This window comes from Bufo gargarizans, chromosome 3 (genome assembly GCF_014858855.1).
Source record: "Bufo gargarizans isolate SCDJY-AF-19 chromosome 3, ASM1485885v1, whole genome shotgun sequence".
NCBI classification, from domain to species: domain Eukaryota; kingdom Metazoa; phylum Chordata; class Amphibia; order Anura; family Bufonidae; genus Bufo; species Bufo gargarizans.
In genome coordinates this window covers 503,778,636-503,903,022 of record NC_058082.1, presented here as the reverse complement: position 1 = coordinate 503,903,022, position 124,387 = coordinate 503,778,636, and the positions used below count along the sequence as shown (strand labels likewise).

General features: G+C 44.5%; 1 protein-coding gene across 2 annotated transcripts; it reads left to right on the top strand.

Moving 5' to 3' along the window:
* Positions 1–20,020: 20,020 nt before the first annotated feature.
* Positions 20,021–90,538, top strand: BAZ1B (bromodomain adjacent to zinc finger domain 1B). Of its 2 annotated transcripts, none has more exons than XM_044283910.1 (19): positions 20,021–20,941; positions 23,973–24,089; positions 33,778–33,922; positions 46,799–47,003; positions 48,054–48,175; positions 50,614–50,811; positions 52,378–54,052; positions 54,866–55,004; positions 55,130–55,245; positions 58,941–59,052; positions 60,252–60,350; positions 79,147–79,324; positions 79,444–79,632; positions 82,892–83,039; positions 83,123–83,270; positions 84,660–84,784; positions 86,821–86,960; positions 88,179–88,282; positions 89,239–90,538. In XM_044283910.1, the coding sequence occupies exons 1-19, from the start codon at positions 20,823–20,825 to the stop codon at positions 89,561–89,563; spliced, it is 4,404 nt and encodes a 1,467-aa protein (XP_044139845.1). In that variant the 5' UTR covers positions 20,021–20,822; the 3' UTR covers positions 89,564–90,538. The 2 variants fall into 2 exon arrangements, with proteins under 2 accessions (XP_044139845.1, XP_044139844.1); XM_044283909.1 differs by having other exon boundaries at positions 20,022–20,941; positions 86,821–86,963.
* The last annotated feature ends 33,849 nt before the right edge of the window (positions 90,539–124,387 follow it).

Genomic DNA, 124,387 nt, shown 5'->3' with positions numbered 1-124,387 from the left:
GATTGCAAGGAGCTAAGGTAGTTAGCAGTGATGTGGTGCGTGGAATTTTTTGTGTGTTTTTGAAGCTACAGGTATCAGGAGCTATGCTGACTGCAGTGCACCCCACAGCTACTCGAGGGTGCATGGGGCAGGTTCCACAGAGGGAAAACAACGATCGAGGTGCTCCTACAGATGGTTTTAGTGGAGGACAATAAGAAAAAAAAAATTTCATTAGACCCCCAATCAGACCTCAGATATAAGCCCCAATATAAATAAGACCCCATTCAGACCTCAGATCAGACCCCGAGTCTCAAATCAGCCCCCCATGCCTCATTTGATCAGTCCCTAACCTCATATCAGCCCCCATGCCTCTTTTGATCAGCCCCCAGTCTCATATTAGCCCCATACCTCTTTTGATAAGCCCCAAGACTCTCTTGATCAGCCCCTTGCCGCTTTTGATGAGCCCACATGCAACTTTTGATCAGCCCCTATTGCCTCAGATGTGCGCAATGCCTGAGATGACCTAAAATAAAAAAATCACTTACCTCTCCTGCTCCGGACGCAGCCGCTCCTCACCGCCTGCGATCTTCTTCCTTTACCTCCGTCGGCTGTGCTGTGTACCGGCGCGCACAGACACAGGACAGCTGACAGCTGAAGACCAGAAAGCGGTGAGTACTGAGCCTTCACCGCTTTCTGGTCCTCCACTTTGGGGGGTGAAAAATACAGTAAATATTTTTTCTACTCAGGCCTCACCATCCAGAACATAATGATACCTGGACCTTACAAGTGGTGAAGCCTCATGCATAAATTAAAAACGTATCTCAGTTTATCTTTCATTTGCCTCTTGTATTCAGTATACGTAACTGAAAATAAGCAATGAAGGACTCAGTTATATTGCAAGACTCATTCCCTTGAGATATGGCTGAAAAAGACTAGCCGGCAGTTCTCCTTTGTACTGCGAGCCTCTTTCCTGTGCTGGGCCTGAGCCGGATACTGAAACGCACGGTGCAGATCGAGACTTTAGGAGGAGTCGGGGCTAGGCGTGATCACGTTTATATCGCTTGGTCCTGTCAATCAAAGTGGAGAGGATGCACCAGTTTCAGAGAGCTGAGTCTCTAAGTGTAATGGTAACACCCCCGTTGCTCCTAGAGGTTCATTTGCTTATATTCAAACATTATTTTTTCAGCAATGCAGGCACATATGAACATGGGACCAACACAGATGCCTTCAGCTGCCAAGTGCACATGTAACAGGTCAGCCAGTTTCATAGGTACAAATCTGCTGACAGATGCCCTTTAACCCCTTAAGTATCGGGCCCATTTTTTGTTTTGCATTTTCATTTTTATCCTCCCCACATTCTAATAGCCATAACTTTTTTTTTTCTTCTGTTTTTGTAGTGATTTACCTAAAACCACATTTTGCATCAATTCCATGAAAATTGTGTAAAAAAATACGATATGACTATAGCTGCTTCCATGTAATCTATCAAGTCAGAATGACTATCCTAAAATGAACATAGCTGAATATCTTCTATCTGTCTTCTTCTGAATATTCAGGCCAGTGATCCTCAGGAAATTCTTTTTGAACAGACATTGACAATTTGCAGTACAGAAGTGTGAATCCGATTGTGTAATATGTTTTTTCCAGGAAAACCGAGCTTCCTGCAATGATGGATGATGTTCTTCACACCACAAATGATTGCACAAACCTGTTCATTTTAAAGCCCAGCTAATGATCAAGATGGCATTTAGTCATGTAAAGGTTACTTCACAAACACGTTCTCTGACAATTTTCATTGATACTTATGTATCTCACACATCCATAAGTGTACTGGTACGACCATATGGCACAGTTCTGATGCGGTTGCACAGTCATTAACATGCAGACCATCTAAAGCAGGAGTACTCAACTGGCGGACTGCGGTCCGAATCCGGACCGTGGTTGTCAGCTGTCCGGACCCCTGCATGCAATAGCATGCTAAGTCGTGGGGGGCAGTCCTTTTCTGGTGCTGGCTCTCAGGGGGTGCCAGAGTCCAGGAGCAATGAGCACTTCCATCAATACTAATGTGAAGGGGGTACAATGGGCATTTCTACTCTGGAGGGGGCACAATGGGCATTGCAAATGTGAAGGGGGCCCAATGGGCATTTCTACTCTAGAGGGGGCACAGAGGGCATTGCTAATGTGAAAGGGGCACAATGGGCATTTGTGCTATGGAGGGGGCACAGGGCATTATTACTGTGAAGGGGGCACAATGAGTATTACTAGCACAGAGGACATTACTACTATGGAGGGGGCACAGAGGGCATTATTACTGTGAAGGGGGCACAATGGGCATTATTACTGTAAAGGGGGTACAATGGGCATTACTACTGTGAAGGGGCATTATTACTATGAAGGCAGCACAATGGGGATTATTACTGATAGACTGCTGTGAAGGTTGTCCAATGAGGGTATGATTTTTTTTTTTAAGTGGGGGGGGGGGTTGCCAGAGAAAGGACCTGCCCCGGGTGCCAAACAACTTAGGCACGCCTGTGTAAGTGGGGGGCATATAAGGTGGCATAATCCTTTGAAGGAGGACATTTAAGTGGCAAAACTGTGAGGGGGCTACTAAAGAGGACATAACTTGGTGGGGGGGCACTGGGCACTAAAAGGGGCATAACTTTGTTTGGGGGCCATCTAAGGGGTCATAATTTGAGGGGGGCATCACTGTATTTGGGGGGGGGGCACCTAAAGGGGCATCACTATGTGTGGAGGCATTTTCACTTTCTACTCCCGGTCTTCCAAGAGCCATAACTTTTCAGTTCACATAGCCATAGCCGGAGTTCTCTTTACCAGGGACAGAAGGATCGGCCTGTGCTTCCACACGGACCGACTCCATTTTGGGGGTGGGACATGATGTTCTCCCCCTCCTTCATTGTAACCTGGCGCAAATCTTGGCGCCTTTTCTGCCTCAGCCCACCTCCTGTTTCTAGAGGACCTCTGCGGGACTCCGGCTCAAGGCACCTCCGGACAAGCTGCATTGAGGGACACAGGCCGGGTAAGCTCTGTCTCCCCTTTCTACAGGGCTTAACCTACCCTCCTCATTCTCCTACCTGTCACTACAGGGTACTCATTATGTCCGAGCCCAGACCCCAGGCCCCAAAGCAGATGGTCACTTCTGTGCTCCATTTTGCTTGTGCTTGTCGCTCAAAATTTCCATCCGGTCAGTTAGATCCCCTCTGCTCTTCGTCCTCTGCTCCACCGCCAAGTGGCTCTGACCCTGACCCAGTCACCCCTACTGCCCATACCAACAAAGCAATTGTGGAAATACTGGGGTGTTTGTCCGCAAGGCCGTCCTCTGACCAGTCCGACTGTGGGGATCCTGGGGTTTATTTCCATTGCGGCCGTCCCGCTAAACGGGCCAGACCACCCTCCCCAGAAAGGTGTCTGTGTCACCTCCCAGAGAGTCTCACTCCGTCGTGTCCTCCTTGGAAGAGGCATGTTCGAGAAGAGGTTTTCAGATGCGAATTTTGTCTCTCCTGAGGGTCAGTCTTCAAAACTGTCCTCCATGGTGGACAATCTCATTACAGCGGTTATAGAGACCTTACATTTTGAGGACCCCTCACCGGCCGGCTCGAGCTTTTCCTTCAGGAGGTTGTCGCTCACCCAAATGTTTCCCCAATCACCAGGATTTTGATTCCTCTCTTTCCAAGAAGTGGAATTTTCCTGATAGACGTTTTGCCTTACCAAAACGCCTATATGTTCTTCATCCATTTCCGGAGGAGTTGACTAAGAAGTGGTCGTCCTCAACTGTAGTTGACCCGCCAGTATCCCGCTTAGCAAAACATGCCACTTTGCCGATGGCGGATGGGGCTTCTTTCTCTGATATCAGGCATAAAAAATTGGAATCTTTTGCAAAATCATCCTTTGAAGCAGTGGGCACAGCAACTGTCTTTGCCTTTACATGGGTGAGCAAAGCTATGGGGGAGTGGGCAAACAATTTACGTCAGGGTCTCTCCTCGGGGGTCCCCTCTGAGGAACTGGCCGATATTGCCCTGCAGCCCTCCCATGCCAGTGCGTATATTTGTGAAGCCTCTCTGGACACGGCCAGGCTTATGGCCCGCTTGTCAGCCCTGTTGATGGCTATTCGCCGTACCCTATGACTCTCCTGCTGGACGGCAGATAATGCTTAAAAGCGGACTCTGATGCACCTCCTCTTTACCGGCAGCAAACTTTTTGGTAAGCGCCTGGATGACATCATTTTAGACGCTACACAGAACAGGGTTTGTTTCAAAAAGTTAAAAAAGTGTAAACCTTTTTCCAGCCCCAAGCGGCCAGCCGACAAGTCTGCCTCGGATCAGAAGGGCAAGCCTTCCTTCAAACCTTGCCCTTCCTGGCGTTCCCATCAACAGGGCTCCAAGTCCTATAACCCTAAGACCTCCTCTGCATGACGTGCAGCTTCCGGCGCCCTCCGATCGGGTGGGCGGCCGGCTTCATCTGTTTCGGCATGCGTTGCTGGCTCACGTCTCGGATGCTTGGTTGAGGTCATCGCAGAGGGCTACAAGCTGGAATTCAGGTCCTCGCCCCGTCCCGTTTTTTCGGTCGTCTCCCTCTGCCGCAAATTCATTTTTTTAGGCTATTCACACACTTCTGCGGCAGGGAGTGATTTGTCCCGGTTCGCAAGACGGTTTTCACGGGTTTTACTCCAATCTCTTTGTGATCCCCAAAAAGGAAGAAACGGTCCATCCCGTTCTGGACCTCAAGGCACTCAACCGCTTCCTTTGGATCCGCCGCTTCCTGATGGAGTCCCTGAGATTGGTCATTGCGTCCATGGAAACGGGGGAGTACCTGTCCTCGATAGACATCAAGGACGCTTATCTTCATGTTCCCATCTGCGTCAGTCATCAAAAGTTTCTCCGGTTTGCAGTGAGTCCCTTTCACTACCAGTTTGTGGCCCTCCCGTTCAGCCAGCTCCCAGAGTCTTTATGAAGGTTCTGGCGGCAGTCATGACCCTGCTCCATGCCAGGGGTATAGTGGCGATTCCGTACTTAGAAGATATCCTGATAAAAGGTCCATCTTTCCGGGCATCGGCGGACAGCCTGCGCATAGTCCTGGACACCCTGGAACGCTTCGGATGGATCCTGAACCGGCAAAAGTCATGTCTTTATCCATCTCAGCAGCTAACCTTTCTGGGCATGTTACTCTACACCATTCAGACCAAGGTACTCTTGCCCCCGGAGAAGCCTTCTACTCTCCGTCTTCATAGTCTACCCTTGTTGCGGCCCCATCCTCTTCCCTTTCGTCACTGCATGCGGGCTCTGGGTCACATGGTCTCTGCCTTCAAAGCAGTTCCCTATGCTCAGTTCCATACCAGGACTCTTCAGCGAGCCATTCTAACCAATTGGGACCGTTCTCCAACCTCCCTGGATCGGCTCAAACGTCTCCCTGCCCTGACTTGCCGGGCCTGATGCTGACGTCGGGCCGCTCTTTCCTTACTCTCTGTTGGACTGTGCTGACAGTGGACGCAACCCTCAGGGGTTTGGGGGGAGTGTTGGAAAATCTATCCATTCAAGGCGTGCTCCCTCCCAATCAACATTCTGGAATTGAGCCGACCGACCTTATCTGGGGACGTCCAGTTCGAGTTCAGTTCGACAACTCCACGGCTGTACCTCAATCACCAGGGCGGCACCCGGAGCCCGGCAGCCATGGTGGAAACCGCTCTGATTCTCAGTTCACCTCCCCGGCGTCGACAACTGGATTGCCGACTTCCTCACCTGGGAGCGTCTCAATCCCAGCGAATGGGCTCTTCACCCGCAAGTTTTTCTAGCCATCTGAAAGTTAAGGGGTCAGCCGGACGTGGATCTCATGGCCTCCCGCTTCAACCGCAATCCATTGCGCGATCCAAGGCGTACGACGCCCTAGTGATTCCGTGGAGTCAGTTCACGTTTCTTTAAATGTTCCCTTCTCTTCCCCTCATTCTGCATCTCCTCCGGAAAAATAGGTCCGAAGGTCTGCCCGTCATTCTCGTGGCCCCCGATTGTCCACGCTGAGTGTGGCGCGCATCTTTAGTCGCCCTCCTCGCCGACGAACCCTGGCGTCTTCCCCTTCGGGAGGATCTCTTATCGCAGGGACAAATATTCCACTTAAATTTAGGGTCTTTACATTTAACGTCATGGCTGTTGAAGCCACCATACTAAGGGCTCTGGGTTTCTCGGATGCTATTGTCCAGACCATGATTCAAGCCAGAAAGCTGTCATCTTCCCGAATCTACCACCAGACCTGGAAGTCCTACTTTAGTTGGTGCGAGCGTCACCAGCTGTCTCCCATTCGTTTATCGTTGCTGCGACTCTTGTCTTCCTGCAGTCGGGCATGGACTTGGGGCTGGCTCTCAGCTCCCTCAAAGGGCAAGTTTCGGCACTTTACATTCTTTTTCAGCGGAACTTGGCTTCTCTTTCTGCGGTTCGGACCTTTCTGCAGGAGGACGGGGGTTTCCGTCCTCTGTTGAATCCTTGGGATCTTAATCTAGTGCTCAGCGCTCTCCAGTCTTCACCGTTTGAGCCTTTGCAGCAGGTGTCACTTCGCATCCTGTCTTACAAGGTGGCCTTTTTGGTGGAAATCACTTCCATCCATAGGGTGTCTGAACTTGCGGCTCTTAACTGTCGGTCTCCCTTCCTGATCCTTTATCAGGACAAAGTTGTCCTTCTCCCTGTTCAGTCCTTACTTCCGAAGGTTGTGTCGGCATTCCATCTCAATTAAGAGATCGTTGTACCTTCCTTTTGTCCTTCCCTGTCTCATCCTCGTGAGCAGTTGCTCCACACTCTGGATTTGGTACGAGCCATTCGCATCTATCTGTCCCAGACGTCATCTTTCCGACTGACTGATTCCCTGTTCGTCATTCCAGAGGGGCCAAGACGAGGGCTGGCTGCGTCTAAAACTTCCATTTCCCGGTAGATTTGTTTGGCCAGTGTGGAAGCGTAGCGCGTCAGTGACCATGCCCCACCCTTCTGGGTTACTGCTCATTCTGCTCGGGCAGTTGGGGCCTCTTGGGCAGTGCATCATGGAACTTCTGCCCTTAAGGTATGCAAGGCGGCTACCTGGTCATCTTTGCTCACCTTTTCCAAATTCTACAGAGTACACACCGTTGCGTCTTCTGATGCCTGTTTGGGGCGTAGAGTTTTGCAGACGGCGATTATCTGATTGGCTGGAGGGTTCTTGTTTATGCCCACCCTTGGGACTGCTCTAACGTCCCATGGTCAAGCCTGTGTCCCCCAATGATACGGATGAGAAAACTAGATTTTTGTACTTACCCTAAAATCTGTTTCTCTTCCTTTCATTGGGGGACACAGCTCCCACCCGTTTTCCCTTTTATGGGCCTCTTCTGGCCTGCGTGGTTCTGGGTTTGTACATAGTTTGGTTTTCCTGTTTTTTTCTTGCTTCTCCTACTGCTTTTGCACTAACTGATTTAGCTTAGTCCCTGTAGGAAGGGTATAGCTGAAGGGAGGAGCTCACACTTTTGTGCTTAGTGTCTGCCTCCTAGTGGCAAAAGCTATACCCATGGTCAAGCCTGTATCCCCCAACGAACGGAAGAGAAACAGATTTTACTGTAAGTACAAAAATCTAGTTTTTGATAGTTTAATAGTTCAGGGATTTTCAGATGTGTTGATACCAATGCTATTTATTTTTTTATGTGTAAAATTGGGAAAGGGGGTGATTAAATTTTTTTATATTTTTTCTTTTTTTATATTTTTATTAATATGTATTTTTTTTAATTGAACATGCGATCTTCTGATTGCTTGCCCCAAAGAATGCAATAGAATACTATTGTAGTCTATGGGATTTATACAGGATGCCTGTCAGGCCGTGCTTGGCTTTGCAGGCAGCACTCTGTGACAGGCCTGGGAGAGTTAGGCTAGGTCTACACGACGACATTTGTCGCGCGACAATTTTTATAATGGCAGTCTATGGTGTCGCACTGCAACATGCTGCGACTGCAACGCGACAGTCGCAGAAAATCCATTCAAGATGGATTTTTCTGCGACTGTCGCGTCGCAGTCGCAACATGTCGCATGTTGCAGTGCTAAACCATAGACTGCCATTATAAAAATTGTCGCGCGACATTAGTGCAACAAAATGTCGCGCGACAACTGTTGCGCCCTATCTGTCGTGCGACTTTTTGTCGCACGACAAATGTCGTCGTGTAGACCTAGCCTAAACAAGACTGCCATAGCAAATGATTGGAGCCCTGCAATTTCGTTGTGGGGGCTCTGATCGGAGGGCATAGGTAGCCTCCCCCCCCGTCTAACCCCACGGATGCCACTATTGACAGTGGCATCTGTGAAGGGTTAAATGACTGGGATCGGAGTCATTGGTGATCCAGGTCACTGCTGACGGGTGTCTGCTATGTTCTACAGCTAGTACTATACAGTGGAGGAAATAATTATTTGACCCCTCACTGATTTTGTAAGTTTGTCCAATGACAAAGAAATGAAAAGTCTCAGAACAGTATCATTTCAATGGTAGGTTTATTGTAACAGTGGCAGATAGCACATCAAAAGGAAAATCGAAAAAATAACTTTAAATAAAAGATAGCAACTGATTTGCATTTCATTGAGTGAAATAAGTATTTGAACCCCTACCAACCATTAAGAGTTCTGGCTCCCACAGAGTGGTTAGACACTTCTACTCAATTAGTCACCCTCATTAAGGACACCTGTCTTAACTAGTCACCTGTATAAAAGACACCTGTCCACAGAATCAATCAATCAAGCAGACTCCAAACTCTCCAACATGGGAAAGACCAAAGAGCTGTCCAAGGATGTCAGAGACAAAATTGTAGACCTGCACAAGGCTGGAATGGGCTACAAAACCATTAGCAAGAAGCTGGGAGAGAAGGTGACAACTGTTGGTGCGATTGTTCGAAAATGGAAGGAGCACAAAATGACCATCAATCGACCTCGCTCTGGGGCTCCACGCAAGATCTCACCTCGTGGGGTGTCAATGGTTCTGAGAAAGGTGAAATAGCATCCTAGAACTACACGGGAGGAGTTAGTTAATGACCTCAAATTAGCAGGGACCACAGTCACCAAGAAAACCATTGGAAACACATTACACCGCAATGGATTAAAATCCTGCAGGGCTCGCAAGGTCCCCCTGCTCAGGAAGGCACATGTGCAGGCCCGTCTGAAGTTTGCCAATGAACACCTGAATGATTCAGAGAGTGACTGGGAGAAGGTGCTGTGGTCTGATGAGACCAAAATAGAGCTCTTTGGCATTAACTCAACTCGCTGTGTTTGGAGGAAGAAAAATGCTGCCTATGACCCCCAAAACACCGTCCCCACCGTCAAGCATGGGGGTGGAAACATTTTGCTTTGGGGGTGTTTTTCTGCTAAGGGCACAGGACAACTTATTAACGGGAAAATGGACGGAGCCATGTATCGTGAAATCCTGAGCGACAACCTCCTTCCCTCTGCCAGGAAACTGAAAATGGGTCGTGGATGGGTGTTCCAGCACGACAATGACCCAAAACATACAGCAACGGCAACAAAGGAGTGGCTCAAGAAGAAGCACATTAAGGTCATGGAGTGGCCTAGTCAGTCTCCGGACCTTAATCCAATCGAAAACCTATGGAGGGAGCTCAAGCTCAGAGTTGCACAGAGACAGCCTCGAAACCTTAGGGATTTAGAGATGATCTGCAAAGAGGAGTGGACCAACATTCCTCCTAAAATGTGCGCAAACTTGGTCATCAATTACAAGAAACGTTTGACCTCTGTGCTTGCAAACAAGGGTTTTTCCACCAAGTATTAAGTCTTTTTTTGTTAGAGGGTTCAAATACTTATTTCACTCAATGAAATGCAAATCAGTTGCTATCTTTTATTTAAAGTTATTTTTTCGATTTTCCTTTTGATGTGCTATCTGCCACTGTTACAATAAACCTACCATTGAAATGATACTGTTCTGAGACTTTTCATTTCTTTGTCATTGGACAAACTTACAAAATCAGTGAGGGGTCAAATAATTATTTCCTCCACTGTATATGGAGCAGCCGCTCTAAACAATCGCTTTATGCATATGACCTACAACTACATCATAAGGGGTTAAAGTGCAAAAAGCTTACAGATTCTCCACAAATCCCCTGTTGCCAATGTCTGGTCTCTGTTAACACTGGTGTTATGCTGTTTTCGTAGCTCTTATTCACTTTGATGGGAGTTACAAAAGCAGCATAGTGCCACCGCTCAACTGGCACATCAGGCCGCTGCATGGGTGCCCAACCTCACTGCGGCCAAAAGTTGGCATGTAGTCTTAAGCTTAAAGGGGTATTACAATTGTGACAAGGTATCCCCTATCCACAGAATAGGGGATACCAATTAGTTCGGTGGGGTGGAACATGTGCACTGCTGCTCCATTCTTGTCTGTGGGAGTTCCAAGGTACAGCGCTTGGCTATTTCCTGACCCCCCCATCCCCAGAGATGAATGGGGCAGCAGTACACATGATAAACTTGCTGCTCTGTTAATTTGGGGGGCCCTGAGTAGTATGGGGTCTCTATTCTTATGATCGGTGAGTCCCAGTGGTAGGACCCCCAACGAACTAATAGTTATCCATTATCCTCTGGATGGGGGATAACATGTCATGAGAGGAATACCTTTTTAATGGTAGGCACACTACAGTTTGCTATTTTTCGTAACATGGAGAAGGTGCAGGCCTTTTATTAGTGGTCAGAAAATACCATGTAACTTGCATTATCTTTATCAATGACTACCAACTGTCTTTTATTTTAGAGGGAGTGCTCCTGCTCTGCGAATGAACTGTAACTAACAGTTGTGGTTCTTATAGCAGCTCTTTGCTTTACAGCCAGGATTGGAGGTGGCTCCAACCCTATTAAAGGGGTTGTCTCACCTCCTTATTTCAGTCCTCAGTGCACGGCTCCTAGGGCACTTCCTGAGCTGTAGTGGGGGAGCCGTACCTCTGCTGTGATTGCTGGAGCAGGCATGAGGCGCTGGGATAATATATTCCCGCCCCTTGACTACATGTGCACACTCGTGAGGCAGCTAGACTATCTGAAACACTAGCAGTCTCAGCGGAGCAGACCCTGTACAGATTGTGACAACCTATGGTAAGTGGTTGCAGTTATTTGTATCTTAAAGGAGAGAATGACAGAGAGGTGGACGGGAACAGGAGCTGCTGCGCATGCACGCAGCCCCGTGCACGCTCACTCAATTCCCGGCCACCAGAAAGGCTGGCCTTTTTTCTAGATGTGCGCAGTGGTGCACTGCAGTGGTGGCCGTAACCCCTGGAGATGAGCAGTGTATAAAGAGGACGAAGAAGTAAGATAGTGGGGACCAGAGCCATTTCTGCTAATTCATATACATTAGTACGGTAAGTTACTTATATCAATGTCATGCACATAATAAATATAACTTGATGAGTTGAGACAACCCCCTTTAAGGGGTTTCCCTGGTTTTGCAATTTTCAGCATTGACAGAAACACATACTATCACTTACTAATAGTAATTGTTTATCTATAATGAACTGTTTTCCTCCACTCCATCGCCGTCACGTGACATTTTCAGATGTTTCAGTTCCCTATCCTGATGACATCACGTCTACATCTGAGGCATGACAAGGCTTGTAAAGCTCTGCCCTGTCCACACATCATCAATGACCTTGCCTCTGAGGGCGGTGTTCTGCTCATTCTCCTGGACCCTGCCCTGTAGATATAATGTCAGCAATAATGTTGTGTCTTACGGTGTGTTTTTTTTCTAGCAGGGCTTCAAGATTCTAGGTTGTCATCAAAAAGATTTCACACCAATCATAAATTATTTGTGGCGATTGGTAAATGGCACCATTTTTTCCATTCATTTCAGTAATGTCCTATTTATTCAGTTATGTCTGTGAAGAAAAGGGAAACAAATCAGTCCTCGCAACAGAGCAGGTCTGTAGTTTAATGGAAACTCTTCTGCCTGCCATTCAGAACACCTGGATTTTGAATACTTATAAAGACCTGTTAAATAATGTCCTTAGTAAAAGTTTATGCGACACATTTAATAATGGATTTACGACACTTTTAGACATAAAAAGTGTCACAAGTCCCCTTTTCTGTCAGATTGTGTGACAATATTGTGTCGCACAGACGATTTTCCGCTATGTACGCCAGTTGCTCATGATAGGGGTGGGGCATGTCAGGGGCAGTGGCAAATTGCCCCTGGTAATAGGCGCAAATATTAGCTAAAAAATCCCCCAGCCAGGGGCTGGTGTAGTTTTTTTTTCTAGGTGCATGGACTGCCACAGATGCACGCCTCACCATAAATTGGACACAGAGGGGAAAAGGGGTGCCCCTATGTGCTTGAAGAGGGCCTCTCCCCCAACTATATCCAACACAGCTTCTTTAGTATTCACTGCATTGAAGTGAACACTAAGGCTGGTTTCACACGGGCGTGACGGATTTGATCCGGATGCGTTCAGGGTGCGTTCAGTGAAAATGCTGCGATTTTGGCACTAAAACAAGTCAGTTTTGTCTGCGATTGCGTTTAGTTGCTCAGTTTTTTCCGCGCGGGTGCAATGCGTTTTGATGCGTTTTTCACGCGCGTGATAAAAAACTGAATGTTTACAAACAACGTCTCTTAGCAACCATCAGTGAAAAACGCATCGCACCCGCACTTGCTGGCGGATGCAATGCGTTTTTCACGCAGCCCCATTCACTTCTATGGGGCCTGTCCTGCGTTACAAACGCAGAATATAGAACATGCTGCGATTTCAAAGCATTGCAGAAGTGATGCGTGAAAAAAAACGCTCATGTACACAGCCCCATTGAAATGAATGGGTCAGGATTCAGTGCGGGTGCTATGCGTTCACGTCACGCACTGCACCCGCGCGGAAATCACGCTTGTGTGAAAGGGACCTAATGATGCTGCCTACCCTGGTTGGATTTTTGATGTTCCAGCTGAGAGGGGAATGAGAGGCAGAGACCTGATGCTCCCCATTAGGCCTCTTGCACACAACCATATGTATTTTGCGGTCCGCAAAAAACTGATCCGCAAAAAATACGGATGACATCTGTGTGCATTCCGTATTTTGTGGAGCGGAACAGCTGGCCCCTAAACGAACAGTACTATCCTTGTCCGTTATGTGGACAATAATAGGACATGAAAACCAATATATACCCCAACCAGGGAGTTTATTATTACTCAAAGAGTAATTGCTGGCATAAGCCTATGGCAGAACACCATAATACAAAACCTACAAAGACTGCCAGGCCGCTTATGATAAATATTACATAATCATACACATTACACAAACATGATTAAAAAGGGGTATGGTGCAGGGAGAAAAGACGACATCATCTGGACGACAAGCACAGCGAATACATGTCCATAAATCAGTCCATCTATATAATGTATTGGAAGATAAAGTGCAAATGCAGGAACATATTCATATATAATCACAGGACATAGAACAATTACCCATGCTGTGTCTCCTCCAGGATGTCGAAGGTTCGCCGAAACACGCATCGGGGTTGATGCCATCCTGGAGGAGACACAGCATGGGTAATTGTTCTATGTCCTGTGATTATATATGAATATGTTCCTGCATTTGCACTTTATCTTCCAATACATTATATAGATGGACTGATTTATGGACATGTATTCGCTGTGCTTGTCGTCCAGATGATGTCGTCTTTTCTCCCTGCACCATACCCCTTTTTAATCATGTTTGTGTAATGTGTATGATTATGTAATAAAGTAATATTTATCATAAGCGGCCTGGCAGTCTTTGTAGGTTTTGAATAATAGGACATGTTCTATTCTTTTTAGCGGAACGGAAATACAGAAATGGAATACACACGGAGTACCTTCCATTTTTTTTTTTCTGACCCATTGAAATTAATAGTTCCGTATACGGTCCACAAAAAAAACCTGAAAGGCCCCTTTCACATGAGTGAGTATTCCGCGCGGATGCAATGCGTGACGTGAACGCATTGAACACGCACTGAATCCTGACCCATTCATTTCAATGGGGCTGTGTACATGAGGATTGTTTTTCACGCAGCACTTGTGCGTTGCGTGAAAATCGCAGCAGGTTTTATATTCAGCGTTTTTCATGCAACACAGGCCCTATAGAAATGAATGAGGCTGCATGAAAATCGCATTGCATCCGCAAACAAGTGCGGATGCGGTGCGATTTTCACACATGGTTGCTAGGAGATGTTGTTAGTAACCAGGGATGAGCAACCCCGGACCCCATTAAAGTCAATTCACTGTATTATTTTCCCTTCTAACATGGTTAGAAGGGAAAATAATAGCATTCTTAATACAGAATGCTTACTAAAATGTCCATTGATGGGTTAAAAAATAAAAATCGTCTTCTTTCTTCTTCCTGCTCGACCTGTGCTGATTTCCTTCTATCTTCATTCAGCAGGACCTGCGCTGACGTCACCGTGCTCATCACCACGTGGTGAGCGCGATGACGTCATCGAAGGTCCTTTTGCAGGTCCTGAAGGAAGAAGAAAGAAGAGAATACCGGCTGCGCGATCAAGTGGATGAGGTGAGTTTATTTTTTAACCCCTCAATGGACATTTTAGTTAGCATTCTGTATTAAGAATGCTATTATTTTCCCTTATAACCATGTCAGAAGGGAAAATATTAAAATCAACAGAACACCTAAGGCTACTTTCACACTAGCGTTCGAACGGATCCGTTCTGAACGGATCCGATCATAATAATGCAGACGGAGGCTCCGTTCAGAACGGATCCGTCTGCATTATATTAGCAAAAAAAAGCTAAGTGTGAAAATAGCCTCGGACGGATCCGTCCAGACTTTCAATGTAAAGTCAATGGGGGACGGATCCGCTTGAAGATTGAGCCATATTGTGGCATCTTCAAACGGATCCGTCCCCATTGACTTACATTGTAAGTCTGGACGGATCCGCGCGCCTCCGCACGGCCAGGCGGACACCCGAACGCTGCAAGCAGCGTTCAGCTGTCCGCCTGTCCGTGCGGAGGCGAGCGGAGCGGAGGCTGAACGCCGCCAGACTGATGCAGTCTGAGCGGATCCGCATCCAATTCAGACTGCATCAGGGCTGGACGGAAGCGTTCGGGTCCGCTCGTGAGCCCCTTCAAACGGAGCTCACGAGCGGACAGCCGAACGCTAGTGTGAAAGTAGCCTAACTTAAACCCGAACTTCAGTGAAGAAGTCCGGGTTCGGGTCTGGATACCACATTCAGTTTTTTTTATCACGCGCCTGCAAAACGCATTGCACTCGCGCTGAAAAAAACACTGAACAACAGAACGCAATCACAGACAAAACTGACTGAAATTGTGGGTGCCTACTCGTGCGGGTTTGCCCTGCAACGCATCCGGACAAATCAGTTATTGCCCGTGTGAAAGAGGCCTTAGTCTAGTGCTGGGATGTAAATATAGGATGCAGGTCACAGATCCTAATTATGCTGGAGGAGTCAAAATTCACTCAGAACATCGCCACCCGACTTATATAATGCAGTACGGTTGACTGCTGCAATTTGCGGACCGCACATGGCAGTCGTTCTCATAGAAAATTCCTATTCTTGTCCCGACAAATAGATTCAATGCATTTACATGGGTCAAGGATTTGCCAGGAAATTGAGATGGCACAAATTTATGATAAATTCAGATAGACAGTTGTGTGATCAGTTGGGTGCCCATCAAAGTGACTTACCTGATATTCATATTCTAGCTGACCTTTGGGAAGAAGACTCAAGATTACCAGGGCAGGGTCCTTTCACCGAACTTAGAGCTAAAAGTAAAAGATTACCACCCCCGATGAAGTCCGATCATGTCGATATATTTCTTGAGATGGTGATTACTGAACTTGAGAAAATATCAGATTATTCTATACAGTATCATAATACATCCAGGGCAGAGATGGAAGCTCTGATTAGGCTAGAAAAAAAATGGACACCATCACAATAAAATCGTCAGATAAAGGTGGTAATTTGGTAGTAATGGACTTGGAACAATATCGCCAGATGTGCCTTACCTTATCATCTGACGATGCTATCCTTGACCATGCATTGCAATCTAAAGTGATAGGGGAAGCTGAACATCAATTTATGCTTCCAATAAAACCGAATATTGCCACGTTTTGCGGGTAACCAAAAATCCACAAGGGGACTGCCCCCCTAAAGGGGAGACACATAGTGTCCAGGGTAGGACCGCGCTTGTACAGGCTGCGCATGCGCCGTGCGATCCCGTCTATCGCGCTGAATTACACGATCGCGCTTGAGTCTGCGCGATAGACGGGATCGCGCGGCGAATGAGGAGGACGGCGCACGCGCCGCCTGTACAAGCGCGGTCCAGGCGACTGAGCCGGGTGTCAATTACAGTGCATAGAGGCGGGGTTAGGGCAGGGGAGGTACAGCCTGAAGTGAGGGAAGGGCTACCCCCTTGACTTCTAGCGTGACTGTTGGAGCAGGAAATGATTACTTTATAAGACGATTTTTTTTTATACAGCGCATGAAAGCGGCACAAGGATGTATAAGAACACACTGAAGATGATCTATATTAGGTACTGTTGCTAGTTTATTAAGTGAAATTGAGGTGAAAGGTTTGCTTTTAAGTCTTGTTTGATAGAGAACTAATTATGTGGACCTAGGATGTTTATTTGAAAACTATTTAAAGGGAACCTGTCATGTGGATATTTGATTATAATCTAACTAATTATATACAATCATTAACTACTAAAAAGTGCCTTAGATGCATTCACTTACTGGTGTGACAGATGGTTACCTCATAATATACACACACAAAGATGCCACATGCTAATGAGCTGATTTGATTCCAGCGTGATGTCATTGAGTCCAGCGTATATTTAATTCAGAGCTATAGCCACTCCCCTGCCCACCTGCTGCTCATTCATATGGAAACAAACTGTCACTCAGCAGCAGGTGGGCGGGGAGAGTCAGGAGCTCATGAATATTCACGACTCATCATTATCAGCTGGAGCTTTTCAATACAAGATGTTGGCAGATTGACTGGGTCAATTAAAGAAAGTGACCCAGCATTTTGCTGAGAAAATCAGTCACTTATTTATGTTGCCCTTAGTTAGGACACCATAAAACTGGTGACAGGTTCCCTTTAAGTTAACCGATTTGTGCATCAATAATCATGCCGAATTATAACTGTTTCTGATTGATATATTATATATCTCAGATTTTACGTTCTACTTTAATGTTATAACTTTATTTCTACCCTGTATTTATTCCCTGATAAACCGAGATTTGGAGAAATGCACTGGGAATGTCTAGGGTAATGAAAGGGTGAGTGAGGATAGGCACGGGACCACAGGCCACCCACCATCAGGGTGTTCCTGTGGGTTGAGGCGTTAGTTAGGGTCCGTACAGGGACAACTTTTCCCCTTGCGCATCTCTGACTCTCTCTCCCCCCTTTGGAATAGTATCATTTAGATTGACTGATTAGTATAAGGTTTCATATCTATTATTTACTTTATAGGACCTGGAAGTGTTTATTTTATCCATAAAGGTAGTATTAAAGGTTAAAGGGAACCTGTCACCTCAAAAATGCATCCACATCCCCCAGCAGTAGCTCATAGTAGCCCGCAGCCTGTTAATAATCATATGCTTCATCCTGTTGTCCGATGCTGCACAAGTTCAAAAACACAGTTTTATTCTCCATCAGCGCTCTAGTGCCGGCTAGCTTGAAGTCAAGGGGGCAGCGGCCTCCTTGCTTCAAGTCAAGGTAACCATGCTCCCTAACCATTCCCTCTTGCCTGAGAGTGACAGCCTGCAGTGTGGGCGCGATCCAGGTAAGAGGGAACGGTTGGGGGGGGGGGGGGGGGGTGACTACAGCTTCCCCCTTGACTTCAAGCTAGCCGGCACTATAGCGCTGATGGAGAATAAAACTGTGTTTTTGAACTTGTGCAGCATCGGACAACAGGATGAAGCATATGATTATTAACAGGCTGCGGGCTACTATGAGCTACTGCTGGGGTATGTAGATGCATTTTTGAGGTGACAGGTTCCCTTTAAGTTTTAAATTCCTCCTCTCTGTGATTCAGTTGTGATTTTGCAGGAATCTATATATATTGAGATATAGTCTTGTGGTGTGATTTTGGACAAGAATTGGACATGCTCTATATTTTTTGCATTGAAAAATGCGGAACGGGTGCGGATCAGGACATGCGACCGTCTGAATGAGCCCTGTGAGTTCAATGTTGCCCTAACAGCAGCCTGTGCCACAGAGATGCCGAGCATAATGTATTAGTGTATAGGTGTATGTTAATACTGTATAAATATAAAATAATTTTGTAAGACAGTAATTCTATAATGACATTTTTTAAAAGTCATTAAAAATGTAAATAAAAAAGCTTGAAAAAAATATGCATTCATTATTTATTTTAAACTACACTTTAGGGCTGAAATGATTACTTGATTAAATTCAGTAACTCGACACAAAAAAATCCTCGATGCAAATTTTTTGCATCGAGGATTTATTTGTCATGTGACCACGGAGCGTGAGTGAAGCACTTGCTATTACTCACCCTCTGTGGTCCCCCGCCGGCCCGCACTGTGCTGCACTCGATCCGGACACATCGTCAGGACATAGGGCACGTAAGCACGCACTATGACCCGACGCTGTGTGATGTCAGGTCCCAGTGCAGCACTGGGGGGGTAGCCTGATGGCACTGGGAAAGGGGAGGGCAACCAGATGGCACTGGGAAGGGGGGGGAGCTGATGGCATTGGGGGGGGGGGGGGGGGGGTGCTGAAGAGTTTTAAGAAAAATGTTCTTTTAATTAGTTTTTTCTTATTAGGGTACTTTCACACTTGGGTTGCTGGATTCCGGCAGGCAGTTCCGTCGTCTGCCGGATCCAGCAATCTGTATGCAAATATTTACTATTTGTAGACGGATCCAGATCTGTCTCACAAATGCATTGCAATACCGGATCCGTCTCTCCGGTTGTCATCTTTTCAAGTTTTTAAAGGTCTGCACATTCACAGACCGCAAAACCGGATCCGTCATTAATGCATTTCAATGTAAAATAAAGCCGGATCCTGTATTCCGGAATTTTGGACAGAGAAAATACCACAGCATGCTGCGGTATTTTCTCTGTCCAAAAAACGTACAATGACTGAACTGAAGACATCCTGAACGGATTGCTCTCCATTCAGAATGCATGAGGATAAAACCGATCAGTTTGTTTCCGGTATTGAGCCCCTAGGACGGAACTTAATACCGGAAAAGTTTAAGGGCTCGTTCACACGAACATGTGATGCCCGTTGCCGTATTCTGGCACGCATTTGTGGATCCGCAATACACGGGCACCGTTCCGTGGCCATTCCGCATCACGGATGTGGACCTATTCATTTCAATGGGTCCGCAAGTCCGGAGATGCGGAACGGAAGAACGGAACACTATGAAAGCACTACGGAGTGCTTTATGGGGTTACGTTCTGTGCTTCCGCACCGCAAAAAGATAGAACTTGCTCTATCTTTTTGTGGAACGGAAGGATCGTGGACCCATTCAAGTGAATGGGTCTGCGATCCCCACGCGCCTGCTTCACGGACGGTGCCCGTGCGTTGTGGGCCGCAATTTGTGGTCCACAGCATGTGCAGGGGCTTCACACGTTCGTGTGAACGAGCCCTAACGCAAGTGTGAAAGTACCCTAACCCTGGGTTCAGACCTGAGCGTTCCGAATGCGCGATTGTACCGGCGTTTACAATCGCGCATACAGAGACAGGCGAACACACATTGTCGCGCATTTCCGAATATCTATGTACGGGAACGCGCGACAAAACGCCCCAAAAAAGCTCAAGAACTTGTTTGAGCGTCGGGTGTTTTACAGCGCGATCGTACGCGCTGTAAAACGCCCAGGTGAGAACCATTCCCATAGGGAAGCATTGGTTTCTCCTTGTTGAGCGTTTTACAGCGCGTAGGAACGGAATATGTACAGTAAAAACAATAGTGTAAAAAAAAAAAAACGCTTTTTCTATATTTGCGACAAAAAAGTGTATAGTTTATTATTTAATTTATGACATTATTATTTGTTTCTACTCTCAACCACTATTAAAAAAAATGCTATTTTGCCCTCATAAAACTAGGCCTTATACAGCCCTGTCAATAAGAAAAACAAGGGTTATGGCTGCTAAACATGGAGCCGATGATTACAGGGTTAATAATATGAGGTATGGCAGGAAACAATGTAGCCATCTATTGTAAATATTTGTGTGACATGGGGGCAGCCCGGCCGGGCGGCCTGTCATTGTCCCTGACAGCTGGGCACCAGGCCCACGACCAGCCTGTAGTAGCCCTTGTGTGTGAAAAGGGGCGGCAACATCAGCAGCTCGTCAATGAAACCGTCCAGATAGAAAAAACTAATAAAGACAATGCGCCGAAATCCCCGGATGTTGTTGTTTGCAGATTTGTTCATAGCAATAAAGTTCCTCGTATTAAAAAAAAAAATCAATATTAATGACATCTGCGACCCCGTTGCTCACACTGCAACCAACCTTGCTAAAGAAAGGTAAGAAGGCAAGGTGCGTGACTAAGCGGGCTAGATAGGCCAATAGAAAGCGCGAACACAGAAAACCGGGCTTCGGGAAAGGCCAATAGAATCTCTAGTTGGGGCAGCGGTAGGCGGGGATTGATGTGAAGCGTCTTCAGGGTTGTATGCGCTTCTATGAGGAGGTGGAGGGAGCCGGCGGCGGAAGGGAATCTCCCGCCATTTTTCAATCCCTGCTTTTCTTCTGTGTGTGAGGGTTCAAAGCGGGAAACCGGTGGGGGCTGGTCGAGTCCGGCAGCTGTACCTTCAGCAGACTCGGATTAAGCCGTCCGTTAACTCCGCAGCCACGCACTTTTACCTCAGCCTGCTCTAAGGATGGCGCCGTTGCTGGGCCGCAAACCGTTTCCGTTGGTGAAGCCGCTTAGTGAGGCGCCCGGCGAGGGAGAGGAAGTGTTCGTTGTGGAGCACACCAAGGAAGCGTTCAAGAGCCGGGAGTATCCTTCATTACCGCGCCGTTGTGTCTATCCCTGTGGCCTGCTGCATCACTCCGCGCCGTTCGTGTAGCGGTCCCCGCTTCTCTCGGCTCACACGCTGGATGCTTAGTGGGAGCGGCCATTGCCGGCAGAGCCAGCCCCATTGTTCTCATGTGCGGGCTCTGGAGGATGTTGTGCTCCGGGGGACCGCCGCCGTGGATGGAGAACCGCACCGATAACGCAGCTTGTTAGAAGCATGCATGCAGGTTTATGCATGTGATTAGGGGCCGATGTGCTGGAAGCCTGGGCTAGGTCTCCGTGGGTGTCATTACATCAGACCTTTCCGTTCGCTGACAGCAAGCAGAGATCCTGACTAACGTTACATATGCAACTTTCTCATCATTGTCTGTGCGTTAGTGTTTGTCCTTTGACTTATTGGTCAGTCTATGGCTGTGATGTGGTGTTATTGACAGATCATGTGCCCCCAGTGAGCGGCAGTGCCCTGATCTGTACACTGCCATAGTGAGCAGATCATGATGGGCTTCCTGCCAACTTGTAGATCAGGTCTGTCAGCATCTTACCAGGTCTCTCCCGGATCTACAAGATGTGACTGTAATTTAGGGGTGTGAAACTACAACTCCCAGCATCCCCCTGAGAGGCTGTGCTTGTAAAATAGGACTTGTTTTATAACCTCCGGAATGTCGCAGCTTGTACGACATTGTTGTGCTGTTTTCTGTTGGGGGTGTAGCTCGCATTTTGGATTATTGTGGCACGGAAGTAGATATTGATGAAACAATGTTGTATTAGTCGTGTCTCTGCTATAAAAGCACCTTTTCGATAGGATTTCTATACGGATGAGGCCACGTGTGGGACTTTAGTTTCCGTCAGCCCGGCGGCGGGCTCTTTTGGCCCATATTGGAGAGATGTTGTGCTCGCAGATTTTTAGCAAGAATGCTAGACCTAGGGTTTAGGCATGTTGGGTTTTAGCATTTACAAACGTCCGCACTTTTATTGGGGCTCGGGACAGGTCTGTGGGTGATGCCTAGTTCCTGGGTAGTCGGTGAACCTAGAGAACTGGTCACTACTACTTTCTATTGCAATTTTTTTTTTATAGTGCTGAAGGTCAGGTCCAGGCATTAAATGTGTAGTTTATTACAGGTTTTGTAAAACTGTTATCAGGAAATTTCATACTGATGACTTATCCTAGGAATAGGGTATTAATATATCAGTGGGGGTCCGACTACTGGGGCCCTGCCGCTCAGCTGTTCCAAGAGACCGCAGCGCTTGGTACGTGCTTAGGCCATTTCCTAGGCCAGTGATGTCACTGTGCAGCTCAGTCCCGTTCAAGTACCCAGAACAGCCTCTATCCACTGCACGGCTTTGTGAAGAGATCCCCGACACTAGGGCTCCAGGGAGTGCAGTGGCCTCTGATCAGCAGGGGTCCAGCTCTGAGCCACCCCTAGCGATCAGCTGTTTGAAGTGGGCCGCTGCGCTCTTTTGTGGGCCTCTTTAGTACTGCACGTGCATTGGGCATCAGTATCAAATTCCTGGATAATAACCCCTTTATTAAAGATATTCGGTTAGGCCATGTTCACATCATGGTTTTTGTACCACGTTTAATGTTTAATTGGTTTCCGTACGGTGGTATCTGTCACCACAGGGTTCCATTGAAAAGAAAAGTATCCAATAAAGAGGTTTTCTGGTTCAGAGCTGAACCTGGACAAATCCCCATTTTCACCCAGGCGGCCCCCCTGATCTGAGCATTGGAGAATTTCGTGCTCCGCCGCTCTCAATCGGTAAGCTAGGGGGAAGCTTCCGCTCAGCTGGGTTTATGGTAATGTCACTGGCACTAATGGGCGGGCATTAGCGCTGATCTAGCCTGTAATCGGCTAGGGTAGCGCTATAGACCACCTATTAGTGCCGGTGATGTCACTGAAGCCTCCTCCTAGCAGTGTAAAATATATAAACAACAAAGCTGTATTGTGCAGGTCAGGGGTAGTGTCAGAGCATGAAATCTCCGATGCTAATATCAGAGGGGTGAAAATGGGGGTTTGTCCGGGCTCTGAACCTGGACAACCCCTTTAACATAGACCTTTTTGCTGGATTCTTTCTGCAGGATGGTACAGTGTATGGTACTATACCTCTTGTAGCCTTTTTTTTCCTCCTAATTTATATGTTAAACTTGGGGCAAAAAAATGTGAACAGCCACTTATTCCATCAGATCCTCCTTTCTGGTGACAGCGCCTACATATTTATTCCGCTTTAACCAGGTTTGTTTCCGTCTTAGTTTTCACTGCCATGATAGGACATTGTGGACTATAAGCTGTTTGTTGGAATTTTATTCCTCATGCTGACGATTCTCATTCTACTTCCTGGTTTGTGATGTCACCAGGCTGATGAAGCTGTATGCAGGTAGCTACATTCAGGGTACATGCACACGATCAGGATTGCGCGCGGATTTGCATGCGGAAAATCCCCACCGTAGGCCATGTACATTGTGTTCTATGAGGATTTTAAATTCTCAAAGCACATGATGCAGATTTTTTCCGTGCGGATATAAAAATCCGCAGCATGTAAATTTATTTAATTTTTTTTCTGACCGGATTTTCTTCATTCACTTAGTGAAATCCGCACCAATTAATGCGGATTGACCGCGCAGATTTGCCTGCGAACACCTGCGGATTCTCCGCACATGAATCCTGAACGTGTGCATGTACCCTAAAGGGGTTGTCCAGAAAAACTCCTGCTTTCGTCTAAAAACGGCACCGCACCTGCCTACAGGCTGTGTGTGGTATTGCAGCTCAGCCCCGTTTGCCTCAGTGGAGCTGAGCAGTAATACCACAACATGTGGACAGGTGTGGTGCTGTTCTGGATAACTGATTGCGGCAGGCTGCTCTGCTTTTATTCTCGTGTTTCTTTTAACCAACTGCTTCAGACATGATTCCTGAAAAAAACAAACGTTTTCTCGCCCCCTGACTATACAGTAAAAACACATTAGTAAAGTTATGAATTGCAGTATGGATTGCTGTTTTCCTTAACCATGTACTTCTAGAGAGTACGATGCCCGGCTGCAGCACTACGCAGAGCGGGTCTGGACGTGTAAGAGCACAGGTAGCAGTCAGCTGACTCACAGAGAGGCCTGGGATGAAGAGCAGGAAGTGGCAGAGTTGTGAGTAGCCATTGCTGATATTTTACTAATGGATTTCCACCTTGTGTGTGTGAAACTGATACATCTGTGTGTCTGGTCTTGGCGTCCTCCTTCCTTGATTTTTATCAGCCCCAGAAGAATTAAAGGACGCCTCCAATGATGATTCTGGCCAAATTTCTCAACAAATGTTTAAAAGCTATGCTGGGAAAGCCAGCCAGGAGAGCAACCGGACCACTCTTTCGGCTGCGTGACCGACCAGAACTTTAAAATCTCTGGCTGCCACTATTATTAAAGGTGCCTCTTATGTGAATAGCCAGCCTTTAAAGGGCATATGTCAGCAGTTTTGTACCTATGAAACTGACTGACCTGTTACATGTGCGCTTGGCAGCTGAAGGTGTCTGTGTTGGTCCCATGTTCATATGAGCCTCTAGGAGCACCGAGGAGTTGTTGGCTCATTCACATGACCATATGGCCCCCGTGACCATGTTCCAGACTGCAAATAGTGTTCTGCGATGCATGGGTACCAGCCGTGTGGATCCATCTACTTTAATGGCTCTGCGATCTGCAAAACAAAGGACATGTCCGATCTTTTGCGGTGCAGAAGCAGGGACCCGACAGCCAACTTAAGCACTTCCGAGTGTTTCTGTGGGCTTCTAATATGTGCCTCTGCTCCACAGGCTCCTTTGTATATATTAGATTTTTTTTCCATTTCATCCACGATGACGGCTTACACATGAGATTGACCCCTTGACCTCTGTAGGGACAGGAACAGAGAGATAGTATAAGCCACCACCCACACTCTCCCTTCAGTGTTTCCTGTCCCTATGGGGGTGTCGCACAGAGAGGTGAAGTTTACTTTTACTACTTAGATTTGGTGCCTTTAGTGGTAGGATTAGCTTACCAATCTTGCACTCCTGCAGTTGTTGCTAAACCTAGGCAGAGGAAGTTAGGGTGATTCTTGTCCCTGAAGCAGGGGCCTGCTCTCACCCCTTGCTGCATGGTCTCCCTTCCCTCAGGTGAGAAAGCAGACCTGGTAAAGCGGAACGCCGCATGGCCGGCCCGGTGAGGTCTGGAGGGGGCTGAGCTTCACGTCATGTGTGAGGAAGTGTCATCGCGCCTGGGACGCAGGCTGATGTCCGCCGCGGCTCCATGTAAAAACAAGCAGGCGATTTTGACAATGTCTCCACTGACTCGAACAGCATGTCTGCTCCAGTGGCCCCTGGAAACCGCATGGGCAATGCAGACCCACATTTGGCGGCTCCTTCTGAGAGTTCTCCTGTGGGGAAATTTTGCAAATTTCACTCATGTTTTCTTTTGAATGTTGCTTTCTGATACCTGGTTGTTCTTTAGTAGGGAGTAAAAAGAAACTACTATCAAACAAAATATATTAAAGGGATTCTGTCACCTCTCATAACACAAATTCAGATTTTTAAACCAGTCATGCTCCACAGATTACCTTGAATCGGCTTTGCTGTTCTACACTGTAATCCGTCCAGTAGTTTTGCTGAAAAACTACTTTTATAATTATGCTAATTAATCCTGAAGGTGCCCAGAGGGGCGTTATGTTCCACTTTGTGTGCCCAGTAACGCCCCCCTGCAGTGCCCAAAACTCCTTTCTCCTGAATCCTTAACCGCCCACAGCGTCGTCACTGGGCATGCACTGAGCCCAGTGACGTTCGATGCTCGCTCTTCCCTCAGTCTCCAGCAAATCGCACTGGCGCAGCCCTCAGTGGGTACTGCGTCTGCGCGAGACTTCGCTCGGCTGTCAGGGAGGGGGAGGAGAGGGATGAGACGCTGTGGGCGGTTAGGGATTCAGGAGGACGGCGTTTTGGGCACACAAAGTGGAACATAACGCCCCTCTGGGCACCTTCAGGATTAATTAGCATAATTATAAAAGTAGTTTTTCAGCAAAACTACTGGACAGATTACAGTATAGAACAGCAAAGCCGATTCAAGGTAATCTGTGGAGCAGACATCCTCAAACTGCGGCCCTCCAGCTGTTACAAAACTACAACTCCCAGCATTCCCGAACAGCCTACAGGTATCAGCCTACAGCAGGGATGTCAAACTCGTGGCCCTCCAGCTGTTGCAAAACTACAACTCCCATCATGCCTGGGCATACTTCAGCTATCAGGGAATGATGGGAGTTGTAGTTTTGCAACATCTGGAGGGCCATGAGTTTGACATCCATGGCCTACAGCATGGCATTGTGGGAGTTGTAGTTTTACAACAGCTGGAGGGCCGCACTTTGAGGATGCCTGCTGTGGAGCATGACTGGTTTAAAATCAGAATTTGTGTTATGAGGTGACAGAATCCCTTTAAGTGTGCCAAACAAAAAAAATAAAAATTAAATCATCCCTGGCCTCCCTTGCTCCTGTTCCTCCTACAAAAACAAGTTGATCAGTTCCATCCTGCATGATGCATGCAGAGGACATGGATGATGTGTCCACCTCCAGACATGATATTGATGAAGATCAATTGTCAGAGGGTGAAAATACTAATATATATATTTATTTATTTATTTATTATTATTATTTATTTTATTTTTTTCCCTCAGAGGAAATGGAGGAATTATTAAGGGTAGTAAGGGTTACCATGGATAGTATCCAAAAACAGCAAAAAAAGGTCTCCAAAGAGTTCAGAAATGGACTACTCTTTGATCTGTCCGAAACTAAGATCTTTAATGACACCCAAAAATTGATATACAAGTGGCAAAAGTTAAGAGAACTTCCCTGCCATTTGAGGATTCGTCACAATTACGAGATCCCATGGAACGAAAGGCAGATGCCCTTTTGAGGAAATGCTGGAAAGCCTCCATGTTTGGGATAAAGACAAACATAGCGGCAACTTCTGTGGCTAGGGCCATGTATTTCTGGCTCACTGAGTTAGAAAATGACATAAAGAATAAAGCTCCTAGGGAAGAAATGTTACCCTCCTACAACACTTCTTAGGTCCGTCACTGCTTTTCTGGCTGACTCTTCTGCACAATCAGTCAGATTGACGGCTAAAGTCGCAGCTTTTTTAAACTCAGCCAGATAAGCGCTCTGGATAAAATCCTGGTGGGGTGATAGGACCTCCAAGGCAAAATTGTGCGCCATCGCCTTTTCAGGGGAGAATGTCTTCAGCCCTGTACTAGATAAAATTTTAGGAAACGTGGCAGATAAAAAGAATGGTTTTCCGGAAGAGAATAAAAGGAAACCTTTTCGTCCCTTCCTGTTCGCACGTCCAGACCCTATAGGGGAAAACGGAAAACAGGGCGCTGGAGTTATCAAAAAGGGGGCAAAGGTAGGGTTTCCTTCTTAATTCCCCAAATAAGCAAAACGAAAAGCAATGACACCAGAGTAGGAGGGAGGTTGAGGAATTCTCTGACCCAGTGGAAATCTGTAACATCAAATCCCTGGGCTTTAGACATCGTGAATGTTGAAAAATATAATTTTTCCTCAACTCCTCCATGAAGATTTCAGTGCACTTCCCACAGCCCCAGTTTTATAAAAAAAAATATGGCAAGGTGTTTAAAAAAATAATAATAATCAGGGGTAGTAAAAAAAATGTACCTGAATTGGAGAGGGGAAGGGCTTCTATTCAAGGTTATTCTTAGTACAAAAACCAGATGGATCTTCCCGTACCATCATAAATTTCAAAGATCTAAACAGAGCGATAACTTACAGAAAGTTCAAAATGGAATCGTTTAGTCTATTGTCCCCCTAGTCAAAGAAGGAGCTCATAGGACATCCGTCGATCTAAAAGACCTCTTACTATCACGTTCCTATCTATCTCAACTTAGAAAAATATCTCAGATTTGCACTAAGAGGCGACGAGGGCTCAATGCATCACTTCTAATTCGCCGCCCTTCCTTCCTCAGCACCAAGGATCTTCACAAAGCTGGTTGTAGAGATATCTTCTCTAAGACAAGGACTGCTAATTATCCCAAACTTGGATGATTTCCTTATAATAGGAAACTCAGAATTAGAAGCAATCAGTTTAAAACTATTTTTTGCAAAAACTTGCAGACCTGGGGTTGTTGGTAAACATGAAAAAGCCCTTCTTGATCCCGTCATCCAACAGGAAGTTTCCAGGAGTAACATTAGATTGAATGTCCCAAACTTAATCTCTCCCACAGGAAAAAATAAAGACTATCCCAGAAAGAATAAGAGTTCCAATCGCAAAACCTGTGCTCTTTCAGAGGAGCTATGAGCATTCTGGGACTCATGACATCATGCATAACGACAGTAGCTTGGTGTCAGGCTCACACCAGAATTATGCAGACCTGGATTCTAGGGTGTTGGAACAGAAAGCAATCCTCCCTAGACAGCAAGATAATCATTCCTTACAAAGTAAAGTCAGATTTAAATTGGTGGAAGAAAAAGACAGACGTGGACAGATGCAAGCGGTACAGGTTGGGGAGCAAAATTAGCCCCCTCAACCTGGCAGGAAAAATGGTCAGAGGAAATAAAATAATAAAAAAAAAATCCTCAAACTACAGAGAGCTGCGAGCGGTCTGGGAGACTCTAAAAGTAGCTCAAAACCTTTTACGCAGAACAAACATATAAAAAAAAATTCTTTCAGACAATACTACTGCGGTAGCATATTTAAAACATCAAGGGGATACAAGGTCCCCAAACTTAAAACTTAAATTTTTTAGCAGAAAATAATTTTTTCGGGGTAAATTATTTTTTTCTACCCATTACAGTAGTTCATCTCAGGGGATCATACAATCTAGAGGTGGATTTTTTTTGAGCAGAAAAACCCTAGACCTGGGTCGAATGGTCTTTTAAATCATTAAATCTTTCGGAAAATTTCAAAAAAATGGGCCAGACTGCAAATAGACCTGTTCGCCTCGAAGAAAAATGCAAAAGTCAAATGCTTTTGTTCCTTAGATCCCAGAGAGGCATTGGACACGACACACATTTTTTCAATAAAATGGACATGGGATCTAGTATATGCTTGTCCTCCATGGACTCTAATTCCCCGAGTCCTACAGGAAATTCTAACAGACCCAGTAACGGTGATATTGATAACCCCCCCCCCCCCCCACACACACTGGCCAAAAAGAAGCTGGTTCTCCATTCTAAAGAAAATGGCTCTGACTAGGGTTGTTTCGGGTATCTAATTTTCAATACCCATTTGATACTTTTGTCTGGTATCGACCTCGATACCGGGATTTGACATTTTTCGATACAAAGATGTGCTACTGCGCAGTCTAGTATCACAGAACATCAGCGCGTGCCATATTCCCTCAGCAGCACATGGGAGAAGGAGTCACTCTCTCCCTCCCTCCTGTGCCGCTGCCACCAATGAGGAGAGGGAGGGGCGGGTGCACTGCGCCACCAATGAAAGTTAACATTTAATACAAATACAGGAGGCTGGGTGCAGAATCGCATAGCCGGCGCCCAGCCTCTATGAAAGGAATCTGCGATCAGCACCTGGACACCAGGGGCTGAGTGACTGAGAGGGTGGAACCGTACCAAGAAGAGCCTTGGGCATACTGTTAAAAAAAAAAAATAAAAAAAAAAATGATTACCTCTGCTAATTACCTAAAAATCTGGAAGCGGTACTGTAGATGGTTGGGAGATAATTCTCCAAATATCCTCTCCATGTATTCAGAAAATGTTGGCTTTTCTTCAGAAAGGACTAGACCCTTGGGGCATTCTGATACTAACCTAGCAGATCATAGAGGCATCCAGACTTAGGCCCCATGCACACTGCCGTGTTTCACAGCCGTGTGCGGGCCGTGGAACCGCGGCCTGGATCCCTCCTGAGAGCAGGAGCGCACGGCGTCACTGGTTGCTATGACGCCGTGCGCTCCCTGCTGCCGCCGCAATACAGTAATACACTGGTATGATCTATACCAGTGTGTTACTGTACTGTGCCTGCAGCAGGGAGCGCACGGCGTCATAGCAACCAGTGACGCCGTGCGCTCCTGCTCTCAGGAGGGATCCAGGCCGCGGTTCCACGGCCCGCACACGGCTGTGAAACACGGCAGTGTGCATGGGGCCTTAGGCTTCATTCACACGACCGTTTAATTTTTTTTTCTGTTTACAGGCAGTATTTTGCGTTCTGTATACGGAACCATTCATTTCTATGGTTCTGCAAAAAAAAACAAAAAAACAAAAAACAGAATGTACTCCGTATGGATTCAATTTCCAATCCGTTGAAAGATAGAACATGTCCTATTATTGCCCGCAAATCACGTTCCATGGCTCCATTCAAGTCAATGGTCCGCCAAAAAAAGGAACACATACAGAAATGTATGTCTTCCGTATCCGTTCCGTTTTTGCGGAACGATATATTGAAAATTTTATGCCCAGCCCAATTTTTTTTTTTTTATAATTGCTGTATATGCCATATGGAAAAAACGAAAACAAAAAACCGGAACAACGGATCCGTGAAAAAAGGACAGCAAAACACTGAAAAAGCCAAACTGTCGTGTGAAAGAGGCCTTAGGCCATCATTAACTCCTAAAGTTCCTCAGGGGGATTTACATTTAGTCCTAAAGGGGTTGACAAGATCACCTTTGGCTCCTATACTGGACATTTCCATTAAACATCTCTCCTTTAACCCCTTAAGGACCCATGACGTAGCTGTACGTCATGGGTCCGATCCCTAAACATGGCGCCGACTCGCACGTGCAGCGGGCGCTCTGCTATTTTAAATAGCAGAGTCCCATGGCTTATGGCTGATCACATACATCTTAGGCTACTTTCACATTAGTGTTCGGGGCTCTGCTTGTGAGTTCCGTTTGAAGGCTCTCACAAGCGGCCCCGAACGCATCCGTACTGCCCTAATGCATTCTGAGTGGATGCGGATCCGCTCAGAATGCATCAGTCTGGCAGCGTTTGGGCTTCGCCCCGCTCAGCAGGCAGACACCTGAACGCTGCTTGCAGCATTCGGGTGTCCGCCTGGCCGTGCGGAGGCAAACTGATCCGTCCAGACTCGAGTCAATGGGGACTGATCCGTTTGAAGTTGACACAATATGGCTCAAGTTTCAAACTGATCCGTCCCCCATTGACTTTCAATGCAAAGTCTGGACAAATCCGTCTGAGATACTTTCACACTTAGAATTTTTTCTAAAATATAATGCAGACGGATCCGTTCTGAACGGATCCCATCATCTGCATTATATGAGCGGATCCGTCTGTGCAGACCCTAGTCGAATCCGCTCTGAACGCAAGTGTCAAAGTAACCTTACCTTTCAGATGCCGTGGTCCTTTCCCCGGCTGAGATTGGGGAAATCTGTTACCTTGAGCTAATTGACCGAAGCCTCAAGCAAGCTTCAGTCAATTAGATGTATATATCAATGCAGGCCACTAGGTGGCAGCCTTGTATTGATAGAGTGCAAATGAAGTCTTCAATGATGGATATTTACTTATCACTGAATACTATGGGCAATCGAATGATTGCCAGTTATTGTCAGCCAAGGTGACTTAAAGTGTAAAAAAAGTTTTTACAAATATATAAAAAAAAAAAGTTCATATCACCCACCTTTCCTTAAAATAAAAATATTTAACCAATAAAAAAAATAATCATGGGCATTGCAACGTGCAAAAATGCCCATACTATTAAAATATAAGAATATTAATGGCAAATGGCGTAGCGGTTAAAAAATAGACGGCCAATTTTTGCTATTTTTTTGGTCACTTCAACTAACCAATTACTTTTTAATAAGTGACCAAAAAGTCACACACACTTAAAATTATCACTGAAAAGAACAGATCGTCACGCCAAAAATGAGCCCCCTCACAGCACCGTAGACATGGCTACAAAAAAAGCTATAGGGGTCAGAATATGGTTATGGAAAAAAAAATGTCCTCAAAGGTTTTCATTTTAATTTATTCAGTATTAAAATGCAAGAAAAATTTTACAAGTGTATCATTGGAACCGTACTGACCTGGTGAATGAAGAGAACAGGTCAATTTTACTGCATAGTGTACAGTGTAAAAAATAAATAAAAAACCTTTATCAGAATTGTATATTTTTTTTTTCCCCTCTCCCTACTACATGATATGCAACCGTAAATGGTGCAATTAGAAAGTACAACTTGTCCCGCAAAAAATAAGCCCTCATAAGGCTATGTGAATGGAAAAATAAAAGTTAGGACTATGGGAAGGTGGGGAGTGAAAAACGAAAACGCAAAAAATGGAAAATCCTTAAGGGGTTAAAACATCCTTCTTAATAGCCATAACAATGGCTAGACGTCTGGGGGGAAATACAGGCCCTCTAATGCAGAGAACCTTATCTTTCAATATTTCCTGACAGGATAGTGCTAAGATTAGACCTGGAGTTCCTTCCAAAGGATATCTCTGACTTCTATTGGGACCAAGAAATTCTTACCGTCATTTTATAGTGACCCACAAAACCCTACAGAAGGACAATTCCATCTCTTAGATGTAAGGGAAACTATCATCCAGTACCTGGAAGCCACTAAGACAATCTGTTGATTCAGTTCCCAGGTCACAATAAAGGGAAGAAGCGTTCCAAAGCATCCATAGGTTGCTGGATTACAACTACCATATCCTGCTGCTGCGCTCTAATGGGTCTTTCATGTCCTACGAAAATAAAAGCCCATTCCACCAGAGCGATGGCTTCTTGAGCGGAAAAGGCTGGTGTATCTAATTCTGTTTCCTTGAATCCACCATGACTGCTCGTATATTCCTTCCCTTAACCATACCGATAATAAATATGAAGTAATACGAAAAAAATAAATTCTTTTGCCTTTACCTTTTTGTTATAGGGTAAAAAATTTGAAAGCACCCACTTAGGTAATTGGTAAACACTGAAGGGAGAGAGTGGGTGGCGGCTTTTTAACGCTATCTCCTGTGTTCCTGCCCCTGCAGAGGTCAAAGGGGTCAATCTCATGTGTAAACCATCATGGTGGATTCAAGGAAACGGAATTACCGGTAAGTCTAATTCCGATTTTCTCAGCAATGTGGACACACATGAACATGGGAGCAACACAGATATCTTCAGCACCAAGTGCACATGTAACAGGTCAGCCAGTGTCATAGGTACAAACCTTGTGACAGATGCCTTGTAATCTTCTGTGGCCCTTAGTATCACTAATTTAGACATTCAGGTCTTTTATCATAAGAGAAGGCTAAAGGCATACTCCATCTACTTTTTCAGACTGTGCTTTCATTGTTTTCTAGCCTGTGCCTCCACACCTTGTATGCAAATACATGCAGTCCTCATGTAATAACAATTCTGGGAAATCTTTTTAATGCATTCACACAACTGGACCCATTTTGCAGTCCGCAAATCTTGGATCCAGTCAGTCGCGTGCCTCATTGAAAAAAACAATGCCTATTGTCTGCAAGATGGGCAAGAATAGGACATGTTCTATAATTTGCGGCTTGACTGCACGGCTGACATTGTTGCATGGAAAATACAACTCAGTCAAAGGACATGTCAGGGGTGCTGACAGGTCCTCCTTATTGCATTGTACATTACTGAGTCACATATTCGGGCAGATTTGACTGTAAGAATAGCAACACATACTGCGCAATTCTTTCTGACAAAACAAAGGACTATTGTCTCTGGTAATATCTGACATTAAACATTTCTATTATAAATGGATTGGAAACTACACTGCAGGTGTGAACAGAATCGGTTGAAATGGCCTACAGTAAAATATTCCTTCTGCTTCCTCCATATGATTACATAGGATAAAGTCTGCTTGTATTTGATTTTCACAGTGCTGTGCTTATTACAGACTAAAAGAAGAGTTTCCCGTCTGGTATGAGAAGCAGGTGCTGGAGATAGTGCACCATAACACAATCTCCTTAGACAAGCTAGTGGACCAAGCGTGGATGGATATAATGACAAAGTATGCCATTGATGAAGAGTGTGACTTTGAGGTATCTGCAATTTGACTCCACCTATTATTTCTCTATAAAGGACTAACAGTGATGTATGTTTATATGGATAGATGGTAAACTGTTAAATTATATTTTTGATTAAAAAAAATCAATTTTAGCATATGTTACAGCTGCAGCAGCATTATGCTTAAAGCTATCCTTAGTTTCTTCACATACCACTGTTTTTCTTGAGTTTTCCCCTTAGTTACGGCTGTTTTGAATCCTACATTATGAGGATCTTCTCAAGATGGCTCCTCTGCTGCTTCTCTGAGGCCAAAACTGCATTCCCTCAGGTCACATACAAACTTGCCAGCTAATCAGATTGGAGCATCTCCTTGCCAGCCAATCAAATTGGATTACTGAGACATGCCTCCTCACTCTGAAGCCTAATGCAGGCATACAGTGTGAAGGACCACCCCTCCGTCTTTTTAGCCGGAGACAGGTGACCCCTAGCAACGGTCTTTTAAGGAAGCAGTGGAAAGGGACAGAGGACATTATTCAAAGCTGTTATTATAAGGTAGTTACAGATCTTTTAGAAATCATTGACAGACTAACTCAGGTATACATGCCTAGCTCTAATAATCTAGCAAAAAAAAAAACAGTGCTCCTTTTAACAAATGATAGTTGCATAGTTAATACGGTTGAAAAGACAAACGTTCAACCAAGGGATAGGTGGGGGACGCGAATCCCAGAAGGAAGTGAGACTCAGATTTCTACACGTTTTCATAAGCATTTATGTTTTTAACTTTTAAGAATTCGTCTAAACCCTTTTTTAAACTGTACACTGTTCCTGCTGTGACCTTGTCCTGAGAGAGTCTATTCCACAGATTCACAGTAAAGAAGCTTTGACGCTTCTGGAGACTGAACGTTTTCTTCTTCAGTCGGAGGCAGTGCCCCCTTGTCTTTTGAGCACATTTTAACATGGAACAGCTTTTCACCGTATTTTGTATGGCCCATTTATATACTTGTACAGGTTAATCATGTCGCCCCCCTCCCCCTCCCTCTAGATGTTTCTTCTCAAGACTAAATAAATTCAATTATTTTGATCTTTCTTCATAACTAAGACCCTACATCCCGCTTGTAATTTTAGTAGCTCTCCTCTGTATTTTTTCCAGCTGCAGAGCATCCTTTCTATGTACTGGTGCCCAGAACTGAACTGCATATTCCAGATGAGGCTGCACCAACGCTTTGTAAAGTGCTAATATTACATCCCTGCCCTGCGAGTCCATGCTTCGTTTTAATGCATGACAATATCCCGGTGGCCTTAGAAGCAGCTGATTGACATTGTATACTATAATTTAATCTACCATCCACAAGGACACCCAAATCCTTCTCTATAAGTGACTCTCCCAGTGCTAATCACCTAGGACATATTAAGCAGAGATTACTACCAAGATGCATAATTTTACATTTGTCCACATTGAACCTAATTTGTCAAGTTGATGCACAATAACTGAGTGTTCATAGGAATCATTAATCACAACTCTCTGGACACGGTTCTTCAGTCAGTTTTCAATCCAATTAAAAACTATACTTTCCAGGCCTATTGACCTTACTTTACCTATTAAACATCTGAGGGACAGTATCAAAAACCTTTGCAAAATCCAGAAACGCCACAGCCATGCCTCTGTCCAGGCTACTACTACTACTACACCTCATAAAAACAAATCGGGTTAGGCTACTTTCACACTTGCGTTCGGTCTGGTATCTTCAGAGACGGATCCGCACCTATAATGCAAACGATGGTATCCGTTCAGAATGGATCCGTCTGCATTCTATTTCAGAAAAAAGTCTAATTGTTAGTCAGACGGATCCGTCCTGACTTTACATTGAAAGTCAATGGGGGACGGATCTGTTTGCAATTGCACCATATTGTGTCAACGTCAAACGGACGGATCAGGATGGATCAGTTTGGCTCCGCACGGTTAGGCGGACACCAACGCTGCAAGCAGCGTTTGGGTGTCCGCCTCCTGAGCGGAATGGAGGCGTAACAGAGCCATACTGATGCATTCTGAGCGGATCCTTATCCAATCAGAATGCATTAGGGATGTACGGATCTGTTCGGGGCCACTTGTGAGAGCTCTCAAACGGATCTCACAAGCAGAACCCCAAACGCAAGTGTGAAAGTAGCCTTAGTCTGACAACTTCTGTCCTTGGAAAACCCATGTTGGTTATCACTTATAATATTATTAATAGTCACATACTCCTGTATATAGTCCCTTAAGATTCCTTCAAACATTTTTTCCCACAACAAAAGTTAAACTAACTCGTCTATAATTACCTGTGGAGGACCTTTTTTTTGAATATGGGCACCACGTTTGCCTTGCGGCAATCACTTGGCACTGTACCAGTCCCTAGAGAATCCTTAAAAATTATAAACAGGGGCACAGCAATGACTGAACAGAGAGCTCTTTAAGCACTCTTGGGTGTAATCCACCTGGACCCGGAGTTTTGTTCACATTTACCCGATTTAACATCTTGGACCATATCTACATTTAGCCAATTTAGTATAATACTGGATGTACTAACAACCCCGGAGCCACAGATATCACCTCCTTTCTCTTTTGTATATACAGAGCTAAAAAAAACTATTTAGGAACTCTGACTTTTCCTTATCTTCAGTGACTACCCCCCAACCTGCTCAGACATTGTTTTTTTTAGCATTTATATTAGGGATCGACCGATATTGATTTTTTTTTTTTTTTAGGGCCGATACCGATAATTTGTGAACTTTCAGGCCGATAGCCGATAATTTATACCGATATTCTGGGAATTTTTATTTTTGAAAAAAAAAATAAAAAATTCCCACAAATCTGCTGAAAATTAATGTTTATTGTTAATGTGTATATTTTTATTTTTTTGTAAGTCTTTCTTTTTCACTTATACTTAATATTTTGGTGTTTTTTATTTTTGTAACTTTTTTTTTTTTACAAACTTTTAGCCCCCTTAGGGACTAGAACCCTTGTCCTATTCACCCTGATAGTGATCTATCAGGGTGAATAGGAGCTCACACTGTCCCTGCTGCTCTGTGCTTTGTGCACACAGCAGCATGGAGCTTACCATGGCGCCAGGGCTTCAGTAGTGTCCAGGATCCCATGGTAACCGATCGGAGCCCCAGCATTACACTGCTGGGGCTCCGATCGGAGGGGAGAGGGGATCCTGTGGAGGGGCGCAATGCGCCACCAATGCTTAATACTGGGGGGGCTTGGGGGGGAGACGCACTGCGCCGCCAATGTCTAATACTGGGGTTGGGGGGGGGGGGGCGCGCGCACTGCGCCACCAATGAAGAAGATTAAAGGGGTTGTCCAAGTTATATTTCTTGATGACCCGGCACCCCCTCCGATCAGCTGTTTGAAGAGGAGACTCGCACAGTGTCAGCGCTGCCTCCTCTTCACTGTTTACCTTTTAGCCGTTGCATCTGCAGTGGTGAGCAGGTGTAATTACACCCAAGCCGTCCCATTCATTTCAATAGGAAGGCTTGGGTGTAATTACACCTGCTCACCACTGCAGATGCAACGGCTAGAAGGTGAAGAGAAGGCAGCGCTGACACCGCGCACGCCTTCTCTTCAAACAGCTGATCGGAGGGGGTGCCGGGTGTCGGACCCCCTCCGATCTGATATTGATGACCTATCCTGGGGATAGGTCATCAATAAATATAACTTGGACAACCCCTCCCTCATTCATATACAGGAGGCGGGAGCTTGCTGCAGAATCACATAGCCGGCTCCCGACCTCTATGAGCAGTAGCTGCGATCCGCGGCACCTGAGGGGTTAACTACCGCAGATCGCAGCTGCTGCTCATAGAGGTCGGGAGTCGGCTATGTGATCCTGCAGCTCCCGCCTCCTGTATATGAATAAATGAGAGATTAAGCTTCATTGGTGGCGCAGTGGCCATAGCTCCTCCCCTCTTGTCCCCTGTCCTTTCATTGGCAGCAGCAGCATCATCACAGGGGGAGGAGACGCTGCTTCCTTCTCCCCTGTACTGCTAAGGGGAACACGGAGAGCGCTGTCAGCAGCGCGATCTGTGTTCCCCATACGCTATCGGAATATCGGCAAAATAAATGCCGATACCGATAGCGTTCAAAATCCTGAATATCAGCCGATAATATCAGTAAATCCGATAATCGGTCGATCCCGAATTTATATATTTAAAAAACTTTTTGGGCTTTGTTTTGCTTTCTTTTTTTCTTTTGCTACCTGCTGTTCGTTTTGTATCTTTGCTAATTTTATCTCCTTTTTGCAGATTTTATTAAGTCCTTTGTAATCTTCAAACGCTACAGCAGACCCCTCAGACTTGTATTTTTTAAATGCCCTCTTTTTGTCTTTTTTTGCTCTTTTTACAGTAGTTGTAAGCCATGGGGGTGTTTAATTTTAGCAGTTTATTCTTGTTACCTAAAGGGATTCATTTTTTTTTAGTGCAATTACTCAATGTGGATTTGAAGCTCTCCCATTTATCCTTTGTATTATGTGACAGTAGCTGCACCCAGTCTATGCCCTGAAATTCTGCCCTCTACCCAGGGAAATTAGGCTTTTTGAAATTCTCTGCTCTTTCTTGACAGTTTGCTTCTTATAGTTTAGGGGGAATATAATTATATTGTGGTCACTATTTCCTAGTGTTTCTCGAACAGTAACATTACCAACAAGCTCTACATCATTAAAAATTACCAGATCCAACAGAGCATTGCCGCTAGTGGGAGCTTCTACAAACTGGCCCATAAAGTGGTCCTCGGGCAAGGAGAGGAATTTTCTCCCCTTTGCAGTGGAGACAGAATCATGTCCCCAGTCAATGTCTGGGAAGTTAAAATCCCCCATTATGACCACTGTACCAGCCTGTGTCGCCCTCTATTTGGTTATACAGTTGTGTTTCTATCTCCTCTGTCATGTTAGTGGGTCTATAGTTTACACAAAGTATAATTTTTTTTTCAGTGTTTAGATCCCTTTGAACTTCCACCCATAAGGTTTCCACATCACCATCCTCACCCACACTTGCCTCTTTCACACTTGTCTTCAGATCACTACTCACATACAGGCACACGCCGCCACCTGTTCTATTGATCCTATCTTTTCTAAATGGTGTAAAACCCTCTATATTAACAGCCCAGTAATGTGAAGAGTCCAACCATGTCTCAGCCTCACCAACTACATCTATGTGTTCTTCTAGTACCGTAGCCTCCAGCTCCCCCATTTTTCTACCCAGACTTCTGGCATTTGTGAAAATACATTTTAAATTACTATTACCTATAAAGTGATTATCTGGGGTTTTTTGGTTAATTTTTGTATGTAACAGGTTATTGTTACCAGCAGTTCTTTTTTTTTTATTTTTTTTATAAATTGTATAGTTATGCCCAGTCTTCTCCCTATTTTCCTTGATAACCCCAGCCCCCACTAAATCCCCACTGTCCCCTTCTATAACCCACTCTCTATCTACACGACCCCCCCCCCCCCATCCTAGTTTAAAAGCTCCTCCAGCCGTATAACAATTTTTTTTCCCCCAGGGCAGTTGCACCCTCCCCATTAGGGTGCAGCCTGTCCCTACTGTAGAGCCTATAACCGACCGCGAAGTCGGCCCAGTTCTCCATAAACCCTTCCTTCCTGCACCAGCTTCTGAGCCACTTATTTAACTCCCTAAGCTCCCGTTGTCTCTTTAGTGGCACTGGTAGTATTTCTGAAAACACTACCTCGGAGGTCCTGGACTTGAGCTTCTCACCTAGCTCCCTAAAATAATTTTTAAGGACCTTCCATCTCCCATTGACTGTCATTGATGCCAATGTGTACCATGACCACCGGGTCTTCCCCAGCCCCACCAAGAAATCTGTCAGTCCGATCCACAATATGCCGAACCCGAGCACCCGGCAGACAGCAAGCACATTGTTCGGCATTCATGGTCTCAGCGACAGATGACCCTGTCTGTCCGCCTAATAAGAGTCCCCTACCACCAGCATCTGTCTGACCTTTGCTGCACTCCTTTTACAATCCTTCTTGCAGCGGATATCCTCCTGGTTGCTAGGAGAAACGACCTGCTGCAGTGCTGCTGGCCCTGGGCTTTCATTCCTTATATCAGCCAAACAGGCATATTTACTAGGGCGTGCCAGCTCAGGACTAGCCTCCCTGGCACTTTTTCCTCTACCCCTTCTTTCTACATTAACCCAACTGCTGATCTGATAGTCCTGATCTTGCCCTCCTCCTTCCACCTCCATTTCACTGACCCCCGCCAGTGCCTGGACAGTAAGGTCTAAGCCTCTCTCCGGTTTTGCAATGCGCCTAAGTATTTAAAGCTGCTTATTTAGATCCAAGATCTGGGCTTCCATATCTGCAACATGATTGCATCTAGTGCAAATGTATTCACCCTTGAATGGCTCTTCAAGGCATGCATACATAGAATGTGTTGGCAGATGAGAACCATTTGGCCCATCTAGTCTACCCAATATACTAAATACTATGGATAGCCCCTGGCCCTATCTTATATGAAGGATGGCCTTATGCCTATCCCATGTATGCTTAAACTCCTTCACTATATTTGCAGCTACCACTTCTGCAGGAAGGCTATTCCATGCATCCACTACTCTCAGTAAAGTAATACTTCCTGATATTACTTTTAAACCTTTGCCCCTCTAATTTAAAACTATGTCCTCTTGTAGCAGTTTTTCTTTTAAATATTCTCTCCTCTTACCTTGTTAATTCCCTTTATGTATTTAAAAGTTTCTATCATATCCCCTCTGTCTCATCTTTCTTCCAAGCTATACATGTTAAGGTCCTTTAATCTTTCCTGGTAAGTTTTATCCTGCAATCTATGTACCAGTTTAGTAGCTCTTCTCTGAACTCTCTCCAGAGTATTAATATCCTTCTGGAGATATGGTCTCCAGTACTGAGCACAATACTCCAAATGAGGTCTCACTAGTGCTCTGTAGAGCGGCATGAGCACCTCCCTCTTTCTACTGGTAATTCCTCTCCCTATACACCCAAGCATTCTGCTAGCATTTCCTGCTGCTCTATGACATTGTCTGCCTACCTTTAAGTCTTCTGAAATAATGATCCCTAAATCCCTTTCCTCAGATACTGAGGTTAGGACTGTATCACTGATTTTATATTCTGCTCTAGGGTTTTTACGTCCCAGGTGCATTATCTTGCACTTATCAACATTAAATTTTAGTTGCCAGATTTTTGACCATTCCTCTAGTTTTCCTAACGCTGGGTTCACACCTGAGCGTTCTGAAAGGAGCGCTCTGTATGCGCTATTGTACCCGCGTTTGCAATCGCGCATACAGAGACAAGCGAACGCCCATTGTCGCGCGTTCCCGAAAGTCTATGTACGGGAACGCGCGACAAGATGCCCCAAAGAAGCTCATGTACTTCTTGGGGCGTCTGGCGTTTTATAGCACGATCGTACGATCTGTAAAACGCCCAGGTGAGAACCATTCCCATAGGAAAGCATTGGCTTCTCCTTGAGTGTTTTACAGCGCGTAGGAACGCGCTGTAAAGCGCTCGGGTGTAAACCCAGCCTTAGTCCTTTTCCATTTGGTGTATCCCTCCCAGGAACATCAACCCTGTTACAAATCTTTGTGTCATCAGCAAAAAGACACACCTTATCATTGAGGCCTTCTGCAATTTCGCTGATAAAGATATTAAACAATATGGGTCCCAGAACAGATCCCTGAGGTACCCCACTGGTAACAAGACCATGGTCTGAATATACTCAATTGACTACAACCCTCTGTTGCCTGTCCCTCAGCCACTGCCTAATCCATTCAACAATATGGGAGTCCAAGCCCAAAGACTGCACTTTATTGATAAGCCTTCTATGTGGGACAGTATCAAAAGCCTTACTAAAGTCTAGATAAGCGATGTCTACTGCACCTCCTCCATCTATTATTTTAGTCACCCAATCAAAAAAATCTATAAGATTAGTTTGACATGATCTCCCTGAAGTAAACCCATGCTGTTTTTCATCTTTCAATCCATGGGATTTTAGATGTTCCACAATCCTCTCCTTAAGTATGGTTTCCATTAATTTCCCCACTATTGTTGTCAGGCTTACTGGCCTATGTTGCCCGATTCCTCCCTACTACCTTTCTTGTGAAAGGGCACAACATTTGCTAATTTCCAATCTTCTGGGACGACTCCTGTTGCCAGTGATTGGTTAAATAAATCTGTTAATGGTTTTGCTAGTTCACTGCTGAGCTCTTTTAATAGCTTTGGGTGTATCCCATCAGGCCCCTGTGACTTATTTGTATTAATTTTAGACAGTTGACTTAGAACAGGACACACACTTAGTGGCATTGTCCATGGAGCACATGTTTAACCCTTTCATGACCAAGGGTCATTGATGCCCCAATGTCCAGGTCAAAATTTACAAATCTGACATGCGTCACTTTATGTGGTAATAGCTTTGGAACACTTTTACTTATCCACGCCATTCTGAGATTGTTTTCTCGTGACACATTGTACTTCATGAGTCATAAATTTGAGTCAATATATCACCTTTTATTTATGAAAAAATCCCATATTTACCAAAAAATTGTAAAAATTTGCAATTTTCTAAACTTCAATTTCTCTGCTTCGAAAACAGACAGTGATACCTCATAAAATATTTATTACATAACATTCCCCATATGTCTACTTTATGTTGGCATCATTTTGGAAATGTTATTTTTTTTTTTTTTTTTTAGGACATTACAAGGCTTAGAAGTTTAGAAGCAATTCTTAAAATTTTTAAGAAAATTTCCAAAACCCACTTTTTAAGGACTAGTTCAGGTCTGAAGTCACTTTGTGGGGCTTACATAGTGTATACCCCCATAAATGACCCAATTATGGAAACTACACCCCTCAAGTTACTTAAAACCAATTTTACAAACGTTATTAACCCTTTAGGTGTTCCACAAGAATTAAAGGAAAATGGAGATGAAATTTCTAGATTTCACTTTTTTAGCAGATTTTCTATTTTATTAATTTTTTTTCTTTAACACATTAAGGGTTAACAGCCAAACAAAACTCAATATTTATTACTCTGATTCTGCGGTTTACAGAAACACCCCACATGTGGTCGTAAACTGCTGTACGGGCACACGGCAGGGCGCAGAAGGAAAGGAATGCCATACGGTTTTTGGAAGGCAGATTTTGCTGGATTGGTTTTCTGAACGCCATATGTTTTTTTATTTTTCTACCGATCGTCTTGTGCAGGGGCTCATTTTTTTCAGAAAGAGTTGAGGTTTTTATTGGTACCATTTTGGGTACATAGGATTTTTTGATCATTCATTATTACACTATGGGACAAGATGGCCAAAAATTGGCTGTTTTGGAACTTTTTTTTTTTTTTTTACAGCGTTCATCTGAGGGGTTAGGTCATGTGACAGTTTTATAGAGCAGATCGTTACAGACGTGGCAATACCCAATATGTATACCTTTTCTTATTTAAGTTTTACACAATAATAACATTTCTGAAACCAAAAAAAGGATGTTTTAGTGTCTCCATAGTCTGAGAGCCATAGCTTTTTATTTTTTGGGAGATTGTCTTAAATATGGGCTACTTTTTTGCGGGATTAGGTAACGGTTTGGTACTATTTTGGGGTATATACGCCTTTTTTGATCGCTTGGTGTTGCACTTTTTGTGATGTAAGGTGACAAAAATGGCTAATTTTTTTTACAGTTTTTATTTTTTATGGTGTTTATTGGACGGTGTTGATGATGTGATATATTTATAGAGATGGTCGTTACGGACGCGGTGACACCTAATATGTGTGTTTTGTTTTTTTATAGGAAAAGGAAATTTATTTTTTACATTTTTATTTATTTTTACTTTTATTATTTTCACTTTTTTTTTTTTATCAGTTCCCTCTTGGATCTTGAAGATCCAGTGGGGCTGATGGTTGTACTATACTTTGCAATGCTCTTGCATTGCAAAGTATAATGCAATCAGTAGGTGGCAGCACTGGACGCCTATACCATGGCAACCGGACGCCTTTGCAAAGCGTCCGGTTGCCATGGCAACCATCGGGCGCTGCGATCGCAGCAGCCCTGATGGTTGAGAGAGAGGGAGCCCTCTCCCTCTATTAACCCTATGGATGCCGCTACTGCGGCATCTATGGGGTTACAGCAGTGTCAGCATAGAGCTGACACACGCTGCTGATGGCGGCGGCTCAGGAATGGAGTCGCCGCCATCACACACAGAAGGGGGACCGCATCGGGGGCAGGGGACGGGGCATCGCTGGAAACTGGGGAGAGGAGAGGGGGGCAGCATTTCATTACTTACAGGAAGGGGCGGACCGCATCGGGAGGAAGTAGCAGAAGATGATGGACAAGAAGGGGGCGCAGGTCGGGGCAGGAGGGGGCGGACCGCATCGGGGGGGGGGGGGCAGGACAAGAACGGGGCACAGATCGGGGGCTTCAAGGGGGCACGGGGGCTTCAGGACACATTACCGATTTCAGGCTCTGATCTGCAGACCGCAGATCAGAGCCTGAAACCGGCATTTTTTTCACACAGCGATCCGATTAGTTAGTCTGCACAGACTAACCAATCGGATCGATTGCCGGCAAGGGGCCACTGATTGGTCCCTTGTCGGCATTACTGCACTGTATGCTGTCCGTGACAGCATACAGGGCAGGGGCAGAAGCTTTAATCCAAGCGTTTTGCAGCGCTTGGATTAAAGAGCTGCCAGAACGTATATATACGTGGTAGCTGCACGGGGTATGTGCAGCTATCACGTATATATACAGATTGCAGTCGTGAAGGGGTTAATGGGGATGAACAGTAAAAAAGTAAAACAGTAAATATGAGTTAGAATTTGACCCTGTCTGCTGTAGTTGAAGGACTATCTAGAATCAAGCCACCAACACACAAGGAAATTCTATCCAACTTTAGTTTCCCGCTCCTTTTCTTTAACTCCACTTAATCAGAAGCCCACTTAGTAGCGCAAGCTCAGGCATTTCAGTGGTTCAATTTATAGCACCTGGTTGCCCAGTCCACTCCCCTTAATCAAGCAGAGAAATAGAAAAAAAAACCTTAAATGGCAGTACTAAAATGCAAAAACATAATTTTCAAGGATCTCTCCCACCTGCTATCAGTCCCACAAAATCACTCTCTGCACTAGAAGTCTTTTTCTTTAAAGGGGGTGTCTGAGTTATGAAAAAAATATAGCACTGAAAATCTGATATATAACTGAGCTAAGCAAGTTTTATGTAAAAAATATATAATTTTTTTAAAAAAATCTATGAATGTAGACTGCACCGTGTGCTGTCCGCATCTTTTGCGGCCCCATTGAAATTAAAGGGTCCGTACCCGTTCCACAAAATTGTTTGTGTGAACGTAGTTTTAGTCTAAGTGATAGCTGTATTATCCAACCAAGAGACCACTTCAGCTTTCCTGCGGAGTGGCTGTGAAGCAGTTGCTGCATGTGCAATTGAGTTAGTCAAGTGAGTAAATTTTGAAAGAAATATGCATTGTGGTTTTCATTCAAGCTGTTTATCGGACTTTCTATTTTTGTAATATACTCATATTATATACCGTACAGACAGTTTGGACACACGTTCTCATTCAAAGAGTTTTATTTTCTTGACTATGAAAATTGTAGATTCACACTGAAGACATCATCAAAACTATGAATTAACACGTGGAATTATATACATAACAAAAAAGTGTGGAACTGAAAATATGTCCTATTCTAGGTTCTTCAAAGTAGCCACCTTTTGCTTTGATTACTGCTTTGCACACTCTTGGCATTCTCTTGATGAGCTTCAAGAGGTAGTCACCTGAAATGGTTTTCATTTCACGGGTGTGCCCTGTCAGGTTTAATAAGTGGGATTTCTTGCCTTATAAATGGGGTTGGGACCATCAGTTGCGTTGTGGAGAAGTCAGGTGGATACACAGTTAGAATTTGTATTATGGCAAGAAAAAAGCAGCTAAGTAAAGAAAAACGAGCGGCCATCATTACTTTTAGAAATGAAGGTCAGTCAGTCTGAAAAATTGGGAAAACTTTGAAAGTGTCCCCAAGTGCAGTCACAAAAACCATCAAGCGCTACAAAGAAACTGGCTCACATGCGGACAGCCCCAGGAAAGGAAGACCAAGAGTCACCTCTGCTGCGGAGGATAAGGTCATCCGAGTCACCAGCCTCAGAAATCGCAGGTTAACAGCAGCTCAGATTAGAGACCAGGTCAATGCCACACAGAGTTCTAGCAGCAGACACATCTCTAGAACAACTGTTAAGCGGAGACTGTGTGAATCAGGCCTTCATGGTAGAATATCTGCTAGGAAACCACTGCTAAGGACAGGCAACAAGCAGAAGAGACTTGTTTGGGCTAAAGAACACAAGGAATGGACATTAGACCAGTGGAAATCTGTGCTTTGGTCCGATGAGTCCAAATTTGAGATCGTTGCTTCCAACCACTGTGTCTTTGTGCGACGCAGAAAAGGTTAACGGATGTACTCTACATGCCTGGTTCCCACCGTAAAGCATGGAGGAGGAGGTGTGATGGTGTGGGGGTGCTTTGCTGGTGACACTGTTGGGGATTTATTCAAAATTGAAGGCATACTGAACCAGCATGGCCGTTGGAAGACCATTTCAGGTGACTACCTCTTGAAGCTCAAGAGTGTGCAAAGCGGTAATCAAAGCAAAAGGTGGCTATTTTAAAGAACCTAGAATATGACATTTTCAGTTGTTTCACACTTTTGTTATGTATATAATTCCACATGTGTTAATTCATAGTTTTGATGCCTTCAGTGTGAATCTACAATTTTCATAGTCGTGAAAATACAGAAAAAAAAAAGGTGTGTCCAAACTTTTGGTCTGTACTGTGTGTGTGTAATTATATATATATATATATATATATATATATATATATATATATATATTTATTAAATTTTCTCTCTCATTCTTCCTACTCAGACAGCTCCTGAAAAATACATAAGGATCAAAATTGTAAAGATTCATCCTCTAGAGAAAGATGAACAGTCAAGTGCAGAGAAGAAGGCTGAGGGAGCGTGTGATTCTCCATCTAGTGACAAAGAGAACTCCAGTCAGGTTGCACAGGAAAACCAGCTTAAAGAAGAAGAGCACAATCAGAGAGACAGTCTATGTGCACTAAGAGAAAGTAAGTTATATGATACAAGTGGCTACCATAATGTGACATGTATCACCACTCTGGCATAAAAAAAAAAGTCAAACACTAACTTTTTAATCTTCACTGGTGACAAATTTTGCCGCAAGTAGCGTATTATTATTATTTTTTTTATTTTTATTATTATTCCCTCACCACTTTCCAAAAAATGGGGTGGTGGAGCCAGTATGCCAGACACCTTTATCATCTTTTGCGCCAGTTTTATGGACTAAATAAAGACAAATTATACAAGCTTTCGTAGATTTCATTCTGGTGCATAGACTTCTAGGGGATGTATCTAATTTAGGTCTCCTGCACACGAACGTTGTGTGCCCATTGCCGTATTGCGGCCTGCATACGGCGTGTCCGCAATACACGGGCCCCTGCCTGTCTGCACTCCATGTCACAGATGCAGACCCATTCACTTGAACGGGTCTGCAATCACGGAAATGCGGATCGGAAGCACTACGGAGTGCTTCTGTGGTGTTTCTGTCCGTGCCTCCACACCACAAAATAATAGAACTTGTTCTTATTTTATTTATTTTTTTGTGTTATGGACGGATCACTGACCCATCAAGTTGAATGGGTCTCGATCCGTCCAGGCCACCACACGGATGTTGCCCAATTGCGGTCCCCAATGCACGGAACGGATGCACAACGTTCGTGTGCGAGAGGCCTTATGATGAGGCTTGCACCTTGTCATAAATTAGACCCTTCCTCACACATTTTAAAGACTGACCTAAAATCCTCCCCCCCACCCCCCAAAAAAAATAAAAAATAGACCTGATGGGTACCTTTTTGACATGTTTGTATGTTCATTGAAAATCATCTCCTTCGGAGATTAGAGTTTGCAAATCATCATCCAAAGCTGTTTTGTAAGACATGTAGATTTTGCAACAACCATGATTTCAAACATATTTTCGTTTGGAAAATTAAGGAGGGTAGTAGTAGTTTATATGGGCCGTTGGATTAAACCGCTCAATCCTCAGCAGTAGTTTTGGGTATATTTAAAGTGAATTATTATTATTTTTTTTTTTGTTCCAGGTGACAGAGCAAGACGCTCACCTCGTAAACTCCCTGCCACCTTGAAAAAAGAGGAGAAAAAATGGGCCCCACCTAAATTTTTGCCACACAAATATGATGTGAAATTGCTGAATGAAGATAAGGTGGGTGTACTTCCATTCATAGTTTGTTACATAACAATTGGGTTAGGGCTACCTGACTGCATTGGTCATGTATCAAAAAACTGTGCCATCTGTCTGACTTTTTTTTATTGAAGTTGCTTGACTGTTTTACGCTGGGTTCACACCTGAGCGTTCTGAAAGGAGCGCTCTGTATGCGTGATTGTACCGGCGTTTGCAATCGCGCATACAGAGACAAGCGAACGCCCATTGTCGCGCGTTCCCGAAAGTCTATGTACGGGAACGCGCGACAAGACGTCCCAAAGAAGCTCATGTACTTCTTGGAGCGTCGGGCGTTTTACTGCACGATCGTACGCGCTGTAAAACGCCCAGGTGAGAACCATTCCCATAGGGAAGCATTGGCTTCTCCTTGTTGAGCGTTTTACAGCACGTAGGAACGCGCGGTAAAACGCTCAGGTGTGAACCCAGCCTTGGGCCTCATGCACACGACCGTTGTGTGCATCTGTGGCCGTTGTGCCGTTTTCCGTTTTTTTTTTTTTTCCGCGGACCCATTAACTTTCAATGGGCCCGTGGAAAAATCTGAAAATGCACCGTTTTTCAGCCGAGACCGTGATCCGTGTTTCCTGTCCGTCAAAAAAATATGACCTGTCCTGTCCTATTTTTTTGACGGACAACAGTTCACGGACCCATTCAAGTCAATGGGTCCGTGAAAGAACACTGATGCACACAAGATTGACATCCGTGTCCGTAGGTTACTTTCATACAGACGGATCCGAAGATCCGTCTGCATAAAAGCTTTTTCAGAGGTGAGTTTTCACTTTGTGAAAACTCAGATCCGACAGTATATTCTAACACGGAGGCGTTCTCATGGTGATGGGGATGCTTCAGGTTAGAATATACTGAAAAACTGTGTACATGACTGGGCCCCCCCCCCCCCCCCCCCCCCCCTTAACTCATTGCTGGCCAGTGCAGCCGCTCCCTCCCCTGTAGTTAACTCATTGGTGGCCAGTGGACCACCCCCCTCCCCCCCCCCTCCCCTGTAGTTAACTTGTTGGTAGCCAGCCCCCCCTCTCTCCCCTGTAGTTAACTCATTGGTGTCCAGTGGGCCCCCCCTTCCTCCGCTGTAGAAAACTCGTTGGTGGTCAGTGGGCCCTCTCCCCTCCCTCCCCCTCCTAATTAAAATCGCCCCCCTATCATTGGTGGCAGTGGAGAGTACCGATCGGAGTCCCAGTTTAATCGCTGGGGCTCCGATCGGTAACCATGGCAAACGGGACGCTACTGCAGTCCCGGTTGCCATGGTTACTTAGCAATTTGTAGAAGCATCATACTTGCCTGCGAGCAGCGATGTCTGTGACCGGCCGGGAGCTCCTCCTACTGGTAAGTGACAGGTCTGTGCTATAGGCAATGCGCCGCACAGACCTTTCACTTACCAGTAGGAGGAGCTCCCGGCCGGACACAGACATCGCAGCTCGCAGGTAAGTATGAAGCTTCTACAAATTGCTAAGTAACCATGGCAACTGGGACTGCAGTAGTGTCCCGGTTGCCATGGTTAGATTGGAGCCCCAGCGATTACACTGGGACTCCGATCGGTACTCTCCACTGCCACCAATGATAGGGGGGGAGATTTTAATTAGGAGGGGGAGGGAGGGGAGAGGGCCCACTGGCCACCAATGAGTTAAAAACAGGGGGGGGTCTGCCCCCTGCTGCCAGGCAGCAGGGGGCAGTCATGTACAGTTTTTCAGTATATTCTAACCTGAACCGTCCCCATCACCATGGGAACGCCTCTGTGTTAGAATATACTGTCGGATCAGAGTTTCACGATCTAGCTCATATCAGACAGTATATTCTAACATAGAGGCGTTCCCATGGTGATGGGGACGCTTCAAGTTAAAATATACCATCGGATTGGAGAAAACTCCGATGGTATAAAAGGGACTCCTGACTTTACATTGAAAGTCAATGGGGACGGATCCGTTTGAAATTGCACCATATTGTCTCAACGTTAAACGGATCCGTCCCCATTGACTTGCATTGTAATTCAGGACGGATCCGTTTGGCTCCACGGCCAGGCGGACACCAAAACGACTTTTTTTTTTTTTTTTTCATGTCCGTGGATCCTCCAAAAATCAAGGAAGACCCACGGACGAAAAACCGATCACGGACCTACGGACCCCGTTTTTGCGGACTGTGAAAAAAATACTGTCGTGTGCATGAGGCCTTAGGGAGAGATTTGGTTGCAAGGTGACTTGACACCTAGGAAGAACAAAAAGCTTATGTATCAAGGGAGTTGCAGTTGCTTTATAGTAGACAAGGGCTGATGTAAGTGGTGACATCGCTGTACAGAGTTGCAGGATGTTAGGGTCATGTAGACAGTGGCAAACAATATAATTGGGATCAGCCATGCACATGGTATATTGCAACCTTCTCACTATCCATTGTTAAGTCATTTTCTTCCTGTTCAGATAATCAGCATGGTTCCCGTGGACAGTCTATACCGCTCTGAACGACCTCCAAATAAAGAAATACTTCGTTACTTCATTCGTCATTACTCGCTGAGATTAGGCACAGGAGAGAATGCTCCTTGGGTTGTTGAGGATGAGCTGGTCAAAAAGTACTCTCTGCCCAGCAAGTTTAGTGACTTTTTACTGGATCCTCATAAAGTAAGTAAACAGAGGCCCACAATTTTGAATTGGCTCAAGAAAATAACTGCTTGTAGCATGCATTGAATTATTATATATATTTTTTTTCATTCTGAACAAATGTTTGCATACTCATTAATAAAATTAGAGTATGGGTACTTTCACACTTGTGGCAGTGTGATCCGGCAGGCAGTTCCGTCGTCGGGACTGCCCGCCGGATCTGCCGCTGACTGAAAGCATTTGTGAGACGGATCCGGATGCGGATCCGTCTCACAAATGCATTGCAAGGACGGATCCGCCTTGTAAATTTTTTTTCACATTTTTACCGATATGCGCATGCCGGAACAACGGAGAGAAAACCGTAGCATGCTGCTGTTTTCTCTTTTGCCTGATCAGTCAAAACGACTGAACTGAAGACATCATAATGCATCCTGAAAGGATTACTCTTCATTCAGAATGCATGGGGATAAAAATGATCAGTTCTTTTCCAGTATAGAGCCTCTGTGACGGAACTCTATGCTGGAAAATAAAAAACGCAAGTGTGAAAGTACTCTAAATCTGACAAACTACGCTCTCCACTGACTGATATTTAGTCTAAAATCTGGTGTAATTGACAGTGTTGCTTTGCATGCAGATAAGGTCTTAAAATCCACATTTTTTAAAATCTATATTTATTTCTTTTGGTATAGGAGTGGCTAATGGATAACCAAATAGGCAGCATGCAAAGTTGCTCAATTTGATGCTATCACAATACTGTACCTGCCACTCACCTCACTCCTCATTTATACGACTTCTGTAGCTTAAGCCAGTGCTGCTCTGTGGTTAGGTTGTCATGGTCCGCGCGGGCTTATGCTATGGCTTCAAAGTGTACCTAAACTTATAACTTATAAAGTATATTAAAACCTACTGTAAATGCCCTGAAATTTTTTTTAATATCCTTTATTTTTCTGTTTTCCTATGCAATTATATGCACATTAAGTTAAAGGGCCTATAGCGCTTTGCAATCTGCACTTCTATACTCTGCTGTGTATGGGAGTGTGGATTCCCGTGCACCCGCGCTGAGTGCTGTACAGACAGGAGCTCCTTAGCACGTCGCTGCTTCTGTCTGTACCAGTGCTGTACTCCTAAAGCCTGTCATAGGTGGGCAGAGGAGTGATTTGCTATGCTGAGCTCCTGCCCTGTATCCTCTCGTTCCACTCTCCTAAAGCCTTGCCTGGTGCAGTGTCTAAAAAATATATTAGAAAAATAATTTTAGTGCATATACAGTAGACTTTAAAAAAAAACTTTTTTAGGTACAATTTAAAAGTTTAACAAAATGTGGAACTTCATATGTCTGGCTAATGACTGTTAGTATAAATTTCTACTAATTTTCTCAAGCATTTGGATTTTCTTCTACTACCATATTTTTTTTCACCACCTAGAGCACTGGTAATAAATTCGCTCCTTTCTGTAAAAACCCTTGAATTTTTTTATTTTATTTTTCTACATGACATTAATTGGTTGGCCATATTCATACAGCACTGTTGCACACTTTTTGTTTGTGTGATGTGAGATTTATGTTGGCTTTTTTTCTCACTTGCTTTTTAGTATATGACTTCAAATCCCACTCCAGCAACCAAGAGAAAGAGTTTAGGGTCTCCTGACCAAAAACCATCAAAAAAAACAAAAACTGAAGGCAGAAAAAATGCTTTAAAAGGCAAAAAATCCCCCCTCGGCCCAACTACATGGTGTCAAGTAAATCTTAAGAAATTAGCCCCTGGCTCCCCTTTAAAAGGGAAATATTCACCGGAGGAACTTGAAAAATTAATGAAGATCATGAGTCCTGCTCAAGTGAATGCCAGCCTTAAGAAAGGTACTGTTACAGGGAAAAAGAAAAGTGCCCATATGATCAATGGGCAGAAACTGTCTGGTAAGGTTCGTTCCCCTAAAAAGAACCAGAAAAACTCTAAACTTAAGCAAATGACTTTATTGGATATGGCAAAGAGTACCCCAAAATCTGCACGAACACCAAAAACTGGTTCCTTTACTCCTAAGTCGGCAAGTAAGCTGCATAAACGTCTCCCCCCTGCTGCTCTCCATCTGGTTTCTTACTACCGGGAGAACAAGAATCGTGAAGACAGAAAAGGTGCTATTTCAGCGCTCATCTCTAAGGTGGCCAGACTTCTTTCTGATGAAGACCGGAATAGACTTCCTGATGAACTTAAGGAATTAGTGCAGAAACGGTATGAGTTGCTTGAGGAGCGTAAGCGTTGGGCTTTAATGACTGAGGCAGAAAGAGAGGAGCAGATGCGTATGAAGAGGGAGGCATTGAAGGCACGCATCAAAGAAAAAGCTCGGGAGCGCAAACAGAAAGAGAAGCAGGAGCGACAAGAGAAACGGAAAAGGTTTGAGGACAAGGAATTATCTGGAAAGAACCTGCCAACATTTAAGCTAGTTGATACCCCAGAAGGGTTACCAAATACGTTATTTGGGGATGTAGCTATGGTGGTAGAATTTCTGAGCTGTTACTCTGAGTTGCTGCTTCCAGATGGCCAGCATCCTGTCACTGCAGTTTCCCTAATGGAGGCACTTGCGGCAGAGAAAGGGGGCTTTCTGTATCTGAACAGAGCGCTTGTCGTACTTTTACAGACCCTCCTTCAAGATGAGATAGCGGAAGACTATGCAGAGCTGGGTATGAAGTTATCCGAAATCCCACTTACCCTTCATTCTGCTTCTGAGCTTGTTCGTCTTTGTCTGCGAAAGTCTGATTTGCCAGCTGGAGAAAGTGAAGCTACCGATAAAGGAGACGAGGAGAGTGAAGGATCTGCGGTCTTCCAGGATGATGAAGTGGAAGATGAGTTCTTGGAGAAACTGGAAAATTCTGAATTTTTTGAACTCACAACAGAAGAAAAACTTCATATCCTTGCTGCTCTCTGTCACCGTATCCTTATGACTTACTCTGTTCAGGACCATGTGGAAACTCAGCAGCAGCATTCAGCAGAGTTGTGGAAGGAGCGGTTGGCTATGCTGAAAGAGGAAAATGATAAGAAGCGTGCAGAAAAACAAAAGAGAAAAGAGCAGGGAGTCAAGGGTAAAGAAGAAAGCCCTCAATTCAAACCGTCAGCTAAAAAAAGTGAAAAGGGGAATAAAACTGAACAAACAGCAGAGCCAGAGCCCGAGCCAGAGCCCGAACCAGAGGATATGATAAGTGCTGTGAAGAGCAGGAGGCTACAGGCAATTCAAGCCAAGAAAGAAAAGGAAGAACATGCAAAGATTACAAAAGGTAAGCATACTGCAGTACCGAAGTCTTACCTTTTTAATACGGTTTCCTTTGTCTTGAACTCAGCCGTTTACAATACTCCTATACGGCAAATTATCTTGTAATTTATTTCTTAATTCGCTTTGCGCTGTTGCCACTTGGACATCGGAAACTGGTATACTTGGTAGGGAGCTGTGACCATTATGTATAATGAATGGTGGATCCCGTGTTGTGTGATGTAGGTTAAAGGGGTTGCCTTAGATAATTAACGAATAACTGTCATATTTTCACTCAAAATTAAATTTTCATATATGATGTTGCTGCTGTGGTGATAATCCATAACCACTAATTGTGTTCACATACCACTGGTTTAAGATTCCACCCATAGCAACCACTCCTCACAAGATGACTTTCTATCTTCTAAGGAAGAGAAAAAGAAATCTGGGAAATGACCTGGTCACTACATACTCTGTATATCATAAAATGAACTATATGGGAGACAAGACAGACACAGAAGGAAAAGGACAATTCTGCAGATTAACGTTCTCATCCCCTACACAGCTATTTTCTTTTTAAACGGCAGCGTTGATGTGCCGAATCAAGGCACACTACTGTGATCTGCCGCTCACTGCTGCAGGCAGTCGCTGTCCTCTGCTGTAGACCTCAGGTAGGCTGATGGGCTGCAGCAGTAGTGCCATATTCAGGCCTATCACAGCTGCTATATGAGGAAAAAAAGGGCAGCAGGAATACTGCAGAGAATGGAACTGTAGTAAGGTGCAAGCAAAAAACTGTAATCTTCAAACATTTAGTTGGCAACTTTTTACTTAACTCTTGCAGAAAGATATCAAAAGGAGGCAGAAGAAGAGAGAATGCGCAAGCAGAAAGCCACTGCAGAGAAAGCATTTCATGAAGGCATTGCCAAAGCCAAGCAAGTATTGAGAAGGTCACCACTTGGCACAGATCGCAACCATAACAGGTGTGGTTCTGAACATGGCTTGCATACACTGACTTTCTGAACGCTTTTAGCAATTTTTTTTTACTTTTTTTTTTCTCTTTAGCTGTGACTTTTCACAGTTCATGTGACACATTCATTATTTGCAGGTACTGGTTGTTCTCTGATGGCACTCCTGGACTTTTCATTGAGAAGTGTTGGGTACATGACAGTATTAATTACCACTTCAGTCTTCCTAAAGAAGATGAAGAGCAAGATGGAGAAGGTAGCATATTGTTTCTTAACTTACCATAGTGTTTCTAGTATGTATGTGTGTACATGAGGACTGATGCTATATATCTGGCTATTATGATCTGTATTCTGCATTTCTGACCAGTGGTCCTTACTACAAGTGCGATGTCTGAGGCCAGATTGGCACATCCAAGTTCTGGCTGTACTATATGTACGTATTACTCAGACATGTGAATCCAGCTTAAAAGGGTTCTCTCGTGAAAAATATTCTACAGTTATTTTTAAACCAGCAACTTGATCTGAATACTTTTTGTAAAATTTTAGTTTACCTACATTTATTCTGTATTGCGCCAATTTTTGTCTGACCTGGCTGCACATGCTCAGTTTCATCCTTCAACAGACTCTTGAGTTGTGATAGAAGGAAAACTAAAGCAGAAAGAAAAGGCCCCTTGAGCTGCCAGCTTAATAGAAAACTTACAAAAGCAATGAATGAGTAGACTTCTGGATCTGCATTACAGAAGGCTGGTCCTAGTTTTGTTAGAGATATTGTCATGTACTATATGATGTCTGATTTAATTTTTTTGCATGTAATTACACCTTTTAATTCTCAATTTTCCCTGTGATAGTCGGTGGAGGTTAGGCTACTTTCACACTAGCGGCACGGACCTCCAGCAGGCTGTACCGTTGGGTGTACAGCTTGCCGGATCCGTCCTGCCTCTAGTGACCGTGTGCCCCCGGACTGCCTCTCCATCCCCATTGACTATAATGGGAGTGGGGGGCGGAGTTTCGGCAGAGGCACGGCGAGAGGCTGCTGGAATAAATGTGGTAGTTTTTATTCCGGCAGCCTCTCGCCGTGCGCTGCCCGAACTCCGCCTCCATTAGTCATTGGCGATGGCGCGGCAGTCCGGGGGCACACTGTCACTAGCGGCAGGTCTGTGCCGCTAGTATGAAAGTAGCCTTAGCTACTATGTTTCCCATATATAGCACACAGAAGATGAGATCCTCTTCCCCTGTCTATTTCACACATCAGCAGCAGCATTGAATACATTCTACTATAGTACTAGGCAGTGTAGCTGTGAATCCATCACTAGGATGAGGTGGAAAACGTACTAGAAGCTTCAGCAGCGTTTGTGTCTGTGGTTGTCTCTCCCCACACCTCACTTCTTCCCCTCCATAGACTTCTGTAGAGAAGGTTATTTTTATTTATTTTTTTCTCTAGTAAGATGTATTACAAACTCTTTTTTAAATCTTTTTATTGTAATTTTTCATTTACAGTACATATAAATAAAAGGTAAAACAAATACAAGTCGCAAAGTCTTTTATATTGGCTTGTACTATGGGTTGTGGATTTATGCAAAGTTGTGCTGAAAGTTCAGATACCATTTTATTATGGTCTTCCTCTTTTTAAATATTTAGCGATGTGCAATTTGCTGCTTTGCCACTTGATGGCAGCAGATCTCATTTCACATCAGGTTTTTAATTCAACTAACTTTTTATTAAACTGTTGTATTTGAGTCTTTCTTTCCAGATCTCTAAGTACGTGTCTGTGACATAATCCTTGCTTCCCCCAAGGGACATCGAATTAACTGTTCTCTAGCTAGAAGCAGGGAGACATTAAGATTCCTAGGGACCTTTTGGAATTTAGAAGACCATTGCTGGTTGTCTTTAACAGAGCTTCATCACATGTTCCAGGTTTCCCTGAGTAGTCTTCTACCATATGTACAAATTAAAACTTTTTGCTGAAACAAATTACGATATCAGCACCAGGACCTTGTGATGAATCACTTTGACTACGTCAAATGTGGGCAACTGGGCATTAGGTAAGGGACTGTCTTGCATACTGAAGTTGTCTTCCCACAAAGTCTTCAAATCGTTGAGGCTGTTGCTAGATGATGTAGATGTGCCGAAGAAGGCGGTTGAGGGTTTGTCAGAAGGGCAGTGGTCAATGAACAATGGTTGGAAACTCGCATTCGGTTTATACATAGGGCAGTTTACGTCTTTAATATCCTACCACACCCAGCGGTTGCAGATTTGTGGCATGCCCAAAATGCGCTTGCCCTGCAGCGGACCTCCTTCGTTGCATATGTCAAAGCCCTAAAGTAGAGTTGTGTTGTTGTTGGTTTTTTTTTTTTTTTTTTTTGGTTTTTAGTGTTCTGAGCTATTGCGCTTCCCTTGCAGGCTCAGGTCATTTTATTTTTCTCTACTCCACCCCATGGTGGTGATGACGTCCCTCTTGACAGTAAAATGATGCTCATTGCTAGATTGGCTACATCCCGGGGTTCCTTCTAGGGAGGAGGTAATTGTTCAGCTAATGAAAGTCATAACATTAAACCGATTGGATGCTATTCAGCACACTCCAGAATGGTGGCCTTTTTTCAAAAGTGACTTGGTTTATTTTGATGTTTTACAATAGGGGGGAAATAATAATTCAGATATACGAATTGGTATCTATTACCAGGCAGTAAGGCAACACTGGGAATGGGATCATTGCGCATACCATAAGATGGACTGTGTCTTAATGAACTGTGGGACAGGGTACTAGCCTTTGTCATGTGCGTTACAATCTTAAAAAGATCCGTACCAATGACATGTCATTTTGTCATGTAGACTTTGTTGGGGCGGCAAACTGCTAGCCCCCCTTGTCTTGTTTGTTAATATGAAAAGTTTAATAAAAATTAGTGCTGTATATGGCCTTTTTTCAATATAATTTTTTTTTTTTTTACTGCTTTCCTAAGCAAAGTCCTAGGAGCTGACTTGTACAGAATTTACTGTACTGGACCAATGGGTGCTGCAGCAAACGCTGTACAGGATGGAGTAACACATCTCTAGTCTACCTGTGCCCCCTTAGCTTGGCTAAATTCTGGCCTAGCACCTAGCTGCTCCTGCCTGTGGCCGCTCCACTTAGCCAAAAGCTCTCTGTGAGCTTTTAGCTCAGCCAAGCGGGCACAGAAATCCTGGTATAGGCCATCTTTTTAGTGCTATGCCAGGGTTTAGCCAAGCTGAGGGGCACAGGCAGAAGCAGCGATGTGTACTCTTGCAGCAGTGTATGAGTACTGACTTCAGGTGCCTATTTACTTGCACTCTAAGCCTTTTGCACAGGCTTTGCAGGTTTATATACACTATGGTGACAAAATTGCAGTTTTTCTTTCATAAAATAAGTCCTTTATATAGCCAAGTGAATGGGGATGGGGGAGCCTTTCATAGTTTGTCATGTGTTTTATTTTTTGTTTTAATGCCTCTTTTCTATGACCCTGAGCTCTCAATATTAGAGGACCTGTCACCTTTCTTAACATTTCTTAGTAACTTGTTGCATTCCCCTTGTAGTAATTCTGAAGCATCTCTTATGACCATGTTGTCATTCCTCTATTACTAGCAGTCTTCAGTAAAGGTCAGTTGGGGTGTTTGTCCCTGTACAATCGCTATCCAGTCAGAGCTGCCAGTGTCACTGTGTACACGGACACACCCAAACTGGTAACATCCTTTTAAACCCTTATTGCAAACTGCTAGTAATTAATAACGCCTAGCAGGAATGATGGAGGAATGGCACAACCTAGTCACAGGATGTATACTGCAGAATTATTCCATGGGCATTGCAAGCATGGATGATCAATAAGTGCGCGCTGGAAAACACCTTTATTACTATACACAGAAATGAGTGTGAATGTAAAGAAAGATCAAGGTTGCCTGTGTTGCTTAGTGTTGATGGAGTAAATCTCTCAATCCTTTCAGTCAACGTGGAGAGTGAAGATGCTGACAGCAGTGTTGGTGGCCCAGAGGATTCTTTGCCAAAGGAAGATCAACAAGTTGAAACCACAGTACCTAAACAGGGACAGAACCTTTGGTGAGTTAATTTAATTTCACAAAAGCATGTTCAGTAAACCTGCAGTCAGGTAGGAACTCCCAGAATCGTAAGTTGTCACTGTGGTGCTGTCAGGTTAGAGGAGCAGTGTTCGGTCCAGGAAATGTCACAAGGAGCATGTTTCCCAGACCAAACATGCTGACATGAAATTAGCCTTCAGCATTCAGATTTTACTCCTTATTAGGCTACTTTCACATTTGCGTTCGGGGCTCCGCTTGTGAGTTCCGTTTAAAGGCTCCCACAAGCGGCCCCGAACGCATCCGTCCAGCCCTAATGCATTCTGAGTGGATGCGAATCCGCTCAGAATGCATCAGTCTGGCAGCGTTTGGGCTCCGCTCAGCAGGCGGACACCTGAACGCTGCTTGCAGCCTTCGGGTGTCCGCCTGGCCGTGCGGAGGCAAACGTATCCGTCCAGACCTACAATGGAAGTCAATGGGGGCGGATCCGTTTGAAGGTGACATAATATGGTGCAATTTTCAAACTGATCCGTCCCCCCATTGACTTTCAATGTAAAGTCTGGACTGATCCGTCTGCGGCTACTTTCACACTTAGAATTCTTTTTACAATATAATGCAGACTGATCCGTTCTGAACGCAAATGTGAAAGTAGCCTTACACCCTATTGCCACTACTGCCCACCACCTTTTTTTTTTTTTTTTTTTTTTTTTTTTTAATACACCCATGGTATCAGTGGGATCAAAGGTCCTCTTTAACACAAAGCATTTTTGAAACAAAAAAAAATTGTTTTATTGTCTCCATATTCTGAGGGCCAATTTTTTTAATTTTTTTTTTTTTTTTTTTTTATTAAACCTTCTGGGGGTCTGATCCCATAAGGAGCTGTATCTCATCGGCTTCTGTAGAAGGCAAGCCCCCGAGGCCTATGGAAGGCATCGGGCTGCCATCAGGTCCCCGTCACTGCCGTTCAATGGAGCTGCGGAGGGAACTCTGCTTTAACTGCTGCATACAAGGGCTTAATACGCCGTTGTATGCAGCTGGGGTCTGGCTGTCAGTGACTGCCGTGTCCATGCTGATGATCGGGCAGTGTAACTTCTGCTCCCACCCGATCAGCCCACCGTACATGTATGGCGCTGGTCCTCTGCGGGTTAAGTCCAGACTTTTGCCGTCAGTCTCGCTGGCATGCACTTTTTTGCTAGTAGCTAATCATGTCCTTGTTTCCTTTAGGTTTCTGTGTGATTCTCAAAAGGAGTTTGATGAACTTCTAGACTGCCTGCATCCGCAGGGTTTTCGCGAGAACCAGCTGAAGGAACGACTACAGAAGAGGTAATATATAACAATACTGTATTTTTACACTTGAACTGGCCGCTCAGACCATTGAGTAATTGTGGCAGTGTTTTTAAAGGGGTTGGCTTATCTCCTACATTGATAGCATATTGGTGCCCCTGCAGTGAACGGAAAGCAACTGCACCTGCATTCCAAAAAAAGCCAAGCACTGACCATCCCATATCAGTGAACAGAGAGGTGGCTGCGCAACTGCATTGTGCTCTCCTTTCAGTGCTGTGGTACTTGGGATAGCAAAGGAGAGCGCATGCACAGTGTTTCACTTTGTGGGCTATATTCTCGAGATTAGCATGGGCGCCAAATCTGAGACCCACTCCTGACATTGATAGCGATATGCCATCAATGTCTGAGATGAGCCAAGCCCTTTAACTAAATTGTAGTTGCAGTTCTGCTTGCAGGAAGTAGATGGCGCTAGATGTCTTCCCTGGCTTTGATACTTATCATACAATCTGTTTTTGTCAGACTCTTCTCTCCTACTTGTCAAGGATTATGATCCTGAATACAGATAAGAACTTCAGCTGAATCCCTGTAGGAACGGAGTTCACGAGGAGACATTAAGTACAAAGAGGCTGGACAGGGATTAGAATGTGCTAATGGCTGCATAAAAGCACTGCTGCTTGTTAGCCTCATCCTCTCTGTGCTTCATATCTTTTCATCACCTCCATTCCTACAGAGATTCAGCTAAAGTTCTTATCAGCTTCACTAAGGATCATAATCCCTGACTAGCAGAGAGGAGTATAAGGCAGCTCTTTGGCTCAGTGTTTTGAAGTAACTTGTCCTGCTGTGTGGTTAGGACAGGTTTTGTGTGTACTAATAGGACGGCGGCCATTTTATTTGTCTCAATTGCGCCTTACAACTAATGAAATATATTTGGGACTATATTTATATAATAAAGTAATATTTAAGCATTTTCATTTTCTTAATTCCCGAGGAACTGCTTTAACCGCATCCCCACCGCCTAAACCAGGGATGCGTCCTGAGGGCCGTCTGGTTATACCTCGTAGACGCATCGGCGCGTCGTCTCATGAGACGGGCCGGGTAAAGTCGCAGCAGAAGTTCGTCGCCTGCCTGCCAGCCAATGATCTGCGCTGGCAGGTTGGTGACTTTTAAAAAAAAATCGAATCGCAAGCCATTTAACACATTATATTTTTTTAAATATAATGTGTTAAATGGCTTCTGTGCTCTCTGCTGGTTCCTTTTCATCGGTTGGTCCCAGCAGAGAGCACAGATCACTGTAAGTACACCAAGCACAACACATTTAGCCCCTGATCACCCCAATTAACCCCTTGATCACCCCTGTCATTCACTAGTGAAAGGGAAAAAAGTGATCAGTGTAAACTTTATTTTTTTTTTCACCAGTATTGACTGTTAGGTTTTAGGTTAGTTTAGGCCCCTTTGGTAGGTAGTTGGCATCGGTTAGCGCCCAGCCCACTGCACCGCAGTCACTGATTTGCTGATTAGCGTATTGCTAATCAGCATTGGTACTTTTATAGTATCTAAGTGATCAGTCAGATCTATAATAGTATTAGTGTCACCTTAGCTCGCCCTCCACCCAAAACAGTGTTTGCCCGATCAGGCCTGATCGGTCGCCCACACGTGCGTTCACCCATGCCCGCCCCGCCGCAGTGACAATTTTTTTTTTTATATTATATTATTTTTTTATTTTATTTTTTTATCACTGCACAATCACTACACAAGCACTGCGGCAATAAAAATAAATAAATCAGGCCCGTAGAGCCCCTAGAGTCTCTGAGCTGCTGGCAAACCCTGATTGGCAGCCCCCATCTTCAGCCGCACCAGTAGTTCCCCCTTTCACTGCCCAGTCTGGGCCTTCTCCTCAACATGGGCCTGACAAAAAAGCCTGAATTGCGGGCATATTGGTCCACGAACCCAATTCATCACATGCCCATGTTCTCTGCTGCCATGTCCAGGACACGATTTGAGACCATCCTGCGTTTCCTGCACTCTAGTGACAACAGCACCTCTCATCCCAGAGGCCACACAGCTTTTGACTGAAGTAATAAGGAAAAAGGATTGCGCTGCAAGAGAAGATTCTTTAGATGTTTCTTTTCTCTTTTCTTACAATCGGAAAAATCTTCAGTTAGATGGACCACAAATTCTCAACGGTTGCATGGAAACCTAAAAGTAGCAACAAAAAAACGCACTATGGTGTAGTATGTACTGAACACCTATCGCATCAGGTGCATGTGATATACTCACAAAACGCGCTCGTGATGCGCATAGAAAAAGACCGTTGCGTCTTCAAACAAGGAGCTCTAGTTGTAAAGCAGGCAGGGAACAGGAGCCGTCGATTCAGGAGATTTGTCAGAACCACGATCCCACCAGCAGAGCGTCGTTTCGTGGTATCAACCGTCTCACACTTCCATAGGACTCAAAGAGGAAGGAAGGTGCAGAAATGGTGAAGTACGTACGAGTGGTGGTAGATAAAAATGGTTTATTGTACTTACAAAAATACAAAGATAAAATCGTATTTAAGAACAGTCTTAGTTGCCCGACCCGGGTTTCGCCATAATGCTTCGTCTGGGGCGTTGATTGCTAATTGGGAACTGCTGGATTTAAAATCGCAAGGATACCTCCCTTCTAGTCTACGTCACAGTGACCTATGAACCTTTTTTTGCACATTTCATAATACGCCATAAAATAAGAGGGGGGAAAATAAGAAACCTTAGTTCCAGCCACACATATAATTAACTAAATCGGACATTCTCATAAAAACTTTCTAGCAGAGATATATAGTGTGTCAATTACAAAAGCCTCTAACTCCTCCGGGGGTATGGACTATCTCGATCCCAGTAAAACGCAAACCCCTAGGATTTTTTGGGTGATGAATTTTGAAATGTAAAGAGACGCTATGCGTCTCGAGTCCCTTTTTTATATTGCAAATGTGCTCCTGAACTCAAGTGGATTGCCTTGATCTGGTCATTTTCATGGAGGATAACAGGTTGAAAACTAAGACCTTTTTCAAAACTGTAGATGTGAATACCTACATTGGACTTAATAGCTGCCATCATCCTTCTTGGCTTAAAAATATACCGAAAAGTCAGTTTCAGCGCATTTCTAAAAATTGCACCAAAACAGAAGATTTTAGGGAACAGGGTCAGATGATCAGAGAGATTTTTAGAAAAAGGGTATGAGGAAGAATTCTTGGACCATTGCAGAAAAGAGATAGAAGATCAACGTGATTGTAACAAGCTTATGGTAAAGAAAAAGACAGATCTGCAAAAAAATTATTTTAGGTTTAGCTTTTTGACCCAGTACAATTCCAAAGTGGGCCATATCATAAATATTAATAAAAATTGGCATATTTTAACCGCCTAACGCAGGATCGCGGTCCGGAGGCGGCAGCTCTGTGCAGAGTGAAGCATATACGCGTCATCTCTCGTGAGCCGAGAGCGCGCGTTCACAGGATTGGAAGGTAAGAGACAGGATCTCCAGCCTGCCAGCGGCGATCGTTCGCTGGCAGGCTGGAGATGCGAATTATTATTATTTTTTTTTTATTTTTTTTTTTAAACCCCTAACAGGTATATTAGATGCTGTTTTGATAACAGCATCTAATATACCTGCTACCTGGTCCTCTGGTGGTCCCTTTTGCTTGGTCCGACCACCAGAGGACACAGGTGGCTCAGTAAAGTAGCACCATACACCACTACACCATACACCACTACACCACACCCCCCCCCCCCCCCTTCCCTGTCACTTATTAACCCCTGATCACCCCATATAGACTCCATGATCACCCCCCTGTAAGGCTCCATTCAGACGTCCGTATGTTTTTTACGGATACATGGATTGGATCCGCAAAACACATACGGACATCTGAATGGAGCCTTACACGGGGGTGATCACCCCCTGTAAGTTAGCGGAAATAGATATTTCTCGCCCAATTCCTTGGGGGACACAGGAAACCTTGGGTATAGCTCATCTCCATAGGAGGCGTGACACTAAGTGAAAGACTGTTAAGCCCCTCCTCCAGCAGCTATACCCTCCGCCTGGAGCGAGAGACTACCAGTTTTTTGCTTAGTGTCAAGGAGGCAAGACACTCTCTGCACTGCAGAGCTGTCTTTGCTAAAGATTTTATTTTTTATTTTTTTGCTTTTTTTCAACAGGGACAACAGAGTCGCAATAGACCTCTGTTTTCCCGGGGTTGAGCTGCGCCAGTGCCGGTTATCCGCTCTGCTGCCTCCCCCACAGAAGAAAAGGAGGACCAGGGCAGCCCAGCTCCCCTGCATCCCGCCAGCACAATGGTCGCCCACCTGCAAGCCCCTCTCCAGCTCCCTGCCACTTCGGTGCCAGTGGCTGAAGGGGCGTCCCTGCTGGATGGACAGAGGGTGAAAACGTTGAATGGTGAGGTGGCTGTGCAGCCGTTCCTGCTGTCCCCTCTGCCTGGCCTTCATTGTCCCGATTACCAGAGGCGGGCCTATCGTCCTGTCGGCTCACTTGTATGTGTGGGCTGAGCTGAGCAGTGCTCGAGGGGGAGGGTTGCTGCGCAGTTTTACCTTAGGTGTGGCGGCCGCAAGGGTCCGCGCATGGGCCGCCTCTTTTTTCGTTCTTCTCGGCGCTCTTGTCCTGCTACCGGTGTGTCGTTCGCCTCCGCTTATAGGGAGGCGGACGGGGGACAATTTTCTGGGCTTCGGCGGCATATAATTTTTGAATTGCGCGTGCGCGAAAAGTTTCAGCGGGGGGCGGAGCTTCGTTCCGCTTCCCTGTGCTTGTTAGGCTTCAGTCAAGGGGCGGACGTCTTTTCTTCCCGCTCCTCACTAGCCCCGCCTCTTCTTCGTGCCTGCTTGCTGCTCAGGACGGATCATTACCTCAGGTGTTGCCGCTGCCGTTTTTTGCCACTGCTGTTGCCGCTGCTGTGCCGTCTGCTCCCACTGTGACCTGGTAGGACTGTTGACCCCCTCTAGCGCTGCAGCCCTCTGGCCTGGACGCCTTTATATTGCTTCCAGCCAACATGTCTGACCCCTTAGTGCCTGCTGGACCTTGGTATCATACCTGCACCGCATGTAAGGCGCCCCTTCCTCAAGGGCAGTCTGACCCGCATTGCTCGGCTTGCAAAGCCCCATTACAGGGTCCGCCATCTGTTGTCACCCCCTGGCCTCTTGGATCCCCCTGACTGGGCTAGATCCCTTTCCCAGGCTGTGGTCAGTCTCACTAGTGTTATGGGCCGCCTTGCAGATGCATTGCCCTTACCGCAGCCGGATAATTCCCCTGCTGGGCCCTCCGGGTCCGCTATCTTAGCTGACCCGTCTGAGTCTCTCTCTGCAGGCGACACCTCCAGAGCCCGTCAACCCCAGAAGCGGCCCAGGGTGGAGCACCTATCATCCTCGGATGCTTCGGTATCACCCCCAAGGGTGCGCTCTCAGTCGGGCCCTTCCTCATTACAGGATATGCCCTCTGAAGGGGAACTAGTCGATTCCGATTGGGATATGGACTCGGCCTTGCCTTCAAAGCTGGCTTCTGCCGTGGGCCATCTTATTAACAATATCCGTGATACCTTTAAGATTCACGATGATCCTCCTGATCCTGAAAAAAAAGTTTCCTTTTTTCGCCAAAAACAGGCGTCTGCGGTTTTTCCCCTCCATGCTGACTTCTCGTCAGTGGTTTCTAAGGCCTGGGCCCGTCCTGATGCACGTTTTACCCCGCCAAAAAAGTTGGATGTCTGTTATCCATTCCCGGCGGATTGCATTACTAACTGGGCGTCACCACCTAAAGTCGACCCCCCCCCCCCTGTGGCCCGTTTGTCCAAAAGCACGGCTATTCCCGTTGCAGATGGTTCTTCCTTACAATCCACTGAGGATCGCCGTATAGAGGCCATTACAAAAGGTATCTTTGCAGCCGCCGGTCTTTGCCTCTGCTTGGGCTGGAAAAGCGGTTTCAGAGTGGGTGTCTCAGCTGGATCAGGAGCTTGAATCCGACGTCCCTATTCAGGACCTCCGTGCTCTAGCCCAACTTATCGTTCAAGCCGGTAAATTTGTCTGTGAAGCATCCCTGGATGCGGGGGCTCTCATAGCCCGTTCGTCTGCCCTGGCCGTTTCGGCTAGGAGGGAGCTTTTGGTTAAAGGTTTGGACGGCGGACGCCACGTCAAAGCGGTCTCTTACTGGCCTTCCCTTCACTGGTTCTCGATTGTTCGGGACCCGCTTGGATGAAGAGTACACATCTTCCCCAATCCAGGACTAGGAGCACCACTCGTGGCCGTCCCACCTTTTCTCGCTTCAGGTCTGACCGCAGGGCTCCCGCACCTCGCACCACTTCAGGTCCATCCACTAACCCTGTCCAGGACAGACGTAAGAAACCTTTTTTTTCTGACCCAGCCCTCCTGGCGCAAGTCACAGCCTGCTCGCCCTCCCGCGACCAAGCAGACCCCTACCTGAAGGTGCGCCCCCACCCACCCGGGTGGGGGGACGTCTCCTCCTGTTCAGGGACTTCTGGCAGGCGCACGTCTCCGACGCCTGGGCCCTCGAGGTTGTGTCTTCCGGGTACAAACTCGAGTTTGCGTCCCTCCCCCCAGTTCGGTTCTTTCGCTCCCGGGTTCCCCAGGATCCCCGAGGGGCGGCGGATTTCTTTACTGCCGTTCGCACCGTTCTGAACAAAGGGGTCATCGCCCCGGTTCCTATGGGAGAAAGATTCAAGGGGTTCTATTCGAACCTTTTTGTGGTCCCCAAAAAGGAAGGTTCGGTTCGTCCCATTCTGGATCTAAAACGGTTGAACCGTTTACTTCGTCTTCAGCGATTCCGGATGGAGTCTCTCAGATCGGTGGTGGCCTCTCTGGAAAAAGGGGAGTTCCTGGCCTCTATCGACATCCAGGACGCCTACCTTCATATTCCAATCGCTCGGTGTCATCAGTGCTTTCTGCACTTTGCGGTGGGGTCCGACCACTACCAGTTCGTTGCCCTCCCCTTCGGGCTGGCGACGGCCCCTCGCGTTTTCACGAAGATCCTTGCCCCCTGTCCTCGCCTTACTTCGTTCCAGGGGAGTTTTTCTTCTTCCATATTTGGACGATCTCCTTATCAAGGCACCTTCTCTGTCACTGACTTCCGCCAGTGTGGACCTCTCGCTACAAACCTTACGCCGGTTTGGTTGGATTATCAACCTTCCCAAATCCTCTCTTGTTCCATCCAGGCAACTGATCTTTCTGGGGATGCTGCTGGATACAGATGCAGCGGAGGTTCGGCTTCCGTCAGAGAAGCGCCAGCTCCTTCATCGGTCGGTTCGGGGCCTTCTGACCCACTGCCATCCTTCCTTCCGGTTCAGCATGCAGGTCTTGAGACAGATGGTGTCCTGTTTCGAAGCGATTCCCTACGCGCAGTATCACTCCCGCACCTTTCAGAGGGCCATTCTGTCCGCCTGGGACAAGTCCCAGGAGAGTCTGGATCGGCATTTTCCCCTTTCCCCCCAGGTTCGCTCCTCTCTCCTCTGGTGGCTGCGGACCCCTCTCCAAGGGAAGTCCTTCCTGCCGATAACTTGGTTGGTGATTACCACCGATGCCAGTCTGCGGGGTTGGGGGGGGGGGTGTTTCCTCCTCGGTCCGTCCAAGGCACTTGGTCTCCATCGGAGTCTAAGCTGCCGATCAACGTTCTGGAGCTGAGGGCAATTCTCCTCTCACTCCGGCATTGGACTTCGCTGCATCAGGGTCACCCAGTTCGTGTCCAATCGGACAATGCCACGGCTGTGGCATACATAAATCATCAGGGGGGCACTCGCAGCGCGGCGGCGATAAGGGAGGTGTCTCTAATCCTTCGCTGGGTGGAAGTTCATGTTCCTGCCCTTTCGGCCATTTACATCCCGGGGGTGGACAATTGGGCGGCGGATTTCCTCAGCCGGACGACGATCGACCCGGGCGAGTGGTCTCTGCACCCCGACGTCTTCGAGTCTCTTTGCCTCCGTTGGGGTCGTCCGGACGTGGATCTCATGGCCTCCAGATTCAACCACAAGCTTCCCACCTTCATGGCCAGAGCCAAGGATCCGGACGCTTACGGCGCGGAAGCGCTCGTCCTTCCCTGGACGGAGTTTTCTCTCCTCTACGTTTTTCCGCCCCTGCCTCTTCTTCCACGAGTCCTTCGGAAGATCGCGGCGGAGGGCACGCCGGCGATCCTAATAGCCCCGGATTGGCCTCGTCGTCCTTGGTACGCCGACCTTATGTTGCTCCTGGCAGACGCTCCCTTGCCTCTGCCTCTAAGAGAAGACCTCCTCTCTCAAGAGCCGATCTTCCACCAGTATTTAGGGTCACTACGTTTAGCGGCGTGGCTATTGAAACCGCAGTCCTGACGCGGCGGGGGTTTTCTGCTGACGTGGTCCGTACCATGATTCGTGCACGTAAACCGGCATCGTCCAGGATTTATTACCGAACCTGGCGGGCCTATTTGAATTTCTGCGAGACCTTAGATGTTCATCCCCTTCGGTTTTCTCTCCCCACGATTTTATCCTTTTTGCAGTCTGGTCTGGACTTGGGTTTGGGTCTCAGTACCCTAAAGGGTCAGATCTCAGCGCTTTCGGTCCTCTTTCAGCGCCCTCTGGCTCCGCTCGGTCCAGTTAAGACCTTTCTTCAGGGGGTTGCTCACTGTGCTCCCCCGTATCGCGCTTCCATTCCATCTTGGGATCTTAATGTTGTGCTGACGGCTCTCCAATCTTCCCCTTTCGAGCCTCTGCGCAGGGTTTCCCTTCACTTGTTGTCTTGCAAAGTTTTTTTCCTCGTTGCCATCACGTCTCTTCGGCGTGTGTCTGAGTTGGCGGCACTTTCTTGCGTAGAACCCCTCTTGGTTTTTCACCAGGACAAGGTGGTTCTCCGCCCGGTTCCGGATTTTCTTCCAAAGGTGGTGTCCGCTTTTCACCTGAATGAAGATATTGTCCTTCCTTCTCTGTGTCCGTCCCCGTCTCATCCTCGGGAACGGGATCTTCACCGTCTGGATGTTAGGGCTCTGAGGATCTACATGGATGTAACTAGACCCTTTCGGCGCTCGGATTCTCTTTGTGGTTCCGCATGGTCCGCGCAGGGGGCTGGCGGCATCTAAGGTGGTTATTGCCCGCTTCATCAAGATGGCTATTGCTGAGGCTTACCGTGCTAGGGGCAGGGAGCCGCCCTTTGGTGTTACCGCTCATTCTACCAGAGCGGTCGGGGCTTCCTGGGCTCAGGGTAATCGAGCTTCGGCTGAACAATTGTGTAAGGCGGCCACCTGGTCTTCTTTGCACACTTTCACCAAGTTCTACAGGGTGAACACTTATGCATCGGCGGATGCTGCTTTGGGCCGCCTGGTCTTGCAGGCGGCGGTGCCTTAATGCCTATGGTGCTTTCATTCGCCTTGGGTTGTGGTCCCTCCCTATTTGTGGACTGCTTTTGAACGTCCCAAGGTTCCTGTGTCCCCTAAGGAATTGGGCGAGAAAACGAGATTTTTGTATAACTTACCAGTAAAATCTCTTTCTCGCTCTTCCTTGGGGGACACAGCACCCACTCATTGTTTTGGTTGCCCTGACGGGTGTTTTGACTTGTTGGTGTTAATTTTATGAAATCATCATCATTTTCCGCTAACTTGTGACAAAAAAAAAAAGTTCTATGAACTCACTATGCCCATCAGTGAATACCTTAGGGTGTCTACTTTCTGAAATGGGGTCATTTGTGGGGTTTTTCTACTGTCTGGGCATTGTAGAACCTCGGGAAACATGACAGGTGCTCAGAAAGTCAGAGCTGCTTCAAGAAGTGGAAATTCACATTTTTGTACCATAGTTTGTAAATGCTATAACTTTTACCCAAACATTTATTTTTTATTTTTATCAGACATGTAGAACAATAAATTTAGTGAAAAATTTATATATGGATGTCGTGTTTTTTTGCAAAATTTTACAACAAAGTGAAAAATGTCATTTTCTTTGCAAAAAAACCCGTTAAATTTCGATTAATAACAAAAAAGTAAAACTGTCAGCAGCAATGAAATACCACCAAATGAAAGCTCTATTAGTGAGAAGAAAAGGAGGTAAAATTCATTTGGGTGGTAAGTTGCATGACCGAGCAATAAACGGTGAAAGTAGTGTAGTGCAGAAGTGTAAAGTGGCCTGGTCATTAAGGGTGTTTCAGCTAGGGGGGTTGAAGTGGTTAAAGAATGATCCTGTCCTTAGTACAGACTCCAGACAAACCCCCTGTAGTCTTTAAAAGAGCAAGCAATTTGACTAATAGATTAGTCCACAGTGCCAGCTTTGCGACTAATAAAAAACGCATAGTCACTAATAAGGGAAAATTCACATGGTGCAGTTTCTGCATACCCTGCAGAAACCGCATAAAAAAGGATCAAGCTATGTTTGTGGACACCATCCAATCCAATAAAAGAAATGGAGAAACTTTTAAAATAAGAGGCAACATTTCCTGCAACAATGTGGGTTATCTATTGGAGTGCCCTTGTGGCCTCCAATATGTGGGTAGGACCACACGCAGCCTTAAAACCCGAGTTCAGGAGCACATTTGCAATATAAAAAAGGGACTCGAGACGCATAGCGTCTTTACATTTCAAAATCTATCACCCAAAAAGTTAATTATATGTGTGGCTGGAACTAAGGTTTCTCCCCCCCCCCCCCCCCCCCCCCCCCTCTTATTTTATGGAGTATTATGAAATGTGCAAAAAAAGGTTCATAGGTCACTGTGACGTAGACTAGAAGGGAGGTATCCTTGTGATTTTAAATCCAGCAGTTCCCAATTAGCAATCAACGCCCCAGACGAAGCATTATGGCGAAACCCGGGTCGGGCAACTAAGACTGTTCTTAAATACGATTTTATCTTTGTATTTTTGTAAGTACAATAAACCATATCTACCACCACTCGTACGTACTTCACCATTTCTGCACCTTCCTTCCTCTTTGAGTCCTATGGAAGTGTAAGACGGGTGATACCACGAAACGACGCTCTGCTGGTGGGATCGTGGTTCTGACAAATCTCCTGAATCGACGGCTCCTGTTCCCTGCCTGCTTTACAACTAGAGCTCCTTGTTTGAAGACGCGCCGGTCTTTTTCTATGCGCATCACGAGTGAGTTTTGTGAGTATATCGCATGCACCTGATGCGATAGGTGTTCAGTACATACTACACCATAGTGCGTTTTTTTTGTTGCTACTTTTAGGTTTCCATGCAACCGTTGAGAATTTATTGATTGTGGTCCATCTATCTGAAGATTTTTCCGATTAAAAGAGAAAAGAAACATCTAAAGAATCTTCTCTTGCAGCGCAATCCTTTTTCCTTATTACTTCATTCAACTGACTTTTTCCCACATTGTCCTAGGATGTGCAGCACTTGAGGGGACTAATTTCCTATTTAGAGATTTTTTTATTTATTTTTTTTCCAGCTTTTGACTGGCTACACAAAATTCGGCCCCCTCAGACCACTTTAACACCAACTTTGCAGATTTGTATTCCCCTGAGCAAAGCATTTGCATAGACGAGTCCCTGATACATTTTACCGGGCGCCTTGGCTTCAAACAATACATCCCAAGCAAGCGCGCCCGGTATAGGGTCAAATTGTATAAGCTCTGTGAAAGGGCCACAGGCTATACGCACACATTTCGTGTCTGAGGGTAAAGATCAGACCCTGGAGCCGGTCAGTTGCCCTCACTACCTGGGGAGCAGTGGGAAGACAGTCTGGGACTTGGTGTCACCCTTATTAGCAACTGGAGTCATTGAAAACACCCCCTGTATCCACAGCTATAATTTGCTCATGGGAGGGTTGGACTTCAATGACCAGATGTTGGCTCCTTATTTACTTTCCCGCAGGACCAGACGCTGGTATAAGAAGGTGACTGTATACCTTATTCAATTGGCGATGTAAAATAGTTTTGTTCTCTACAGTAAGGCTGGGAGAACACTATCCTTCCTCAAATTTCAGGAAGAGATCATCAAGAACTTCCTGTATCCAGGAGGTTCCGTGGCCCCAATCACCAGTGCAGTGAGTCCTCTACACGAGCGACATTTCCCCAGTGAATGTCGTTGCTGGTACCTCAACCCAAGCGTCACCCCAAAAAAGATGTCGTGTCTGTAGCAGGAGTGTGGAATAAGGCGTGACACCCGCTAATTCTGTCTTGACTGCCCTATGCTTAGGGGAGTGTTTCCTGAAGTACCACACATAGGTACACTTAGTATAGGGATTGCGTGACACAGGACAGGCACACAGGGATCTTAGGGCCCTTTTTACACAGATCTGCTACAAACATCTCCTTTCACCTGGGACAAAGTGCATAATGTACTTCGCCACATCTCTGGGCAATTTGCGCTTTGCACATTGTCCCATGGGGAAGGAGAGGTTTGTCCTATAAATGTAAAAAAATTAAATCGATCACAGGCAAGCAAAAAGGTTTGTTCCAAAAGTTCTCTCGGCAGAGATTTTTTTCATCCACATTGATCCATGCGAATGAAGAAATCTGTGCCATTCAGTTTTTTTTTCTTTCAGCCCAGAGGTTGAACGGGAAAAAAAATCTCATTACCCGTATTCTCAATATAAGGAGAATAGCAGAAACTCCTATTGCTGGCCGTACATGTAATGATTGTGGAGACCCTCAAATGCCAGGGCAGTACAAACACCCCACAAATGACCCCATTTTGGAAAGAAGACACCCCAAGGTAGTTGCTGAGGGGCATATTGCGTCCATGAAAGATTGAACTTTTTGCCCCAAGTTAGCGGAAAGGGAGACTTTGTGAGGAAAAAAACCAAAAAAATTTCTGATAACTTGTGCCAAAAAAAAAATAAAATCTATGAACTCGCCATGCTCCTCACAGAATACCTTGAGGTGTCTTCTTTCCAAAATGGGGTCACATGTGGGGTATTTATACTGCCCTGGCATTTTAGGGGCCCTAAAGCGTGAGCAGAAGTCTGGAATCCAAAGGTCCAAAAATGCCCTCCTTAAAGGTACTCATTGGAATTTGGGCCCCTTTGCGCACCTAGGCTGCAAAAAAGTGTCACACATGTGGTATCGCCGTACTCGGAGAAGTAGGGCAATGTGTTTTGGGGTGTCTTTTTACAAATACCAATGCTGGGTGAGAGAAATATCTCTGTAAAATGACAACTTTGTATAAAAAAATGGGAAAAGTTGTGTATTACAGAGATTTCTCTCACCCAGCATGGGTATATGTAAAAATACACCCCAAAACACATTGCCCTACTTCTCCTGAGTACGGCGATACCACATGTGACAGTTTTTTTTTTTTTTTGCAGCCTAGGTGCGCAAAGGGGCCCAAATTCTAAAGAGCACCTTTAGGATTTCACAGGGCATTTTTTACGCATTTGGATTCCAAACTACTTCTCACGCTTTAGGTCCCCTAAAATGCCAGGGCAGTATAAATACCTCACATTTGACCCCATTTTGGAAAGAAGACACCCCAAGGTATTTCGTGAGGGGCATGGCGAGTTCATGTAAAATTTTACTTTTTGTCACAAGTTAGTGGAATATGAGACTTTGTAAGAAAAAAAAGAAATCATAATTTTCCGCTAACTTGTGACAAAAAGTAAAAACTTCTATGAACTCACTATGCCCATCAGCGAATACCTTAGTAGAAACACCCCACAAATGACCCCATTTCGGAAAGTAGACACCCTGTCTGGGCATTGTAGAACCTCAGGAAAAATGACAGGTGCTCAGAAAGTCGGAGCTGCTTCAAAATGCAGAAATTCACATTTTTGTACCATAGTTTGTAAACGCTATAACTTTTGCGCAAACCAATAAATATACACTTATTGCATTTTTTTTATCAGAGATGTAGAACAATAAATTTTAAGAAATTTATGTAGAAATGTAGTCTTATTTGAAAAATTTTACAACAAAGTGAAAAATGTAGTTTTTTTGTAAAAATTTCTGTAAATTTCGATTAATAACAAAAAAAGTAAAAATGTCAGCAGCAATGAAATACCACCAAATGAAAGCTCTATTAGTGAGAAGAAAAGTAGGTAAAATTCATTTGGGTGGTAAGTTGCATGACCGAGCAATAAACCGTGAAAGTAGTGCAGAATTGTAAAAAGTGGTCTGGTCATTAAGGGGGTTTAAGCTAGGGGAGCTGAGGTGGTTAAAGAGGACCTTTTTAAGGATCAGTGAAAAAAATGAGAGAGAGAGAGAATTTATCTTTTTTGCTTTTCAGCCTTTCCGTTCTGCTCCCTTATAGGAGCAAAAGGACTGATTCCGCACATTACTGCATGCAAGACTTTTGTCTCTGCTTCAAAAATCTTCCTAATGGACCTCATTATAGTCTATAGCTCAGTTATGTGCCGAATCCATCCTTTCCATTCTTTTGTTTCTGTAAGGCCTCCTGCACACCACCGTTGTGTGCACCTTTTTTTTTCGCGGACCCATTGACTTTCAATGGGTCCGTGGAAAAATCGGAAAATGCACCGTTTTGCAGCCGAGGCCGTGATCCGTGTATCCTGTCCGTCAAAAAAATATGACCTGTCCTATTTTTTTGACTGACAACGGTTCACGGACCCATTCAAGTCAATGGGTCCATCAAAGAACACGGATGCACACAAGATTGGCATCCGTGTCCGTGATCCGTGGCCGTAGGTTGCTTTCATACAGACGGATCCGAAGATCCGTCTGCATAAAAGCTTTTTCTGATCTAAGTTTTCACTTCGTGAAAACTCATATCCGACAGTATATTCTAACACAGAAGCGTTCCCATGGTGATGGGGACGCTTCTAGTTAGAATACACTACAAACTTTGTACAAGACTGCCCCCTGCTGCCTGGCAGCACCCGATCTCTTACAGGGGGATATGATAGCACAATTAACCCCTTCAGGTGCGGCACCTAAAGGGGTTAATTGTACTATCATATTCCCCTGTAAGAGATCAGGCAGCAGGGGGCAGCCCCCCCTCCCCAGTTTGAATATCGTTGGTGGCACAGTGTGCCCCCACCATCGCCCCCCCCCCTCCCCTCCCTCTATTGTAATAAATCGTTGGTGGCACAGTGTGCCAACCACCATCGGCCCCCCTTCCTCCCTCTAGCTCTATAGCAGTAACAACATTGGTGGCAGTGTGCGGCCTCCCATTCCCCCCCCCCCCCATCATTGGTGGCAGCGGAGTTCCGATCGGAGTCCCAGTTTAATCGCTGGGGCTCCGATCGGTAACCATGGCAACCAGGAAGCTACTGCAGCCCTGGTTGCCATGGTTACTTAGCAATAGTACAACAGTAGAAGATTCATACTTACCTGCTTGCTGCTGCGATGTCTGTGAACGGCCGGGAGCTCCTCCTACTGGTAAGTGACAGTTCTTTAGCAATGCGCCGCACAGACCTTTCACTTACCAGTAGGAGGAGCTCCCGGCCGTTCACAGACATCGCAGCAGCAAGCAGGTAAGTGTGAATCTTCTACTGTTGTACTATTGCTAAGTAACCATGGCAACCAGGACTGCAGTAGTGTCCCGGTTGCCATGGTTACCGATCGGAGCCCCAGCGATTAAACTGGAACTCCGATCGGAACTCCGCTGCCACCAATGATGGGGGGAATGGGAGGCCGCACACTGCCACCAATGTTGTTACTGCTATAGAGGGGGGGGGGGGGGGGGGGGGGCGGGCGATGGTGGTTGGCACTGTGCCACCAACGATTTAATACAAGGGAGGGAGGGGGGGGGGGGCGATGGTGGGCACACACTGTGCCACCAACGATTTCTAACATTAGAGGGGGGGCCCGATGGGGGGCGCACACTGTGCCACCAACGATATTCAAACTGGGGAGGGGGGGGTCTGCCCCCTGCTGCCTGGCAGCCCTGATCTCTTACAGGGGAATATGATAGTACAATTAACCCCTTTAGGTGCCGCACCTGAAGGGGTTAATTGTGCTATCATATCCCCCTGTAAGAGATCGGGTGCTGCCAGGCAGCAGGGGGCAGTCTTGTACAAAGTTTGTAGTGTATTCTAACCTGAAGCGTCCCCATCACCATGGGAACGCCTCTGTGTTAGAATATACTGTCGGATCTGAGGTTCACGAAGTAGCTCATATCCGACAGTATATTCTAACATAGAGGCGTTCCCATGGTGATGGGGACGCTTCAAGTTAAAATATACCATCGGATTGGAGAAAACTCCAATCCGATGGTATAAAAGAACTCCAGACTTTACATTGAAAGTCAATGGGGACGGATCCGTTTGAAATGGCACCATATTGTGTCAACATCAAACGGATCCGTCCCCATTGACTTGCATTGTAATTCAGGACGGATCCGTTTGGCTCTGCACGGCCAGGCGGACACCAAAACTACTTTTTTTTTCATGTCCGTGGATCCTCCAAAAATCAAGGCAGACCCACGGACGTAAAAACTGTCACGGATCACGGACCCCGTTTTTGCGGACCGTGAAAAAAAACTGTCGTGTGCAGGAGGCCTAAGGCTACTTTCACACCTAGCGGCAGGACGGATCCGACAGGCTGTTCACCCTGTCGGATCCGTCCTTCCGCTGCTCCGTCCCCATTGACTGACTATGAGGATGGGGAGAAGCTCCAGCGCAGTTCGCGGTGAGGCAGTCGGGCTAAAAAGTTGGACATGCATTACTTTTAGTCCGGCAGCCTTTCGCAGTGCTGCACTGGAGCTCCGCCCCCATCCCCATTAAAGTCAATGGGGACGGAGCTGCAGGACGGATCCGACAGGGTGAACAGCCTGTCGGATCCGTCCTGTCGCTAGGGTGAAAGAGCAGAAGAATGTAAAGGCTGAACACTGATGTGAACTTGGCCTTAGCAGTCGGTGCTCATGCAAGCGCTGCTTTTGCTTTAGAATTGCTTGCGCATAGTCTCACTTGCAGAGGCGGCACAGTGCATATACAACTGGTCTTTCCATTCACCTAAATGGGACAAGCAGATTAAATTAGTGTGCCACATCTGCAAGAAGGACCTCAGCCGTGTTAGCCCCCCCATATCAAAAATTTTTAACAAAACATATGCAGTTGGTTAGATCTTTGTTAGATCAGGTTAGATCAATTGTTTGCGTTAGATCTCACACAGAAGTAGAGATATTAACAGTTATTTGCAGGGGGGGCTAACCCGTCATCAGCCCCCCCTTATCAAAAAATTGACCAAACAATTAGCTATTTTGTCAGATATTTGTTAATCAGGTATGATCAACTAGTTTTGTTAGATCTCACATAATTACAGACTTATTAAGTGATTAATGAGGGGGGGCTAGCCCCCCCCACATGCAATTTTCAGGTAAAATTTGATGCAGACTAATAGGCCTTCGTTAGATCCGGAAAGATCAAGTGGTTTCAACGTTAGATCTCATTTAATTACAGAGATATTTCACATAAAAACACAGATATTAGGTAGTATTAAAAGGGGGGCTAGCCCCCCCACATGCAATTTTCTGGTAAAATTTGATTCAGGCTAATAGGCCTTCGTTAGATCCAGTAAGATCAAGTGGTTTCAACGTTAGATCTCATATAATTATAGAGATATTATGAATATTTAGTATTACATAAGGGGGGCTAGCACCCCACATATAATTCTCGGGAAAAAATTAATTCAGGCTAATAGGCCTTCGTTAGATCCGGTAAGATTAAGTGGTTTTAACGTTAGATCTCATATAATTACTGAGATTTTTCACATGAAAACAGATATTAGGAAGTATTAAATAGGGGGTAATATCCATAATATCTCTGTAATTATGAGATCTAACATTAGGACCACTTGATCTTACCGGATCTAACGAAGGCCTATTAGCCTGAATCAAATTTTACCAGTAAATTGCATGTGGGGGTGCTAGCCCCCCTATTAAATACTACCTAATATCTGTGTTTTCATGTGAAATATCTCTGTAATTAAATGAGATCTAACGTTGAAACCACTTGATCTTACCGGATCTAACGAAGGCCTATTAGTCTGCATCAAATTTTACCTGAAAATTGCATGTGGGGGGGCTAGCCCCCACTCATTAATCACTTAATAAATCTGTAATTATGTGAGATCTAACAAAACAACTAGTTGATCATACCTGATCTAACAAATATCTTCCAAAATAGCTAATTTTTTGGTAAATTTTTTTTGATAAGGGGGGGGGCTGATGACAGGTTAGCCCCCCCTGCAAATAACTTAATATCTCTACCTCTGTATGAGATCTAACGCAAACAACAATTGATCTAACCTGATCTAACAAAGATCTAACCAACTGCATATGTTTTGTTCTAAAATTTTGATATGGGGGGGCTAACATGGCTGAGGTGCAAGAAGGTAATTCTGTAACGGAAGTAGCACTCAAACTGCTGAGGCCTCTTCCTAGGCCATGTGACTTCACCATACGTCAGCCTTGTTGCAGCTTATCGCCATTGACGTGAATGGGGCTTAGCTGCTGTACAATGTACGGTGCTGTGCCTTGAAAACTGCGAGCCAGCTGCGCTCACCAGAGCTCTAGTGATTTGAGACTCCCTGAAACAGCTGATCGGCGGAGGTGCCCAGACTTACACCCCTGCTGATGTGATAATGACCTACTACTTTGTAATCCATACCTTCTTTTGACTAAATTTTTACAAACTTACATTCATGACTCTAAATTCTGCAGGCAGCAAGCAGTTGATATTGCCTGACAGATAAGGCAAATACATAGATAAATGTGGGCATAAAGGTGCATCCACTGCTGAGTTAATGTCTCCCGGTACTTGCTGCTTGTTCAGTGACTTGCTTTAGTGATAGGCATTCTCTACACCAGGCTCCCACAGGGGAATGGTGTATGCCGCTCTGTACATTAGCATGTAATGCAGTGTAAATGACTGTTCTTTTTGATGGATGTACGGTTTCTGGTTATTCATTCACCTACTTTATGTTCAGGTATCAGGACATTTTGCATTCGATTCACCTTGCTCGTAAGCAAAACTTGGGTTTAAAGACATGTGATGGACAACAGGAGCTGCTAAACTTTTTGCGAAGTGATATAATTGAAGTAGCAACAAGACTGCAGAAAGGAGGATTAGGTTATCTGGATGATACAACAGAACTTGAAGAAAAGGTAAGGACCGAGCAAGGTTTTGTTGCCATATGTACCTGTGCACCAGCCAGTAACGGTACTTGGAGTAATTGAGTGTTCCCAGTACAAAATGCTATGAATTCTCTCCTTTACACAAACAGATTCGTACATTGGAAAATCTCAAAGACTTTGGAGAGTGTGTCATCTCTCTACAAGCAGCTGTCATCAAGAAGTTTTTACAGGGATTTATGGCTCCAAAAGAGAAGAAAAAGAGAAAACCTCAATCAGAGGAAGCTGCGGCCAAAGCTGAGGAGCAGGATGAGGAAAAGAAAATGGCTGAGGAGGCAAAGGTGGGTTGTATTGCTCAGTTTTAACATTAATCTCTTCAGATGCTAGAAATGCGGAAATTGCAGCTGATATAACTTTAAAGGGGTATTGTCCTCTTTTGAATCCTGTCTGTTAGCTTTAAAGGGGTTATGCCGTGGCATTATATTGATGAGCTGTCCTCTGGGTAGGTCATCAATATCAGATTTGTGGGAGGAAGGGGCAACGCCCGATACCCCCGCTGATCATCTGTTTGAATAGGCCGAGCTATTGTAATTACCCTGCACAGCCACTACATTCCGCTTGGAGTGAATCCGTCTGGATACAGAAGTACAGACCTAGGGCAGGTGAATATTGAAAGGTCATCAGTATCATATGCAACTGCACAACCCCTTTAATACGTATGCTACCCTATGTTATAGATACAGGTCTAGATACAGCGGCACAAAATTTGATGTTTGGCTACTAGCAGCATTAAGACGATACAGTAGACGTGTGGTTTTTTGATTCTTCTGTATTTGACAGCGTGCTGTGTATTCATGCATATACATCAACCCATCAGTCACTATCACCCTACCCCACTCAACATCAAATGTTCCTTTTCTCGCTGTTTAGTTTTTTAGTCATTTTAGAGATCTGCAAAACATGGATACAGGCCATGTGCATACCATATTTTAAATAAACAATATAAAAACAATCTCCAATTTTTAGTGTACTTATCAGCGCTGCAGATCCACCAAGCGACGGGAGTATAGGTCGCTTCACAGTTAAAATGTCCACAAGTTTGTTGATCGCGCTGCCTTCTGGAGTGCAAAAGTTCCAATCCCATACCCTCTTTTTTTCACTTTGTAGCCACACAGTTACCAGAGGCTAGGTGCACTCACGTACACCTGCACCCTAGAGGGAAGTGTTAGTGCAAATATTCTACTTACAAAAAGTCTAAAATCTCAGTCATAAAAACAAGTCTTTTTCATCACAGATCCACCCTCTGGATCTGTGATGAAAAAGACTTGTTTTTATGACTGAGATTTTAGACTTTTTTGTAAGTAGAATAAAACCTGCTGATTGCGATAAATACCTGGTGGAACTTCACTATTTGCACTAATACTTCCCTCTAGGGTGCAGGTGTACGTGAGTGCACCTAGCCTCTGGTAACCATTTGTGTGGCTACAAAGTGAAACAACCTGAGCATTGGAGAAAAAAGAGGGTCTGGGATTGGAACTTTTGCACTCAGAAGGCAGCACGATCAACAAACTTGTGGACATCCCATATTTTAACCTTGTGCATTTCCCACACTGTTACAGACAAGAATAGGACATATTCTGTTTATTTGCACTGCCGTAGGATGGACATAGGGATGCGGACAGTACACATTGTGCTGTCTGCATCTTTTGCAGCCCTATTGTTTTTTTTCAGTTCCCTAAAAAAAAAAAATGCGGACTGAAATTAGAAAGCCTCATGCACATGATCGTAAAGAAATTCTGTATTCCCTGTGATCCCCTGCTAGCTTCTGTGACCGGAGTCTTTTCATTCTCTAAAATGATTTTGGTGTCCAGGATTTTTTTTTTTTTAATCAGATAATATTTTATGGAGTTATGAAAAATAAACCATGACATGTCGTCACGAGTTTTTGTGTCAATTGCTTCATCCAGTACAATACAATATTATTGTTTACAAAACTCAGAAGAAAATTCTTTTGGATGTTAGTCGCTCTATCGTCGGACAGTTTCAGATTGTAAGAGGTTGATTTAATATGTCAGCTGAGTCCATTATACTAGATAGAGATATCTCTGTATGGATGTTGTGTGATGCTGTCAGGTCCTGTGTATTTGTCGGCATGCCTGCTCAGTCTCCCTTGTGTGTGTATAGCACTTTCCCAAACCCTTTGATTATGCTCCAAACATTTTTCCGTCCTAACATCAGTATCCTTGTGAAGGTGAAAATAACATTTGTTTGTTTTATGGCTGTCACAGTCTTTGAAGTTCTAAATGCTTCTCGTGGTCGTTGCATATTTGGTATGTCCACATGGTGGCAGTCCGCTGATGGAGCAGGCGAGATCTTAGCCGTGTAGATTAAACCCTCCTATACAAAGGGTAAAACGTGAATCTGTGTATTCTACAGAACTGATTCATCGTGAGGACTATGCTGATTACAGGCTTTTACTTGTGGTGGCATTAACTAGCTATCCTTTACAGGAAAAGATTGGAGCTGTTTGACAGATTTTTCTTTCTTGGGATCTGTTATTTCAGTGCAGTGTCCATGTGCATTGCTTGCATGGCTGAACATGACAAATAGTGACAAGATAAGTCTCCATCTTCTCTGTGCATTTTCACCTTAACCCTGTAGAGTAATTCACTGCTCAGTAGCAGCTCACTCAGAATGGAGAATATTGAAATAACTTTGTAATATTTTGTTTCTGAAAATGTCTGTCTGAGTTCCCTCAAATTACTATATTAATTGGAATCTGGTCAACCGTTGTAGATTGAATTATATTGAATATATTATCTTGTGAGACTAACTTAATGGAAAGCTACTAATTGGTCTTTAGGCCCCCAAATTGTCAACTGAGAAATTGAGGAATAAAGTTTTTACATGGACTTTAGATATTGATTACCTTACCTTGGGATAGGTCAGTGATATCCATGCAGTGGCAGTCTGACCTGACTCCCCCCACCATTCAGTGCTCTGCTCCCTTGCACTCATCATATATTATGTATACTGCCAGTTTTCATTGCATGTTTGGCTGCTTGTATGAAAAAGGTTCCACTTTATATTTGGCTTGAAAGCCATTTATGTATAGATTTTTATTTTTTGTCTAGTGCAGGGATCAGCAACCTTCTGCACTCCATCTGTTGTGAAACTACAATTCCCAGCATGCCCGATTCATTTCTGTGATTTCTGAGAAGAGTAGAGGAAGTATGCTTGCTGGGAGTTAGTTTCACAACAGCTGGAGTGCTGGAGGTTGCCTACCCCTGGTCTAGTGCAGTGTTTCCCAACCAGTGCCTCCAGCTGTTGCAAAACTGCAACTCCCAGCATGCCTGGACAGCCTTTGGCTGTGTGGGCATGCTGGGAGTTGTAGTTTTGCAACAGCTGGAGGCACACTGGTTGGGAAACACTGGTCTAGTGGATTGGGACCTGTTTTTATGATTTTTTTTTTTTTAAGTGTTCCATTCCACCTTTAGAGGACTTGACATGCTTTTGCCACAGTGCATATTGAAAATTGAATAGTTGACATTTTTCCTGGTCATGTATTTTATATTGTTTCATTGGTGCTCTGCCCCACAGGTGGCATCGGCTGTTGAAAAATGGAAGGCTGCAATTCTGGAGGCCCAAACATTCTCTCGCATGCATGTGCTGCTAGGGATGTTGGATGCGTGCATCAAATGGGATATGTCATCTGAAAACGCCCGGTGTAAAGTTTGTCGTAAGAAAGGTATTGTAACAGAATAGGTGAATTTTAAACTTTATTTTTTTATTTATTTTATTTTTTAAATGATTTTACGTTTCTCTGCCTAGGTGAGGATGATAAACTTATATTATGTGATGAGTGTAATAAGGCATTCCATCTCTTCTGTCTGCGGCCGGTGCTGTTAAACATCCCTGATGGAGAATGGCTGTGTCCAGCTTGTCAACCAGCTACACTTAGGCGCAGCTCTCGGGGCAGGTAATGACTGTTATTGCTGCTACTATGTGTTATAGGTCTGCTCATCTTTGGGAACTTTCATTTTTTTTCTCTGTAGGCCATGTTCACACAGTTGAAAAATACTTTCTTGTAATGGAGTAAATCCATTAAAAAGATTCAGAAATTGTGACACTTGCGGCCTGATTCCTCAGCATGCTTTCTGTAATTGCTGACTATCAGTATGTGTACCGAATTGAGTATTTGCAACAATAAGTTATGTGAGAGCTTGGCCACTAACTCTTCATACAACTTTGCATAAATCAATAGTACAAGCTTTGTCTTATTGAGAAATGTCTAGTTATCAGTTTACTCTTTGATTAATAACTTGAGCTCTTCGGGACGGGATCAGTTTCTCAGGAAGTTTTATATTAATCTTGTCAATACAAGTCTATGTGCAGGGGATGGGGGAGAGGTGAGCAGGGACTGCATGAGACACAGACATAGAGACTGCCCAGCTAAATAGAAAGTCTGTATTGCAGCCCAAGTGCTTTATTCACAACCATACAGGTCAGCACTTTTCTAATGTCTTCTGTGATTGTGGGGCTGCCTCTGAGTAAATTAAAGAAGATTAGAAGTAGATTCTCTTCCACTTTGTGTGTGAAATATATTGCAGCTAGTCTCCACCCACCAGATCTAGAACTGCAAACTAGACATTCAGCATGCACAGGGAAAACTGCTAATAAATGCCAGATACCAGTTATGTAGTGGACAGATAGTGTTATTACTCATGTACAAACGCGCATATTGAACAGTTTGTTGAAAGATTAGAATGAACTGTTCTAAGGGGTTGTTTAACTTCAGCAAATGCCATTTATCATTTAGAGAAAGTCAATACAGGCCACTTACTAATGTATTGCGATTGTCCACATTGCCTCCTTTTGCTGACTTGATTCAGTTTTCCATTACATTATACACTGCTTGTATCCAGGAGTTACGACCACTCTGCAATCTAGCAGCAGTGGTTGTGCTTGCACAGCATAGGAAAAAGCACCAGCTTTACTGGCGATGGGGACCGCGAGGGCACATATGCAAGCATGTGCAGCGGCTCCTGTCCGAGCCACCTTGTATCTGTCGCTTCAGCAGTGGCTGTAATCCCAGTGTATAATGTGATGGAAAAATTAATCAAGCTAGCAAAAGAGGCAATATGGACTATCGTAATAAAATAGTAAACTTCTTTGCATTAAAGGGGTTGTCCGGGTTCAGGGCTAAACCTGGACATACCCAGAGTTTTACCCAGGCAGCTCCCCTGATATGAGCATCGGAGCATTTCATGCTCCGATGCTCTCCTTTGCCCTGCGCTGAATCGTGCAGGGCAAAGGAGTTTTATGGAGTTCCCGTGATGTAACCATATATTCCCATTTTTATTTTAAGGAATTATGCAGAGGAATCCACTAATGATGAAGAGGAGGAGGAGGAAGATGAAGAGGATGACGAGGAGGAAGACTATGATGAGGAGGCAGAGAGTGATGATGACCAAGATGTAGTTGGACTCCGCTGTAAGTTAATATATTGCTGGATTACTTTAGTGCCCCTCTGCAACAAATTATTTATGATCCGATTTATCTGAAATTAAAAAAAGCAGCTGTGCTAATCATTTTGGTCTCAACTATCCTACTTTTTCACGTGCTCCTGTTGTCTCCATAGTTATAGGGGCAAGTTTACAAAGATCAGTGTATTTTTCTGTATTGGCTTAATTTATGTCCAGACATTCACCTCATTAATTAGGCTAATCTAAGGCAACTATGCACCTGGTGGAAAACTATACCAGCCCCAGGCTGACGTTCACCAACATGGGTGCCTGTTTCCAGGCATACGTATTAGTAAATTTGCTGGAATCCCAGCAGGGCCCTATTCTACCCCCTTCCTGCAAACTTTTCAGCACCGGCTGTGCAACTTAAAGGAAACCTGTCACCGGGATTTTGTGTATAGAGCTGAGGACATGGGTTGCTAGATGGCCACTATCACATCCGCAATACCCAGTTCCCATAGCTATGTGTGCTTTTATTGTGTAGTAAAAAATAAAAAGATTTGATACATATGCAAATTAACCTGAGATGAGTCCTGTCCCGGACTCCTCTCACGTACAGGACTCATCTGAGGTTAATTTGCATATGTATCAAATCAGTTTTTTTAACCAATAAAAGCACAGAGCTATGGGGACTGGGTATTGCAGATGTGCTAGTGGCCATCTAGCAACCCATGTCCTCGGCTCTATACACAAAATCCCGGTGACAGGTACCCTTTAATATTGTCACACGGCTGGTCAAAAAGGGGACTTGGGACTATTTTAGTTGTAAAAATAGCCAAAGTCCCTTGATAAATAACCCCCATAGACTGCAAATCAACCCTCTGTAGCCAGATATGACTGGATTGAATTAGATTAATTGCAAATCTAGATGGAGTGGAGCAGTAAAATAGTTGCATGACTGGACATGGCGTTTACTTGTCAAACAAAAGCCCTCTGCACCTCTGCAGAAAACATAGTTTAGGCCTCGGCATAGCCTTTTTACTCATGGTCACAAAGCTTGGCATATGGCCACACCGGGTTAACCAACTAAATGGGGCTAATCTATGTACTGCAGAAACTGTTTAGCCTGTTTAAGCGGTCAAATGTAGTGAATGAAGTTGACAACTAGCCTCCTATGGCCATAGACTAAATGGTTTATGACCATCTTACTTGCACTTTGGTAGATACTTAGAGGTTGTCTGGGTGGTCAGAAAAGCGGGCCGCCGCTTCATACATTTCCATGGGAGCTCTGCAGTACAGTGCTCTATCTCTGGAGTTCCCATAGAAGTGAACGTAACGGCAGCCTTGTGATTTCTTTCTGATGGCAAGGAGTTAAACCAGGCAATAAGCTTTGGAATCCTGTGGGATTTTGGAGAATGGCGATTTGTTAGCCTGCGTGCACACAGAACGCCTGCATGGCATGCTGTCAGACGTCATTTCATTTACAAGAGCCACGTTTGTATGCGAGTGTGGGACATAGAGATGAAAGCTGAGGGATCGAACAGGATCAGCATTTCTGTTCTTCTGACAGCCGCCTCTGGGTAGAATGTGGCTACAGAGATGCAGAAGAAGTTTAAGTTCACTGTTTAGACCCATGGTGGTAACACGACACGTGTTTGCCTCTTACCCCATGTCAGTTAAGTTTCCAATGATTAACTTGGCAAATGTGAGATCCTGCTGTGTGGCCCTCTTTATGGTTTGCAGTCTACTCATCTCTCACCGACAGCAGCTGTGTCACAGCCATTAATTCAGGAGGGGGTAGATATGGGGAACAAATGTTTTTTTATTTTTTTATTTCTCTAGTTCCCAGTTGTCTAAAGGGATCAATTGTAGTTCTATGGAAACTTGGCAGCTCTGCATTTACTGTCGTGAATTTAGTATTCTTACAAAGTCACTTTTTACTCCATAATTACTTTATTGATCTGCAATTGCGGACCATTTTCTATTATAGTGTCTGTGATGTGCGGTCCGCAAAACACTTACGGACATGTGAATAGACCCTAAGTGTGATGTTTCCTTTTTTAGTGAGATCTCGCAAAGCTACTAAAGCAAAAACAACCAAACTTGATCAGCCAAGACGCCGTGGACGCCCACCAAAAAATAGGCAACCGACCAGATCGTCACGGCAGGATGCGGCAGAGGAAAATGGAGCAGATGTAGATGAGGTGGTATGTATAGTGAATCTACTATGTCCAGTAATTTAAGCTACACCTTCCTGTAGAGTTCTGTTAGCAGTCGATCGTTTCCGTTTTGAGAAAATGGAGTTTGAATTTAGTGAATTGTGGTATAGAATTATGGGGGACCATGTAACATTAATCTTGCATTGACTCTACTGTAATAGTTCACTGCATGCACAACGCTTACCTCCCTCCTGGCTGCCAGAAGCCAATTCCATTGACTGTTGCCATAGTGGCCAACATCACTGTGTGAATGTAGTACTTCAAGGGCTTGTCTCATCAGAAACAACTCGTTCAGAATGTAGATGGTGAGGAAAACTATTGACCACTGCAGATATTGATCCAGGCACGCAAACCCTGCCTGACACGACCTATAGTAGTATGTGGAGGCAATTCAGGCGAATGCCTCTGAGCGTTCCTCATTTATCAAATATGTGGTTAGAAAAGAATTGGAAATCTAATTGTTTGAAAGGAATGCCAGGTTGGGCAAGAGCAGAATGTTCAACAGTGCCTGCTGTCCCTGGAAGCAGACTGGCGTGCTGTTAGTTTGGTACCCCTGTAACCTCACTATTGTCTTTGCTCAACAGACTACGTTAAGTTAAAACAATGAGGTTGGTAAGGCGCCAGCAAATAAAGGTAATAGATTTACTCCAGTAGGCATAGAAACTGACTGCTGGCAGTGGAGTAAATACATAACTCCTGACTAAAGTAATAACTTTCTTTAACATCTATATAAAACTTTCACTGTACATTTCTTTAGCAGCTGCTTTGTGGAGAAACCTTGTCAAAGTAATTTTTTTCTCTCTGACTGGCTTCTTAATCTATGCCAGTTAGTGTTGCAGGGGTGGCCCTGCCAGGCTCTACATCCCTTTGTTCTTATCAGCACAGTTATGCCAAGCATTTCACTTTCTGCCAGTTCCATGCATTGTTTTCCCCACCCTGATATCAGAGTACAGACCTGTGACAGCTTAAGATGACCATATTGTGACAATGACAGTAGCTCGTGCAAGAGCAGACTCGCGTCTGTACCTTTGGAGACTGTCTCAGAATATTTGAGGAGAATTCATAAACTTCTCTTACCCTTGTGTAGTAAGTGTCAAATCTAGTCCAGATTTGCCTGAGTAATTAGCGTTCTAGGTACTGGCCATCATCGGTGGTAATGGCAGTCTTGTTCTCCATGTGCAATACTGTCCTCCTTTCTTCTAGATACGTCAGAGCAAGCCGACCTCCAGGCGCCAGAATCAGGAGTTTCAGAAGTGTGAGGAGATCTTGTGTAAGCTCATAAAGTATCGGTTCAGTTGGCCTTTCAGGTAAGTGCATCTTAAACGTAATATCTTAATTTAGCAGAGGATGAATTAAAGTAAAAAATGCGGTCACAATTGTATCCATAGTGTCTTTTTGGCCTCCACTGGGACTGGTACCTGTTAGAATGCTCTTATATGTTAGTGTCCTGCAAATGTTGTACTGCAATTTATGTGCAAACATAAGACACTAAGGGAGGTGGATTTCACACTTCTGCACTTCTACTGATTTTGTTTCCTATTTTGCGCCTGTGGAACCTGAACACAGAAAAAGTGATAGTGATCCTACAACTTTTTAGGCTAGTTTCAGAGGAGCGAGTTGAATGCAAGAAACACACTCCGTGTGTAAGCATGATTTCCTGTTCTGACCTGTGCTCCTTTTGACAGGATCACACTGCACTATAATGATTTATAATGCTGTGTCCCCCTCCCAGGCCTATATCTAATGAATTGTTCTAACATAATGCTGTCAGTGTAATTCAGTAGAAACAGATCTGGGAGACTGCATTATAAGGCATTTTAATGCCATGCACTCCTGTCAGGAGCAGTGGTCCAAACGAGGAATCGTCTTTCTTGCATTGATCTCCCTCGTTGGGATCTGGCCTTAATTTCTTGATTATTGCTGAAAGGGGTTGTCCAAGATTGGGAAAACATGGCTCCTTTCTTCCAAAAACACTGCCACTTGTATCAATGGGTTGTCTGTTGCAAATTAGTTCAGTTGAAGTGAATGGAACAGAGTTGCAGTATAAAACACTCAGCCTGTGGACAGCTCGGGCTTTTTGTATAAAATTAACTTTTTTTTTTTTTTTATTTTTTTTTTAATTGCCTGTACCAAGGTCTTTGGAAAAACAAATAAATGCTTGTCTGTTATCAGACAATAAACTGGAACTACTGCTGCAATTGTTTTACCTTGCAATAGTTTAACTTACAAGACTTTAATTATCCCTTCTTATTGTGTCATTCAGGGAGCCAGTGACTGCAGATGAGGATGAGAGCTACATGAAAGTGGTAACGACGCCTATGGACTTCCAGACCATGCAAAGCAAGTGCTCCTGTGGCAACTATCAGACCGTGCAGGAGTTCCTTAATGATCTGAAACTAGTATTTGGAAATGCCGAGATGTACTACGAGCCGGGAAGCCAGCAAATATCCTGCCTAGAAAAAACAGAGCAGTGTGTAAAAGACCTCCTCGGCAAACACCTTCCAGGACACCCTTACCAAAGGAGGCATCGCAAGCATCAGGCGCCCGAGCCCGACAGTAATGGCAGGGAGCGCAAGCGGAAGAAATAAGAGGGTGACAATAAAGGAGAGGGAGTGTGAGAGAAGGATTTCAGAGAGGGGTAGAAGTGTGTATGTTGAGACAGAACTGGAAGTTTACCCTATTAGAGACCAAACATGTTTTGTCCTTATATAATGGTATGGGAGGTTCAGTGAAGATTCGGGTGTGTGGTGTCATCCCCCTTTCCCCTCTTGGATGTGTGCTGCACCCAGTGACTGATACTCAATCACTGTAACGCTGAAGAAGACACTCGCCGGCTTCTCTTTGAAAATCTTTTGGAATTGTTACTGATTGAATCACTAGTCTTAAGCCACCATCAACTCCATCTATTTTGTTGGTGTGGAAGCTGTGCACACTTCTGTCTAAGGCACTTACTGGTGTGTCCAGCCAGAGAGCAACTCCAGAACTGAAGTTCAGAGCTGTGGCTTCTACAAATCATGACCTCTTCTGCATTATGGGCAGAGCTTCTAACCTCCAGTCAACTCTGGGACTCTTCATTGTGTTAAACTCTAAGGATGTCTGCACTCCACACACCTATTGTATTTAGAGATTACATGTCAACTATTTGTAAGTGTGCCCCACATAGACATAGGGAGGTTCTCTGAAGCTGGATAAAACCCTTAAAGAATCACCAGCATCCCCAAACTTTACCTGCCTCCCTGTATATAAATGCTACCAGCAAGGACTGATAGTTCGGAAGATAATTTTATGTTCCACTCCCTCACGGAAGAAATTTTTTAATTTCTTTTTTTTTTTTTTTTTATCTTTTCTGCCAACACAGGTATCCAAACGTCAAACAGAATTATTTCAAAATTATTATTTTTTTTTTTGTACTGACTTTTCCCTTTTCTAGATATTCAATGTTTGCTTGTGATCTTGTATAAAGGGAGCCTTTGTCTGGGTTTGGCACATGTACAGTACAGTTTATATGAAAACAAGTGTTTGCCTTTATTAATATTAAAACAGAAGGAGCCACGTCCCCTCTGCCTGTCGGAATCATATTTTTCATCTATGGTTCGTTCACATTCTGAGTTTCATGCTTATTTCAGTGAATTGGTTCAGATACTTTTTGATCTTTTAAAGGGGTTGTCTGAGTTATTTGAGATGGAGCTGCTCAGAAGTGGGGGGCCGCAGGGAGATGATCGATCCCATTGTGGAAGCGCTCATCTCTGTAGTAATCTGTATCGTCGTCCCCAGGACAGCGATGCAGATGGCTGTGCGGCAGGGGAGGGAGAGGAGTGTCCCTTCTGATAGGCTGCCGGCCTAGTGGTTATCAGAGGCCGGTGCGATGACATTGCGCCGCCTGAGCTATAGAGCGCGGGACACAGGCCGGAAGAGGCCTGCATCGCTGACATGGAGGCAAGTATGAGTTGTGTGTATGTGTATATCTATATCTGGCACATGATTGGGGGCGGGCTGTTGCTACTGGCACATTGGTGGGCACTATAGGAGCATCTACTGAGGCCACAAAAGGGGTATTTTATATGGAGGCCTCTGTACAGTAGCAATTTATACTGGGACACATGGAGGGTACTATGGGTAAGGGGGCAGAGTACTATGTGGTCATCTACAGGGGGCACTAAGAAGGGGTATAGTTCACGTAAAAGAGGCATAAAAAGTATTACACTCAGAAAAATCTTATGAAAACATCTGAATTTCATGGTGCCTAAAAACTGCTAAGAATGATAGTGACAGTACCTATAGTGGCTATAGGCACTTCTTTAACCATTTAAGGACACGGCCATACTTCACATTAAGGACCAGGTAATTTTTTTCAAATCTGACCAGTGTTACTTTGTGTGAATAACTTCAAAACGCTTTTACTTATCCAGGCCATTCTGAGTTTTTTTTTTCCATCACATATTGTACTTAATGACACTGGTAAAATGGAGTCAAAAACAATCTTTATTTATAAAAAAAAATGCAAATTTCAATTTTTCTACTTTTATAATAGTAATGCCTCCAAAAATAGTTATTATTTTACATTTCCCATATGTCTACTTCAAGTTTGGATCCTTTTGGGAATGTTTTATTTTTTTGTTTTTTTAGAAGCAAATCTTGGAATTTTCTAGAAAATTTCTAAAACCCACTTTTTCAGGACCAGTTCAGGTCTGAAGTCACTTTGTGAGGCTTACATAATAGAAACCACCCAGAAATGACCCCATTTTACAAACTACACCCCTCAAGGTATTCAAAACTGATTTTACAAACTTTGTCAACCCTTTAGGTGTTCCACAAGAATTAATGGAAAATAGAGATAAAATGTAACTTTTTTGGGCAGATTTTTCATTTGAATCCAGTTACAAAGCAAGGGTTAACAGCCAAACAAAATTCAATATTTATGGCCCTTATTCTGTAGTTTAGTGTCTCCACATTCTGAAAGCCATAGCTTGATTTATTTTTTGGGCGACTTGTGTAGGGGCTCATTTTTATCGGGATGAGATGAGTTTGGCACTATTTTTGGGGAGCGTATGACGTTTTGATCGCTTGCGATCACACTTTTCGTGATGTAAGGTGACCCCAATTTTTTATTTATTTTTCGGAGTTCAGGCGTTAAGTCATGTGATTTTTATAGAGCAGGTTATTACGGACAGGGCGATACCGAATATGTCAACTTTTTTTTATTTATGTAAGTTTTTACACAAGGATTAAATTTTTTAACAAAAAAAAATTGATTTTTAGTGTCTCCATATTCTGAGCCATAGTTTTTTTTATTTTTTGGGTGATTGGCTTGGGTAGGGGCTCATCTTTTGCGGGATGAGGTGACTGCTATTTTGGGGGGACATACGCCTTTTTGATCACTTGGTGTTGCACTTTTTGTGATGTAAGGTGACAAATTGCTTTTTTTAAACACTGTTTTTAGTTTTTTTTTTATGGTATTTATCAGACCGGGTGGATCATGTGATATATTTAATATATTTATAAAAGCCGTTCATTACGGACGCAGCGATACCTAATGTGTGGTTTGTTTTGTTTTTTCTGTTATAAAATAAGTGGAAAGTGGTGTTGTTTTTAATACTATTTTATTACTTTATTTTACTTTTTTTCTTTTTTCCTCATGTTCACTTTTGTATTGTAATGCATTTCCTGTTCGTGTACTACAGTGAGTAGTACACAAACAGGTTGCCTAGGAGACCCAGCCTGAGGCTGGATCTCCTCGGCTCCCGTAGAAGGCAGTTCCCGATGCTGATTGCCGATATGGGGGGTGGGGGATTGATTTCAGCAGGCACCCAGTTCCAATCACCGCCCACCAAGCGGCGGTGATCGGGAATACTCGGGGCGTACCTGTATGCCCCATGTCCGTAAGAGGTTAAAGATGTATTCCAGTTGTTTCAAGTTATGCCCTACCCTATATGGTGGGGGTCTGACTGCTGGGACCCCCACTGATCAAGAGAACGGAGGCCCTGCAGCCCTCCTGAAACAGAGCAACTGGTTGCAGATACACGCGGCTGCTCTATTAATTTCTTTGGGAGTTCTGGAGATGGCACAGTGCTCGGCTAGAAATTAATAGGGCGAAAGTATGCATGTGCTACCGGCGGCTCTGTTCGTTTCAGGGGGAGGGCACGGGGCTCCCATTCTTGTGATAGGTGGGGATTCTACTGTTGGGACCCCCACTGATCTGATAGTTATCCCCTATCCTGTGGATAGGAGAACTTGAAACAACCGGGATCCTTCTTTAGTTAGGGGTTGTCAGATATTTAATCAACTGCAGACCAAAGGAGTAGATTGAGTTTAATGCATTCTTGTGTCCTGCAGCTGCCACTCGGTGGTGAGAATCAGTAGTGTTGCCAAAAGTCTTTGTAGCCGTAAGGTTGTATTCATACACAGCAGAATTTCTGAGACTGTTCCACATATTTGGTTATTGCACAAATCTATGCAGATACAGGAGACAACCCCACTCAGAGGTATGGAATAGATTTTTGGTCACAGAAATTTCTTAAACTTTTCCGCCGAATGTGAATATACCATAAAGTTCAGCCTTAGATTTTCAGTGCAAATTTCTGCCTGATGAGGCAGAAATCAAGCACATGTTTATGCTCACAGGTACAGCACCAGAAATTCTAGTTTGGGTGTATTCACAACTGTCCCTTCATCTGAATGTGGGTTTGAAAGGCATTTAGTCACAGATTTTTTTTTTTTTATTTTTTTTTTTAACAAATCTGCAGCATGTGAAGGATATAGCCAAATGTACGTTTAAGTACAGGCAATAAAATCGGTAGCTTCCTGAGCCGCCGAAACTAGCATATTTTCCTTGCTGGTTTTGGTCAGACATTTCAAAATGCCAGTAGATTTTGACACTGTTTTGGCATCTTATTAAACGTGTGTCAATGTACAATTCAGGTGCTGATTTGGCCCCAAGATGGGACATGATGCATTCAAATGTGGAAAATCTTTCTAAATGGGGTCAATTCAGTTGCGTTATCCCTTTACAGAAACGTATCCCCTTTCCAGAAGAACAGGGGCTCTCATTACCTGTATGAATGGTGCTACAGACACTCATGCATGTCCACTGCTCCATTCAGCTGTGTGACTGATGGAGATATAGTAGCAGAGTACAAGTGCTTAGTATTTCCAGTAGCACCATAAAGTTTAATGGAGTGGGAGGCACATGCGCGTACGCTGCCACTCCATTCAAACAGGGAAACACAGACCCCCATACTAGAACTTTATGCAGGCTGTACATGCCTCCTATTTATCTCCATTATTGGGCCCTGTCAATTGTCTTTTCTGCCACTAGCCGCTCACTCCTCCTCTCCCTTTTCCATAGTCTTGTCTGGACAACATTGTAAACTGATCCTTTTAGGCCTCATCCACATTGCAGTGTCAGTTAATGAAAAAAAACTGTATTACCCGTGAAGATGGCCGTGTGTCTGTTTTTTTTTTTTTTGTTTTTTTTTTACCCTCCGTGTGTCATCCATAATCCACTGACGTTGCTCAGCTGAAAATTTAATTTCCACCGGCACCTCCACAACTGCACTGACAAAAGGATGTCCCTGCCCCAGGACAGGAAACCATGCAGGAGCACATGATTTAAAAGGCCTCCTCCCCCTTACCAATCCAGTTGTTGATTCCTGTCCTCAGGATACGTAGGAGCCGCTCCTGCAGTGCCAGGAAAATTCCAAGTTTGCGCAGCCTGTTTTCGTTCCCCGGGCTAGTGCAGGGGACAGGTCTCCCAGGGACACGCTTGCCTCCCTTTCCTGTCCCTTGGAATAAGACCTGCTTGCTGGCATCCCCGGGCTCGTGATCCCCCCCCCCCCCCCATGAGAAGAGGGAAATCGCGCGGGGTCTTTGACGTCACCAGGCGAGATTTCCGCTTACTTCCAGGAATAAGAGCGGGGCTGGGATGCCGGCATTTGCCATGAAGCCGGCCATCCAGCTCACCGCTTGCTGCCATGCTTGCTTTAGTAGAGGACGCCGCTAGAAAGCCTGGTGATCCTGCTGCCTCTGGCCTCAGCCCGGTAAGCCGCCTCCTCTAGGGGATTATGCTTCTTTGCGACTGTACTTTATAACCCTATTGTTTAAATCACTATTGGGGAAGTATTGTTAGGGGGGAGAAAAATTTCACTCTGGTGAGGTGATGGCCCTAAGTACAAGTGTCGGGTCATGGTCCTACTGCCCTTTATTTTTCTCTTTTAGGGCACTAAGACCATGACTCCCAAGCCAGCCAGTGGGGAAGCAGTACGCAGAAAATGCGCTAGTTGCAAGAAATCCGTTTACCTCAAAAAATAGAAAACCTTTGTACCAGAAATGCACAGAAAAGGTTGTTTGAGTCGCCCTCCCTCCTAGAGTCCCTGAGGGCGATTGAGGAGGTTAATACGGCTGTGGATGTAACAATTGCGTCTCAATCTCCACGACCATCCACATCCCAGAGATCCCATACCTCTGAATTGCCTTTTGATCTTGATGAGGGAGAATTGGTTTCTGAATCCGATTCGGCCTCTTCTGATGATGGCTCAGGCAGGCCCTTATTTCTCCCAGAAGAAACTGACTGTCTCCTAAAAAACATCCATGCTACTATGCACATAGAAGATGTTAAAGAATCACATTCAATTCAAGACCATATGTTTTAGGGTCTGGGAGAAAGGCGTAGAAGGGTATTCCCTATCCATAGAAAAAAGAACGACAGTCACAAACTCTTTTAAAAGGAAATACCCCTTTGAAGAGTTCGAAACTAATTTATGGGACAAAACTAAAGTAGATGCATCGGTTGCACGCATCTCCAAAAAAATCTTCTCTCCCGTTTGAAGATATGGGCCTTTTATGGGATCCCATGGATACAATATTGGAGAGTGTACTGAAAAAGGCTTAGGAAACTAACGTTGCCATGCTACGCCCTAGCATTGCCTCTACTTGTACGGCCAGAACTCTATCGATCTGGCTTAATCAGCTAGAAGAACACATTGCTGCGAGTACCCCTAGGGAAGAAATCCTTGCATCCCTACCCATGTTAAAAAAATAAAAAAAAATTCAAACTTTCTAGCGGACGCCTCTGCCAACTTAGTCAAACTTTCCGCTAGATCAGCTGCACTTTCAAATGCGGCCCGAAGAACAATTTTTCTTTGAGCCTGCGTCCCGTGACCAGGATCGAAGTTGCCTGTGTTCCATCCCCTGTGAGGGGGACAGATTATTTGGTTCTGGGTTAGATAACATCCTTGAAAAGGCGTCTGATAAAAAGAGGATTCGCCCTGGAAAATAGGTACTTTCATCAGAGATGGCCCTTTCAGAACCAAAGAAAAGCCAGAGTGGACCCCAAAAAGAAAGAGGGCTCCAGGAAGTGGCAATCTTCCAAAGGCAGGTGTAGAGGGTTCTTGCTTAACCCCCGAAAGTTATTCTCGCCCCAGCCAATGACGCCAGAAGGAGGCAGGTTAACGGGCTTCATTCCTGCTTGAGAACAAATCCATGCCTCCCCGTGGGTAATAAACACTCTAAAGGAAGGATTAAAACTTGAGTTTTTATCTCCTCCGTTGAATCTGTTCACAATAAACAAAAGACTGTCTCCACTACAAAAACACCTTTGTCTAGAGTCAGATATCTCCTCCTTAATAAAAAAGAAGGTACTCCTTCCTGTCCCAAAAGATCAATACGGAAGCGGGTTCTATTCTCCAGTCTTCTTAATACCAAAGCCAAATTGGTCCTTTCGGTTGATAAATCTAAAATCCCTAAACAGGTTGATTTTTATATACAAAAAATTCAAGATGGAGACCATAAAATCTACCATGAATCTGTTCCCTCAAGATTGTTTCATGGCAACAATAGATTTACAGGACTACCATGTTCCAATATATCCACCCCATCAAAAATATTTACGAATCGCTCTTTTCATGGGAGAAACTTTGTGCCACTTCCAATTCAAAGCCCTTCCGTTCAGGGTCTCTTCAGCCACAAGAGTGTTTTCCAAAATCATGTCTGACATCATAAAACACCTAATTCTCCAAAAAATTATGATCCCATATCTGGAAGACTTCTTAATAGCATCTCGCTCAGAAGAACTCCTCAGACTGCATCTCTCCCTGGTTCAGGACTGTTTCACCACCCTAGGGTGGATCATAAACTTAAAAAAAAATCTGATCTGTCCCCAGACAGAAGAAAGATCTTCCTTGGGGTTCTATTGGACTCTCATCTTCTAATGTCCTTTCTACCCACAAAAGAGGATCAAGTTGTTACTGGAGACCTCCCGTTTCTGCAGTCTAAGGAACATTATGACAGTTCTGGGTCTTCTCACTTCCACAATACCATCAGTCAGATGGGCTCAGAGCCATACTCGAGTGCCTCAGTCCTTCCTTCTTTCCTTGTGGGACGGAACAATCTCTGCCCTAGAAAAGATTTACATCCCAAATTCTGTAAGAAAATCCCTCATGTGGTGGAAAGTAACATAGTAACATAAGGCCGAAAAAAGACATTTGTCCATCCAGTTCGGCCTGTTATCCTGCAAGTTGATCCAGAGGAAGGCAAAAAAAAAAAACCTGTGAGGTAGAAGCCAATTTTCCCCACTTTAGGGGAATAAAAAATTCCTTCCTGACTCCAATCAGGCAATCAGAATAACTCCCTGGATCAACGACCCCTCTCTAGTAGCTATAGCCTGTAATACTATTACGCTCCAGAAATACATCCAGGCCCCTCTTGAATTCCTTTTATTGTACTCGCCATCACCACCTCCTCAGCAGAGAGTTCCATAGTCTCACTGCTCTTACCGTAAATAATCCTTTTCTATGTTTGTGTACAAACCTTCTTTCCTCCAGACGCAGTGGATGTCCCCTCGTCACAGTCCTGGGGATAAATAGCTGATGGGATAGATCTCTGTACTGACCCCTGATATATTTATACATATTAATTAGATCTCCCCTCAGTCGTCTTTTTTTCTAAAGTGAATAGCCCTAATTTTAATAATCTTTTCAGGGTACTGTAGTTGCCCCATTCCAGTTATTACTTTAGTTGCCCTCCTCTGGACCTTCTCCAGCTCTGTCTGCCTTGTTTACAGGAGCCCAGAACTGTAAACAGTACTCCATGTGTGGTCTGACTATCGCTTTGTAAAGTGGTAGGACTATGTTCTTATCACGGGCATCTATGCCCCTTCTCATGCAACCCATTATCTTATTGGCCTTGGCAGCAGCTGCCTGACACTGGTTTTTGCAGCTTAGTTTGCTGTTTATTAAAATTCCTAGATCCTTTTCCATGTCGGTGTTACTGAGTGTTTTACCATTTAGTATGTACGGGTGACTTGGGGCCCAATACTGACCCCTGAGGTACCCCACTAGTGACAGTGACCCAATCTGAGTGTGTACGTTAATATCCACCCTCTGTTTTCTATCACTGAGCCAGTTACTTACCCACATACAGACGTTTTCTCCCAGTCCAAGCATTCTCATTTTATATACTAACCTTTTATGTGGTACAGTGTCAAATGCTTTGGAGAAGTCCAGATATACGACATCCATTTATTCGCCACTGTCAAGTCTAGAACTTACCACCTCATAGAAACTGATTAAATTAGTTTGACATGACCGATCCCTCACGAAGCCATGCTGATATGGTGTTATTTGCTTATTTCCGTTGAGATGCTCTAATATAGCATCTCTCAGAAAACCTTCAAACAGTTTACCCACAACAGATGTTAAACTTACCGGCCTATAGTTTCCAGTCTCTGTTTTTGGACCCTTTTTGAATATTGGCACCACATTTGCCATGCGCCAATCCTGTGGGACATTCCCTGTCAGTATAGAGTCTACAAATATCAGAAATAAAGGTCTGGCTATGACATTACTTAATTCCTTTAGGATACGGGGGTGTATGCCATCCGGTCCTGGCGATTTTGTCTATTTTAATCTTTTTAAGTCGCTGATGTACTTCTTCCTGGGTCAGACAGGACACTTTTAATGGGGAATTTACTTTTACATTCTGCAAGTCATCTGACAGTTTATTTTCCTCAGTGAATACATTGGAGAAAAAAATATTTAACAGCTTTGCTTTCTCCTCATCGCTCTCTGCGACTTCCCCCTCATTACTCTTTAAAGGGCCGACACCTTCAGATTTATACTTTTTAACATTTATATAATTAAAGAACATTTTAGGGTTAGTTTTACTCTTTGGAAATTAATCTCTCTGTCTCTAGTTTGGCCGCTTTTATTTGTTTTTTACATGTTCTATTTTTTTCCATAGTTTTTCAGTGCTTCTGTGCTACCCTCCTGTTTCAGTGAATTACCGTATTTATCGGCGTATAACACGCACGGGCGTATAACACGCACCTTCATTTTAGAGGGAAATTTCAGGAAAAAAAATAAAATTTCAAATAAAGCCTCTGATCTGCCCCCTCTGGTAACGCAAACCCCCCCCCCCCTCCCTCCCCAGTATTAATCATTGGTGGCAGTGGCCACAGGGTCCCCCTCCTCCCCCCCATCATTGGTGGCAGTGTCAGTTCCTATCGGAGCCCCAGCAGTGTAATGCTGGGGCTCCGATCGCTTACCATGGCAGCCAGGAGTCACGCTACTGAAGCCCTGGCTGCCATGGTATGTTAGTGAGCAGAGAGCAGCGCATTATACTCACGTGCGCTGTGGCCGGCGGTCGCTCCTTCTCATAGGTCTGTGCGGCGCATTGCTAATGCTGTAAGCATTAGCAATCCGCCGCACAGACAGAAGAAGGAGCGACCGGCGGCCACAGCGCACGTGAGTATAATGCGCTTCTCTCTGCTCACTAACATACCATGGCAGCCAGGGCTTCAGTAGCGTGACTCCTGGCTGCCATGGTAAGCGATCGGAGCCCCAGCATTACACTGCTGGGACTCCGATCGGAACTGTGGGATATGGCCGGCACATTCATTGGTGGTGCAGTGGCCACAGTCCCTCCCCTCCTCCTCCTACTCTGTCCTCGTTGGTCTTCAGCGGCAGCCGCTCACAGTGGGGAGGGAGGGACTCCCTCCTCCTCCCTCCGCTGTGCCGGCCGGCTCAGTCCTGCCTCTCTGGCCTCCGGAGGACACGTTTCAGCCCTAATCGGCGTATAACACGCATACATCATTTGCCCCCTATTTTCAGGGGAAAAAAGTGCGTGTTATACGCCGATAAATACGGTATATGCTTTCTTTTTGTCATTTATTGCTTTCTTTACAGTTCTATTTATCCACATTGGTTTCTTTTTGTTCCTTAACCTTTTATTCCCATACGGTATGTACCTCTCACAATGAGATTTTAGGATGTTTTTAAAGATATCCCATTTTGTGGCTGTATTTTTATTTTTGAGGACTTTGTCCCAGTTAGTTCGCCCTATGGCCTCTCTTAGTTGGCTAAATTTAGCTTTTTTGAAGTTTGGTATTTTTGTTCCTCCCTGTAGAAACACTCTTTTGAATGATAATTGGAAGGTTATTACTTATGGTCACTATTTCCCAGGTGTCCCCCAACCTGCACGTCTGTTGTTCTGTCAGGCCAATTGGTTAATACGAAGTCCAGTATGGCCATCCCTCTAGTCGGGTCCTGAACCAGTTGGGAGAGGTAATTAGGAAAAAAATCTAAACACAGGGGTTTATTGGAGACAAAAAGATCAAATGTTAGTCTTCACAGATGCAAGCGGATCAGGATGGGGAGGCCATGCAAATGGAAAGATAGTACAGGGCATATGGGGCCCGGATATGTTAAAAGCCTCTTCAAATCTAAAAGACCTTACGGCCATTTACAGAGTCATCACCTCTCTACACCCACCCTCCTCCTCAAAACACGGAAAAGTATTATCGGACAACACTACAGCGGTAGCTTACCTCAACAGGCAGGGCGGGACCAGAAGCTGCTCCCTAGCAGCCGTAGCTTGCGACCTATTTCTCTGGGCAGAGTGAAATCTTCTATCCTTATCTGCAGTCCATGTCAAGAGAGAAAAAAAAAATTGTAGCCGATTTCCTCACTCGAACAACCTTTAAGGAAGGGGAATGGTCTTTAAATCCCCAGGTGTTCCGCAAGATCTGCGAAAAGTGGGGAAATCCAGACTTGGATCTGTTCGCCACAGGAGACAACAGCCAGACCGATTTTGCTGCCTCTCCCGGCAAGATCAGCCACTTTGGATAGATGCCCTATCCCAGTCTTGGCCAAACACTCTTCTGTATGCATTCCCTCCTTTTAGTCTAATGCCAAGGATGCTTATAAAGATACAGGAGGAACAGTCTCAGGTGATCCTCATTACACAGTTTTGGCCAAGGACGCCCTGGTTTCCCCTGCTCAAATTATCTGCGGAGGTGTTCTGGACCTTGCCACAGATCCCGGACCTTCTCCATCAGGGTCCGATTTATCATCCAGGACTAAAACAGCTCAACCTGACAGCCTGGAAGTTGAGCGGTCAGCTTTAAAAAAAGAAAGGATTGTTAGATGAGGTTATTTCCACTCTTATGCTAAGGTCTCTTTCACACTTGCGTTGTCCGGATACGGCGTGTACTCCACTTGCCGGAATTACACGCCGGATCCGGAAAAACACAAGTGAACTGAAAGCATTTGAAGACTGATCTGTCTTCAAAATGCGTTCAGTGTTACTATGGCAGCCAGGACGCTATTAAAGTCCTGGTTGCCATAGTAGTAGTGGGGAGCGGTATACTTAGTCCGTGCGGCTCCCGGGGCGCTCCAGAATGACGTCAGAGCGCCCCATGTGCTCTGACGTCATTCTGCGATCACGTCATCCATGCGCGTGGGGCGCCCTGACGTCACTCTGGAGCGCCCCGGGAGCCGCACGGACGGTAAGTATACTGCTCCTCCGCTCCCCACTTACACTTTAGCGTCCCGGCAGCCATGGTAACCATTCAGAAAAAGCTAAACATCAGATCCAGCAATGCGCCGAAACAACGTTTAGCTTAAGGCCGGATCCGGATCAATGCCTTTCAATGGGCATTAATTCCAGGTCCGGCCTTGCGGCAAGTGTTCAGGATTTTTGGCCGGAGCAAAAAGCGCAGCATGCTGCGGTATTTTCTCCGGCCAAAAAACGTTCCGGTCCTGAACTGAAGACATCCTGATGCATCCTGAAAGGATTTCTCTCCATTCAGAATGCATTAGGATAAAACTGATCAGGATTCTTCCGGCATAGAGCCCCGACGATGGAACTCTATGCCGGAAGAAAAGAACGCAGGTGTGAAAGAGCCCTTAGTCGTAAAACAATTATCTCAAAAATGTATTTAAGAACCTGAAAAGCCTACCTTTTCCTTCTCTAAAAATTTCTCCTTTTCCCGACCATACCTCAAATACTTGAATTCTTACAATCGAGTTTGAATAAAAATCTTTGACCCGCCCCTTTAAAAGTGCAAATATCTGCCCTCAGCGCCTTCTTAAATAAGAAATTAGCTCACTCACCGCTTCTTAAGCGCTTCATTAAAGGGGCCACAAGACAGTTACCAACTGTCTGTTCTGTAATCCCATCATGGGATCTAAACTTGGTCCTCTCAGTATTGATGGAGCATATCCGTTTGAACCAGTGGACAAAGTTTCCTTAAAACTACTAACCTACAAGACTGTATTTTTTTTGTGGCAATAACCACCGCAAGAAGGATTGGGGAAATACAAGCCTTTTCCTGTAGACCACCTTACCTAACGAAACTGGACGACCATATAATCCTAAGGCATTGCCCTTTGTTCCTACCCAAAGTGGTCTCTAGATTTCACTGTGATCAGGAAGTATCGTTTCCTTCATTTTGTCCACTCCCAACTACCGGAAGAGAGAAGAACTTCCACAACCTAGATGTTAGGAGGTCCTTCCGACTCTCAGATCAACTTTTCCTTCAATACCAAGATGCCAACAAGGGAAACAGGGCCAGCAACTCATCTATAGCAAGATTGATTAGAGATGTCATTGCAACAGCTTATCTAAAAGGATCTCCTTCCTCCTGCAGGAATAAGCTCACTCTACAAGGGCCGTGTCATCCTCTTGGGCAGAATCGGCCTCAGTCTCTTTAGATCAGATATGCAAAGCGGCCAGGTGGGCAAGCCCTATGACCTTCTACAACCATTATAGACTTGATGTTCCAAAAAAAAAAGACTTATCCTTTGATCGTAGAATTCTTGCTGCTGTTGTCCCCCCCCCCCCTAGTGGATTACTCTGTTAATCCTCCTGTCAGTGCCGTTGTGGAGGTGCCGGGGGAAAGTAGAAATGACTCTTACCGGTAATTGGTTTTTCCAATAACCTCCACAACGGCACAGAATTCTTTTCCCTCCCTTGTAGATTTATATTATGTCATCCTTTTGTCAAATGATGTAATTTGATATTTAATAACATTTTTCTTTTTGCATCCCTTCCGAGTACTCTTACTGACTGGATAGGTAAGGGGGGAGGAGGCCTTTTAAATCATGTGCTCCTGCGTTGTTTCCTGTCCTAGGGGTGGGGACATCCTCCTGTCAGTGCTGTTGTGGATGTTATTGGAAAAAACAAGCCGATTGGTTGGGGTGAGGCTGCGCGTTTCCGAGATGAGCCGAATGAATTCTGGGTAGTTAGGGAGGGAGGTCTTAGCCTCAGGGTAAGGGCATCGGCAGCCATCTTGAGAAGATAGTCAGAAAGAAGTCTTGTGAGGAGCGGTTGCTATGGACGGAATCTTATTAAACAAGTGGTATGTGAACACAATAATTAGTGGTTATGGATTATCACCACAGCAGCAACATCATATATGAAAATTTAATTTTGAGTGAAAATATGACAGTTATCCTTTTTAAATAATAATTTGTATGGGCTCCGGTCAACCAAACCAGATATTTCAAAAGGAAGACTGACCTGTGTGGAGTCGGCCGTTTCTGAAAAAGGGTAAGAACCCTGAAATAACTGTCTAGAGAGGGTTCACGTGTTTGGAGGAATCTCTGGTTTGGCTGATGTTAGCTAATCTGCATACTTTTTTCCATGTAGCATTGCTGGAAAATAATTTACCAAAAACCCACTGAGAACCAATACCCCCCGAGCAGCTCTAAAGGGGTAAAAAGGGAAAGCTTGTGGACACATACTTGTGTGTGTGGATTCTTTAATTCCCATTCCCACGTATGTAACATTTTAGCTTATGACATTTTTTGGAGTAAAGGAATGCAGCTTCAAAATACCACAAAAGCGAGAAGTGTGAGCCAGGTCTTTTAGTGAGTTTTTCTTGGGATTTCTCAGCCGCCTGTTATTCCGTATATTAAAATTCAAGGGGAAGTCATATTAGAAAGGTTCCCTGGTATACTGCCGTGGATGTGTTGCTTGTAGCTGGCTGTAATGTTACATGTTGTTTGGTATCTTAACCTTTATGGCTGAAGCCTCATTAATATTGGAAGGGGTTGCCCTTTCTTCAGTCAACCTGTTTGTAGCCCATGTGGCCACTTAAAGGGGTTGGTTACCCCATGATTAAAGAGGACCTTTCACCACTCCTAACATGCCTGTTTTAATAGCTACATGCATTCCCCATGTAATAATCTATTCTTATGACTCTATGCTGTGCCATTACTTTATTTCTACTAAAAGTTATGAATGAATTGCTAGCAGTCTGCAGTAAGGGTACAGAGGGGAGGTAACCGGTTGGGGGTGTGATCTCCCTATCACAGCTCAGGAAGCAGATGAAGGATGAAACTGAGCACGTGTGGCCATCTCAGTGAGCAGGACACAGGAATAAGAAAAGCAACCAGCTGGTGGCACTATACAGATACATTTTATTGAAAAACTCAGTGGCTATACAAAATTTTTAATTGCATGCAATTACAAATGTATTCAGATCCAGGTGCTGGTTTGAAAACTGTAGAATATTTTTTGTGGGACAAGTTATTAAAAAATGTGACCCATGCCAGTAAGGCCTCATGCACACAACAGTTTTTTTTTTTTTTTTTGCGGTCCGCAAAAACAGGTCCCGTAGTTACGTGATCCGTGGGTCTTCCTTGATTTTTAGAGGATCCACGGACATGAAGGAAAGTAAAAAAAAAAAATCGTTTTGGTGTCCGCCTGGCCGTGCGGACCCAAACGGATCCGTCCTGACTTACAATGCAAGTCAATGGGGACGGATCCATTTGACAATGACACAATATGGTGCAATTGCAAACGGATCCGTCCCCCGTTGACTTTCAATGTAAAGTCAGGAATCCCTATTATACCATTGGATCAGAGTTTTCTCTAATCCGATGGTATATTTTAACTTGAAGTGTCCCCATCACCATGGGAACGCCTCTGTTAGAATATACCATTGGTTTTGAGTTAGATCGCGAAACTCAGATCCGACAGTATATTCTAACACAGAGGCGTTCCCATAGTGATGGGGACGCTTCAAGTTAGAATATCCTATGAACTGTGTACATGACTGCCCCCTGCTGCCTGGCAGCACCCGATCTCTTACAGGGGGCTGTGATCCGCACAATTAACCCCTCAGGTGCCGTACCTGAGGGGTTAATTGTGCTTATCATAGCCCCCCATAAGAGATCAGGTGCTGCCAGGCAGCAGGGGGCAGACCCCCTCCCTCCCCTGTATTACATTAATTGGTGGCCAGTGCGGCACCCCTCCCTCCCCAATATTATATTCATTGGTGGCCAGTGCAGCCTCCCCTCCCCCCTAATTAAAATCACGTTCCCCCATCATTGGTGGCCAGTGCGTCCTCACCTCCCCCCCCCCCCCCAGTTAAAATCCCCTTCCCGCATCATTGGTGGCAGCGGAGAGTTCCGATCGGAGTCCCAGTTTAATCACAGGGGCTCTGATCGGTAACCATGGCAACCAGGACGCTACTGCAGTCCTGGTTGCCATTGTTACTTAGTAATTTTTAGAAGCATTATACTTGCCTGCGATGTCTGTGACCGGCCGGGAGCTCCTCCTACTGGTAAGTGAAAGGTCTGCGCGGCGCATTGCTTATAACACAGGCCTGTCACTTACCAGTAGGAGGAGCGCCTGGCCGGTCACAAACATCAAAGGTAAGTATAATGCTTCTAACAGTTGCTAAGTAACCATGGCAATCAGGACTGCAGTAGCGTCCTGGTTGCCGTGGTTACCGATCGGAGCCCCAGCGATTAAACTGGGACTCCAATCGGAACTCTCCGCTGCCACTAATGACGGGGGAAGGTGATTTTAACGGGAATGGGGGGGGGGGGGGGGGGGAGAGGTGAGGCCGCACTGGCCACCAATGATGGGGGAAGGTGATTTTAACTAGGGGGGGGCAGCACCTGATCTCTTACAGGGGGCTATGATACACACAATTAACCCCTCAGGTGCGGCACCCGAGGGGTTAATTGTGCAGATCACAGCCCCCTGAATATACGGTCGGATCTGAGTTTTCACAAAGTGAAAACTCAGCTCTGAAAAAGCTTTTATGCAGACGGATTCCAGATCCGTCTGTGTGAAAGTAGCCTACGGCCACGGATCACGGACGCGGATGCCAATCTTGTGTGCATCCTTGTTTTTTCATGGAGCCATTGACTTGAATGGGTCCGTGAACCGTTGTCCGTCAAAAAAATAGAATAGGTCATATTGTTTTGACGGACAGGAAACACGGATCATGGCCGCTGATGAACAACAGTACATTTTCAGAGTTTTCAACTGACCCATTGAAAGTCAATAGGTCCGCAGAAAATCACGGAAAACGGAACAACGGCCACGGATGCACACAACGGTCGTGTGCATGAGGCCTAAATGTTACAAAATATAGTCATGCTGTACTCCTGTATGCTTTCCCCTGTAATGGCTCTGGGCGTCCTCCTGGTGTTTGTATACAAGGCTGCAGCAGTGCTGTACAGTAGAAGTAAATGGCACAAGACCGCTGAGGCCACATGCTGCGTCCATCTAAGTCACTGCTGTGGCTTTGTATACAAGCATCATAGGAGGATATATATAAGTATAGGATGTGTGTTTTTTGTTTGTTTTTCGGCACATTTTTAATAGTTTGGACAACCCTTTTTACCTATCGGGCTTCATTTTTATGATCAACAAGCAGACAAAAAAATCTGAACAACCACCAAGCAGAAAAAAAATAAGTGAGCGAATAAACAAGCATGTACCCGTACCACAAAGTAACAGACAACATTCCCTTTAGAGGTTTTCCAGGGTTTGGTTCCTTTTAGGTTGCCTCCATAGTGTGTGGTACTGAATAAAAGAGCATACTCGTCTGCTCCCTGCCACTTTAGTGCTCTGGCTTCTTTAGATGATCCTCTGGTCCTGGCTTGTTTACGTCTGGTTGGGGTCCTCTTTGCCACTGCAGCCAATAAGTTGCCTCCGCAGTGATGTCCTCACGTTGTTAATGGGCCCATATTTCTATCTCCCCACTGAAATAACATGCATGTCTAAGGTGGATTTGGAAGAAATAGCTGTGGCCCAAGCGAACCATCTCAAGTGAATGGCCTTAAAGTATCACTGAATTTTCAAAAAACTTTTCATATGCTGTATGGAGACATTGTTTGGATTGGAGGGGGTCTGAGTGTTGAGACCTCCTCCAAGCACTAGAACAATGAAAGAGAAGCGCTTGCCTAGCAAGACTGAATCGAGACTGACCATAGACTTCTTTTTTTAAATTGGATAGTTTAATTACCAATATTCCACAGAATAAAGAATGCTTGTACAATTTCTTGGTAATAAAGCGGTTACAAATATAATCACAGAGTCCGTCTATTCATTAAGCACATGAAAAGTATATAATATACTCGATACAATAATAAAGGTCAACAGTGACCGCCATTACAGTGTGTTATGGTCAATTGTAGAATGGTGGTCAGAATGTTGGATAATTGTCTAAAATGCAGGGAAAGGGATGCAGATTTAAGTCATTGTTTTTGGAGATGTCACCGACTTTTCAGATACTGGAGGGAGATCGCAGAGATTGTATCGGTATTCCTGTATGTTCAGGTGATTGAAGATCCACTAAGTCTGTATATTGGGAGCAACTGAACATTTGAAATTAAAGAAGGAAGTACGACTGGTTTTGGGGAAAGTACTATTTCAAGCTAGACTTCTTATACTTAGGAAATGGATAAAAAAAGATCCGCCTACAGTGAGACAGTGGCGTGCAGCAGTAGAAAATCTTATTAAGATCCAACGGGTTTCTGGGTGCTATACTAAAAATTCAGCGGGAATTGATGAGATTTGGAACAAATGGCCATACTAGGTTGAGTGTGTTTTTTTTGTTTGTTTTTTCCCCCTTCCTCTCTCTCCCCCTCTCCCCCCCCTCCCCCCTGGGGGTGGCGGGTGAGCTTTTGGGTGATAATAAATTATACTTGTTATAGTAGTAATACAGAAAATGTATACTATGTTATTGATGTGATGAAAGATTGTATGTTTTAAGAAAGAAAAGAATAAAGTAATAATAAGTATAAAAAAAATAAAAAAATACTTTTTCACTTTAAAATAATGAACAAAAAATTTCCCACCCAACCAAACTCTGGCTGGCAGTGAATCCGTAACATACGTTTATAAGGCTGAAAGAAGACATCCGTCCATCCAGTTCGGCCTGTTATCCTGCAAGTTGATCCAGAGGAAGACAAAAAAATAAATAAAAATGTGAGGTAGAAGCCAGTTTTCCCCACTTTAGGGGAAAAAATTCCTTCCCTATTCCAATCAGGCAATCAGAATAACTCCCTGGATCAACGACCCCTCTCTAGTAGCTATAGCCTGTAATATTATTACTCTCCAGAAATACATCCAGGCCCCTCTTGAACTCTTTTATTGTACTCACCATCACCACCTCCTCAGGCAGAGAGTTCCATAGTCTCACTGCTCTTACCGTAAAGAATCCTCTTCTATGTTTTGTGTACACACCTCGTCACAGTCCTGGGGATAAATAGATGATGGGAGAGATCTCTGTACTGTGACCCCTGATATATTCATAATAGTTATTAGATCTCCCCTCAGTCGTCTTTTTTCTAAACTAAATAACCCCCATTCCAGTTATTACTTTAGTTGCCTTCCTTTGAACCTTCTCCAGCCCTGTTGCGTCTACTGTATGATACGTGTGCTGACTCCTTCAAGTCTGACAGCTCGACTGATTACATTTTGTGTGTTAATTTGATACCAGTGGAGAACCCCGGGGCACAAAGCTCACACAACCTCCTGCAGACCCACTTCTAATCACAGCTACAGTGAGAAGAGTGCCTCGTCTGCCCACACTAAACAAAGCAGTTTGGTCTGAAACTGATCGGGGGCCTAAAACAATAGCTGCCTGTTTCCAGCATATCTCCCAGTAATAGGATAGAAAGCAACATGTATCTACCAGAGGCTTTATGCCTCACAACTTCTGGTAACGTTACTATGGCTGATGGTGGATTGCACAAACAGAGAAAATGCAATACTTCACCAAAGTAGGGAATGAGAAATAGGAAACAAGTCCAGATCAGATTTCTCTGGTCAGTCCATTTTCTTCAGTTCCAATAAATAGGTTTATTTTGCAGGAGGTAATGGTAGTTTTTTTTCTGTTTCCACATGGAAAGATGAAGAGGCACTCCACGCCACAAGAGAGACTGGTCGAGATTTATCAAAACTTTGTCACCCCTAGGAACCAAGCACACTGATCCAACCACTATCCAAACTGGATTGGTTGCTATGAGCAAGTTCTCCAGCTTTTCTGTGTACAGTTTTTTTTTTTTTTTTTTTTTTCCTGGTCTTCTGATGAATCAGAAGAACAGAAAAATAAACGGGGATCCTGGCCTAATAGGTATAGTACTAAGGCCTTGTTCACACTTTTAGTGTTTTGGTCACTTATTGTGAGACTAAACCAATTGTGGGTCAAAAAGGCACAGCAGGTGCAGATCTTTCTATTATACCTTACATCTGTGTAGGCTTCACTCCTGGTTTTGGTTCACAATTAGGGATGAGCGAATCGACTTCGGATGAAACATCTAAAGTCTATTCGCACCAAACTTTGTTTGAATACTGTATGGAGCGTTGCATTGATAAATTGGTGGGGTATACCGAAGCATGTAATGCCAACTAACCCTGTCAAAGCCAACCTGTTGACTACAAATAATGTGGGGTAACACCTTTTGGGGTCGATGGGCCAAAATCTTTGCCCATTGACATCTGCGTTGAACAGCGATATCAGACGGTAGCTCCCGCAATCTAGTGGGTCTTTTTTCTCTTCATGGATAAGTGACATGTGCTTCCAATGCCTGAGCTGGTAGTTTGTTTTCAGGACTCTTCCCCGAAGGGATAGAGGAGAGAACCTGGCGAAGTTCTGTTTCAGTAATTGGGGCCAATAAGCAGACATAAGTTTATTGCCTCTGTCTCCATGAGCATAAGCTTTTTAGCCCTAAGTAGGATCTTTGTCGAGTTGACATTAATCATGTATTTTTTTTGCGGAGGTGTGTTAGTTCTTGGGCTGTGGCCTCAGCAATAGTCTTTTTGTGCGAAATTTCTAGCTTGGAGATTTCAGACAATAGGGAATAGATCGCAGCAGAGCGTTTCTTTTTAAGTCTGGAGCCTAGGGCTATGAGTCGTCGTCCCCGCCCCGATCATTTATTTATGGGCTTCCCATATAATGAGTGGAGATGCCTGTTCAGTAGTGTTGAATTTGAAGTATTCTACTAGGGAGGCTTTAACTAGTGATATGTGGGCGGGGTCCACAATCAGGCTCTCATTGAGGCGCCAATTCCATTCTCTCTGGGGTAGGTTTCTCAAGGTTATTGTAAGGAAGATCGGGGCATGGTTAGAGAGTGTGATATTTCCAATCCTCGCTGAGTCGGCTTTTGCCAGATGAGCAGAGGACAGAAAAAGGTAGTTTAACCTGTGAAAAGTGGTGCTGGTGTAGGAGAAGAATGTGTAGTCTACGCCGGAGGGATTTAATGTCCACCACACATCGATGATCTGTAGTTCTTTTAGGGCCCTCTGGAGTCGGCCAAGCAGTTTATACGAGATGTGTGTACAGTCTAGAGGGGTTCCATGGGAAGGTTGAAATCTCCACCTAGGATCACAATGCCTTCTTTTAGGGAGGAAAGCAGTTTGAGCGTCCGAACAAGCCACTGAGCTTGGCGTTTGTTGGGAGCATAGAGCTTGGCCAATGTGACCGGAGTATCTGCAATCATTCCCTTAACAAACAGGTATCGATCTTCAGGGTCAGCAATGACAGCCGTATGTTTAAATGGTAATTATTTATGTATAGCAATGCTGACACCCCTGCTGGCCAAGGAGTGAGTGCTATGGAACCAATGTGTGTAATGTTTGGAATGTCTTAAAATGCGATTCTTGGAAAAACACAATTGCAGCTTTGTCTTTGCGTAGAAGAGAGAAGACTTGGGAGCATTTCCGTGGCTCATTCAGACCTCTAGCATTCAAGGAGGCAACTACAACAGACACCATATTACTATTGAGTAATTGAGGAGTACAAGTTGCAATTGCATAGACTCTCCATGGAGGGGGTGGGAATAGGAAGAAAAAAAAGAAGATAGTGCAGGGGAGAAAAGAGGCATAATTGAAGAAGAGATGGAAAGGAATCATAAGGAGCACAATGAATGGCTAAGAGCCATAAAGCTAAGTAAAATGAGTACTCTACCGAGTACCTGGTCAACAAGAGGTATCCCATAATCCTATTGAGGAGAAGTATCTTCCCAGGTGGAGGGCATTGTAGAGTACCCGAGGGCCAGTTGTAAGCCATTGGGGAAAAGAAACCAGAATGGATTCTCAACTGGTCAAAACCCGGATATGAAATTAACACATCGAACAGGTTAAAAACAAGAAAATAAAAACAACATAAAAGGCACTATATAATAGTCCTTCTGACATGTAGAGAGTGTGTTAAATATAGGTCCTGAGTCTCTAACTTTTCCAAGGCGAGTACAATGTCCGTGGCTTGGGTCCAAGCCTAAGTCGCCATGTCTTGTCAGGTTGATATGGGCCCAGTGGCGTGCATGCGTGAAAAAAGTACATGCTTCAGTTTATGGGGCAGCATTCCTCAGTCAAAAAACTGCTCCGATAGGAAAAGGGCTGATGTTGAGGGCCACGTGTATGCACAGTATACAAGGCTGAGCCACTGTGCAGTCTCCACCCTAAAATGACTGGTTAGAGGAAAAGTAAAACAGAGAATAAGAAAACAGAAAGGGATGGAGATTGTCATTGCCACATACTGGGCCTATAAGCGGGTGGGTCACCAAATGAGAAGCTTAGACAAAGAACAGTAACAAGAAAGTCAACATAGTTTAACATAACTCTGTCACGACCTTTGGTGTGTGCCATGACACGGTTGTCGCGCATGATGTTGCCAGCGGCAACATTTTGTGGTTGCAGCATGTAGGTGCCTCCTCTTTTCTCCTGGGGCCTTCCCTGTCTGGTGTCGGAGGGGTTCATTATCTAGCTGGTGGGGATTTAGGTGTGTCCTGGGTGTGGCCACTAGGTTTATATTGCCTGTGGCCTGTTGGCTGGGGTCAGTTTTCCTCCAGCCTTGCTGTGTGCTGGAGCTGTGCTACTGCCAGGCCTCTACCATCTTCCCAGTGCTTGAGGGCCACCTTGTGGAACATCAAGGTCACCATGATGTCTCCCCTATGTTCCAATTTTTCTCCTTCTCTTCACTTCCCTTGCATATTTTTGGTGTAGTTTATGTATGGGTGGTTGTAGTCTTGTAAAGTGGTTGTTACATGTCTGGTCTGTTGGTGTTTATAGTCCAGCATGTTTGCTTGACATGTTCTCTGTGTGGTGTGCCTCTGGAAGGGGGTCTCAGGGTTCCCCGGAGGGGGAACCACAAGACTGCAGCACTGTCTGGGGCTGCCGTGCATCCTGCTGTATGGAGGTCCAGGTAGTAACTGGTGTGCTGGATACCTTGGTGTGGTTGTTTGTACTGTGTCCTGTATGGTGTGTGGGCACCAGTACTCATGCTCTGGTTCCAGTCGGTGTTGCTGCGGCAGGTAAGTGTGTTGTATGGTGTGCTTACCTGCCGATCCAGTTACTGTATACAGTCTCCCCTTTTTCCTTGCAGCTAAGCCGGTGGAGATTTCTGTTCATACGTGTCTGGGATAAACAGGTCATCTCTGCCCTTTCTTTATTTGAGGGATTATAAGGGCGACTCAGGGTTCTAAGTTTCTGAGTATGAGCCGTCCTACCATCCAGGTCTGCTCATACGGTGAGGAGTTAGGGCGAGAATTAGGGATGCTTTAGGAGGTGTCCTGCTCCCTTATCCCAGTCACTGGCCTAGTTGCTATCCCTTCTGCTTCCCATTGTATGGTGGGGAGTACTCCCCACCTTGACATAAACAATAGTGATGAGCGGCAGGGGTCATATTCGAATTCGCGATATTTCCCGAATATTTTTAGAATATTCGTCAAATATTCTAATATTGCAAAAAATCGGCAAGGTAATGATTGTGTAATATGCAAATTTTCGTAATTCGAATTTTCGGATTAGAATTTTTATAGCGAATTTTTCAACTTGCAACTATTAGACAAAGAAGATTATAGCACTATTAGCTAAATTGCTCTATATTCGATTTTTTGAATATTCACTATATTGCTATAACTTTGTTTTTTCGAATATTTGTAATATTCTAAAACAAGAATATATAGCAATATAGCGAATATTCGAAAAAAAACGAATATAGAGCAATTTAGCTAATATAGTGCTATAATCTTTTTTTTATAGTTGCAATTTTTTTCCAATCTGAACTTCAGATGAGAAAAAAATTACAACTATTAGACAAAGAAGATTATAGCACTATATTAGCTAAATTGCTCTATATTCGTTTTTTTCGAATATTCGCTATATTGCTATAACTTTGTTTTTTCGAATATTTGTAATATTCTAAAACAAGAATATATAGCAATATAGCGAATATTCGAAAAAAACGAATATAGAACAATTTAGCTAATATAGTGCTATAATCTTTGTCTAAAAGTTGAAAAATTCGCAATGAAAATTTGAATCCGAAAATTCACATATTACACAATCATTACCTTGCCGATTTTTTCAAGAAAAAAAAAATTGTGCATTTTTGAATATGACCCCTGCCGCTCATCACCACTCCTAAAGTCAAGTATATTGCAGCCTTCTTATTGGCCCACAAGCTTGAAGCAGGAAGGGATCATGTGTACTGATTTAAAAAAATATTCGAAATTACGAATATATATAACTATATTCGGAATATTCGCGAATTTTCGAAGTACCTATATTCGCAATAAAAATTCAAAATTCGAATATTCGTGATCAACACTAATAAACAACACCAAACATATGCAAGAGAAGTGAAGGGAAGCAGAAAAAAAGGGAACATAGGGGAGACATCATGGTGACCTTGGTGTTCCACAAGATGGCCCTCAAGCACTGGGCAGATGGTAGAGGCCGGGCAGGAACACAGCTCCAGCACACAGCAAGGCTGGAGGAAAACTGACCCCAGCCAACAGGCCACAGGCAATATAAACCTAGTGGCCACACCCAGGACACACCTAAATCTCCACCAGCTAGATCATTAAATACCCACCAGCTCGATAATTAGCCCCTCTGGCACAAGACAGGGAAGGCCCCAGGAGAAAGGAGGAGGCACCTACATGCTGCAACCACAAAACAACATCATGCGCGACAACCGTGTCACAGCGCACACCAAAGGAAGTGACAAACTCACTCAGGTCTTGAATTTGGAGGGGTTTCCACGTCTGGCTTTCTCTGTTTTCCCTGGAGAGACAAGGTGCCATATTTCAGGGTGTGGTGGAGATGGAAGTGGGTGTCCCTGATCTGCATGCATCCATGGGCAGTATATTCATAGGTGTGATACCAAGTGGCTCCCAGGCTGCTCTTAGGTCTTGGGGGAATCTAATGGTGATCTGTTTCCCATTTTTCATGATGGCCAGACCGAACGGGTACAACCAGCGGGACGGGGTAGCAGGAGAGAGGTGTCCACGCAGCTGAGCAGCCCACAAATAACATCTCGTGGTGGCTCATTCGGTTTGGGTTTTGGGCGCAGTGCCCCTAACGATTGAGGCAGCTCTGTCGGTCCCCAGCAGCGAGTCAAAGATCTCCCTCACAACTTTAGGCAGCGCCTCTGGTGCTACTGATTCAGGTAGGCAGGGGATTCTCAGGTTCCATCTGCGGCTGCGATTTTCCCGATCCTCCAGCTGGAGTAAGGCATCATTTAGAAGCTTTTTATGCGCCTGAAGGGCATCTCTTGTTTTTCCCCCAAATTACAGAATAGCTTCTTGAGTGTTCTCTAGGGCCACAACTGCGTGCAGGCGCAGGTCTTCCTTAATGTCTGATAAGTCTCTCTTTAGGGGTGAAAGTGTGGACTCCAGGATGCCTTGGAGTATTGATTTAGAGATCGGTGGGTCTATTCAGGAGGTTCTCCTGTCTGAGGCATTTGACGACTGCCTGTTTCGGAAAGGTTGTCCATGTCAGAGTAGTGCACTCTACCCAGCGCCATCTTGGCTGCCTCAGTGGCCAACGGTGGAGGCTTCTTTTTAAGAAATTTCTCCGTATCTGGCTGCCTTGTCTGAGTTTCTCCCTATCGTATTTCCCCATTTTAGATCAGAAGGAGTGCTAAGTAGGTTAGAAGGCAAGTTCTTATAGGGAGCTCAAACACATGCAGCCATCCAGCAGCCATTCAGGCTCCGCCCCTTGGAGCCTATACATTCTAATACTGTACGGAGACGGATCTCTGTACAGTATTAATCCGAAGTTTTGAACGAAGTGACTGGATGTAACATCTGAAGCTCATTTAGCTCATCGCTACTAGTGACCTCTACATTTAGCTCTGTGGTTTCTCTATGGGTACATTAATCATAATAGACAGCACTCTACCTTTAATGCAAATTTTGTAAGTACCACCAATTTTGTCTCCAATTTTCGATACCCTTCGTCAGCGGCGAAACTGGAAATGACTGAGCTCCATAGAAACTTCTTTGCAACTCCCAAGACTAGGCATATCCGCCGCTCTGTCCGTTTCCTACATTGTCACCGTATATAATGTCATTGTATAATACTGTTGAGGGGGCCCTGACAATAAAATCTTTCAGTCCTCCTCCTTGGTGGGCCCCTTCTTAGTTTGGGCCCCAAAGCAGCTGCTTCCCCTATAGCTACGTTCCTGCCCTTCATCTTGCGAGAACCATCACTAATGATCTTCACAGTTGGATCCTATTGATGGAAATTTTCATGAGATCCTCTCTAACAACTTTGCAACTTTTTGGCACAGGGGTCTTGATAAATTCTGCATTGTATGTAAATGGCCAGGTTTGATAAAGACTTGGTGGGCACTCCTTCTCCAGTAGTAGGATATAATTATAATTAAATCCATGATGTGCAGAATCTGTTGTCATTCATAGCAAAAATTGTGACCATCATTATTTATAATATGTTTAATATTCACCTACACACTTTGACCTCAGGATAGGTAAACTTGTCCAGTATTGACATGTCCTGCAACTAAGTGTTTCTTTATCCTGTCTCCCACCACAGCTGTCATCTGTCACTCACTCTCCCCTCTGTTGGCATCAAACCTGAGTGTTTAAAATGTCTTTTGTCCTAATTAGGGATGAGCAAATCGACTTCGGATGAAACATCCAAAGTCAATTCGCATAAAACTTTGTTCTAATACTGTACGGAGCAGGAGCTCCGTACAGTATTAGAATGTATTGGCTATCTCACGGACCGTGTTCCACGGATGTCTGCATGAGGCTTAATTAGTGTCAATGCATCAGGACTTACCACAGGTATTCATTCTGTGGGATATTTTCAAATCTTGACCGGTAGGTGGGTCCTGAGGACTAGAGTTGAGGAACACTGCCCTAACACATTGATTTTTACTGTATCTACTCAGCTTTTCAAGGAGCTGTTTCCAGCAGCACCTCAGAATCCATGCACTTTACCTACACTATTCTGATACCACACAGTATTACAGAAAGGCAAGAGCAGGCAGCAGCAGCAAAATACAACTCGCTAAGCTAACAACAGTGTTGTCCTCTAAGTGCAACAAAGCATGGTGAGCAGCACCACACAAAGCCATTGAGAGAACACTCTCTTCTCCACACCTTTATTTTCACTAACCTTTATATAAGTGTGTATAATAAATAGAAACATAGAATGTGTCGGCAGATAAGAACCATTTGGCCCATCTAGTCTGCCCAATATACAAAATACTATGGATAGCCCCTTGCCCTATCTTATATGAAGGATGGCCTTATGCCTATCCCATGCATGCTTAAACTCCTCCACTGTATTTGCAGCTACCACTTCTGCAGGAAGGCTATTCCATGCATCCACTACTCTCTCAGTAAAGTAATACTTCCTGATATTACTTTTAAACCTTTGCCCCTCTAATTTAAAACTATGTCCTCTTGTAGCAGTTTTTCTTCTTTTAAATATTCTCTCCTCTTTTACCTTGTTGATTCCCTTTATGTATTTTAAAGTTTCTATCATATCCACTTTGTCTCGTCTTTCTTCCAAGCTATACATTGTTTACACTTATAATATACCCGACAACATGTACTAGTTTAGTAGCTCTTCTCTGAACTCTCTCCAAAGTATCAATATCCTTCTGGAGATATGGTCTCCAGTACTGCGCACAATACTCCAAATGAGGTCTCACTAGTGCTCTGTAGAGCGGCATGAGCACCTCCCTCTTTCTACTGGTAATTCCTTTCCCTATACACCCAAGCATTCTGCTAGCATTTCCTGCTGCTCTATGACATTGTCTGCCTACCTTTAAGTCTTCTGAAATAATGATCCCTAAATCCCTTTCCTCAGATACTGAGGTTAGGACTGTATCACTGATTTTATATTCTGCTCTTGGGTTTTTACGTCCCAGGTGCATTATCTTGCACTTATCAACATTAAATTTTAGTTGCCAGATTTTTGACCATTCCTCTAGTTTTCCTAAGTCCTTTTCCATTTGGTGTATCCCTCCAGGAACATCAACCCTGTTACAAATCTTTGTGTCATCAGCAAAAAGACACACCTTACCATTGAGGCCTTCTGCAATTTCACTGCTAAAGATATTAAACAATATGGGTCCCAGAACAGATCCCTGAGGTACCCCACTGGTAACAAGACCATGGTCTGAATATACTTCATTGACTACAACCCTCTGTTGCCTGTCCCTCAGCCACTGCCTAATCCATTCAACAATATGGAGGTCCAAGCCCAAAGACTGCACTTTATTGATAAGCCTTCTATGTGGGACAGTATCAAAAGCCTTACTAAAGTCTAGATATGCGATGTCTACTGCACCTCCTCCATCTATTATTTTAGTCACCCAATCAAAAAAATCAATAAAATTAGTTTGACATGATTTCCCTGAAGTAAACCCATGCTGTTTTTCATCTTTCAATCCATGGGATTTTAGATGTTCCACAATCCTCTCCTTAAGTATGGTTTCCATTAATTTCCCCACTATTGATGTCAGGCTTACTGGCCTATAGTTGCCCGATTCCTCCCTACTACCTTTCTTGTGAAAGGGCACAACATTTGCTAATTTCCAATCTTCTGGGACGACTCCTGTTGGCAGTGATTGGTTAATTAAATCTGTTAATGGTTTTGCTAGTTCACCGCTGAGCTCTTTTAATAGCTTTGGGTGTATCCCATCAGGCCCCTGTGACTTATTTGTATTAATTTTGGACAGTTGACTTAGAACCTCTTCCTCTGTAAAGACACATGCATCAAAAGATTCATTAGTCTTGTTTCCTAACTGAGGTCCCTCTCCTTCATTTTCCTTTGTAAAAACTGAACAGAAGTATTCATTGAGGCAGTCAGCTAGTTCTTTATCTTCTTCCATATACCTTCCTTCTTTTGTTTTTAATTTGGTAATTCCTTGTTTTAGTTTCCTTTTTTCATTTATGTATCTAAAGAATGCCTTATCACCTTTTTTCCCTGACTGAGCTAATTTCTCTTCTGCCTATGCTTTAGAAGCTCTTATAACTTGTTTGGCCTCTCTCTGCCTAATCATACAAATTTGTCTGTCATCCTCGTTTTTTTTTTTTTTTTTATAATTCCTAAATGCTACCTTTTTGTTTTTAATGATTTTGGCCACTTCTGCTGAGTACCACAGTGGTCTCTTCCTTTTTTTTGAAGGGCTGTGTCTGTTTTCTCCTCAGCTACACTCACATCTGTGCTAGTTCTTTCCATTCCTCCTTTAGGGGAGCAGAACAGCGGAAGTGTCTAGATCTGACACATAACTGAACTGAATGGACCTTAATGGATCTGTTTGCTTTCCACTCGGGTGTCTACTTTTTTTTTTTTTTAGCTAAAAAAAAAAAAAGCCCTGCATGCAGGATGTTTTTGTCTGCTCTTTTTTGGCAAAATCTGTAATGGAGGCCACAAATAGAGCCTTCAACGCAGATGGGAACAAGCCTATTTTCATGCAGTTATTGAGCACAGTGGACATCATTGACCTATACTGAGCTAAGTTGGGGTTCTAGCAAGGTTTATGTCAAACACAATGCTGCATGCTCAACTATTCTACTGTCAGAAGTGAAGTAATCCCCAAACAGAGGTACTGAGTGTTTGTGTGAAAACCTAAGGCCTAGTTCACACTTCAGTGATTTCCATCAGTGATTGTGATTTATGAGTCGAAACCAGACCTGGAGCCAACACAGATTTAAGGTATAATAGAAAGATTTGAAACAGTTCAGTGTTTTTGACACATGGCTTTGGCTCACGATAATTGATGAAGATCACTGGCTAAAATCGCTGAAGTGTGAACCATGCCTCCGTGTATGGGGACAACCTCAGTAACCCACAACTGTCAACTGTTTATGGAAACAAGGTTCGGAATGTAAATTTTTAAAAATGCCTGGATCTAATGCTACCAGAGGATAAGCTCAGGCAGTGTTTTATGGCAACTGATTATTCTCACCTACCTATGGCAATACACAGGCATGCTCAACCACCAGATTTCTTCTGGTAAGCAGTTCAAGCAGGAAAATAGAGCTCTGACCTCAGGCAACATTGTTGGAAAAACAATTTTGATGTCTTCAAACTCCCATGTCTTTCTGGTGTGTATGTTTAGGAATGACTGGAGAGAATGTAGGGTGGAAGCCTCTTTTGACCTATGCAGACATAACGTCCAGATTACCTTGATTTGGAGAAAAAGAAAATCTGTGTGTATAGACCAAGCCGAAAAAGAATATAACCAAAACAATGCCTTTACCTATATACCATAAGTTATTGACTTAATTTTAGTGTTGGTGTAGGAAATGGATATTCCTCGAAATAAAGATCAGAAAATGGAGAATGTGAGCTGTAATGATGCAACAACTGGTATATTTGTTAAGTAGTTGTTTCATATCTCCAAGAATAGGAGTCAATACAAGGAATATTCTATACATTGTATAAACTGTCTGAGACGTGCTTATCTACCAGGCTGGACGTTCCGTCACACTAATGATTTCGTCTGAAGCTGTAGCTGAACGTGTCTGGGACTTTAAAGTAACACAAATATGAGCACATCATATAGTGAGAGCCAGAAGCCTTCCATAAAGATTAAGGCATGGTCTGATTCTTCATGGACACATCATTAACCAGCAGTTTCAGCTCCAGCGGTACTAGTACTAATATTTATGTCCAGATGAGCAGATGATGACATGAGCATTCCTCAAGACAATCTTTTCTTTTCTTATATTTAGTCATTTGTTAACACTCCCACATTTGAGCTTGTTTCGGCACACAGCCAGGAGAGCTTTAGGAATAAACTCCTGGACAGAGACAGGAGCAGGTCTGAGTGACCCAGGCGTCATCCCTGAACATACATTTAGATTTGAGACAATCAGCAGCTGTTCAGTGCACAGTTTGGTGACCCTATATACATGTAGACCTCTTTAAGGGGAAGTCACTCATGCTAAATGGATATTCTGTATGTGTTCAGAAAATACACTTCAATAACTCATGTGAGAGGAATGTGTGTTATTACAGTGACTGAAACAGCATTAGCGAGCTCTGACTGGACAGGAAATGGCATTTACTACACACAATGGATGACAAGGAGTGCCAATCACCTCTGTAAAATATACAGATTACCATATTTTTAGTTTTATAAGACACACCAGAAAAATATTTACCTCAGATCAGACCCCCAATGTTCATCAGACCTCAAATAAGACCCTAATAGCGGAACCCCAGATCAGACCTCCAGATCAGACCTCAGATTAGACCTCAATATCAGACATCAGATCAGACCAGACCCCAGTTTCAGACCTCAGTCACTCTTTCTGCACTCACCGCTCATGTTCTTCTCCGGGCCCGTGCTGTCGCACAGCTTGACCAGGACAGTGCATTATAGGTGCGGAGAACACCAAGGAGCAGTGAGCATAGCCAGCACTACCAGCGCTTCCACACGGAAGAGCTCAATAGTATTCGCTTTATAAGACAGACTGTCATTTTCCTCCTACTTTTTGGAGAAAAAAAGTGTGTCTTATAAAGCGAAAAATATGGTATTTACACTATGGGGGTAATTTATAATTTCCAGTGGTTTTTGTGTCATTTTTCAGTCTGTTTTTGCTTTGTGAGGTTGTGCCAAATTTAGGAACTGACTTAAAGTAATAATATATTTGGTGCAAGAGCAATGTGGTGTACGCCTATGTCTGTAAAATTACACCAAGGGGTTGCCAGGCGTGGAGATGAGCCATTTGCTAAAGCTGCACATAGTAAATACGCCATAATCCAGTTGTAATTCCAGTTCTTCAACTGACCATTTAGAAAACTGTTGACCTGTGGTGCACACAGGGAAAAGTCGCAGAATTTTGGGCAGAAAATTCTGTGTGCCAAAATTTAAGACAAATTACTGCCAAAAACCACTCATACTAAATGTCCCCCTACTGTATCTGTTTGCTTTACAAATGAATTGATATGCCAGTAATTACTTTACAATACATTATATACATCCTGTGTTTTTAAGCGCCAACATTGAAAGACAGTGAGGGGCATTTACTAAAGTGTTGACAACACTATTTTAGTGTAAAAAAGTAGCAAATTATGTCACACAATATAATTGTGCAATAGTTTGAAACTTTTGTCTCATCACTTTTTCAAAGTGGCAAGAAAAGTGTGCGGTGCCTAGCTGGAGGGGCGTGGCCTCTGGCTAGCTGCCTGGTTTACTATTATTTACGACAGAGACTGACAAATAATAGTTTAAACCTGCGCCAGCTCACAGCTGGCATAGACTTAAAAGTCTGGCACACATGGCAAATTTATTATGTGCTTTATTATTTATAAATTTGGCGCATTCGACGCCAACAGACTTTGTACGAAAACTGGCTTTTGTAACCCCAGTTTTATTATACCTTCCCTAGTGACTTTAAATGTAAATTATGTCATTTAAATGGGTTCTCCAAGACTTAAAGGGGTTGTCCACACTTTTTTTTTTTTATTCCCACCCACCTAGCAGGACCTATGAAGGGAACTTTACTTCCTGCTCCCCATTGCTCGGTTCCAGCTCTGTGAGTCTTGAGCTGTCTTTGTTGCATTTCTGGCCCCCGCATGTAAATTTCCTGCACAGACAGGGTCAGGTGCACAGCTACAGCCAATGACTGTCCTCTGTGCAGGTGTGTCCCCAAGTGGCATATGACCCAGCAGTGATGTGCCACTTGTGGACAGGTCACCATTGAGGACAGTCATTCTCTGCAGCAGCACACGTGACCCCCATCTGTGCAGCAGGTTTACATGTGGGGTCTAGAAATGCAGTGAAGATAGCACAGGAACCCCAGAGCTGCAGCCATGGAGGCACATTGGTCTGCACTGGAGCTGTAGACACAAAAGTAGAATTTTCTAAAGACTAATTGCAATTTGGTTATAAAAAAATCCATCAGAAACATGCTTTGTGTAGTTTTGTATGACAAACAAAATGGACATAACTTTCTGTGGAGGGGGTAATGTCTTGGGGGGATGGGGGGTTCAAACATGGTTATGGTATCTACAGGATCCAAGTGAGATGTTTTACAGGTGAATATTTCATGTCTGTAGAGTAGGTCTGGCAGCTTTGTATAAAGCCTAATTACAATCCTAAGGACAGGTCACACCCTGTATTGGATTATTAGAACCCAAAACCTTTGGTTATACCGAGCTTTCCCACATGAACTAGCTATATGACATTTTTAGTGACAGCTTAGTCAGTGTGTGGGACAAAGCTCCTTGTCAACAGATTTAAATAACATTTTGGAGGAGACACCTATTGTATACCATTGTATACCAGCCATTAAAACTTGGGGTTTGTAGAATATGCTGTTGAGTTTAGCGTGGATACATGTATAGATGGCAGGTGTTAGGGGTATGTCCAAGGACCATCTCTCTCTTTCCTTCTCAGGATCCTGTTTATTGGAGTAATTTTTGGAACATAACATATTTCCTGTCCAAGAAAAAGGACAAGTCATCTATAATAGCTGTAATATCTACGTGTAGAATTGAATGTTCAGTTTAGGTTACGTCCATGTCTGCTATATGTTTTTCTAGTAACCTTTTCCAGCAGAGGAGCAGACTACTGGAATTACCGTATCCGTCATAGCCGGAGACCGTTGGGGCCCTCGATCCTCATTCACTATAATGAGCTGCATCAGATGTGCAGCAAGAATGCTGGCTTTCTGCTGGAAAAAAAACTAAAAACTCTGCATGCAGCTGTATTTTTTTGGCAGAAGGCCAGCATTCATGCGGGAAACCTGATGGGCACGTCTTTTCTTTAGCATCTCTCACTCTATCACAGCTCAAGGGGTGTGTCCTTCCTGCTAGAGCTCTCTCCCTATGAGGCATATCCTTTCTGCAGCAGCTATCTTTCTATCACAGCTCAGGGGGCGTGCCCCTTCTACTGCAGCTCTGTCCCTCTAAAGCCTCATTCAGACGTCCGTGTCCATGCTCAAATCCGTGAGCAGGTCGTCAGTGATGCATCCGTGAAGCTGTCCGTGTGTCCGTTTTTTGCTGTCCGTGTTTCACTGAACAGCTGAAAAATAATTTTCAAAGCATCTCTTCTTAATGATCCATGAAACACAGATGAAACACGGAAGGCATCTGTATTGCATCCGTGGTTTTCACAGACCCATAGACTATAACGGACAAAATAGAGCATACATCCGTGCTGAAAACATGGACCCACGGACCGTGCTAAAACACTGATGTCTTTACACACATTAAAATGGGGACGTGTGCTGGCCATGGAGAACACGTAAAGCTCACTTCCGTGAAACACTGACGTGTGAATGAGGCTTAAGGCTGAGTTATTTGGTCAGTTATTTCCATCAGTGATGTGAGCCAAAACCAGGTGCTAGTCAAAAACACAGAACAGGTGCAGATCTATCCCTTAGGGCTCATGCACACGACCGTATGCCCTCCGAGACATGCGGTCGGTGAGCGGGCCATATGTCCCGGTTACTATGATACTGTGCGCATGATCATATGAGTGCAGGACAGTAGTCATGCAGGCGGCCCAATGCGCACAGTATCATAGTAACCTATGATGCTGTGCGCTCCTGTGTGCACTATGTATGCCGCTCCGGGACATATGGCCCGCTCACCCAGCGCATGTCTCA

Bases quoted from the DNA above. Each gene is read 5' to 3' on its own strand.
- BAZ1B (XM_044283909.1), top strand. From the start codon at position 20,823: ATGGCGCCGTTGCTGGGCCGCAAACCGTTTCCGTTGGTGAAGCCGCTT. The intron at 48,176-50,613 runs GTGGGTGTACTT...CTTCCTGTTCAG, and splicing joins AATTGCTGAATGAAGATAAG to ATAATCAGCATGGTTCCCGT. The intron at 83,040-83,122 runs GTATTGTAACAG...TTCTCTGCCTAG, and splicing joins TAAAGTTTGTCGTAAGAAAG to GTGAGGATGATAAACTTATA.